General features: G+C 45.1%; 1 protein-coding gene, 2 long non-coding RNA genes and 1 pseudogene across 4 annotated transcripts; 2 read left to right on the forward strand and 2 right to left on the reverse strand.

Annotated features, from left to right (window-relative positions):
- Window positions 1-8,902: 8,902 nt before the first annotated feature.
- Window positions 8,903-9,878, reverse strand: LOC147347945 (tyrosine--tRNA ligase, mitochondrial pseudogene; annotated as a pseudogene).
- A 178-nt stretch (window positions 9,879-10,056) lies between these two features.
- LOC147347946 (uncharacterized) lies at window positions 10,057-18,702 on the forward strand. 2 transcript variants are annotated; one of them, XR_015150841.1, is made up of 4 exons: window positions 10,071-10,535; window positions 11,675-11,785; window positions 15,404-15,485; window positions 18,306-18,702. It is a non-coding gene; the product is annotated as an uncharacterized LOC147347946 (long non-coding RNA). The 2 variants fall into 2 exon arrangements; XR_015150840.1 differs by lacking the exon at window positions 15,404-15,485 and having other exon boundaries at window positions 10,057-10,535.
- Window positions 18,703-28,544: 9,842 nt separating this feature from the next.
- On the forward strand, window positions 28,545-121,402 carry TGFBR2 (transforming growth factor beta receptor 2). The gene is made up of 7 exons (XM_086365629.1): window positions 28,545-29,313; window positions 66,677-66,845; window positions 71,139-71,329; window positions 95,452-96,251; window positions 98,096-98,237; window positions 115,963-116,090; window positions 118,874-121,402. The coding sequence occupies exons 1-7, from the start codon at window positions 29,220-29,222 to the stop codon at window positions 119,051-119,053; spliced, it is 1,704 nt and encodes a 567-aa protein (XP_086221755.1). The 5' UTR covers window positions 28,545-29,219; the 3' UTR covers window positions 119,054-121,402.
- LOC147347948 (uncharacterized) lies at window positions 77,960-81,785 on the reverse strand. Its single transcript, XR_015150842.1, has 2 exons — window positions 81,669-81,785; window positions 77,960-81,055 (listed from the first exon to the last, which is right to left on the reverse strand). It is a non-coding gene; the product is annotated as an uncharacterized LOC147347948 (long non-coding RNA).
- Window positions 121,403-121,896: the final 494 nt, after the last annotated feature.

Here is a 121,896-nt window from a genome sequence, read left to right on the forward strand (position 1 = left end):
AGTCAGCAAAAACAAGACCAGGAGCTGACTGTGTCTCAGATCATGAACTCCTTATTGCCAAATTCAGACTTAAATTGAAGAAAGTAGGGAAAACCACTAGACCATTCAGGTATAACTTAAATCAAATCCCTTATGATTATACAGTGGAAGTGAGAAATAGATTTAAGGGCCTAGATCTGATAGACAGAGTGCCTGATGAACTATGGACAGAGGTTTGTGACACTGTACAGGAGACAGGGATCAAGACAATTCCCAAGAAGGAGAAACGCAAAAAAGCAAAATGGCTGTCTGAGGAGGCCTTACAAATAGCTGTGAAAAGAAGAGAAGCGAAAAGCAAAGGAAAAAAGGAAAGATATACCCATTTGAAAGCAGAGTTCCAAAGAATAGCAAGGAGAGATAAGAAAGCCTTCTTCAGTGATCAGTGCAAAGAAACAGAGGAAAACAATAGAATGGAAAAGACTAGAGATCTCTTCAAGAAAATCAGAGATACCAAGGGAACATTTCATGCAAAGATGGGCTCAATAAAGGACAGAAATGTTATGGACCTGACAGAAACAGAAGATATTAAGAAGAGATGGCAAGAATACACAGAAGAACTGTACAAAAAAGATCTTCACAACCCAGATAATCATGATGGTGTGATCACTCACCTAGAGCCAGACATCCTGAAATGTGAAGTCAAGTGGGTCTTAGGAAGCATCACTACAAAAAAAGCTAGTGGAGGTGATGGAATTCCAGTTGAGCTATTTCAAATCCTGAAAGATGATGCTGTGAAAGTGCTGCACTCAATATGCCAGCAAATTTGGAAAACTCAGCAGTGGCCACAGGACTGGAAAAGGTCAGTTTTCATTCCCACCCCAAAGAAAGGCAATGCCAAAGAATGCTCAAACTACCGCACAATTGCACTCATCTCACACAGTAGTCAAGTAATGCTCAAAATTCTCCAAGCCAGGTTTCAACAGTATGTGAACTGTTAACTTTCAGATGTTCAAGCTGGTTTTAGAAAAGGCAGATGAACAAGAGATCAATTTGCCAACAACCGCTGGATCATCGAAAAAGCACGAGAGTTCCAGAAAAACATCTATTTCTGCTTTATTGACTATGCCAAAGCCTTTGACTGTGCGGATCACAATAAACTGTGGAAAATTCTTCAAGAGATGGGAATACCAGACCATCTGACCTGCCTCTTGAGAAACCTGTATGCAGGTCAGGAAGCAACAGTTAGAACTGGACATGAAACAACAGACTAGTTCCAAATAGGAAAAAGAGTACGTCAAGGCTGTATATTATCACCCTGCTTATTTAACTTACATGCAGAGTACATCATGAGAAACGCTGGGCTGGAAGAAGCACAAGCTGGAATCAAGATTGCTGGGAGAAATATCAATAACCTCAGATATGCAGATGACACCACCCTTATGGCAGAAAGTGAAGAAGAACTAAAGAGCCTCTTGATGAAAGTGAAAGAGGAGGGTGAAAAAGTTGGCTTAAAGCTCAACATTCAGAAAAAGAAGATCATGGCATCTGGTCCCATCACTTCATGGCAAATAGATGGGGAAACAGTGGAAACAGTGTCTGACTTTATTTTTGGGGGCTCCAAAATCACTGCAGATGGTGACTGTAGCCATGAAATTAAAAGATGCTTACTTCTTGGAAGGAAAATTATGACCAACCTAGACAGCATATTCAAAAGCAGAGACATTACTTTGTCAACAAAAGTTCGTCTAGTCAAGGCTATGGCTTTTCCAGTGGTTGTGTATGGATGTGAGAGTTGGACTATAAAGAAAGCTGAGTGCTGAAGAATTGATGCTTTTGAACTGTGGTGTTGGAGAAGACTCTTGAGAGTCCCTTGGACTGCAAGGAGATCCAACCAGTCCATCCTAAAGGAGATCAGTTCTGAATATTCACTGGAAGGACTGATGCTGAAGCTGAAACTCCAATACTTTGGCCACCTGATGCGAACAACTGATTCATTTGAAAAAAACCCTGATGCTGGGAGAGATTGAGGGAAGGAGGAGAAGGGGACAACAGAGGATGAGATGGTTGGATGGCATCACTGACTCAATGGACATGAGTTTGGGCAGGCTCTGGGAGTTGGTGATGGACAGGGAGGCCTGGCATGCTGCAGTTCATGGGGTCACAAAGAGTCGGACATGACTGACCAACTGAACTGAACTGATCTAAGCCAGGGAAAATATCTTTTCAAGATTTGGAAATAGCATTCAGAGAAGTTAAATCGGTTGCCCAGGACCACTGGTGTATCACTGGTAGTTACACTGTTAGCAGCAGCATCCTCGAACACTAAAAAGCACGTTGTGTGTGTAAACACAGCAGTGAGGTTATTTATCTCTCTTTATCATTAGAATCAGACCTGCATACTCATTGGCTATTTTTCATTTCATATACACTTAAGAACCTGAAAGTTAAATGCTTGAAAACGCACTGAATGCAACAGACTGAAAAAAATGTCACATTCATATATGCCTGCAAAGAAATGTTTAATACGTGTGTTATTTTGATATTAAGTTATATAGACACACATGCATATGGGCTTCCCAGGTGGCTCCTGCAGTGCAGGAGACACGGGTTTGACCCCTGGGTGGGGAAGATCCCCTGGAGAAGAAAATGGTAACCCACTCCAGTATTCTTGCCTGGGAAATTCCATGAAGAGAAGAGCCTGGAGGGCTACAGTCCATAGGGTTGTAAAAGTTGGACACGACTTAGTGACTGAGGCACCACCACCGCCACACAGACACATCACATCAGATCAGATCAGATCAGTCACTCAGTCGTGTCCGACTCTTTGCGACCCCATGAATCGCAGCACGCCAGGCTTCCCTGTCCATCACCAACACCCGGAGTTCACTCAGACTAACATCCATCGAGTCGGTGATGCCATCGAACCATCTCATCCTCTGTCGTCCCCTTCTCCTCCTGCCCCCAATCCCTCCCAGCATCAGAGTCTCTTCCAATGAGTCAGCTCTTCGCGTGAGGTGGCCAAAGTACTGGAGTTTCAGCTTTAGCATCATTCCTTCCAAAGAAATCCCAGGGCTGATCTCCTTCAGAATGGACTGGTTGGATCTCCTTGCAGTCCAAGGGACTCTCAAGAGTCTTCTCCAACACCACAGTTCAAAAGCATCAATTCTTCGGCACTCAGCCTTCTTCACAGTCCAACTCTCACATCCATACATGATCACAGGAAAAACCATAGCCTTGACACAGACACATACATACATATATATGTTATGAAGAGCTTTCATAGACAAAATCACATTTGATTCTCATGGTACAGATAGACACGGTTTTTTAATTAAACTTTTAAGGTAATTATAGATCCACATGCAGATATAAGAAATAAGGCAGACAGATTCCATGTATTCCAAACCCAGTTTTCCACTGGTGGTAACTAGCAGTTCAAATCTATACAGTATTTCAACTATGACACTGACTCTCATGCAGAAGCTGCAGAACATTTCTATCATCACCAGTCCCCAAATGTTGCCTCTTACTGGCCACATCCGTTTCATATAATGAAACCAGCCACATCCATTCCCCACTACCTTCCACCCTCCTTAACACCTGGCAACCACTAATCTGTTCTCCAGTTTTATACTTTTCCATTTCAGGAATGTTATCCACAGATTTCCCCTGTTCTCTGAAAGCAAGGCATTCCTATGAAATGCTTATAGGCTGAAGTGTTGTGACGAAAAGAGGCAATTACCTTAGGACACATGTTGCTAAGCATGCACAAGATAAATCGAGATAAAGCCCAGGGGTTCCTGGGCAAAGGGAACAGTAGCCTTTTCAATAAATGGTGCCAGAGTGTTTGGACTTCGTATGCAAAAAACAAAACAAAACTTTGACCTAACTCTCTTATAGGGCTTTACTGGTAGCTCAGATGGTAAAAGAATCTGCCTGCAATGCAGGAGACCCCAGTATGATTCCTGGATCAGGAAGATCCAATGAGAAGGGATAGACTACCCACTCTAGTATTCTTGGGCTTCCCCTGGTGGCTCAGCCGGAACTCTCTTATAAGAAAATTAACTCAAAATGAATCACAGACTTAAATGTAGAACATAAAACTACAAGAACTTTAGAAAAGTAAACAGAGGAGGAAAAATCGTTGAGAGCTAGCTGTAGATTAAAGTTCTTAGTTTTGAGAAAATAAAGAAAAGAAAAACAGATACATTAGATTTCATCAAAATAAAAATCTTTGTTCTGTGAAAGATGCTTTAAGAAGATGAAAAGACAAGCTATGGGTAAGTAAAAATTTTATATTTCACACATGTAATATAGAACTAGTGTCTAGAATACAAAAAGAATCTGCAAAATTCAACAATACAAAGCCAAGAACATGAGAAGATGTTTTAGGAAGGAAAATGTTTAAGTGGCAAATAAGTCCATAAAAGATGTCCAACATCAATATTTATTGGAGAATTAAATTAAAGCCACAAGGAGCTATCACTGTATACCTATGAGTGTGGTTAAATAAAAAATAAGGGCAACACTAAATCCAGGTAAGGCTGTGGAGAAACTGGGTCACTTATACGTTACTGGTAAGACAGAAAATGATGTGGTCACTTTGGAAATCTTGGCAGTTTCTTAAATAATTAAACATACTGCTGCTGCTAAGTCGCTTCAGTTGTGTCCGACTCTGTGCGACCCCATAGACGGCAGCCCACCAGGCTCCCCTGTCCCTGGGATTCTCCAGGCAAGAACACTGGAGTGTGTTGCCATTTCCTTTTCCAGTGCATGAAAGTGAAAAGTGAAAGGGAAGTCGCTCAGTCCTGTCTGACTCCTAGCGACCCCATGGACTGCAGCCCACCAGGCTCCTCCGTCCATGGGATTTTCCAGGCAAGAGTACTGGAGTGGGGTGCCATTGCCTTCTCCGATTAAACATACAGAGATCATATAACTGAGCAATTCAACTCCTAGACATTTTATCCCAGAAAAATGAAGATACTTGTTCACACCAAAAAATGATAAAGAACTTTTACAGTAGATTTGCTCATAATAAGCCCCCAGCTGGAAATAACACAGGTGACTTTCAACAAATGAAAACCACCTTTTGTTGGCCCTTAAACTGAATGAAGTTATGAAATGTAGAGATGATCTCTGACATTTATAATGGATGCCTGTATGTTTTTATGGTGTAAATAAAATTGCTAGTATGAAGTGACATTAGAGTCTGTCAATAAAGGAATTGTTTGTAACTTTACTCCCAGAAGATATTTTAAAAACTACAGCTTTTATATGCATCTACTTTGGAACATAGCAAAACAGCTTATACTATATGCAAGTTTTATGACTATTTTCCTTGTAGATTTTCATAATTGAGATATTCTTACATCTCCATTTTTGCATATGGAGATAATGACTTGCTCCAAGTAATCAAGGTAAAAAAAAAAAAAAAAAAAGGCTAGAATTTGAACTTAGAAGCCATGCTTTGCTGCCTCCTGTAAGATTTTCTAGAACAAATCTGGTTCTAAGTCATTTTGGGTATATTTTTGTGTTTCACTTGATCCTCAGAGGAAAATAGGATAGGGGTGCTATTAACTTGATTTTTCAGATGCTGGAAAACGTTCTGTAGAAACTTGCCTAATGATTGCAGGGTTTAACTGAACCCTGAACCAAATCTTGATTCCAAAGCCTTTAAATTTGACTTGAAAACTTCCCTGATTGGAATATGAGAATACCAAAAGATATAGTTGGATATCTAGCAATAATATTTGCCTCTTTTATTTTGTTGGCTACTTAACTTTGGTTGATCTCAAGTTGCGATCTGACTGGGGACAGAAGTTGAAACAGATTCAGATTTCAGATAGATTTATCAACTTTAAGTTAGCTTTAAGACACTGCTACCTTTTTTACCGAGTAAAAAAACAAAGCTATGAGTAAGTTTAATTATACGGAAACACAAGCAAGGGACTGGAAAACTGATTAGGAATTTTCTGAAAAGTCAAGTACTGATTTTTCTTTTCCCTGAAAAGAAACTATTTCTACTGTAAATTCTAATGCCAACTATGGTTTCTAACTTTTCTCCTTTTTTTACAGAAAACTGCATTTGCTTCCCAAACAACAAAAAAATGCAATGAGATATACACCTGATAAAAAGTATCCACAACTCCAACCTATGTCAACATAGTAAAGGCCATATATGAAAAGCCTACAGCAAACACGATTCTCAATGGTGAAAAACTGAAAGCATTCCCCCTAAGATCAGGAACAAGACAAGGGTGTCCATTTTCACCACTATTATTCAACATAGTTCTGGAAGTCCTAGCTAAAGAAATAAAGAATCCAGATTGGAAAAGAAGAAGTAAAGCTCTCACTGTTTGCAGATGACATGATACTGTACACAGAAAACCCTAAAAATAGTATCAGAAAATTACTAGCACTAATCAGTGAATTTAGCAAAGTTGCAGGATACAAAATCAAAACAAAGAAATCACTTGCATTTCTATATACTAACAATGAAAAATCAGAAAGAGAAATTAAGGAATCAATCCCATTCACCATTGCAACAAAATAATTAAATATCTAGGAATTCACTTACCTGAGGAGACAAAAGAACTATACACAGAAAATTATAAGACACTGATGAAAGAAATCAAAGATGACATAAACAGATGGAGAGATATTCCATGTTCCTGGGTAGGAAGTATCAATATTGTGAAAATGACTATACTACCAAATGCAATCTACAGATTCAATGCAATCCCTATCAAATTACCAATGGCATTTTTCACAGAACTAGAACAAAAAAATTCACAATTCGTATGGAAACAAAAAAGACCCCGAATAGCCAAAGCAGTCTTGAGAAAGAAGAATGGATCTGGAAGAATCAACCTTCCTAACTTCAGATTATACTACAAAGCTACAGTCATCAAGACAGTATCCTACTGGCACAAAAACAGAAATGTAGACCAATGGAGCAAGATAGAAAGTCCAGAAATAAACCCATGCACCTATGGGTACCTTATTTTTGACAAAGGAGGCAAGAATATACAATGGGGCAAAGACAGCCTCTTCAATAAATGGTGCTGGGAAAACTGGAGAGCTATATGCAAAAGAATGAAATTAGAACACTTCCTAACACCATACAGAAAGATAAACTCAAAACGGACTAAAGACCTAAATGTAAGACCAGAAACTATAAAACTCTTAGAGGAAAACATAGGCAGAACATTCGATGACATAAATTAAAGCAGCATCCCCTATGACCCACCTCTTAGAGTAACAGAAATCAATACAAAAGTAAACAAGTGGGACATGGTTAACCTTAAAAGCTTTTGCACAGCAGAGGAAACTATAAGCAAGGTGAGAAGACAACCCTCAGAATGGGAGAAAGTAATAGCAAGGGAAACAACTGACAAAGGATTAATTTCCAAAATATACAAGCAGCTCATACAACTCAATACTAGAAAAACAAACAACCCAATCAAAAAGTAGGGAAAAGACCTAAACAGACATTTCTCCAAAGAAGACATACAATACATATGGCTAACAAACACATGAAAAGATGCTCAACATCACTCATAATTAGAGAAATGAAAATCAAAACTACAGTGGGAGACCACCTCACACTAGTCAGAATGAACATCATCAAAAAGTCTACAAACAATAAATGCTGGAGAGGGTGTGGAGAAAAGGGAACACTCTTGCACTGTTGGTGGGAATGTAAATAGATACAGGCACTATGGAAGACCGTATGCTGCTGCTGCTAAGTCGCTTCACTCGTGTCCGACTCTTCGTGACCCCATGGACTGCAGCCTACCAGGCTCCTCCATCCATGGGATTTTCCAGGCAAGAGTGCTGGAGTGGGGTGCCATCACCTTCTCCGATGGAAGACAGTATGGAGATTCCTTAAAACGCTAGGAATAAAACCACCATGTGACCCAGCAATCCCACTCCTAGGCATATACCCTGAGGAAACCAAAATTTAAAAAGACGTATGTATCCCATTGTTCATTTCAGCACTATTTACAATAGCTGGAACATGGAAGCAACCTCAGTGTCCATCAACAGATGAATGGATAAAGAAGTTGGGGTACATATACACAATGGAATATTATCAGTCATAAAAGGGAGCACATGTGAGTCATTTCTACTGAGGTGGATGAACCTAGAACTGATTATACAGAATGAAGTAAGTCAGGAATAAAAGATAAATATCATATTCTAACACATGTATATGGAATCTAGGAAAATGGTACTGAAGAATTTATTTACAGGGAAACAATGGAGAAACAGACATAGAAATCTGACTTATAGACATGGGGATAGGGGAGGAGAGGGTGAGATGTATGAAAAGAGTAACATGGAAACTTATACTACCATATGCAAAATAGATAGCCAACAGGAATTTGCTGTATGGCTCAGGAAACTCAAACAGGGGCTCTGTATCAACCTAGAGGGGTGAGATGGGGAGGGAGTTTCAAAAGGGAGGGGATATATGTATACCTATGGCTGATTCATGTTGAGGTTTGACAAAAAACGGCAAAATTCTGTAAAGCAATTATCCTTCGATAAAAAATAATTTTTTTAAAAAAAGTATCCACAATTCCATATTATCCTTCTTTTTCACTGTTCCTCATCTCCAAAAGAGGGAACAGAATGGGAAAGGCAGCATTTAGTTTTTCACGAAAAAACTATTATTGAAAGAGATTAACCCTGGAAATCATGCTTTTCTATTGTAGTCCTCAATGTTCAAGGATTAGGAAATAAAAAACAGCACACTATTACACAAATGTAACCAACCTATATAGATAATGAAGTAACTCTCACTGTCAGGCCTTGAGTATACTCCATACTGTTTTTGATTTCCATAAGCCAAGGTATAAGTTCCTATGTCTTGAGAATGAATGATGGATAAAACTGAACCACCAGAAGGATTTTTTCATCATAGCTGAAGCCATTGTATCATGTGGAATTTTTTTTTCCATTTTAAGTAAGGAAAGACCATTCTCAAGGACACATGGTCCAACAACCAAAACCAACTCTCAGCATTTGTTACTGTGCTATACACCCACTCCACCTCCTGTGACCATCTCATACCCTCACGAATCATCAGAAACGGCATTTGCTTTGCAGCAAATCTATGACGCTCGTTCCACAATGAAGAATTCAGAAAATGAATGTTCTTCCAAACTCTTGTAACTCTAGGTCAGACATAGCTTCCAGTTCATCTATACTGCTAAGGGCTTGTGTGCACCTTTGAGCAGAGTCCAGAGTACGTGTCCAAGAACAAGTTTTCTGACTTCTGCAGCAAGTTGTCTCTGAGGACCTTGCTTTTTTGGCCCTTTGACATATAGCTGCATTATGTGGCCAACCTTTGCAAGGGGCAAAAAAGTGAAGAGCTTCAGGGACCTGCTGCTGCTGCTAAGTCACATCAGTCATGTCTGTGCGACCCCATAGACGGTGGCCCACCAGGCTCCCGTCCCTGGGATTTTCCAGGCAAGAATACTGGAGTGGGTTGCCATTTCCTTCTCCAGTGCATGAAAGTGAAAAGTGAAAGTGAAGTTGCTCAGTCGTGTTCGACTCTTCGCGATCCCATGGACTGCAGCCTACCAGGCTCCTCCGTCCATGGGATTTCCCAGGCAAGAGTACTGGAGTGGATTGCCATTGCCTTCTCCTTCGGGGACCTACTTTCCAATTATTCTGCTGCTTGACAAAAAATTAATACCATTTAAATGGAGATGTCTTATCTCTGTTCAGCCAAACAGCATTGCCTGCGGACTTGACCAGTTTTGCTTCAGTTGTAATTAGAGGAACAGAGATTCTAAATACATCTTCGCCACTCAACTTGCAGATGAACTTGGACCCAGATACGGTCGTTCACATCTGATCATATCTACCCAGCTAGACCCGACATCCATAACGCAGGAACAGGGAGAAGAAATCAGAGGCCTGGAGCACCTGGTTTAAAAACTGCCAAACTCCTGCCTTTGGGGCTCTTGAGGCGAGTCAGCATGCTCCACCTGTGGGGGTGCGTGCTCATGAGGAAGTGGCCGCTCACTGCCGCTAGTAAATCCACCAGGCGCTGCTTCTGGTATCAGGCGGAGTTTTCCAGAACAGCTGCTGGCCCAAGCCTGGAGCCGCTCTGCGTCAAGCGTCGCTTACGTGCTATGTGGCGTCCTGCTGGGGTCTCGCGTGAACTCTGTGGGTCCTCCCACCACTGTGATCACGTAGTGGCGAGGTCGCTGGGCTTGTCACACTCCCCAAAGCGCCGGCAGGTGCCCGACACTTAGCCAGTTGGCCGTGGGGGTTGAAGCCGCAGTGGGTGGTACTGGGAGAGCTTCCTGGGTCGAGGTCTAAAAGCTGGGGAGTTCTGACTTCCTGCGTCTCTCAGGGGTGAATCCCTTGAGCAGACCCAGAGCCTTCAACACCATCAGCAACCCCTGAGGGCCAGAGTGGGCGTCATGCAGCCCCCGGGGGGGGGGAAGACACCTAACCCGGCGAGGCTCACAGATTCCCCCTCCAGCGCAGCACGTGTGCGCCATCTTGGCCACTTCACCAAAGGAATGGTGCCTCATGTGGGTTTATTTGTTAATTTTCTGTCTGTTTTAATTTTTATGTTATATTGGAGTATAGTTGATTTACAGTGTTGTATTAGTTCCAGGTGTACAGCAAAGAGAGTCAGTTATACGTACATATATATTCCTATTCTTTTTCAATTTTTTTTTCCTATTTAGGTTTCAGAATATCGAGTAGAGTTCCCTGCATTATACAGTAGGTCCTTGTTGATTACCTGTATGTGTGTGTGTGTGTGTGTGTGTATTCCAAACTCCTAATTTATCCCTCTCCCCAGCATAATGTCGTTTTGATGAGAAACAGATAATACCATGTGTGTGTGTGTGTGTGTGTGTGTGGAGACTCTGCAAATTGGCAAATGCTACACCAATATTAAGGTCTAACTGAAGATTGTATTGTACACTTCATCCAGAAGTAGAATTTTATGTACAGAGTTGTTACTTTTCTGTTAAACATGTATGTAGAAGACCTGATTTGAAAACTTATAGAAGTCAGTGGTAAAACCTCTTGAGTTTCTCTAGTTAAAGAAAAATGTCTTAGGGAACATGGGTGTTCCCCTTAAGAGAAGCAAGTATGTTTTCTTGGAGCAGATGGGTGAGATGAAAGAGTCGAGCATAATAAAAGGTGTCTATAAAACAGTCAAGCAAAACATTAAGTGCTGCGAAAAGAGCTCAAGGTTTTAATTGTCTTTCAGAAGTTTGTTGTGTGTGTGGAGGGAAAATGATAACGGTAAATTTCAAAGGCAGTCTCTCTGAATGACTTCCTGTGAAATCTGTAGAACTGGTAGCATTCTGATAGCCTCTAGGTGAGGAATGAGGACGTGGAGCAGATGTTTTAATGTTATTACGACTTGGCGATAAGCATTTGCCTTGGTAACTCTAAACAAGGACCAGTGAGTCTATGGTCAACTTCAGGAAGGAGGCAGCCCTTTGAAGTGCCTGCAGCGCGAGTGACTCATGCTTTCCCAGTGATTCAGCAGGTTAATAATTAATAACATGTGAGTCTTGTGCAACTGATTACACAAGAGCACTGCAGCCCACTGTGAATTCTTCACCCCTGATATGCTCAGGCTAAGTGTTTTGTTACCAAATATTCCCTGCAGTCATTCTTAGCCATTAATCTAAAGTTTCTTTGTTTATAGAATTGCTGTGAATGCACCAATTTATCATTGACAAATGTTTGGTTCCTTTGGTTGATGAGACAAGTTGGAAATGGATCAGAACTCCAGGTCTCCCCACCTCCTGGCTACCAGGTAATGCTTCACAATGAAAGTGGATCTCAGACTGAATTCTGCTATGTGTACAAATATTTGTCAGCAAACTAGCATTGGCTTCTTCTGTAGGAAGGGAAAGACTCTGCTCTCAGTCCTTTTGTATATCCTGAAAGTATTTTGCAGGAAATAGCCAGGTCAGGAAAATGTGACTGTTTCCTGGCAGTAGAATTCAGTTAATCTGAGGTTAAGGGTCAGACTCTCCCAAAAGCGGCAAACACAAGATACTGGGTGAGGCTTAAGGGACCACTCCTTTAAACCAGTCTCCATGTCCCAGCACCAGTTACTTCACCAATGAAAATTCATTTCTCATCTTTTGTCAATTGACAAAACTTATGGAGTTAGTGATAAAGATGGCTTGGGAATTCCCTGGTGGTCTAGTGGTTAAGATTCTACACTTCTGCTGGAGCTTGGGTTTGATCCTAGTTGGTGAACAAAGATACCACAAGCTGTGCAGCAAAAAAAAAAAAAAAAAAGGCTTAAGTACTAGGAGAAGTGCATGTGTGCTAAGTCACTTAAGTCATATCTCACTCTGCAATGCTATGGACTGTAGCCCTGCAGACTCCTCTGTCCATGAGATTTTCCAGGCAAGAATACTGGCGTGGGTTGCCATTTCCTTCTCCAGGGGATGTTCCTGACCCAGGGATCAAATCCACATCTCATGTCTTCTGCATTGGCAGGCAGGTTCTTTACCAGTAGCACCACCTGGGAAGCTGCCTATGGGTGTAGTCATTTGATAAGGGCTTCCCTGATGGCTCAGCTGGTAAAGAATCCACCTGCAATGTGGGAGACCTGGGTTCGATCCCTGGGTTGGGACGATCCCCTGGAGAAGGGAAAGGCTACCCATTCCATTATTCTGGCCTGGAGAATTCCATGGACTGTATAATCCATGGGGTCGCAAAGAGCGGGACAAGACTGAGTGACTTTCACTTTCACTTTATTTTCTAAAAGCTACCATTACCCTCTGAATACTTTACCATACAGAATTTTTACCAGAAAATATCAAATATGCATTACATCTAATTAGCATACAGGCATATTTTATGTTCTAAGCTGTGACATAGCATGCATTTGGAGTACAAATTAAATGATGTAGCTCTTAAAATGGTTACGTATTTCTCTGACCGCAACTAAATAAATCCTCCTTAAGATACTTAATTTTTTTTGTCATTCAACATGTACTGTTAAGTGATTTTGTACTTTTGTGAAATGAACAATTAGAACAGTTCGTTATAAAGTCATAACTTATGTTTAAGGTTTTAACCTTCAAGTCCTGTAATGTAACTATTCAACTGAATGATTTTCAAGCTTGGAAAATGATGTCAAAATGAAAGGGAAGTTATCTAGCATTTCTTAGAAAGTAAATATAATCAGCTCTCTGTATCCATCTATGCATTTCAACTAAGCACAGATGAAAAAGGCTTGATATACGAAATTCCTTTAAGTTTAAAAAGCGAAACTTGAATTTTCCTAATCTACCAGCAACTATTTACATAGCATTTACATTGTATTTACAACCATTTACATAGTATTTACATTGTATTAGGTATTGTAAGTAATTGAAATAAGATTTAAATTATATCTTAAGGGAGGATGTGCATAGTTTATAAGCAAATATTTAGCAGTATTATGTAAGGGTTTTGAGCATCTGAGGATTTTGTATCTGAGAGGCTCCGGGAACCAATTCCCTGTGGCTACCAAAGACTGCTGTATTGTTAGACAAAAAGATTGTTAGACAGAATTGGTTAACATAATTGTCAAACACATAAATCTTCTCCCCTGGGTGAAATCTATCTTTTGTACTGTTTTCACTTTGGGAAGCATTTCTCAGCCTTTTAAAAGGAAGCTTATGCTGGTGTTTAGATCTCTTGACAAGCATTTCTAGTCTCATTTTATCTTCAGGCATCAAGGGCACCATAGGTTCTAGTTCCCCAGTGTCACAATGTGCGGAGTCTCAGTTCTTGAGTGTTACATGGTACGGAATTTATCCATTCAATCAGCCTCTCCTTCACAGTATTTATTGAGCAACAAATATGGATCAGGCAAAAGAAGCTAAAGATTTGAAAAACACAGTCCCTGCCTTAAGAATGCCTCAGTCTGGCGGGGAGACCGGGAAGGGCTGGTGTGGTGGCAGTAGGTGACAAAGCTGCCGAGAGCCTGGGCTCGGCAGCCCTCATGCTGGGCTGGAATTCTGGCTCTGTCGTTACTTAGTCTCCCTGGGGTTCAGTATCGCCACCGGTGAAATGAGTACACATCACATAGTAACGTGTGTGGACAACGTGTGTTGGTTATAGTTATTATTAAGTGTGGAGTGCTTGGGAGCTGCTTCCACAAAAAATCCCTGTGTATCTGAATCAATTCAGACACCAATTCCTTCCAAACTGAGCTCTTGGTTATGTTTCCTATCTAGGATTTCCTTCCACTCCTGATCATGACTCTAGTAAGAGTTGTTATTTCACACTGCTTTCCCTGACAACAGTCTTATGCTCTCAGATGCATTTTTCAGTCGTCCCAGTCGCTAATTTGAAAATCTTAAATAATTGTCTTTGATCATCTCCCTCCCCTGTTCAAAATCTCCTTCAGTGTCTATCATCGTCTTGAGTATAAAATACACTCTTAGTGTGACATGGAAAATGGGGTCTCCTGGAGATCAAGTAGTCCTGGGTCCCTCTTGGGGGACCCCTTTTTTCCCTTAATGTGGTGACCCAAGGATGAAAGAGCAGATTGAACCGAGGACGGTCTTGGAATGTGGGACTGGAAAAACCAGACCCTTACTGTCCCTCCCTCCCCCACGTTGTAACTATTAATGGAACAGTGTAACCTGTCTCCCCTCCTACCCCATAGGGAAAAGGATTTGCCCTACTCTTCCCCTACCCAGTATACGTGTCTCATCCAATCAGCAAATGACCCGCAAGACCCCCTATCCCATTCTTTATATCCTGGGTATAAAAGTGGACTAAGGACCCCCATTCATCGTTGGTTCTCCCTTGAGCTGGCCCACTGTTCTAACAGCGTCTCCCACTCTAATAAACTATTTCCCTCTCATTCTGTCTCATGTCTAGAGATTGTTTTCCAACCCATGCCCAGACATTTTTGGTGGCCCGTAGGGGAACCCTGGGGTCTCTTCCCCACCTCCTCACTTCTCCTTTCTCATGGGGACCCTCTGTGAACAGGCAAGTGCTGTGGAAGCAACTGAGGAACTCTGGCCAGGGCCACCCTCTGGTGTGCTCCAAAGGCCCACTGCTCACTGCGCCCAGTAGCTGCCAGGTGAGGGTGCTGGAATGAGGGTCTCTCCTTTGTCTTCTTCCAACTGAGGACTAGGCTAAGCAAGTCCTCATTGTGTGGGCACGGGTCAGGCACTTAAAAGCCATTAGGGCACCTGCCACATGAAGACTCCCATGTGAGGATAAGGGGGACATGGAACGGATCAGGCCCCAAGGGCATCCGCCCCCAGCAAGACAACTTCCGTGCACCGTGTCAGGCGCATAGTGGTTGAAGCAAAACAGAGGCCTTCATCCCCTGGCCGCCGCCTCCCCACAGGGTTGTCAGGCGGGTTCCTCAGCCTCCTTCCCTGTCACTCTCACTTCTTTCCATTTTCAGTCCGGATTGATTTACAGGAGCCCAGGTGTTGCCTCTGAGCCATCCCAAGAGTGCCCTCCATATTTCAGGGAGTCTCCAAATGGTGAGTCACCCCGTTGCTCCCCGGAATCTGTCTTTCTGTGCCCGGGTCACATGCTGCCCTGGCCGCACGGCTCTCAGGGGTCACCTCTCACTGTCGGACATGACTGTTGGGAGGGTCGGCCATTTTTGTGCCATTGGTCGCATGGAGAGATGACTGGGACAAAAGGGATGCCTTTCTGTCAGCTGGTGACTCTCGGTGCCCCCATTCTCTGGCGGTAGGCTAAGAGTGGGTTCTGGTGGGTCCTGGGAGCCTCTCTCAGACTCACCCCTTGGCTACATTCTCAGAAACCGGAAATTTTTGACCCTGCAAAAGGCCTGGCCCCAGTACAAACTGGAGGACCCGCAAAAAATGTCCTCTGAATGGCATGCTGCTGCTGCTGCTAAGTCACTTCAGTCGTGTCCGACTCTGTGCAACCCCAGAGACGGCAGCCCACCAGGCTTCCCCGTCCCTGGGATTCTCCAGGCAAGAACACTGGAGTGGGTTGCCATTTCCTTCTCCAGTGCATGAAAGTGAAAAGTGAAAGTGAAGTCGCTCAGTCGTTCCCGACTCTTAGCGACCCCATGGACTGCAGCCCACCAGGCTCCTCCATCCATGGGATTTTCCAGGCGAGAGTACTGGAGTGGGGTGCCATTGCCTTCTCCAGAATGGCACGCTAGCTTTTGCCAAAAGCAGGGAAAGGACTCAGAATTTCCTTACGTTCAGTCCTTCATGGCCCTCACTCAGAACCGGATTTGAGGGACTCATGCCTCACATCTATCAGTTGCCTCCCTATCTCCTGTCCCCCTCTGTCTCTCTCCATCAGATTTCCTTTCATATCCACATGCTCTCTAGGAAAGGATTCTGAAGTTCCCTTTGGTCCAGGTCTTAGTCCTATATTCAAAAGCCTGAAGGATCAAAAACTCTCCTAACATCCTAAAGAATTCCCTTCTAACTACTCCTGTTTCTCAGGGAGGGGAAGGACCCAGTTTCCCCAACTCCTGCAAATCCCCTTAACCTTCAGATTCTTCTGATGGGACAAGGACCTCCCTTCTCACCAAAGGGACAATCCAAGATTTTTATCAGTTGATCTGCCCCGATATCAGAGTTCATTTGAGCACTATTTGGTCTATAATTTAGGTATAAAACTATGACTACAGAAAGGAAAGATGATTTTTTGACATAGGATGGCCATTATATTCTTTAGACTCTGGAGTAAACTGGTTAAAATGAAATTCTTTTCTTGGAAACTGCAAAACCTGTTCTTTTTGCATATGCAATTAAAAACAGCTAGCTTGTTAAAAAGCCTGTCTAGGGAAAAGCTTGAAGTTAACCCTTTCCACATCCCTGAAATACACAGCCCACTTTGCCTGAGACCTCAGCCTTGAGCAAATTAAAACTTAAAAAAAAAAAAAAAAAGGCGGGGGTGGGGTGGTGGTGTCAAAAAAGACTTTTTAAATATCAAGTGGGAAACTGTGAGATCTCCGTCTGTCTGTCTGGATTTATGTATGTCTCAGTGTGTGCCTTTTTTTTTTTTTTTATAATATTGCTGAAGTTGTAAATGAGTTCTAATTTAATTGGCCTAAAGAAAAATAAACACTTACAAATCAGACAATTCTAAATACAAGAGAAATTAACCTAAAGAATGTCAGATTCATGTGAACTGGAAAATATTCAATATTAAATATCTAGTATTAATGTTTGTTTTGCTAATCTAATATAGCTATGTCTAAGAGTTATTAACATTAAGCATAATATTTTCATGGTGCCTAGGTTTAGTATAAGTTTCCTTCCACTCCTGATCGTGACTCTAGTAAGAGTTGTTATTTCACACTGCTTTCCCTGATAAGAGTCTTATGCCCTCAGATGCATCTTTCAGTCGTCCCAGTCACTAATTTGAAAATCTCATAATATTGTCTTTGATCATCCCCTCCCCTGTTCAAAATCTTCGCTTGGCGGTGGCACTCACTTCCTCTTACAGAGAAACTAGAGACTTTGGACTATTAATGAATACTGTTTGATGCCATCCTGAGATGTTCTCTAGAATTTTTTTTAAAGAAATTATCATTGGTATTTATGTTCACCAATCTATAGAATGCTAACATAAAGGTCAGTTCTTGGTTGCTTAAGGAAAGTAGGATGTGTATTTTCAGTAAAGAAGGTGTGAGGAATGGAATCACATTTTATGAAGAGAAAAGGAAGTAGGTCTGACTTACAGGTGACTGTTTCAGGATGGGAGAACAAAGTAATGGGTGCAGAAAGTGATAAGATTTTATGGAAAGTAGACCCCAAGGCAAGAGTTTTGCACATAAATACAAGTTTTCTTGAGATGTTGAACTGCCTTTGATAATGGATTTTAAGTTTCTTTACTTCTGGAGTGATCTGTTCTATGTTTACCTTTGAAATCTTCTTTGTTACTTTGGCTAAGTGGATATATAGTTTCACAGTGATCTATATGATTCTATCTGACTGAGTGTTACAAACCCTTTTGCTATTTATTGACAAAACTTCCTAAATAACTTGACTTCTAGCTGACTTTGGGATGCTTCACAGGGCCCCTGAGACATCCCAAAGAGCTATTAGACTACCTGGGTTCATTGGACATGTTAAATTAAATGGGAAGTACTGTTGAAGGGATGATAAATCTTCTCAGGTTATACTGTATGGTTGATGTTACTAATACAGATATTCTGAAATTATGTGGAATTCATATAGATCTTATATGCCCTGATAAAATATGGTCAATTATAATTCTAGTTATCATATTAAAGTGTTACATATTACAGCAATGACTAGGCTACTCAGGCAATTGCAATTTAATCAGATTTTAAACTTGTCTTATAGGATTTCACTCTGATGCCTTTGCAAGAATACTGCTACTTCAAGATTTATGGAAAAGACTTTTCTGAGATTAACCAATAAACAAATTTTGCTTGTTTGTTATCTGATAAACTGGTAACAGACTGTAATTTAGTCTACTCTCTCTGGCGACCTCATGGACTATACAGTCAATGGAATTCTCCAGGCCAGAATACTGGAATGGGTAGCTTTTCCCTTCTCCAGGGGATCTTCCTGACACAGCGGAGGAAGATCTTCCTTCCTACCACCTGAGCTATGAGGGAAGCCCTATATGGTTTCTCTCTGATGCCTTTGCAAGGATACTGCTACTTTCAAGATTTATGGAAAAGACTTTTCTGAGATTAACCAATAAACAAATTTTGCTTATTAGTTTTCTGGTAAACTGGTAACAGACTGTAATTTAGTCTACGCTCTATGTTAAGAGAACAAAGTTTTATTAGAATGCAGCTTTCAATAACAGATTATTAATTTCTTTGCCTTTAAGTGATTTATATTTGTTTTTTAAATCTTTTGTTATTTTGGTAAAGTAAAGAAGCATTTTTTAAGGTTATGGTACATGTAGACAAAGCTCATTCTGCTTCCACAAAAAATAAGCCCTCACGGTTAAACTTTTGCTATCCTGATGTCCTTAAAACATGGCAACAGTCTACTCCTAAATGGGGGAATTAAAAATGGGTGAACAGTAGCTGTAAATCAAAGAGTCAGGGCTATGGGAAATCCAAGACAGCTGCTTGGCTTTTCCCGGCTCCCTGACAAACCTCATTTTTATTTGATGGGTTAAAGCCTTCCCTGGCTACAGGGTTAATGCCCTCATAATGAAAAAAATCATGTTTCACTGAATACTAAGTTTTGTACATTGTTAAACTAAGTTTCTAGTTTTGTTAATTAAGGTCTAGTGTTTACTAAGACTCATTTCTAAGACAGTTACCAATCTTCAGATAAAGATCAGATGCTCTGTGATGTACACCCAGGAGATTAACACCAGGCTATAGGCATTTAACAAGTGAAGTCAGATGACCTGGGGTATACTGGGCTCTACCTAATGAAGGTTCTTGACTTAAAATCTTGCTTGTGACCTTACTAATAACTGCTTACTATACTATTTTCTATGTCACTTGTTTCAGAAGATTGTTTCTTACATTACCAAATGTGTGCCTGAGCCTGTGATAAAATGCTGATATGCAGTTCCATATGAGATCAATGATTATAATAATATAACTCTAGATATGGAAAGAAGCAACAGCAGTATTTTCCTGGACCAAGAGGCTAGTAAAACAGGAATGGTCCAGAGACTTGCTACTCACAATGCCTGGTCCAATAACAGCACACAGAGTGGCCTGTCAATGGAATCTTCGTTAAACCTGGGAATGAGCCTTCCTAGACCCGAGGGACACAGTAGCCAGGAAATGCCCCCAAAGCATGGTCAAATATGGGGCTGGAAAGGGACTGGAAGTGGGCATTCACCAGCTGCCTCTGCAAAGATTACATCATGACCACTGTAAGCTCCTGACCTTCAACACCCCCTGAAAGGAGCTCAGGATGGAGATCAGAAACAAGGCACCCTGTGCTCTGGAAAAAACCCAGAAGAACCGGCCTTCGAATACTCAGATGTTTTCAAGTAAAGATTTTATGAGCCCAGATCTTTGCATCTTCTTGTACCTAGAGAAACACTAATGTCACGAACCAGGTCTGGGCGTGGTTCTCCTGGCTAGCCCTGAGCAGCTTTTCTATTAATCTTTGGGCCAAATATCTTTAACTTTCTTTTTAAGTTTGTTTCTTCTAGAATACAACAAATATCCAAGTGATAGTTTGACAAGAATATTCCCTGGCCAACACCCAGACAGTGCTAAAACAAGTCTCCTTATCATTCCATGGACTCTCATCTCCCTCTGTAAATGCATCCTGACAGAGAGCAGGCAAAGGGAACCCAGAGCCCCACGATGCCCAGTACAGCCGAAAGAAGCCAGAGTGGTCATCGCCTCTTTTCCTTTGAGACTGGGTTCCCAAATGCCTGAGAAGGGAAATAAGTAGATAGTTAGAGATGAGCAGGGTATCAAAAGGGGCATGTGGTGACCCAAGGACAAAAGAGCAGATTAAACCAAGAAGGGTTTTTGGAACAAGGAACACCTCTTGTTCCTGCATTTTGGAATGCAGGAATGGAAAAACCAGACCCTTCTCGTCCTTCCCTCCTCCACGTTGTAACTATTAATGGAACAGTGTAACCTGTCTCCCCTCCTACCCCATAGGGAGGAGGTATTTGCCTTACTCTTCTGCCCACCCTGTATACCTGCCTCATCCAATAAGCAAATGACCCTCAAGACCCCTATCCCACTCCTTGTACCCCGGGTATAAAAGTGGACGAAGGACCCCCATTCAATGTCGGTTCTCCCTTGAGCTGGCCTGCTCTTCTAACAGTGTCTCCCACTCTAATAAACTTTATTTCCCTCTCATTCAGTCTCAGGTCTGGAAATTCTTTTCCAAGTCGCGCCTGGACCACGACACTTAATACTTATTTTTATTGTCTGCTCCGGGTCTCAGCTATGGCATGTGAAATCTTTTATTTGGGGCACGTGGGATCCAGCTCTCCAACCAGAGATAAAACCTGGGTCCCCTGCACTGGGAGCACGGAGTCCTAGCCACTGGATCATCAGGGAAGTCCCCCCTTTGGGGTTGTGAAATGCCTTATTAATGTGTGAAAATGGAGAACTGCTAAAACAAAACTCTCAAAATTTTGCTACATTTACATGTCTGCAACATATAATGAACATACAAATGCATATTCATATGTATTTATGAGAACAAATACATAAATGTGTAATTCACAAGATAATTGGAGAAATTCTACAGTTCTTAATTCATAGTTGATATGATTCGTATTTGGTACACAGATTAATAGCCATATGGTGACTAGACCATCTTCCTCTTTCCTTATCATCAGTGAACTTCTCTGGTATTAGTTAGGAATGATTTTGTCTGGAACTAATGACTTATATAATATCAGTTTATTATGTCTCATGGTTCTGCCATCTGGATTGAACTCACTGAGCCTATTCCCTCTGCATTTTCTGGGGCTGGAACATTCACGATAGCTTCATTACTCAGATGTCTGGTGCTTCTGCCAGGCTGCTGCGATAGCTGGTGCCTGGCTGGGGGTCTCTTTCTCCATGTGGTCTCACGTGGCTAGCTTGGGCTTCCTCAGAGCATGACAGTCTCCGGGTATGTAGACTTCTTAACCTGGTGACTCATTTCTGAGAGAGGAAGTCCCCTTTGAGACTAGTCCTTGAACTGGTGTTGTGTCATTTCCATCATATTCTGTTGGTGAAAGTAAGATACAAAACCAACCCTTTAAAGGAGAGGGAAAATAGAATACAGACCCCATCTTACCTCTGGATGCAGGAAGCAACGTGTGGGTCCAGTGCGGGGAGGAAGGAGTCACAGCCAATTCTGAGGGCTTGGCTACCTCAGTCAGGTAACATCCATATGGAGGTAGCTGCCCTATTGACTCACTGGTTCTACCGTGATACCTTTGGCATCCCTCTCATTGTTGAAAGGTCACAGCATCACCTCTGTGTCAGTCTCTGCTCATCAGGTCCAAAGGTAGGAGACGGAAGTGGTGAGGGGCATGTTGCTTTCTTTGGGCACTCCTCTGTAGTCACATAAAGAAAAAATCTTTCTCATAAGCCCCGATCGGATTTCTTCTTACATGTCTTTGTGCAAAATTGGATCATATATCTACCGTTAAAAAGGATGAGTCCTTTCCCTAAGTTGTAGTTAAAGTCACATCCTAATCAAAATTGGATTTCTGAGCGCAGTATGGAAAGGGGAGAATAGATTTTGTACAAAGCAAGTAACAGTGTTGGCCACGTTCTGTAACTGCTTATATACAGCTTATATACTACAACCAACATTGTAGAACAGTTACATAATTGCATATAACTTCAGATAACACTGTAATATTCACATTATATATTTACCATCCACATAACAAGCCTCAGACCACTGTTTGACTTTAAGAACTCTTTGCCTCTAGTGAGAAGAGCCATACAGATCTAATTGCAGGAGGTATGCAGAATTGGGGCCAAAACATTCCATCTAAAATCCCCTCATATTTATAATCTAGCATTCTGAAATCTTTGCCTGTCCTTATGCACTCCAAGGTTACACATCTTGTCTTCATGCTGCCATTCCGTGTACCTGTAACATCTTTCCTTATGCCTTCACCTGACCATCCTTCAAGATTCAGCTCAAAAGGCATTTCTTCCCCTGGGCCTTCTCTTACTCTTAAGCTAGATCAATGGCCTCTGTTGCCTGTCTGCTCCCCATGGTACTTGGAGCTCATCACCACTGTGCTAATCATATTATCAGATTTATTAATATTGTGTGTTTACTTATATATGTTTCACATTAGATCATAAAGACAGCCTAATGCCCTTCAACTAAAGCTAGGATTACATTTTCTGAGTCCTCATATCTTCAGTGCTTAAAGAGTATTTGGGTCCCAGAAAATCCCATGGATGGAGGAGCTGGTAGGCTGCAGTCCATGGGGTTGAGAAGAGTCGGACATGACTGAGCGACTTCACTTTCACTTTTCACTTTCATGCATTGGAGAAGGAAATGGCAACCCACTCCAGTGTTCTTGCCTGGAGAATCCCAGGGACAGGGGAGCCTGGTGGGCTGTTGTCTATGGGGTTGGACAGAGTTGGACACGACTAAAGCGACTTAGCAGCAGTAGCAGCAGCAGAGAATCAATTGCTGGTCGAGTAAATGGATGGACAGTAGGCTGAAATTCTATCCTGAAGGCAAGAGGAAGCCACTGGATAATTTTAAATGTGATTGTTATTGTTGTAATTTCGGTGGGGGAACATTTTGGTAGCAGTGAAGAATGTAGTAGAATGGGTGAGATTGAAGAGGTGAAAAGATTAGGAAACTGACATAAGACTCTATGAAGTAATGAGAGATAGAACTAAAATAACGCCGGTGTTGAGGATGGGAGTGGAACAGACTCAGTATTTAGAAAATAAAAAGATCCTAATTCCCAGTTGGTTCTGGGGGGCAAAATAGAGGCAAACTCTTGGCTGATTTTTATCTTTCTGGCTTGGGTTACCCATGAAAGATAGAGCCTTTTCTTCATATTGGAAATGTACCACAGGACAGATATTCTGGAGTCCAATTTTAGAATAATGAGCGTGTGGTACCAGTGGAACACCCATGAAGAGAGTCGAGTAGGCAGTTGGAATAATTGTAGCTTCAGTGAGAAACCAGAGCTTGATAATTAGATTTGGGAACATAGATTAGGAAAGTCATAGAAATAGCTGTGTTCCACAGAAGGAACGAGAGAAGGGGCAGAGAACAAGCATCGTAAGAACCAGCACCGACCAGTGATGACTGGACGGAAACAAACCTGTGAAGATACTGAGAAGGAGCAGCTGGAGAAGCAGGCAGAAAGTGGGGTGGACTAGTTTGTTAGGGCTGCCATAGCAAAATACTGCAGACTCCATGGCTTACCCAACAGAAATCTATATCTCACAGTTCAACAGGCTAGAAGTCCAAAGTCAGGGTGGTGGCAGGTTTGGTTTCTGCTGAGGCCTGTCGTCTTGGCTCCCAGGCAGCCGCCTCCTCGCTGTAAGTGCTCATGGCTTTTTCTCTGTGTATTCACAGCAACATCCTCTCCTTCTGAGGACATTGGTCACAGGGGGTCGGGATCCTACCTTCAAAGACAGTCATGTTGTAGGGTAGGGCTTCAACCTGTGAATGTTGGGGATACAATTCAGTCAGTACCATGGGGATACAGAAGCAACACGGCAGTCAAAGGAAGGAGAAGATGTGCAAGTGTCTACAGCGTTAGACAAGATTCTGACTGAATTGTGCCTACGGGGTGCATTGGTTGCAGACCAAGATGTGAGTCAAACAAAAGGAGTTTCCACCGGACGGGGGGCGGGGGCTGCAGAGGCTGATTAATGAGTAAGAGATGAGGAAGCAACAGCAAAGGGTGGCGCTGATCCTTCCAGAGTCTTCTCAGAATACAGAGTGCAGGTAGATCAACCACCTGATCAGCTTACCCTAGAGTGGAGACTCCAGAGCTGGACAAGCCTCTTTCACAGCTGGGCTCTGGTCCTTACTACTCTGCTGCTGCTGCTGCTAAGTCGCTTCAGTCGTGTCCAACTCTGTGAGACCCCATAGACAGCAGCCCACCAGGCTCCCCCGTCCCTGAGATTCTCCAGGCAAGAACACTGGAGTGGGTTGCCATTTCCCTCTCCAATGCATGAAAGTGAAAAGTGAAAGTGAAGTTGCTCAGTCGTGTCCAACTCTTCTCGACCCCATGGACTGCAGCCCACCAGGCTCCTCCTTCCATGGGAGTTTCCAGGCAAGAGTATTGGAGTGGGGTGCCATTGCCTTCTCCATACTACTCTGCAACCTTGGCCAAATACAGTCTTTCTGAGCCTCAGTTGCTTATGTGTGCTTACCTGCAAGGTGAAAAGTAGAGTAATACTGTGAGGACATGCTCCAGAAGTTAAGGGATTATCTTTGGGTGACAGGGTTAAGGATCCTTTTCATTTTCTGCCTTTGACTTATCTGTATTTCAGAATTTTTCTACCTAAAATTAACATATATTACTTCTGTGATTTTAAAGGGTTTTGTTGTCTCCAAAAGAAGCTGTTCATGGTTTCTGTAAACGTGGCAGAATTGCAGTTTCTGTGAATATCTGGAGAACTGCAAACAAGGAAATGAAAATGGAGTCGAGAAATACGACGGACATGCACTGAATACTGTAGGGCACAGAGTTGGGTTCACAGCTGAGAAAAATCTGTGCTTGCAAAGATTTTGTAATTGGTGGGTTAGAATTCCTCCAAATAAATGAATATGCTCCATGTCAAAATGGGACAAAACATTTTAAAAATAGGTCATCGTTGTTGTTTAGTCGCTCAGTCGTGTCGGACTCTTTTGAGACCCCATGGACTGTAGCCTGCCAGGCTCCTCTGTCCATGGCATTTCCCAGGGTAGAATACCGGAGTGGGTTGCCATTTCCTCCTCCAGGGGATCTTCCCAACCCAGGGATCGAACCGAGTCTCCTGCACTGGGAGACAAAGTTTTTACCACTGAGCCAGCAGGAAAGCCTGATAGGTTAAATAAACTAAATGCTCCTAGGGTTCTCCCTGGGGGAGGAGGGATGGCATTAGGCTCGGAGGAATCACAATGTTTCCTGGAGGAGGTAGCATCCTGGACGGACTGAGGCTGGGTGTCCCTCACGCATTCACTGCTGTCTCAGTGCTATTGGTCAACTTCACAATGGAAGGAAAGTTGGTCCAGAGGTAAGAGCTGAGGATGCAGAATGGCCAAGGTACGTGGAGAGGAATTTCCCTGACCACTGCTTTAGTTCCAGTAACCTCAACAGCTGCATGTCAGAAAGTTCAGAGGAGTGGAAAGTTCTTGCCTCATCACAGCTGGGAGATGCAAGACTTGCAGTAACCACATTTTGATCCAGTCCAGTTGTTTTCTGTGTTTATGTTCAGAGTTTGTAAAGCTGGAAAACGAAGATATGCAGGCTGTGTAACTTTTGTTCAAGTTGGTTTTCACTGTTTTTCAATTTGATCAGAACATAAAATTTTCCCCCTTGTTTTCCTTCTCTAACATAGTTCCTCCAGTCTTCTATTTATTTGTTTGTTTACTTGGCTGTGCTGGTCTTAGTTGCTGCATGTGCGATCTAGCTTCCTGACCAGGGGTTGAACCTGGGCCCTCTGTATTGAGAGCTCGGAGTCTTAGCCACTAGACAACCAGAGAAAACTCCCCCTCCTTGTTTTTCAAGCCAGGAGTCATACTTTTAGTTTTTGTTTCCATCTGTAAAAGGCCTAGTTTTTGCAACTGGATCTTAACTGCTTGTGTGAATGCACAGTAGATGACATTAAGTTAAATATGCAACTGTGTGAGAGGACCATGGCTTAAGGGTATCAGACTGTTCTTACAGTGAGAATCCCCAAAGAAAGGTCATATTGACAGATATGTAAGATTGTCAAATTGCAGTATACGTGAGTTTACATGACTCTGATTTCACCTCAGTGGTTTCTGAAAGATGAGTCTGCACTTGGCAATGCTGAATTCAGACTCTCAATTTCACAGGGGATTGAGGATGACATCAGAAATGTTAAAGGCAAACAAAATTAAAACCAGCATTAATCATATACAATGACAGAGATCACCAGTTAAATATTCCATCCTGGATTCAAATACCTTAAACCTGGCCTCAATGTAGAATATCTGTTCATTGCATGCAATAAATATAGAAAAGAAGGCCTTTGGAATTGATTGGGCATTTATTTGCCTCACTGTGTTTCTGGGAGTAAGGAAGTGAGTGTATGTATACTGGCCAGAGGAACTTGGGTGAGTTTAGAAAAAAAGAAAAAACAAAACCACATACTTCTCCATTTGTAAGAAAAGGAAGTAGTATGACATCATCCTCAGCTAAAATCTAGCTTGTTTATATCTCAGTTTGTTAGGTAATAGAATGCCTTGTCCCGAGAGATTAAATAGGATGATTAAGTACAGTTTTCTTCTGAATCTTGATTACCTCATTCATTTATTCACATAACAAATGTCTCTTAAACACCTATTCTGTGCTAGGTCCTAAGTATACAATAGTGAGTGGAGGAAAAGATATATAATTCCTGTCCTCGAGAAATTTGGACATGAATTGGGAGAATAAAAAGGAAAAAAATGACACAAATTATTATAAAACTGCAGGTGTAGTAAGTGCTAAAAAGGAGAGGCCTATGGTGCCGAGTGAATCTATAATAAAATGGAGGGTGGGGAAAGCTTGCTCATCAAGGAAGTCAGGATTCACCCAGGGAGACCAGGAGCAGGCTGGGTGGAAGGGAGAACAGAGGAAGCAGAAGAAGGGGAGTGCACATCCCTCTGGTGGAGTGGGGAGGAACACACTCCGAGCAAGTTCTAGGAATTTAGAGATGCTCTCAGTGGAAGAGGAGAAACCCGGGAAGGTCACAAGAGAGGAATTGGCTCCAGGGCACCTTAAAGGAGCTTGGCTCCTATCCTCTAGCTCAAGAGCTGTGGGAGGTCTTCAAATGACTTTAATAGAAGGGTTGGGACAATCAGGTTTGCCTTTTGGAAAATTGACTTCCACTCTAATTTGAGAAATAGAGTGAAAAGGCCCAGAATGGCCCTGACTGGGGATGCATGGATGGGGAAACTCCAACTCAAGGGATGGTGGTGGCCTGGGTGGCGACTGTGGAGGAAACAGGAGAAACAGATTTTGAACTCAACTTTTCTCCATCACTCAAGTGGCTTTGGCCAGGCCGTTGGTGGGAAGGAAGATGCCCAGCCCTACTGATTTCATCCCACTTCCTGCATCCTAAAGTCTAGAGCTAGGAAGTGGACTTTTCCTAAAAGATGCATGCAGAGGCAGCTTCCATGCTGGGTGGAGCAGTGGTGACAAGACTTAAGTTTATTCCAGGATCACGCAAAAGAACTCTTGAGGTTGACAGGGAAGATGGCAGGGTTGGGTTTCCAGGGAGAGCTAGTTGCCTTTATTCCCAGTAAGGCTGGCCACCTGCCTCTGCAAACAAGCTTTCTCTCAGATAAAAGAGTTGTATTGTGTAACCTCCTGGAAGATCTCCTGACCAGAGGGCTGTACTGAATCTAAATCTTTCAGGGCTAGAAGTAGGGTGAGCATATCTAACCAGGACACATGGGGAAGAGAAGGGGGGCCTTCTAATAATTCAACTTTGAAGCAAATATACACCAGGATTGTTTGGGGGCAAACGACCACCAAACCGAGATGGGGAAGTTGGAAGTTCATCCCGTTCTGCTCTCTCACTCATGTCCCCTTTTGCAGGGAGGCGGTCAGGGTCCTGTCCTATCACAGTGCTGGAAGGCAAACCCTGGCACTTAGCTGACCCCAGGCCACTTTTACTCTCACACTTTCTGCCCTACCTGATACATTCTGAAGGTAACATTTCCCATTACAATGATCACTCTGTGATGGCTTGTATTAATTGCTCACTGAGTCACTCCCAGAAAGAAAGAGGCGATTCCAACTGGGAGGCATCACCCAAGAGCTCATCAGAAATAATGCCTCTTAAGACATGCTGAAGCAGAAGCCGCCTTTTAACACGATTTTCAGGGGCACACTGAAGTTTTCCACCTGCAGTAAGATAAACATTTTACAATGTGACGATGTAGGCAAACACAATTAATTGAAACAAAAGTCTAATGAGGAAATACTACTTTATTGGGGGGAAAAAAAACTGTGCTAACAACTCCGATTTCAGCATCTACTCTTGCCACTTGAAGTTTGAAAACCCCGCTCTGAGGCACTTAGAAGCAGCCCGAAGAGGGTTGTAGGGAAGTGGGAGGATGCTGGTTGGGGGTGCTCTGGAGAGTGCATATACACCCTGCGTTCAGTGACTTTCTGGAACTTGTGCGCTTATTGCTCAGCAGTCCTCGGAGCGGGGAACGTGGAGGGCAGCGAGGGGCCGCTGAAAGTTTGCCAAAGCCCCGGAGGGGCCGGTCCCGGGGCCGTGATTGGCAGCTGCGAGAGAGGGCGAGGGCCGGGAGCCGAGCTGGGGAGCAGGCTCCGGGCGGCGAGAGGTCCTGCCCAGCTGTTGGCGAGGAGTTTCCTGTTTCCCCCGCGGCGCCCGGGCGAAGTCGTGAGTCACTCGCACGCCGGGCCCGACGACACTCCGCGCGCGCACCCGCCGGCCGGGCCGGCCTCCAGCTCCGCTCCCCTCGGCCACCGGGGCCCCCCGCGCCTCGCCCGCCGCCACCCTCCCCGCGGCCCGCGGCGCCACATCTGGCCGCACCGCTGCTGGGCGCCCGGCGCGGGTCCGGAGGGCGCGGAGGCGCGGCGTACGCGCTCGGGCCGGTCTATGAGGAGCGGCGGGGGCTGCCATGGGCCGGGGGCTGCTCGGGGGCCTGTGGCCGCTGCACGTCGTCCTGTGGACGCGCATCGCCAGCACGATCCCGCCGCACGTTCCCAAGTCGGGTGAGTGGCTCCCCGCCTGGACTTGGCGCCGGGGTCCCCGGGTCCCCTCCGGGCTGCGCTTGACAGTCGGCCTGGGAGGCGGGCCGAAGCCGGGACGTGGCCTGGGTCCCCGTACCCCGGTGCCTTGTGCTGGGACGGGTGGGCTTTTCTTTCCAAAGGCCAGGAAAGTGGCTTCGGTGGGGGGCGCGCAGGGCGCCGGGTCCCCTTTGTGCGGGCAGGAAGGGCGCTGCGTCCCGGGCCGCCCCCACCCCCGGAAAGGGAAGTTTGAGAAGTTGGTGATCGGTGGAGGCAGGACGCGGCGGGCCTCGGAGTGAGCGGCGGGCACACCTGGTCCGGGCCCGGGGTGGCCCAGCTCCCCAAAAGGGCAGGGTCCCCTATTCTCTGCTCCTTCCCAGGGTCACATGCCCCCGGACCGGCCTCTTGGCCCGGAGTAACTAGCAAAGTTTCGAGGAAGAGAGCGATTGCCAAAGGAAAGTTGTCTGGTTCCACTTGGGGTAGGCATGGATGAGGCCAGAGCGGGGGCTTGTCAGGTGAAAGGCGGAGTGTTTACTGAGTGCCCGCTAGGTGCTGGGTGCCTGAGATGTTGCCCAGAGCAGGACAGCCCCTCCTTCCGGGCTTGAAGGCTCTCTGCAGTGGTTTGGTGGAAACAGAGGGGTTAAAATCTTAAATCCCCCTGCCCACCTGATCTTGATGTCTAGAGGGTTTTGCGAGGAGAAAAATGCAGAAATTGCGCTCTTAAGGATTTGTTATGGAAAGTATCCAATCCCTGAGACCTCGACAGTTAGAAATTTTGCAACTCTTAGCTACAGAACTGAGTATATGCATCTGGGATCTGGTAACAGACCCAGAGTCTTTGGACCTTCGTGGGCCTCAGTCTCCTCATCTGTGAAAGGACGTGGTTAGGTCTGGATCATTTTAGTTCCCTTCATCTTTATCATCTTATGTCTCTCTCCTTCCTTTTGATAACTTGGAGATGCCCTGCGTGGATTAGGGATGAAATGTAGAGGATCGGACAGCCCTCTTCACTCTTGAGGACACGTTCTGTTTACCAAGGGCCAGAGGCAGACCACTTTTGGTTTTGTCTGGAAGAAATATGGAGGAGTTTCTACATAGGACATTCCATAGTACTTGAAGTGGATTGACAACTTTTAAGATTTATGTTTTATGTTGAAGGTGGCATGGAGATGGGAGTTTTTAATAGAATGAGGAAGAAGCAATATTGTAAACAAAAAGATCCTAACACAAATTTGAGTTCTACAGTTTACTAACAGTCCACTGTTTTATTCTTATATTGCAGTACCAGAATGTTTGACTCTCTGATTATACCCCAGACTCTTAAAAAACCAAGTTATATTTTGCTAATATTTTAAATGGCACCCTTAGTTCTCAGTTTACATTAGAAATCATTAAAACTTTTGTTTCAGTTTATGAAAGAAGGAAATTAGTGGGCCCTGATTCTGTTCGGGTTTGTTTACAAGGATCAGATTTATGATTTGCAAATTCCAGACTCAGTAGTTCATGAGTCAGTCTCAGTTCATCTATATACACACTTTTAAACAATTAGCTTAAAAGCCAACTGGCTTTTTATTTGGGCTTTTAAACAGCATTACAAAACCCACAGATTTCATATTTTTATGGAATTAAAGCCACAAAATGGTTTAACCCTTGTAATAGGTATTCATTTGAAGTTACATTTTTGAAGATAGTTAAAGGTCAAAGGTAGCTATAATCAAGATAGGAAACCTAATTCTACTTGTATTTAATTTTCCATGGAAGTCAGTAGTTTTAGGATTTTCCTAACATAATTAGTAACCTGTCGTGACATTTTTCAAAGTATCTTAATGCATAGTAAGGGAAGAAATAAGATTTTTTATAGCCTTCTCTTGGGTTACTTAAAAAAAAATTCCATCTTATGTTTAGGATATTGACAGGTGAGCCGAGGATTTCAGTACGCGGACAGACTTCACTAAGCTATATACTGAAAGGTATCTGAGTTTTTGTTTTTGACTTAGTAGACTCACTTATCCTAAATGCCTCAAATTAAGTAATTGCTCTTCGGAGGAGAACTTTAAATGTCTGAAAACTCTTCAGATCTGAAAAATATAACTTTTACTTTTCAAATACCTAACAGGATACCCTTGTAGAGGACTCAGTGTTGATGAAAATGTCAGTACAGATACATTTCTTTTCCCAAATCACTGCTGATTTTGTCAGGGTTCTGGAAACCACTAGGCCTAGAATTTGATCTATTTGCTTTTGTCCCCAGAAAGCACGTTTCTTACCTCTAGGTCACTTGCATTAATGGCATCTTATTTTTAAGCAATTATGGTTTTTATAAGATGCGCATCATGTTTTGGATTCCTGGTCTTTTTTTCAGGGTAGCACCCCACCTTGAAACACTGCTGTCTGTAGAACCAGCATCCCTGCTACATGGTCTCCATTTCCATTATCAACACAACTTTAAAAAAAAATTTTAAACCCTGTTTTTCCAATTAAGAATGACACTTCATTGGTGCTGTTGCAGAAAATGTCCATCACCCTTTCTTCCTTCTTAACAGTATTTATAATGTCATTTGGTGCCAGGCAGGTGGCTCAGACCTGGAAACAGCATCTTGAGTAAATAAGACAGGCCTGGTCTTTGCCTCTGTTGAGTCTAAGATACAGGAGTGTGTTGAGACCCAGAGAAGGATACATATTCTAACCCTGGGTCCTAGGAAGCATTATGGACCCTAGACCCCTTTGTCAGAAGCCCACTTTGGTGAGTGTTGAGTGTTTCCTTCCATTCCCTCCACTGTCCCTCTGAACATAGGTTTTTCTTTGATCCATGCTTTTGTATGCCTGCCTTGTTCCAGGCCCTCAGTTGGGTCACCCCACTTTTGTTCAAGCTGCTGTCTGGAACTCCTGCTGCCTTGGATAATTTACGGTCATCTTTTAAGACTTACCTCAAGGGTCATCTTAAGCAAACCTGCTTTCAGTGCCCTGGGTGGAGCGAAAGTTTCCTTCCAGGGGGCAGGCCTCTCTGGTAACAGCAGTAAGGCAGAATTCTCTATGGGACTCTCTCGAAGGCAGTGGGTTTGTCTTACTTGTTTTTCTGACTTCCAGGGTCTCCAGCAACACCTGGTGCATCACTTAGCACCCAGGAGACGCTGCACTGAGCCTCCACGTCATCCTCCGGGAGGCAGGGCAGGCCGGGCGGGCATGTTCACACCCAGGCAGTCACTGTTTATTGGGTGCTTGGTCTGAATGGTCAAATCTTTACTTTTAGTGAGAATAGTTTGGCTCTGATCTTAGTAGGCAATTTTGCTGTTTTATACTGTGTCGTTGGTCCTTTTATTCTGATGATCTATTGGAAAAGCTGCTTTTAACTTCTGACAAACATGGAGGAAAGCTAAACCAGCCTCTTTAGCTGTTCAATTGAATTTGTGTAGAGCATTCAAAGCCATTGCAAAACTTTTTCCAACTTTCTCCCAAAGATAGTTTCCACTGAATACTAGAAATACAAATCCATTCCCCCCCTCCTTTTTTTTTTTCTAGAAAATTGTCGAAAGGAGACTTTCATTAAAAATGAAGTGCAGAAATCTAAATTTAGCTTTGAAGTTTCTTTTTTCATCAGGGTCTTCTGTTTGGGTTTTTAAGCAGTGAAGCAGAGTCTGTCTAAGGGAAGTGTGGCCCTGGGGCAGCTGCTGTCTGCAGAAGAGCAGTGTCGCTCTTATTTAGGTCTGATGCAAACCACCAAAACACTTTAAAATAGGGTGTGGAGGAAATGTCCTTCCTGGCTGCAGCATGGCATTATTTAGCCAATTTCCACAGAAAAACATAACTCTGTCACCTTGTTGGCTCCTGCCCTTTGGGGCCTTTGGTGTAGCATTCCAGAATAACTCATGATTTTCAGTAGAAGTGATTTAACAGATAGGCATTAGCAGCAGGAACGCTCACCATGTTTCACACTCCTTCTTTCCCTTGTAATATTTTGCTCTGTATGCACTTGTGGCTTCTGACCAAGGTGGGATAACGATGATGGTCCTTCTTGCCTGGCATGTTATGGGGTTTGGGAAGCCAAGCAGGCACACTAGCTCATCTCAAGGACAAGTAAGGAGAAGGGAGAAGTAACATGTGAGAAGCTTCTCTGAGCCAGTGGCCTGACATTAGTATCTAATTTAATCCTCAGAAAAAATGGAGAAGCTAAGTTTCATTATCTTTATTTTATAAATGGGGAAGGTGGAGTCTGTACAAGGCCACTTGAAGTTAGCCTCTGTGTGTGTGTGTGTGTGTGTGTGTGTGTGCATTTTCTAATCTCGCCTTCCTTGTGTTCTGCTCAGTGTATCTGTGTGAACATGTGTGGAGATGGAAGTTACGGAGTGAGTCAAGGGATATCATAGGAAAGGGGAATTTACCATCTAATATCCATTCAGTAGATGGGGAAACAGTGGAAACAGTGTCAGACTTTATTTTTGGGGGCTCCAAAATCACTGCAGATGGTAATTGCAGCCATGAAATTAAAAGACGCTTACTCCTTGGAAGGAAAGTTATGACCAACCTAGATAGCATATTCAAAAGCAGAGACATTACTTTGCCAACAAAGGTCCGTCTAGTCAAGGCTATGGTTTTTCCTGTGGTCATGTATGGATGTGAGAGTTGGACTGTGAAGAAGGCTGAGCGCCAAAGAATTGATGCTTTTGAACTGTGGTGCTGGAGAAGACTCTTGAGAGTCCCTTGGGCTGCAAGGAGATCCAACCAGTCCATCCTAAAGGAGATCAGTCCTGGGTGTTCATTGAAAGGACTGATGTTGAAGCTGAAACTCCAGTACTTTGGCCACCTCATGCGAAGAGTTGACTCATTGGAAAAGACTCTGATGCTGGGAGGGATTGGGGGCAGGAGGAGAAGGGGACGACAGAGGATGAGATGGCTGGATGGCATCACTGACTTGATGGACGTGAGTCTGAGTGAACTCCGGGTGTTGGTGATGGACAGGGAGGCCTGGCGTGCTGCGGTTCTTGGGGTCCCAAAGAGTCGAACACAACTGAGCGACTGAACTGAACTGAACTGTTTCATTCAGTGCCTCAGAGACCATGATTTACTTTGCTCCTGTGATCTGCCTCCTTCCTAATTGTCATCTGATTGTCATCATACTACAGAAAATCAGGATAGGGAGAGTCTCTTTGCCCAGGGAAATTCGGCCGTCCCTAATAATAGTGTCCGAGTGGTGGGACACCCTGCGGTGACCCGTCCCTTGACCACTGACAGTAGTTGGACTTGGGCCGACTGTCTCTCAAGATGTGCTCTGCCAACCCTAGATTCCAGGCGTGTAGGACCAGCATCTGTGTACAGACCTCCAACAGCTGCTGGAATGGGTGGAAAGAGTAGGATTTATCCAGGATCACAAAGGGGGATGACTTGATTTTTGGTGTCTCACTCATTGGGAAACTTATAGGCGGCTAATATTCTTTGCCTCCCAAAAGGATCTCTCTTTTACTTGCTGTAATCAGCATTTTCAGTCTTGGCGCTCAACTGCCTCCTTGCCTGTGGTCAACTTAGGATTTCCTGCTTAGCCTCTTCAGGGTTCCTAGGTCTGTTCTCAGGGCTGAAGCTATAGATCATTAGAATGGACTTATCTTGGGGCAAGTGTGTGGGCTGGTGAGATTGTGTCTGGGGAAGGTTGCCTGCCCTTTATTTTATACAGCTCTTTTTAAAATTTATTTGTGCTCTTTTTTGATAAGATATTTGCCCCTCACCAAGTTTTTCTGCTTAGTTAAAATATAGGCCTAGTATACAGGCAACAGGAGCCTCTGCCCTGGGATTTAAAGGGCACTGCTTTTATTCTTCTCTGGTCAGGCCCCTGTCCATGGGATGAGGAAACCCCTGGCCCTGTGAGTCCAAAGTCTCCCATTTTATTTTTTAAAAATATTCATGTATTTAGTTGGCTGCCTTGAGTCTTAGTTGATGCACGCAGGATCTTTGTTGCATCACGTGGGAGTTTCCATTGCAGCGCGCAGCCTCCCTAACTGTGGCCCATGGGCTCAGTAGCTGTGGCGTGTGGGCTTTGTTGCTGCATGTCATGTGGAATCCTAGTTCCCTGATCAGGAATCGAACCCGCGTCCCCTGCATTGCAAGTTGGATTCTTAACCACTGGACTACCAGGGAACTCCTCAAAGTCTCCCCTTTGTAGATCAGTTTCAGGTGCCTGGCAACCCAGAATATGCTGCTCGGACGGCTGTGGACCAGCTTGTACAGCTCGTGTGGATCTTTGGCCCATCTTCCTGTGGACCTTTGTAGCCACTGGTCTGTGGGCCTGAGCGGTGGCGAAGGCACAGCTGTGTATATATGGGATGTAGGGGGTGTGAACTTAAAACTGGGGAGTTTACATGTCACAAGGTCTCTCTTGGTGCCTGATGGAGCAGCCAGTGGAAAGAGGAAGGTAGATCGTTGGCCAGGTCTGGGACGGTGTTTCCCCATTTCCTGGGCTGGATTCTGAGCAGGTCAAAAGTTTGAGAGTTGAACTTGGCCTTTTCTAAGACATTATCAAGGTGCATTTGTCAGCTGAGGCAGAAGGATCAAACCTGTTTTGCTGAACAGTTGGTTAGTGTGATCTGTAACTTTCAGTATTCTGACCTGTGATCTGTGGGCCACCATTAGTACGCTGCTGCCCTGGGTGTTCCGATGCCGGGGGTGGATCTGTACAAACCACATGCCTTTGCTGAGGTGTTAGGTATAAAATTAGTTGTTGTGGATTGTATCATATTTTCCCTGGAGTAAAGAGATTGCTCCTTAATGAAAAGGCTAAGAGTTTGGCTGTAATCATAGTATTGTATCTCCTTGAGGAAATTCAGTTTTTCATGGCTTGTCTTTTCGTGCAGGAAACTTAAGCTTTATTCATTTTACTTGTTCTAGCCAGGATTTCACTTACACAGCTTCTTTAAGATTTCCCAGTGTCTTGCTGGCGTTTCCTCTTGGACTTGGGAACATGAGGCACGGAGCAGCTTATCTGGATGTTTTCTTCTCCTATTGTAAATATTTTATTTGAGAGAGCTGTGGTCTTCTCAAGCCTTTTTAAAGAAACAGGAATATCAGTACAGTATAAAGAAATAAAAAGCCCTTAGGATACCATACAAGGTATGGTATCACAAAACTGTGCATTTTTGGGAACTGGTAGCTTCGCAGAATCAACATGAGTGTCTTTGAAGGAAAATAGGGAGTCAGGTGTGTGTTATCAACATTTTCCACTTGTTCTGTTAAAGGTGTAAATTGTGGTGGAGGATGCATTAGCTGTGGCAGGAAGTTCACTCCGCTGCTTTGTGGATGACTGCTGGTGGTCCTGAACTCTGCAGAACTTTGCTAAGGTAGCTTACAGTGGCTCAAGCCCCCGCAGTGGTGTTTCGTCTTGAGGAAGCTTCATGTGAGAGACTTTATGGGCAGGTTTCCTGATAACATTATGATTTTAGTTACACTCATTGGACCACATTGAGCACTTACTGTGTATTATTTAACCTCCAGGCAGGTAAACTTTATAAAGCTCGTAGTAAGTCTTCTAGAGATCAGGGAAATTAACTAAGGCCACTCAGTTAGCAAATGGTTAGACTGGGGTTGAACCCAAGATGGTCTGATTTGGGTACTTAGACCCTAAGTGTTATGCTGTACTGAACAGGCCACCTCAATTGATACACACCACTCCTCCTTTATAGCCTGGGTGCTGGAGTTCAGAGAAATAATGGTGATAGCCAACATTTTTCTAATGCTTTTGCCTTCTTTATATGTTATCCCATTTAATTTCTTTAAATAAAAGAATGTTTAATCCATACACCAGGTAGTCAGACATTAGGCCTATCTTGTGACCTTAATGAGAAAATGAAATATACACATCAGATGAAATAGCCCTGGCTGAATCATGGCCATCAAGGAGTTTAGGTATTCTGAACAAAACAGACACTTTATTTGGAAGGACTGGGGAAATTCAAGGATGAATTCAAGGATGTATAAGTAGGTGCGGGATATATATGGTGTGCCAAGGTGGTTTTACCATGATGTGGATAGAACTTAACCTCAAGGCTTCTCCCTGGTACAGGCCTGCCTTCTTGCTCTAGGAGGGACCCTGGCAATACAGTTAACAAGTGTCATCTAGGTAAAGAATATTTAAGACATCTTGCAATGCCCTGAAAATTACATCTCATCTGTAGAAGAAACTTGATATAGAGGCTTTCCCAAATTTAGAGGCATCTCAAAACATTCATATGATACTAATTACATGAGTTAATTATGAAGCCAAAATATACTTACAAGTTATTCAAGAATAAATTAAAAAATTCTAGGGGCTTCCCCGGTAGTTCAGTGGTTAAGACTCCATACTTCTGCTGCAGGGGATGCAAGTTCAATCCTGTTGGGGAACTAAGATCCCGCATGCCACACAGTGCATCCAGAAAGAAGGGGAAAAGAAGAATAAATTACAAATTGTGGTTATCAATTCTAGAGGAAGTATCGAGTTATTTTAAATTTTCTCTAACGAGATATTGCAAAATACCATTGGAAGAGATGATTAAAGACAATGCAACCAAAAACTGTAGTAGCATGTATCTGAGAGGTGTTATCAAGCAGTTAATTTGTTTTCTTTTAAATTTTATATCTGTGGTATCTGCAGCTTCTTAAAATTTGGAATTTGTAAGATGCCACTCTAAATTCTAAATACTCACTTTCATACCTAAATTTCTGTTCTTAGTTTTATATTCTTTTTCCTAAGGAGTGCCCTTAAAATTGATAAACTTCAGCTTCCAGAAGACCTGACTCTGTGCCTAACGGTAGGGTTTGCTTGTTGACTTAGAAAATAAATTAAAAATTTTCCCCACCCCCAATCCCATATAAATACTCTGAAGTCTGCACTGTTACATTACCAGACCAAAACTTTTTTTCCCTAACATCTTCATCATTTTGCTAGTTTAGAGGCCCCATGCCAAGTAGAAAAAGAAGTTGTAAGTATGTAATTATCACAGAACCTTGATCTTGAATGATCTAAGCCTGCTTTGACCCATGGTTTTGAGATTAAGTCTCTGCCTAGGAGACCGCTGATAAAGATTCAACCCCATCATACTGGCCGTCAAGGTGTCTCGGGGCCTGGTTACCTTCTTTGGGCTCCCTGGATCTCATTTTTCTTCTATGTATAGTGACAAGAATTGAACTGGATAAGATTTGCAGCTTTTTCTGTCCTGAAAAAGCTGGGTGTTAGTAAAGGAAATCATCCATGTTGACTTAGAAAACATAATCATTAACTAATCAAAATAGAAAACTATTGAAAGTCATCCCAGATTGGAATAGACGAATAGCACAGACATCCAGTCGGAGTTTGTTGGGAGTGGATGCTGTTAAAGAAAGAAGCAAGCCCCGGTTATTTTGGAAATCTCCTAGTGCAAGTGCCTGTGGAGACTTCCTCACCAAAGAGCACGTTTCCTGCAACTCCCGCTGTCTCCTCCTGGCCCAAGAAAGGCGGCCTGGGTTTGGGTGGGAGCGCCATTTCCCTCTGCTTAATTACAGTGTTGGCATCCTCCCCTTCCTCTGAGTTGGTGAGAAGGTCTGTGAATAGTTTTCCTAAGGTAGAGAGTTAGGAAATGCTTCTCTACGTCTAGGAAAAGAGAACCCTGAAGGAACATCTGTCTTTTGGGGGAAACGAATGGAAACTTGTCTGAATATAGCTAGTCTTGTCTTGCCTTTCAAAAATTTCTCCAAACATTCTCAGAAAGGCCAGAATTTGCTTCATCCGGGCAGTTTTCAGATACTCTTTTCGGCAGGGGCGTAGCTCCGAGTCCCATAATTGCATTTCTGTATAGTCAGCAGCGGAGGAATCTTCTGACTGTTGCTTTGGATGACTGTCTTGTTATCACAGCTTACATTTATGTTTTAGTCTCTCAAACCCATAATATTGAGCAAAAAAAGAAAGACCATATGATAGAATTTGCTTTCAAATATGTGAAAAGGCAAAAACAAAACAAAACACCCAATAGCAACATTTTGTATTCACTGTTCTGCAATCCCTTGAAGTTCGTTGTTTTAAAATAGTCTCTAGCCCTCTGAACCCAGCCTGGGCACGCTCCTATCCTAGCTTCTTTCGTGGCCGCTTACTCGCTCTAACGCGCAGCGGGCCATCCAGCCTTCCCGTCTGTTGCCCTCTTCTGTTGTCCGTCCCCTCCCCCTGCAGCCCTGCTAGCTCTCCTTCCTCACTCTCCAGGAGCCTCATTTCTCTTTCCACATCCACCTTTCATGACCTGTAGTATGCCATGAGGCCAAATTCTTGAGGTCAAAAACGATGCCTTTCTATCGTCCCCTGCTAACAGCAATGAAAGATGCTCCAGTACTTCGCTACCCAAAGGGCGGTCGGGCTGCCAGCAGAATCTGCATCACTGAGGGCTTATGGAAAATGTGGAATGTTCGACCCCTACCCAGACCTACTGCCTCAAATCTGATTCTGCATTTTAACGAGATCTCTGGGTGTTTCATGTATGTGCACAGTAAAGTGTGAGAAGCACTGCTGTGATGTTGTGGAAACCTTTCCCCAGGAGTATCAAGTGATCTGCAGAGATTTCAGTATGTCAGATCAGACTTTTTTCTGTCACTGGGGAAAAGAAGGAAGAATTCAAGGAAGGGTAGCTGCCCATTTTATGGGGGTACTTTGACTCGTCCTTAGCTACAGGGCCCGTTTTAACCAAGGGTAAGTAATGCTCTAAGGCTAGCAGAAAAGAAAATTGCTGAAAGCAAGTCAGTTAATTGAGGTCTTAACCCATGTCTTTTGGGCTTCCCTGGTGGCTCAGCTGGTAAGGAATCCGCATGCAACGCAGGAGACCTGGGTTCGATCCCTGGGTTGCGAAGATCCTCTGGAGGAGGTAACGGCTACCCACTCCAGTATTCTGGCCTGGAGAATTGCATGGACTGTGTAGTCCATGGGGTCACAAAGAGTCAGACACGACTGAGCAACTTTCACTTTCACTTTACCCAGAGCATCCTTCATGCCTGTTTCCTCCACTGACTGTCCCAAGACCACCAAGTATAGCTCCTAGGGATCCTTTTCTCTGCTAAACTCAGCATTCATCATGTTTACTCTTTAGGCATTTAATCACAGAACACCTTGACATTTGTAGGCCGTAATTAAGTCAGGAGCTATTATACACTGGCGTGTCTTAAAATATGTTGTACTCCCTTGTATATAAAGTATGTTTCCAATAAATTAATGAATTAATGTCTGGTTTTTCAGGAAGTGGTTCTACTTTTCAATATGGAAAAAAAAATCTATTGTCTTGAGAAATGTTTTTGGTCAATGCTCAGGGAGGATTCCATTTTTCTTGAATCCCTCAACATTGATTTTAGACTGTTCTGAGAGCCCTATGACTGGCTTCTTCATTGATGAGCTTCTGTATTTTACTCAACAGAAGGCAATGTTTGTACCTCAGCTGCTTTTATCTTCCAATAGTTGTGGCTCCCTGTCAGTAGAAACAACTCGTTCTCATAACAACTTTTTGATTTTTCCAAATAATTTTATTTTCTGACCTTTTTTTTTTTCTTTTGACATCTTACTTGGCAAAAACAAACAAAACGTAGAAAAAACTTTCCATTGCAGCCTTGTCTCATGTTGCTTCTTTCCCATCAGATCTCAACTTATTTATCAGAGTGACTTTCAAATAGAGTCTCGTATAGTGTGTGTGTACACACACTCAGTCACATCCAGCTCTTTGTGGCCCCATGGACTGTAGCCCGCGAGGCTCATTTGTCCATCCCAGGCAAGAACACTGCAGTGGGTTGCCACTTCCTACTCTGGAGGATCTTCGCGACCCAGGGATCCTGCACTGGTAGGCAGGTTCTTTACCACTGGTGCCACCTGAGAAGACTCTGACTCTCTTAATTAATTAATCAGACACTATTTACAACAATTACCTAGTTACAAGAAATGCATTTTTGCTCTTAAATTATGCTACCATAGTGCAAGACTGAGCTCCTATTTTCTGTCATCTGTAAGGCTCTCCTCATTGGTTTCCGCCCATGGACACCCCTCGTCTCTCCAGCGCACAGCATGTATCCCATCAGTTAACTCTGCCCCACAACTGTCATGTTGACAGGTGACCTGCTGGGAAGCCTTCCGTGGATCCTCTCCATGGGTCTGGGGTGACTGCAAGGTCCTTGCTTCCTGAGGTCTGGGTGCATCCCTGGTCTAGGGCGCACAGACAGGACCCGGCATCAGCTGGATGACCACAGGCCTGGATGGGACCAGCCTCTCCCTCAGCCCCATTCTGCCCTCTTGCATCCTTAGGCCCTGGTTTCACTCAGCTTCTCTAGCCCGTGACTGTTCTGCTCTGCAGTTTTCCCATTCTCTCCTCATACCCAACGACACCTCTGTTCCTTTGAAACAATGCCTGGCCAAACCCCACTTCTCCTGTCGCATCTGCAGTCAGATTTGTCCTGTTTTTCCCTTCACAGTCTCTCCGTCAGGCCTCACGTCCTCTTGGGCAGCCCTGGAGGGAAGCTCCCTGTGGTTAGATGTGTGTGTGTTTTAAATCTCATCCTAGAAGGAAAACCCTTTGAGGGAGAGCCATCTGTCTGATTTTCCCCTGGTGCTCAGCATGCATTGTCACTGAAAAGATTGTTGGGTTTGAAATTCATTACTTCTAAAGGCCAGGGATGCTGCTTATAAATCCGACATGGCGGGTGGGGGGTTGACAAGATTTTGTTTTTTGCTCCCCCAGGTGCGTCCTCCAGGGCTGGTTATTTATAGCCACCTGTGCGGGTATGTGAGAGAGCCACGGGCTTGTGGGAAATCGCGCGCGTCCTGACTTGTGTAAGTGGCTCTTTACAGTGGAGGTTTCCTGTGTGTTCAGCCTGTAGTCTCTGTGAATCTGGGGGAGCTGCACTCTGTGGGTGGGAGGGCTGTTGTTTTTCCACCCATCACAGCCGCCTTTGATTCATTTATCTTCTTGTGTGCATCTTTTGTCAAGGGCCCGATGTGCTGTGACTACAGAGGCCAGAAAAAGTCAAAGTAAATCATACCATCTGACGACTTAGGACAGTTGTTTTTTTTTTCGCCAGTTCTGCCTTTCATTTTCTGACTCATAGCTTATTTCCTGTGTTGGGATGGTTGGAGAAGGGGCTGTTGAATGCTGGGGTAATGGGGTGGTGGAGAGCTGCTGAAGACATCATCCTACCTGCCCAATGAAAAACATCCCGTCTGCAAGGGACTCCTGTTGGCACATTTGGAAAAGTCCTGTGGAAATAGCTCACGGGTAGGAGACAGGTAGAAAGGCTGCCTTAGGTGGGCACTTAATGGGGGTGGGTCTCCAGAGAAGGCCTGAAAGGTCTCAGCCCTGCCATCACCGTGGTCTCCACAGCCCCTGTGTCAGTGCTCCGTTGCTGGGGTGCCTCCTGGGTCAGCACAACTTCCAGACACTTCTCCCCTCCTTTCCAGCTGAGTCCTCACCCCTCAGCCCTCCTCTGTGGACATTCTGGAGTAGACTTCATAAAATAACATGGACATGGACTAGCAAGCTAGCCCTGCCTGCTCTATTGGTGGGGGGAAAGGAGGTGAAATAAGGAATTTGCGTCTTAATATTTCTGTGGCACTTACTAGACAGAGAATGCTTTTAATCTGATGTGCCGTTGGTGAGCTTTCGAAACTGATGAAAACACGAATATTCCAAAATGTGGGGATGTTTGTGGCAATTTTAGACTCACTTCTGTTTATTCAACACTTTGCAAAGCAGTTTGTCAAAATCAGAATGTGTCCCATTACCAGTTTTGAATTAGAGGCCTCTTGTGTCCTCGGGGCCCAGTACGGAATCTGGTTTCCTAACAGTTCAGTGGTTACTTCTTGAGTGAGTGTTAGAACTCCAATGAACTTGAACCTCGAAGCCCCTCTGCTCTAAGCCTATTGGCTTTGCTTCTCAAGGGATCCCTTCTTTTATGTAAAAACAATGGACTAAATGTTAGTTGTCTGTGTCACTGACGTTCTGCCAGTCAAAGCAGTTTTGTTCTTCTCTGTATGTCTTTATTTATACATCTTGCTTTAAGTTCTGGAAAAGGAAGCCTCAAACAATTCCTGACCTCTGATACAATGGACTATTTTCCTGATGACCCGTACTCTAAAATAATTTATATTCCTGAAAGTTTTTGGAGGAAGCCCCTGAAAAATCTTGGCAAAGTCGAATTAATTGGTCCCGAGTCGCTTTTCTTAAATCATCTTCCAGGTTACACAGGCCGCCCATGGAAACTGCGGCCCTCATGCTCTCTCAGCTGCAGTGTCTTGAAGCTATAAGAGAAGCACGAGGCTACGGGGAACTGAGGATTGTGCTGGTTGACAGCAGTCACAGAAACCTCAGGACACTATGGGCTCCTTTGCCTTTTATCAGCAGCGAGCAGGGCTGCAGGGGAAGGACCTGATTTCAGTGAGCGTTTCTGCCCACCGCCCTCTGTGTGCATATCTCTTGGGAACGTATACAATGTCTTTCATTGTTAAAATAGCTGTTAAATGAAAGTTTAAAGCTCAGCAAATGTTGTACAAATAGTCCTTTGCTTACTTGTCCAGGCAGATGGAAAACCAGTGCCAGGGAGACAGAAAAGAGAAGTGATTTGAATAACTTGAAGGAATGGCAACCCACTCCAGTATTCTTGCCTGGATAATTCTGTGGACAGAGGAGCCTGGCAGGCTACAGCCTGTGGGGCCACAGAGAGTCGGATAGGACTGAGCACGCATGTACACGCACAACCATTGAGACGAACTGGGGAGAGAAGACCAGTGGAAAAAATCTCGTCAGCTAACTTTGAAGAAAACGTATTGATCATGTCTGATTATAACGGTGTTTTAATCATCCCATATGTTCACAGAATACTTCGGTATCTGTAAAACACTTTCCTTTGCCCATCACATGTAACCTTGGAGACAACCCTCCGAGATGGGTCTACTTATCCCATTTCACAGACACGGAAACGGAGGCCTAGAAAGATGAAACCCCCAGAGGCATCGTAAAGTATCATTTGTCTTTCACCATTTTTAGTCATTATATTCCCTCGCTGCTTCATTTATAATTAAATATAAGAGCAGAACCCTGGTCCCGTCATGTTTTTCTGCTTCTATAACTGAATTGTAGAAAAGCGAATGGGAGGGTGGGTGTCAGAGGCCTCGTGTTTCTGCCTTAAACCTGAGAAGCCGGCTTTAGGAGTGGAGCATTCCCTCCTGCCAGACGTTTTTCTGAGGGTTTTGTCCACCAGTCTTACTGGAGTTCAGACTGTGTTGTGAGTCATTTTTCTGTTTCCCCTTTTCTTGTGGGGACAGTTTCTCTTTTTAACACCATGTGGTCTAGAGTTATGTCACCATTGTCTCGAGACAGATGTTGCCATTTAGAAGAGCCCGTGGCCATTGCCCTAGTCCTATAGGTCTGCCTTACCTTGAGCTTCAAGGTACATGACGTGGTCAGGAACGTGAGGGTCTTTATGTGGGAAGGCCCAGAGATCAGGGACTTCTGGGATCCCTTCGAAGATCTTCTTAAAGACAGATGTCTGGAAAAGATGGAGGGAAAAACACAGTTGTTTGGGCTGGCAGAAATGAGTAACATTAGACCTCTAGTGTTTAGTCACATTGCTTTGATAGTAAAGAAATCATACCTTGAGGAGTTGTGAAGACTGCACCTGTGATTATGACATCTTGAAAGGATTTGGTAAGAAATGGCCTCATTGGCAGAAGCCTCATTCAGGCTGCCAGCGCACAAGGATAGTTAAGAGAGTTCATAAAAAGAGAAGTTGGGTTGTGCTGTTGCTTTACTATATTTCGGTTAAGGAAATGCATAGAAGCAGCCCCATCTGTCCCACGGACCACTTTCTCTCCCAGCAGGTCCATCAGGAGGATTTCCCATACCAGGATCCCAGATGAGTCTGATCCTCCTCAGTGGATGTTTCCTAGAACAGATGAGCTTCTTTACATAATGACTGGGTTCATGAATTTGTATCATAATTGGAGAGACTCTCCCAACTATAATAAATTTCAGTGTTATCTTTATACACTTTCTTCTGTAAAGGGACTTGTAGTAAATCCTCTGGAATAATGCCTTTTATATAATCCTTTAAAATGTATCATTTTACATACTGACTCCTGTTAAGGCAAATGTAATAAGGAAAATACATTTTGAACATTTTAGAAATGGTCCTTTTTTGGATCTGTCATATAGATGGTGCTCAATATATGTTTGTTTAAATAGAAACATGTGCTCAATATATGTTTGCTTAAATAGAAAAAAGAAAAATTTCATGAAGACTAGAAACAGAAATTACATTGCTGGGACATACTGACTTAAAACTTACCTTTTTTTTTTTTTGTATTTTATCTACTTAACTATGTGATTTTTCTGAAGGAAGAGTTTATCTACAACTGTTACCTCTGATCTACGGAACTGTGTGTCCTGTTAACTTCTTTGCTAGTTTCTCTAAAGGGAGATATGCTTTCTCACGTTCGTCTCCTTGAACTCACTATTCGTTTTCCCTTATGGGGGTCAAAACACTTGAGAAATTCAGCTTTCTCAGGAAGCCTGCTCCTCAGACTTTTCAAACAGACCTTCCTTTAGGCCTATTGTCCTCTCCATGATTGGCAGAGGATTTCCACCCTTTAAATGATAGGAACTTGTGAAATCTGCACTTAAAAATTAATCTAAAAATGATCTTCCTGGAAGGAATTCATACAATAGCAAATAAGTGCCTTGAGGCCGTTATGTTTATGATCCCTGCTTCATCCTAAAACGATTTCTTGAATCACGTATGAAGATTGCTTAGGTTGAACTTGACCCTGCCTGTGTAAACATTTATAATAAGGTTCAGTTTGAATGCAGTCTGTGGTTTTCCTGACAGCAGGCCAATGGCTGGTGGGCCTGGCCGCCCATGTCCTGGGGCACCATACCCCTGTCCTTACACCTTAAGTTTGTCCCTGCTGAGGTTTTCATTCTGTATAGCATAAATCCTCCCTGAACAGTATTTAAATTCCGGCTGCACGTTAGAATTATCTAAGGAGTTTTAGATGCCTGAACCAAACCCCCCAAAGTTTGACTTCTTTGCCCTGGGGTTAGGCCCTGGCATCAGTATTGTTTTGAAAGATCCCCAGATGATTCTCATGGGGAACCCAGAGTGAGAAACACGCGTTTAGCCTTACCCAGCTGGGCTGCAAATGGAGAATTTGACCAAGGGATTTACTTGGTCTCCCAGCAAAGAAGTACCATTTTTTAGGTTCAAAATCTCACATTTTCTGACTTTAAATCCAGTGTAACCGATAAGAGCAAGGTTTTATTATAGAGCTGAAGGAGGATCCGAGTCCCTTTACTTTTGGAAACTTATCTGCAGAGTGGGGTAAATATAGGCCCACGTCACCATAAAGGTGGTGAAAAGTCAAGGCCAAAGGAGGCAGAACACTGTGGATTGGGGTGGAGATCGATGACTTCCAAAGGAGGAAATGGTTGACCAGGCACCACCATCCCCTTGTCAGCCAGGGTCAGACTTGTGAACTTGCTTCAAGGAAACGGCAAGCTGGGAAGACGCCTGCCTGTGATGTATGCCCGCCAACCACACCGAGGCCGTTTTCCAGCTCCCTGACCGTAGCCAAGGCGGGCCTCAGCCTGCTGTGGGCACCAGGCCTCCTGGGAGAAGCTGTTCTCCTGGTCCCAGTCACCCTCAGCTGCTGGCAGGGGCACTGAGCTTTCTGTGGGGCCAGGCAGGCCTCCTAGGTGGTGATCCCTTGGCACAGCCAGGAGGCCTTGGGGAAGGTAGAAAGGCCTGGGGTAAGAAAAGCAGAATAAATTAACATATCAAAGGGTTTCTGATAAGGGGTTTTTGAGCAGGAAGTTAATCAGATTATGAGGGCCTTCATGCCAGGCCAGCTCCTTTAGGCTTAATTGTTTTTGTTGTTGTTTAATCACTCAGGTTGGACTCTCTTGAGACCTCCTGGACTGTAGCCTGCAAAGCTCCTCTGTCCATGAGATTTGCCAGGCAAGAATACACTGAGTGGGTTGCTGCTACTGCTAAGTCGCTTCAGTTGTGTCCGACTCTGTGCGACCCCATAGCCGGCAGCCCACCAGGCTTCCCCGTCCCTGGGATTCTCCAGGCAAGACCACTGGAGTGGGTTGCCATTGCCTTCTCCAAAATTGGGAGAATGGGTTTCAATGCTCACAGTACTGAAAATCTGTTCCCCAGCCCTAACTCTTCCGAATACATATATATATATATATATATATATATATATATAAAATTAAATTTCTGGTGAAAAAACTAAAGTAGGAGTCAAGAAGCTTTGGATTTCAATCCTGTCTTCATCAATGCTTTGCTATTGTAGCCTTAGGTAATTTACAGGAAACTCTGCAAGCTTGTTACGTCAGCTACATCATACAGGTATGAGAATGAAAGAGACAATGTCTGAGAAGAGCTTACAATTCCTTTTAAACTAGCTGGCTTAATATGAGGATTCACAAGATAGAAGAAGCAAACAAAAAAAACATTATTAAACATCTCCATCATCATCAATTATCATTCCAGCCCCACCTCCCTCCCTAACTGCACTTCCTCGGTCTGAAGTATTAGATTCAAGAACACAACAGAGGTATTTGCTCTTAAAGCGCAGGTCTATGCATTCCTGCCATGCCTAGCACCTACTCCGAGCGTATGCGGAGTGTTCCTTGGTGATGAGGCAAGCCTAGAAAGAACATCCCACTTCTTGCCCCGGGGGATCCTCAAGATTCCACGGAAAACAATCCCTTCCCTTCTAGGTGGGTATATTTCTCATGAAACACTGGATTTGTCCTGTCTTCTCCAGACTGTCAAGCAGCCGAGTATAAGATGCAGGACTTGGGCATGTATTCCTGGATGAGAAAACAACGTGGGAAGGAAAAGAACCACCACTGCTCAATTAATGCCCTAGATCACGAGGCTGCTCCCACTCAAATCAGGTGCCAGCACCTCTGCAGTCATGAGAAAGAAACCTGGAGGGAGTCACCAAGCTTGCCCAGCTCAGCCGGTGAGACGCTGGAGGGGCGAGACGCAGAGACGGGAAAGGCGGAAGCTCCTCCATGGCTAGGGCCTTGGTAGGACTAGCACAGGTTTCTGGACAACCCTGACTTCCCTTCCTGCAGGGGATGACTCGCAGCCCAGACTTCACCCCCATGCCCGCCCCACCGGTTTTAGAAACAGACACCTCGGACGCTGGCTGACATCCCACCACAGCTCAAGGAGGCTTTAGAGGATGCGATTCGGGGACTTATTTCTAATGGTATTGCTAGGAGCCCTAAGGAGGTCTCGGAGTCCCCAGGAAGGCAAAGAGGAGATACCCAGGGTCTGGGGCTCTATGCACCAGCCTCTCTTGAACCAGAGCAGTCCTACCCTTACACTTTATATACTGGATTCCACAGAAGAGCTCAGTGAGGAAAAAAAAAAAAGGGCATATTGCTTAAATAAACTCTCTAGGTCAACTTCCTCATTATACAGAGAAGACAGAGGCCTGCAACAGCTAACCAACTTTACCAGAACCAGCTTCCCCAAACAGGGCTTATTCCTCTCCCCTGGAATTGCCCACTGCCCATCACAAAAGGAGACTCATCAAAGCCAGGTGGGGTCCAGGCCAGTGACCTTAAATGCAGGGTCTATTACCTAACCGGGACCAGGAGGTTCCTTTAGCAGGCCCCCGACTTCCCAAACAGAAGAATACACTGAGTGGGTTACCATGCCCTTTTCCAGGGGATCTTCCCTACCAGGGATCAAACCTATATAGGCAATTGGATTCTTTTACTGCTGAGCCACTGGGGAAACCCTTTGGCCTAATTGGTGACTGGCAGATTATAAGTAGGGGCATGTCGTCCTCAAACCATTGCAAGACCAGGAGGGCGTGGTGTTCAGGTAGTGGGCTCCTCTCTTCCTTTCCTGTCACGCGTGTGCGATGAGCAGAAGGCAGGGAGCCCATCACAACCTCCCTGCATGTCAAGTTAGCTCCTGGACCCTTGTTTCTGATCCCATGGTGAAATATATGTCTTATGGTTTTACATACATATTTTTTAATTGAATTGAAGTATAGTTGTTCTACATTTTGTGTTAATTTCTGCTGCACAACAGAATGATTCAGTTATACACACACACACACACACACACACACACACACACACACACACACACATTCTTTTTCATTATGGGTTAATCACAGGATAGTGGCCCTGAGCTAGGTGGCGCTAGTGGTAAAGAACCCGCCTGCCAAAGCAGGAAACATAAGAGATGCAGGTTTGATTCCTGGGTCGGAAAGATCCCCTGGAGGAGTGCATGGCAATCCACTCCAGTATTCTTGCCTGGAGAATCCCATGGACAGAGGAGCCTCCCGAGCCACAGTCCATAGGGTCAGAAAGAGTGGGACAGGACTGAAGCGACTTAGCACGCACGCACATGCTGTAGGGCCTTGCTGTTTATCCATCCTCTATATACTAGTTTGCCTCTGCTCATCACAGACTCCCAATCCTTACCCCCCCAAACACTTCATAATTTTTTAAAACAGTATTTTCTTCATGACACCTCCAAAGATATATAGGGAAGCTCTTAAGAGGCCCAGAGCCTTTAGTATCCCCACTTACCCTTGGTGGCTCAGGCTGTAAAGAATCCGCCTGCAATGCGGGAGACTTGGTTTCATTCTCTGGGTCTGGAAGGTACCCTGGAGAAGGGAATGGCAACCATCCAGTATTCTTGCCTGGGAAATCCCATGGACAGAGGAGCCTGGCGGGCTACAGTCCATGGGGTCACAGAGAGTTAGACACAACTGAGTGACTAACACTTACCTTGAGGTTCCACATAGACCTCACATCCCTCACAGCCTGCTGACTCCTCTGAAATACAGTGTGAAAAAAACAAGGGCACAGATTCATTCATTCCAAGGGAGCACTTTCTTTTACCAGGCCTCACTCATATTTTCCTGGCATGTCTGCACCACAGGTACCTTAAACGTATGCTTCATACCTTTAGAAATCTAAAGAATGTAGCGTTTCAATTGAGGAGTGCCTCAGCGGAATCCTTTTCTACCTAATGCCATTTGAAATGCCTGTGCCCAGGGGCGTTGGGTTGATTGGACAACATATATAAACCTCTGCAAGGAATTCACTAGGTGGAGAAGGATGCCAATAGCCCAGAAACGTGGTATCCCGGGAGCTTTTTATTTCATAATCTTCATGGCGTCATGGAGACAGATCATGTAGCCATCTTGGTAAGCAGCCCTGCTCCGTGGGGCTTTCTGCAGTGGCGGCCTTACCTTGTATCTATGCTTGCTGTCTTCTGTGATAACCATTAGCCACATACGGATGGCTTGAAGTGTAGCAGCTACAGCTAAGGAACTGAATTATAAATATTATTTGATTTCAGTTAAATGGACATATCCACATGTACATAGAGCTGCCCACTTGGCTGCCATAATGGACAGGACAGTTAGTGCCTTCAAATTCCCCTTCTCCTCAAGTCATCCAGTGAGGGCAATCAGGTCATTTCTTAGCGGGACAGACTGAATTATTTGCACTTCTCCATTCCTGTCTTTTGGAATTGGTTAGAGGCTGTCTCTTTCCTGGATCCGTGATATCCTAATGTTTATGGAAATACTACTCATCAGCAGTAACACTTGAATTATAATACTTTGCTATAAGAGGATACAGCCAGCCCTCTTATTATCTGTGTGTGGTTTTTTTGTTTGTTTGTTTGTTTGTTTTAATCTTTAAAGGACTGGACAAACACTATTGTCTTGTAGGAGAAGAATATGCATAATATCTCTGCCCAGGGAAAGGTAGAGACTGTAAAACATTCCTTCTGGGAAACGGGGTAAAGAGAAGTTAAAGAGGCAGGTAGAAATCTCAGGGAGAAAACTTTTCCTGAAGGAATGCTTTTCATTGGGTTCCTCTTCCTTCAAAAGACTCCAGGAGAAGAAACTTCCCTGAGGGCACTGGAATTTTCCCTTGTGAATAAATACTCCCCGCCTTGGTCACCTCTCTGCTATGTTCTTCTGGGAGCTCTCCCTTCTTTGGCGTGCTGTGACTTACACCCTCGTAAAGACTTTGAAAAAAAAAAAAAAGGCTAGTATTTTTCCTGAAATGTTCATTTCCTTGCTGTAGGCTTATGTGGGCTTTGAGTGGAAATGTGATCTGTGCGCCTCACTCTGCATTTGGTCTCAGCCATTGAGATGGGGTTTAATAAGAACTGTTTGATACCTTAGAGTCAGATGGGCCTTACTTTGTGAGCAGAGTGTTGTCTTAGAGGGATTTGTATCTTGAGAGTGGCGCCAGCTGACGTGAGTCCTCCCAGGCACCAGCCTGCTGCAAATCTGGTTCGGTCCGTGTTTTCTCACTTCTGGAACCTTCTGCGGCTGCCACTCACAGCTTGTGGGTTTACTCTGGAACTCTAGCCTGTGTCCCCGACTGTCTTCTGTCCTTCCCTCAGCTGTAATAGTGCACACGGGCAGTCATTTAATACAAATTTAATACAAGTCACATTTCTTACGAAGTCAAGATGAAGCTTTAATTTCCGAGGACATCTTAGCCAGTCAGCACATCTCTTTGGGGAACATCTTTTCTGTTCTGTCCTGCTTCCCCTTGCATGTCCCTTGGAGCCTTTGGTTTCAGAGCTCCTTGGAAGATGAGAAACCCAGGTCTTTTGGGATTTCTTTGTATCAGTGTCGTCCTGTAGACCTTTCTTCTGTAATGAAAAATGCTCTAAATCTATCCTGGCCAAATGCGACTACTAAGCCTTTTGAAAATGGCTATTGCTGCTTGAAACTGGAGATTTGATTCTATTTCACTTTAGTTAGTTTAAATGGAAATGTCAACTCTCTTTGACTTCTTTTTTTAAAATTTTATTGAAATATGGTTGATTTATAATGTGTTAATTTCTGCTGTTCAGCGAAGTGACTCAGTTATACTTGTATATACATTCTTTTCCATTCTGGTTTATCACAGGATCTTGAATGTAGTTAGTTCCCTGGGCTATACAGGAGACCTTGTTGTTTATCCTTCTTTGACTTCTGAAGTGACTTCTTTATATTATGACTAATGTTGACCAACCAGATCTCAAGCTTTTCATTTTCTCTCAACTCTGCCCTGACTGTCCATACCTCCATGTCTGGGTCCAGTACATCTTTTTGTCTCTATTGTCCTGTTTTCTCTGTGAGTATATTTTTATTCCTGCTCCAGAAAGTATGTATTAATTTTTTACAAGTAAGGAGAATTTATCAGGAGGGTAGAAGGTTTCTCTTGGAACCTAAGGAAGGCATATGAAGCTTGCCTTTGAGAACTAAGGGAAATGGAAACCTGGAAGGGGCCTACTGCGTGCCAAGCAGTGTTCGTAGTCTGGAGCACAAAGTCCACGTGTACCAGTGAGCAGACGGGACTCTGCTGCTGTGTCAGGGATGGTGAGTTCAGGATGTGGGCAGAGCGATTGGCATGTCCTTGTGAGCAGAAGGTAGGTGTCTGGAACAAGAACATTTTGGTTGGAGGCAACAGCCAGTTCCGATGCCCTAAAACCAGAGGCCGCTTGTCACCTTTCCCCCCGCCCAACCGCCTGCTGGCTTTCGTATTTACTTCTCTTTTTACATTTATAGACACATCTTACGTTGTGCTCCATAGAAATGGAGCCAGACTGCACCAGCACTGGCGTAGGTAAGAAGATCCGACCAAGGTGGTGAGGGGGTTCCCTTGTAGCTCAGTCAGTAAAGAATCTTCCTGCAAGGCAGGAAACCTGGGTTCAATTCCTGGGTCAGGAAGATCCCCTGGAGAAGGAAATGCAACCCACTCCAGTATTCTTGTCTGGAGAATCCCATAGACAGAGGAGCCTGGCAGACTCCAGTCCATGGGGTTGCAAGAATCAGACACGACTTAATGAGTAAAACCACCACCACCAAGGTGGTGAGAGACCGTGAAATGGAGTAGAATGTGCTCTCTCAGTCTCCTAGGAACCATGCCGCTTTTTACACACGTTGGCCTTTGCTCCAGCACGAGGTCGGTTGAATGAATGAGACTGAGTGCAAATCAAAGACACCGAAGTCAGCTGCTTACAAGAGTTTGCATAAAACTCTTCTGAAGAACTATAAACTTCACTGTAGTCAAGAACTGTAGCTTGACTTCCTAGTCAAAGGTAATTGACAACATTTTGAAGTTGAAGTTGCATGCTCCACCCTTAGCCCTTGTGGTGAATGTTACTTCACCATTGCCCATCGTTGGAAGCATCTCCCTGGATCCCAGGCCCGAGTGATAAGATGCACTTCTAGGGCCTTGTGGTTCTCCTTTTTCCTGGTTAAAATGACTGCTGGATGGATAAAGAAGATGTGGTACACACACACACAATGAAATACTGTTCAGCCGTAAAACAATGAAATCATGCCATTATAGCACCATGGACGCTACTGGAGATGATCATTCTAAGTGAAGTCAGAAAGAGAAAGACAAATGCCATGTGCTGTCACTTACGTGTGAAATCTGAAATACGACGCAAACGAGCATAGAGTCTGTGAGGCTCAGACTGTGAGATCAGACTTCGGTTGCCGAGGGGGAGGTGGGGATGGGCGTCTAGACGGAGCAGAGGCAAACGATTATATGTAACGTGGAAAATCAAAAGCGCCTGCTGTGTAGCACAGGGAACTATGGAAAAGAATATTCACAAACTGTATCTCTGGATAACTGAATCACTGCAGCAGAAATTATCACGACGTTGTAAATCAACTATACTTAAAGAAAATAACTTTAAAAAGTAAAATGACTATTGGGATCTAACTTGACCCTCCTGCAACCTGTTGACAAAGATCATCATGTAAATGCTGCTTTCTCTTCTCACCAACTGCGGGGCTCTCGGGACTTGCAGGGGTGGGGTGGGGCTTTTAACTTGTCACTTGTTGGAAGATAGCATGGTGCGGCTCACAGCTACTTACCTGCGCAGAGCCTTTCACACTATTTACTGCAAGTAACAGGAAGGTCATGGCAGCCCGGGAAGGGCAGAGACCTGCCTCACTTTCTCGTCCAGTTGCGCCTTGAGAAAACAAGCCAAGTTGCCCAGTTTAAGGGCAGATTCTCATTTTGTTTCAAATTTCCTACCCTTTGTTGTCCTTTCTTGAACTTAACAATGCTTGAAACTTGTTTCTTTTCAGTTTCACTTCCTCTGCTTGAAGGACGTGAAGAGGGGGGTTTCAAAATGGGTGGCGTTATCTTAGAAGCCAAAGTGAACCTGAGCATGCTTTTTCCTCCTCCGATGCCAACAAACCAAGGTTTGTTTGGCTGCTCTTAATCCAGTAAAGGTGCCCCACTCGCCCTTCCCTCGCCCATGGCCAAGTTCTTCTAGAATTGGGTCCCTGTTCACATAACACTGAGACTCAGAGTGCTCTTTACTTTCATTTCCTTAAAATTGACTGTATTTTCTTTTCCTTAATTTGCATTTTGGAGAGAATCAACCTTAAACAGATGGCATAGTAGTAGGAGCTTGATTTTGAATTTTGGCCTTTAACTCAGCCAAGACTTATGGAGCCCCTGATATATGGCCCACCTGGGCTGAGGCTGTCTGTCCTGGAACAAGACAGGTGACATTCCTGCCCTCATGAAGTTGCCAGCCTCTGCCTACCAGCCTCAGCTAGGTACTTAAACACTTCCCTCATCTGTAAAGTGAGAACATCAGTCTTTCATAACTACATGTCACACATAAAGCAAGGCAGTGAGCAAACAAAAGGGTCAAGTGTAACCATTCCTGTTGTTATCAGTTATCATTCAAGCTGAGCTGGGGAAATGGATCTGAGTAAACTGTTAGCAGTAAAAGTCTCTGTTCTAAATTGGAACTTCCTCCTCATCCCCCGTAGTTGGTGGAAAGGCCTCTCTACGGGCTGAGTGGAAAGTGATCCTCTGTCCCCTGACAGCATTTTCCTTCTTTCCACTCTCGTGATGTGCGGCTGACACTCTGGTTTTGCTCTTAGAAGCCCGGGTCAGCTGCCCTGATCAGGTGTGTGTCTGTGCGCATGAAGGGGGGATGCGGGTCCTTCAGCAATGTGCTGAGAAGTGGCCCATGGTGGGTTTCTCCATCTGCAGAGAATACACAGCAAAGCGAGAGTCCTGAAGCCGTTTCTCTCGTGAATGGAAACATGACATCTCATGGCATTTAAGTAGGGCTGCCAGGTCAATGCTGGGACATGTTTGAATTATTCAGCTTTCATGACTTTGGGGGTGGAACTGTGAATGTTTTCCAAAATGAAAAGGACTTGAGACATCGTTGTGCTCAGCACAGTATTTGACTGGTCCGAGGATGAGATGTGTAGACTGGTTGGGAGCCTGGAGCCCTGCCGTGGTCTTCTAGAGCCTGCTCCACTCCCTGCCTGGCCGGTTCTCCAGTGTGATTCGGGGAGCAGTAGCCCCTCGTGAATTTTTACGTGATGAAATGGACTCAAGGAAAAGAGGTTAAGAAATAGTGTTTTCCATATATCTGAATGGCATGGAGCCCCTCTTAGCTAGACATTTAAAAATCTAGTCAAGTTGTTGTCTGTGTTCTCCACTTTTCTGTCCGCTGTGAACCTAAGTGTCCCGGGTCTTTTGATTGAGAAGGAAAGCCAGCCATAACCGTATTTCAGCATGTTAGAATTCCAGAATCTTAAAGTGCCTCCTTGCCTGCCCATCTCTGAATGTTGAAATTCACTAATTTTATCAGCACGTTGCCAGATAACACACTAGGTGACTCAAAGCCAAAGCAGACCAGCTCTGGCTTGTTGAATGTTTTGCAAAGGTCAGCAGAGGATTGGAAAACTTGACCTTCAGCTTACTACCTATTTGCCAGATCTAAGCTGGTTGTAGACAGTATTTTAAAACCACATTTTTTGTTTCCAGAAGGATTGTTAAAAGACCCTAAGCACTCTTGGAAACCTTTTGGTAACAATGATTGTTTCCATTCTATCTCTGAAAGCTTTGGGAGCATCACAGTAACAAAAGTTATGATATTTCGTTTTGTCTATTCACTCAGATGTCCTGAAAGATTTCTTGGAAGTCATCAGGCTGCTGCATCCAGTTGATAACTGGGAATAGATTTACCAGACTCTTAGTTATCTTTGTCGCTGGCATGCCTTTCCTGTAATTTTCGTAACGGAGAGAGAGCATTGCCTGCTCTGTTCCTCTTCTCCCCAGAGAGTGCTTGTATGGCACTTCTTCTGTCTAGATGGCTTTTACATGTATGTCAAGCCTGTTTTCTTTCCATCTTGACCCTAAAAAGTACCATTTCATAGATCAAGAAATGGAGGTTCTAAGAAGTTAAGTGGCTGACCCCCAAACCTGAACTCACACTCACGTTTTTGTCTTGAAAAGTCTTGGACTTTACCAGCCTGCCCTTATTATAAGCAAAGTAATTGCAGAGAACCAAAGCTGCCTTCTAAGAAGCTTACTGCTCCCCCACCCTCTACCTGCTCCCCTCAGCTCCAGCTGGCCGCATTCAGGGTCTTTGCCTTCGGCTGGAATGAGCGTACACCTCTGCTCTTAGACCTCTGTAGCAGGAATCTCTGTTTTATTGTTCAAAGCAAGAAAGATGAGGGCTTACATATGACCTGTGGCTTTGTCTCTCTTTGACTGTCTCTCATTGACCTTCCGTAAGTTATTCACCTCTTTGACCCTTAATTTCCCCATCTATAAAATGATGATGAGAAAATTCCATGGCATTTGTGATGAATAAATGAACTAATCATCACAGCGCTTAGCACTGGACTATGCATTTGGCTTGCATCCAGTAAATGGTGATAATAGAAATAATAGTATTATTATAGATCAGTTCGCATAGATCTGATTTCTGAAGCAGGAAATGTCCCTTCTCCTTGAACTGAAATGTGAGTATCCAGAGCAGAGAAGCAAATGCATATTGGAAAATATCCATAGTAGGGAGTTCATCACAAATTTTTACGTTCCTGTGAAACCTCTAGTACTGGAAGAGAGAATTGAATGGACACGATAAACACTCACTAATGGAAAACATTCAGACGGCTGCAGGGTGGGGCAGGGAGGCCGGAGCCGCGGAGCAGCAGCTGGGAGGAGGCGCAGGCACAGTTGCTCTGCACCACCTCGAGGGTGCCGACCCTCCCCTCCAGATAGCGGTTATCGGGAGGGGAGGTGGCCCATTGTTGCCCCTTCTTTTTATTTTCTTAAATTCAGTTAGAAATCCAGCTTTTCATGTAACATCTCCTCATTTTCAGACTTGGTTCACATCTGAAACAGAACTTAAGCCATATCTGGTTGCCATCCCCACCTCCCGCCCGACGTGGTGATCTCAGCTGCGGCATCTCCTAGCCTGGGCCAGCCCAAGGCTCCCTCGTTGCCAGAAACCCAGCCTCTCGAACCAGACTCACCATCTAAAGGAGTATCTCTCCTGAGTGTAGTAGCATTTCCGGCCCTTTTCCAGATCACAAATGTGGGAATTATCTGCTTTGACTGATATTTTCACATACGTCATAAAACTGTAATTGAAAGACCTTTCCAGCACTGGGCGCGCACCAGGACACTGAAGCACATTTTGAAAGAGAGTTAGGGAAAAATGGCCACAGAAATTTAGGAATGAAAAGCCGGATCTCACAGGAAATTGATACTCAGACCAAATTCCTTGCTTAGTTGAAGCAAACAGCTTAACCCAAATACCTATTTTTCTGATGGTCAGATAGTTGCTACCTTTTAAAAAATCCTTTCCTACCGGGATTTTGTATTAGTTCTGGCATTTTGCTTTCAGTTGCCTCAGCATTTTGAGTTAAAGTATTGTTTAATTCATAAATAAATAACTTAATGGAAAAGCATATCTTTGGGTAGACTATTTCAAAGTTCTTTTGGCAAAAATCATTTTGTGCATGTTTTTAATTTCCTGTCAGATCATAAACATCTTGCAGAAAGAACCGTGCTGTATTCTGTCCAACCTTTCCATAAAAGGTTAATATGAAGGCTCTTCCAGGGCAGATAAATAATGCATGTTTGTTTATGTTGGCTAATTTTTCTGCTAAGTAATAAATGATTTTAGCTGAATTGGAATGTGATAACACTCCATAAATCCCGTGCTCATTATCTTGCCTCCATCAGACTATTTACCATGTTGTTTTGACTGTCACTAAGAGAGTTAATCATCTTTTATTTTCAATAATCTCTGTGTTATTTTCCTTGTTGCTACAGCCCGTCGTCAAGTCATATCACCTGAAGGAGAACTGTTTTCTCCGTTACTATTACTTTCTGTAACGGGCCGACTCTAATGGCCTTCCTAGCAGGATGGTTACGACGTTGCTGGTCTGTGAAGTGGCGCCACAGCCTGCTCTTCCCTCGGTGAACGACCCCATGTGCACTGATGTGGGCTCCTGCTCGTCAGCTCGTTCCCTCTTTTCCTCAGCCCCAGTGCCGGCATGCTCTTGGGTTTTGGCTCGTTTCAAAAATTCTACAGTTAGGATTTATGCGCTACAGATAAACGCGCTGTTAAAAATCAGCTTTCTCAGTGATGAACTAAAGTTGGCAAGTTTGGACGGTGGTTTTTGTTGCAGACTGCTCACCTCTGCCCAGCCTTCTCAGAAGAGTGTTTTATCCATGAGATCTCTGTTAAAGTTGGGAGACCTAAAAGTGGTGCAGCTCTCTGAACAGGCAGAAGTGCCTGTATTTTGAAATACTGCCTCTGGCTACAAGACAGGTATTTCCATCTGCAAGAGTCATTTTAAATGTTTGCGTTTTGTCACCTGATATGTGACCTGATTCTGGGACATATATCAGAAAAAAAAGCGAATTCAGCAGCTTGTTTGAGAACTCAAACTGTACTCCATTCCTCAGTGATCCAAGAAATTCAGGGATAAGCTGAAAACAGAGCCTGCCTGCTTGGGAGTTATTTGGAGTTCTTGGGGCTGGGGAGTATAAAACAGGGAAGAAGCAGGTGAAATCCCTACTCAGTTGTTTTACGTTTGCCACTCTATTCAGCTCTAGCTTGTCTTAAACATATATTATTAGTTTTATATGTATATAACTCCTTTAATAGTTCCTTGCAAATCAAAATTTAAAAATCCTAGTTCAAAGGCACAATCAAGTTTTCAACTTAAAGTACTCTATGGAATTAATCCCTTTGAAAGATCCCGTAATTCCTTAATTTGCTTGTTTGGGGAATACAAATTTATGTTTATATGGCTTAAAGCCATCCATAGATCCATAGTGAAGTGTTAAACTCATGAGCCAAAAAGGCTAAAAAAAGAGAAAAGAAATCCTTAAAGCTAAGTTCCCTCGGTTGAACAAGTCAGAGGGTGGAGAATTATTACAGACATAAACACACACACACACACACACACACACACATACACATACCCTACCACCTTCCAGGGCTTCAGAGAAACACACACACACACACACACACACCCCCTACCACCTTCTAGGGCTTCAGAGTTAGCTCCGTAACAGTGGCATTAGACTGGAGTTGTATTAGGAGGGCAGAGGGCCTGCAACTGTCCAGATTCAGGCGTTTATTCACCAGCTCCTGATTTTTAAGTTTTTAAACCAGGCTTGAGTTTCTTCAGTTCACTCAGAGTGCTGCTGTTGTTCAGTCGCTCAGACATGTCCGACTCTTTGCAACCCCATGGACTGCAGTGCGCCAGGCTTCCCTGTCCTTCAGTGTCTCCCAGAGTTTGCTCAGACTCACGTGCATTGAGCCAGGGATGCTGTTTAGCCATCTCACCCTCTGTCGCCCCCCTTCTCCTTATGCTTTCAGTCTTTCCCAGCATCAGAGTGTTTTCCAATGAGTTGGCACTTCACGTCATGTGGCCAGAGTATTAAAGCTTCAGCTTCAGCAACAGTCCTTCTAATGAGAATGGAATAGTCCTTTCCTGTAGTCTCATAATAGATTAGGTAGACAAAATCAGATTCTGTTGTTGCCTGTTGTGCTTCTGCTGGGACATTTTTTATGCCTCCTCACTCTCCTTGTCTTTTGTAAATCTAGTTTTGGTCAAGCCATGCTATGAGCTGTGTAAACCTCGGACATCCCTGTGGCTCTCCTTCTCTCCATCTGTCAAAACAACCATTGTTGTTGAATAATTCTCTGTCTCCAGAGATCCTGCCCATAGATTGTCTGGATTCCGCGCTCTGCTCAGCCCCTCGTGGTCTACGCTCTGCTCCCAGTCAGAGTGCCTTTCTGTCCTCTCACGCCTCTGAAAACCACCCATCCTTTAAGAATAAGCTCCTCCATGAATCTGGCTACCCCTGTATCAGCTTTTTGTCCTTTTCTGACCTCATGCTTGCACGGAAAGCAAGTTGGTTGCATCTGATAGCCTTGCCTTCTATCTAGTACGTAAGCCACAGGAGGGCAGGGACCCACCTAACGTTTAAGTCTCTTTCTGTGTGGAGAGGATTTCAGAGACCTGATGAATCCCTGGTTGTTGACCATATAGGCAGCAGTTTCAATGTGGAAAAATAGGTGTCTTTTCTTACTAGGCTTTTGACTGCTAGGAATGATCTCCTTGCCTCTTCAAATAGATTTTAGAGTATGGATTAGGTCATGCTTGGAGGGTCCTTAAGGAGTATTATCATTGCAAAAAATATTTGCGTGAGAAACATGGATACCTTCAGGCTAGTGTCTCTGAGTCTTTTCTGTGAAGACTCTGGCCTCCCAGTTACCTCTGTGGTGGTTTTTCCAGAACAGCTCCTGGTGCCCAGAGACCTTGGGGGACTGTCGTTGGAGAAAAGCCCCTCCTCTCCCGCTTTCAATATACTTATCATTACTTAAGGGATGAGGGTTAAAATACAATTTTAAAACTAATAAAGAAGGTATTGCCTTGTGTTAGAAGTTCCGAGTATGCAGCAGATGTTCAGAGGAGGAAAATCTTTCTCAACTATCTCTGGCTTAATTATGAGGTGTCTTTTTGGTGTATTTATTTACTTATTATAGCAATTGGCCAAAGGCTTTGACTCACTGGGGAATGTCTCTCTTTTCATTATGAATATGAAGGGTCCTGTGCGGTTGTTTGGTGCTTCGTTCTGGGCTAGAGAACGCGTGTGACAGGCCCCTGGACTGGTCCCACTGGTCTCAGGGGCCCTGGATGTCTGTTGCCTGCATCGCAGACCATGGTGGCTGGCTGCCAGATGGTAGCCTCTGTGTCTGACTCTGAAACGCCAACTGCAATTGAAAACCTTCTTGCCGAGAACAAGTCTTTCCATTCCGGGACCATATGGTGATCAGAGCCTCTGGGCCCACGATCGTTTATGGGGGCAGGCTCAAGAGAAGAGCAGATGGGAAGAACTGTCATAGGAGAGCGTGGCTGGAAAAATGGTGAGGAATTGGTATTCAATTTTGCTAGATCCTGAATGAGTGGAGACAGGGGACTCATGGCCAGCCACAAGCTGGGTTCTCCACAAGACGGCCCGAAGAATGACCGGGCAGCTTCAGCGTCAGCTGAGCATGGGGTCAGTGCCTACCTGAGAGGAGGGGCGGAACCTGTGAGTGCTTGGCGGGGCTCCAGTGCTGGGTCTCTAATCAAACGGGAGCCTGGGGCTTGCTGTGAAGGTAGAGGATTGACGGCTACAATCAGCTGACCTTCCGAGAAGTAGATTACCCTCAGTCACGTGACTGGGCGTCCTCCAGTCAGTTGGGTGGCCTTACATACAAGCAAGAACTGAGGTTTCCTGGAGAAGGAATTCTGCCTGAAAACTGCAACACTGGTTCCTGCCCGAGTTTCCAGCTTGCCGGCCTGCTAGAAATTCCAGACTGGCTATCCCCGCCATTGCATGAACCAGTACACATAGAAAACACACCCGGGTGGGTTTAGCATGTCCCCAGGGGATTTGTGTGCTTATTAGTATCAGAGGAGCACTGCTGTGAGTCATAGTGGTTCTGTTCGCCAGTTGCCTTGGATTATTCTTTGAGATGCTGCACTTGGTTATATCAGTTTTAATAATCCTTGCTATGAAATTTATAGCACAAAGCAAGACATACACAGGTGTTTGTAGAATAAATGAATTTCTAAGTGCCCTCAAAACATGCTGTAAAATGACAGTAGATAGATGCAGGAATTCAAAGCTACCCAAATGCATTTCTGCCCAAATGTTTGGGATTATTTCTGGAATTTTGAGACTTTACCTAATAGTTCAGCTAACGGTAGACACCATTCCAAAAGGTATGCAGTCACAGTTTGTATGCAAAATCCTTAATATTTTTATGGAATAATCTAACCCTTATTAGGCTGCTCATCTTTGACCTTCAAAGACAACAGTGCTGCTGCTCAGTCACTTCAGTCGTGTCCAACTCTGTGTGACCCCAGAGATGGCAGCCCACAAGGCTCCCCCGTCCCTGGGATTCTCCAGGCAAGAACACTGGAGTGGGTTGCCATTTCCTTCTCCAGTACTGTTCTAGAAATAGACACAGCTAAGCATTTACTTTATTCATATTCTTAAGACCTGGCAGCAAGGTCTCTAGGCAGCAAGTTTGGGGAAAACGTGCTCTAAAATGAGGAAGGCGATGTGATCGAGACTGAAGGTCTTGCCATGAATCATGGGTCTATGTGAAAAGAAGTTCATGTGACCGTCATGTGCTGAAGGGAGGCCGCCTTCACTCACTTCCTTTGCTGGGTGGCTTTCTAGGTGAGAGATCTTCTCATTCTGGAGAATGCTGCATGCTGGCTCAGTGTGTCCGGCTCTTTGCGACCCCATGGACTGTAGCCCACCAGGCTCCTCTGCTTGGGGCTCTCCAGGCAAGAGTACTGGAGTGGGTTGCCATTCTTTTCCCACGGACTGGAATGCACAGAGGCAGTCGTATGTGGAGTGAATGACCATGTCCCCCTGCCCCCGCTCCTTCCCCCCGCAGCTCTTGCCTCCCATTCTAATTAGCCTTGAACTGTCCAGCAGGTTCTCAGTCACCTCAGTGACCTCTGGAGTGGGCCTAGGTTTCTTCACCTGGGACTACGGCCCTTCAGGGAATAGTGAAGCAATGAACCAAAGTTTGTATGCATTTCTCTCTACCCCCTCGTTCCAGAGTGAGAGCAGAAATCTTTTATCACGATTAGGTGGCCCCCAACAAAGGTGTGAAGAGCGCTGTGTCCCTGCACTTACCTCTCTGCCCCACCAGGGCTCCTGTTCACAGAGGACAGTGCTGGCTTTGAGCAGAGGTTGGAAGTTCCTTGCTGGCAGAATGCTCCAGGTCAGGAGCCTCCTGGTCAGCTAGTAGGGAGTGGCTGGTAGGGCTGGGGGCATGGCAAAGACTATGCCCTGTGTCAAGGCTTTCAAACTGAAAAAGAGAAAAAGCTGCCAAGCTAGAAAGTCCATTCACCTCAGCAGTGGTAGCTTTTACTGTCACAAAGGGGGAAATGGGGCCTCCTTGCGGGTACTTAGGAGGCTCTGTGATAACTGAACAGCTTGACAAACAGGTGGGGTGCACACAAGCTGCCTCCCTCCACGGGCCGTGCCTCCAAGCGGGGGTCAAATTGGCCTTTCGCCTCTCCCCAGAGTTCACCGGTGCGAATTCTCACGTTTGGCCTCCCCACCGGGCAGCCAGGCTAGGCAGCTCCCCGAGGCCCGGCCCCCTAACCCTGCAGCCTGCTGGCCCTTCTTTCTTCTTCTCCTCTTCTTTCTGTTTTCGGGATGACACTTTTTTGTCTCTTCCCTGTGGACTGTTCTGCGGGCATCAGATCTAAAGCACTTCTGCTTGTCCACACGTCTGTGGCTGCTGCCGCCGCTTTCACCAGCAGTCACGTCTGACTGTCTTGCTCTCCCATCACTTCTCACTGTCGTTTTGTCCCATTTCTTAGCTTTTTGCTAGAAAAGGATTTGCCGGCACAGGAAGGACTCCTTTGCATCAGCAGTGTGTCGGAGTGCGGATCTCGTGGCTTTGGTGCGTGTTTTCCTCCAGCTCTGCTGAGAGGCTCCCCTCCGCTGTCACAGGCGTTACGTGTGTGTGCTGTGGATGGGGAGGGTATGTCTGTGCCGCTTTGTTATGTACCTGTTATGTCATTATGTCGGTGTCTCAGCCTTGGCTGCATGTGAGAATTGTCTGGGCAGCTTCTAAAAGTCCTGGTGCCCAGGGCACCCTCCAGAATAATTAAATCAGCATGTCTGCGGGGTTGCGGAGTACTCCATGAATTTGTTAAGCACCCTAAATGATGGATGGATTTCAGCACGGGCCCCAAAGTTGATAACCACTAATGGAGGCTAAAATCCTAAAATGCTGGAAGGCTGAATTCCAAGTCCTGGAGGCTTGATGTTATATTTAAAAGCAACAAAGCTTTCTAACCAGCAAACAGATGTTTGTCTGAAGCTACTCTATTAAAAAAAAAAAAATCAAATAAACAGAAGACAGCCTGGTTTTTTTTTTTTCCTTGCCCATGTCTTTTAGGGAAGCCCGAAGGGTTAATTTAGCTGTTTCACAAATGGATCCAAATCTAACCATTGTAGGGGAAAAAAAACTACATATATATATATATATATATATATATATATATATATATATATGTATTTTTTTCCCCTGTTGTCTTAGTCTCAAATGGAACGCAAGATTCAGAGAACATTGCAGCCTGTATTTTTAGCTAAGTTTAGTTAGAGCTCTTGGTCCGGGAGACATTGAGAATTTCAAAATAGTTTGTTACCTCAAAATACATTTCCTGAAATGGACTTGAGGCCTGAGAGGGATGAATGGGTTTTTTTTTTTTTTTTTGCTTCTATATTTATTGTACCACAAGAAAGCAAATCTTAAATTTATGTAAGTTTTTATTTTTAGAGACCCAGGAAACAGGTGCTTTGCCCAAGCGACAGAAGGCTGCGTGGCAAAATGTCAATGGCAGACTAGAATTCATGGGCAGGGAGCGGTGGGGGAGGGCCCTGAAGCTGTGCACCTGGCCTCAGGCCAGAGCATCCTTAATGCAGGGGCGGACCATGAGGGCTTGCTCAGGCCTGGGAAGCACCGTCCCACCTCCTGAGGGCGGGTCTGGTCCTGTGCCCCTGCGCCCGGGCGCCCTGTCTTTTCTCGTCTAGCAAGAAGGGGCTTTGAGTTCACGTTTGTTGAGGATACCCCGGGCTCCATCTCCCGGCTCACACTTTCAGTTGCCAGCACTGCCACTGGCAGAGGACCTCACAGAGGAAGAAGGGGGGCGAGGGTGTCATGCCTCGTCAGCGCCCCTCAGCGTGACGTGTGCTGCAGGGACAGTTTGCCTTCAGCGTGTCACTGGTGGACGTGAAGGAGTCTCACGTTTGCTCGCGCACTCTGCCCGGGGTGAGTGGAGAGCGCTGTGTCCCTCCCTGCCTGGTGCAGAGCCAGATGTGCACCTCTGTGTTTGCTCCTTCGTGGATTAGCTGGTCACCATTGAGCAGTACACGTTTTGGGTGGCATCTGAGCGATAGCCCCTCTTCTTGGCCCTGGAGAGGCAGCGTGGAAACAGGCAGAGAAGGCCGCTTGGAGCTTGCGTTTGGTGTGGATTGGAAGCCACTGGGTGGTGGGGAATGTGCAGAAGATCAGACGAAGCCCTATGTTGATTGCCTTAGGACCACGCGGTGACGTTTAACAGAGGCCAGGAAGGTGCAAGAGGGCAGGTGAAGGCCAGAGGAAGGGCAGGACCTGAGGCAGGCGGGAGCCTGGCTTCCCCCTGGAGAGGCCCTTGTGTCCTCGAGGGGAGTGAGTGAAGAGAGCGGGCAGCCGGTGGTGCTGGGAGGGCAGAGGGCGGAGAGAGGGCAGGCAGCAGAGCCTGGAGCTGGAGCTCACTGGCACTCACGTGTGTGTTGTGTGTGTGTATGTGTGTGTGTTTGTCTGGGAGACACACTTTTATCAGCTGAGTTGGCTCAGGGCAATAGGGAGAAGTCAGAGCCAGGCTTTTGCCAAGAAGAGCATCACCCTGATGCTCTGGTGAGTGTAGGTCAGGAAGGCAGCGGCCAAGTCTGCCCTCTTCCCCAGGGTCTGCTCTGAGCCGGCTGACCCTCTTTGCAGATGCGGCAGCTGCGCTCTGCGTGGCCCCGGTCTGCCCGCCGCCCTCTCGTCAGGCTCTCGCGCCCTCTGTGCCTGCCTCGCTTTTGAACTGCCCTGCCCTGGTCTGTTTTCATCTCCACCCACCAGCTAAACTATCACTTCCTTTAAGAGCACGTGCCGCAGCACCCAGTACCACGTGGTAGGCCGACCTGCCGTCTGTCTCTAGATTGAGCGCGGAGGTTTTGGTGGAAGGAGTGCCTTACGATGGTCGCTGACAGAGGCAAGAAGTTGCCAGGCCTCCCCCAGCCAACCCCACCCCTTGCTGGCTTCCATCACAGCCTTCTCCTCTGCTGCGGAGGTGTTGGCAGCCTCTCTCCACGTTCATTCTTAGTGGCCCCGGGTTCATCTGGCATCGCGTCGTATCGGGACTCCGTTGGTAGTGGGCTGTGTTGGCTCACCGTGTGGTGCGTCTCTCTTCTCTTTGCAGTTAACAGCGATATGATGGTCACTGACCACAACGGCGCCATCAAGCTGTCGCAGCTGTGTAAGTTCTGCGACGTGCGGTCGTCCACCTGTGACAACCAGAAGTCCTGCTGGAGCAACTGCAGCATCACGGCCATCTGCGAGAAGCCGGAGGAGGTCTGCGTGGCTGTCTGGTGAGGGTGCCTCTCAATGCTGCTCCCTCCGCCCCTTACAAGCAGTGCGCGTTCGTGCACCTTCATGGGATGTTCGTGGGATGTGGAGTCACGTGTCTCGTCTCTTCCGCATCTGTCCCGTTTCCCCCACTTCAGACCCTCTCTCTCAGTTACGCAGTGTAATTTCTCGAGATACTCTGTACACTTTCAAATACACACACACCCCTTCCTTGCGTCAAGGAGAGGGATTTGCTGCTTGCCATCCACTTAAGTGACCCCCCCCGGGGACCCTGCAGTGATGCCCAGAGCTCTGTTCTGAGGCGGACTCCTCCCTCTCTCACAGAGATGGATGCTGGGCTGTTGCAAGAGGGACACACTTGTCAGAGATGGAGCAGCGACTCAGGGCATCAGGACATAACCTGTTCCGTAGTCAGAAGCCTGGCCACCGCAGCATACCACCGCTGGCCAGACTCTGCGTCTTTCTCTGGGAGCAGATTCTCTCTTCCCTCCCTTTCCCTTTCTTTCTCTTTCTTCTTCCCTCCCTCATCCTCTCATTTTTGCTATGTACACGCACAAACACACACACAGTGGGAATCATTTGATTAGCACGTAGTTATTAACACATATTATGAATTAGAGGTATGAGCCAGAGATTAAAAAAACAGTGATAATTAAGAGAGTCCTCATTTTATATTAAAAAAAAGTATACATTTGTTGATGAAATGTAACATTCTGAAGAGTTATATGGATGGTTTCAATGTATCAGCTGTTGTATTTTAAAGTAAGCTCTGTATCTCCTGGCTGTTAGCAAATGAGAATATCCACCCAGTTATCTTTGCCTGCTCCTTTGAGCAGGAGTCTCCAAAGACTTTCTCCAGACCATGTGCCCTCAGCCTGGACAATAGATCTGAGAGCCTGGCACATTTCCCTACCTACCGGGGCATGAATCAGGTTCTTAAGAGCTAAAGGAATGTTCACAGCCAAGACCTGTCATGGTGGCTCGCCATTACCTGCCAGCTGCATTGTGTCCAGCTCTGAGCCCTGCTTTTGCAAAAGGGTTTTGACAGAGGTGGTGTTCGAGGAGAGGGACACGTGTGATGGGAGGTCCAGAAGCATGCCAGCCGAGGGCTGGCAGGGGCAGGGAGCCAGGTTAGTCCAGTAAAGAGGACGTGGGCTCTGCGGAGGGAGCGGAAGGGCTCTAGAGTGGGAAGTGCAGTAAATAAATGGTTGTGCAGAAGCCTACAAGGCTGGAGAGACGCACAGCTTTTCGAAGGGGATGGACAGACACACCTGAGCTCAAGGTCAGCTGAGGTGTTCTCTCAGTCATGGTTTCCTGCCAGTGGGGCAGGCGCCCTTCTCTGGAAGCATCAGACCAAGGTCAAGAGGCGGGGAGTGACCACTGGTCAGGTTCAGGGCAGAAAGCTTCAGATCCCGACCGGGTGACCCCAGGCTCCTCCTCCGTGTCTGTTCTCTGCGCACCTTTGCTTACGTAGCCACTGGGGATGAGAACTTAACTTCTGCACCAAAAGCAGACTTTTTCATTCAGGGGCATTTCCCTACCCCTAGTCCAAGTGCAGGGGATAGAATGTGAACCGCGCGCTCCTGGCAATCAATGCTTTGCTGTCTCCGAAGGTAGGAGCATGGGGGCCGCTCTGCCCCCTCTGTGTTTCAGATGTAGAGTAAGCACAGTGAATGTTGTTTCTGCCTGTCTGCAGAAAGACACATCCAGAGGTGAAGAGAGGGGGTGCCAGTGCGGGCGCTCTCCTGTGCCCCCACCCCGCCCTCCAGGGAGGGCCCCGCCCCTGCACTTACCAAGCTGGAGTCGCTCTGCGTCCAGGGACCAGCCGCCTAGGACTGGCTGGTGCAGGGGCCCCAGTGCTTGACCACATCGCCTCAACTTGGGACGGCTCCGATGGGCCCTCACAACCCCCAGGTGCCCAGAGGGCAGCTGAGGCCTCATCGAGAACCCCTTGCCCACTCTGTGCAGATTTGCCCCCTGAAGGGACATTTCCCCAAAGCACCTGCACAGAGCTCTAACAGCCTCAGAGTCTGTGTGCCCGGGCCCTCACACTCAGACACAAGTCTATGTTAGAAGCAGCCGGCGGGGGAATAGAAGACTGCTCTCTGAGATCCATTTCAGTCTTCTTTTCATTCATTCATTTGTTGAATTAACGCCAGTTGTGCACTCTCACCAAGTGAAATGCTTAAGTCCTTTTCAAGGATAGAAATATTTTGGAACCGATATTAATTTGATTACTGTGGTTCTTTTGTCATGGATATTGACAGTCTCTTCAGTTGCAGGACAAAGAAGTCTGTGTTTATTTCCCTGTATTTTTCCTTTCCGTGCTTCAGTGAATCCAAAATGTTTTGCACAGTGGGCCCTGTCTGTCCGGGGGGCGCTGTTACAACACTGAGTGGAGGAAGCCCTTAAGGACCTTACGGAGCCTCAAGGTTTTTTTTTTTTTTTTTTTTTATGCATGTCTATATGTAGTGAAGGAAGTGAAGTCTCTCAGTAGCTTCTGACCCTTTGTGACCCCATGGACTGTAGCCTGCCAGCCTCCTCTGTCCATGGGGTTTTGCAGGCAAGAAAACTGGAGTGGGCTGCCATTTCCTTCACCAGGGGATCTTCTCGACCCAGAGACTGAAGTTGGGCCTCCCGCACTGCAGGCAGCTTCTTTACCATCTGAGCTAACAGGGAAGCCCATACATGATTGCGTATATCCATATATGTATGCCCACTCTCGTTTAGATTCTTTCTCCGTATAGGTCATTACAGAGCGCTGAGTCGAGGCCCTGTGCTACTCAGCGGGTCCTTGCTGGTGTCAGTCACGTATAGTAGCGTGTGTACGCAGTCCCCGGTAACACACATGTGTTTTCTGCATCCGTGACTGTGCTTCTGTTTTGCCTCGGGTACTGGGGTTGAGCCCCCTCCCTGCGGTCCCAGTTCTGCGATTAGTGGCGGTGGAAGGCGAGGGCTCAGAGAGAACCGGCCCAGGGCTCTGGAGCGGCTTTTCTTCGAGCTCCCAGTTTCTTCCTTGTCCCATCCCAGGGCCTCTGGAAGCTTTGCAGAGGAGCAATACCATGCCCTTCCCTGAGAGCCTGGGGGACTCGGCGTGCCTTCATTTTGTTACCAAAATCAAACACGGACCCCCCCAACACAGACGAGCACACACCTGTGTGCTCACCCACCTGTGTTCCCCCCGAGAGCCCTTGAGCTCTCTCCACAGCCCACAGCCTATGGGGTAAGGAGGGCCTCTTGTTTCATGGCCACTGTTTTCGTCAAGACCTCCCAGTAACTTGGGGGTTAAGGAGAGGATTTTTTTCTACTGTGTTTTTCAAAAGTATTTTTTAATTTTTATGCAGTTTTTAAAGGTTACCCTCCATTTCCAATGATTAGAAAATACTCCTATATTCCCATCCTTGAGTGTACCTTACACCCAGAAGTTTGTGCCTCCCACTCCCCCCACCTCCTCACTGATTTGTTCTCTTTGTGAATCTGCTTGTGTTCTGTTGTTTCTTAGATTCCACATATAAGCGATATCATACAGTGCTTGTCTTTCTGTGTCTTATTTCATTTAGCATCATTTCCACCAAATCCGTCCACATTGCTGCAAATGGCAAACTTTGGTGGGGGAGCCTCCGGGCTCTCTGCTGAGCTGGGCTCCAAGCGTGCGGTGCACAGGGACACTCGGTTTATGGTGTTGGCACGGAAGGATGCCTTGTGGATCTTTCCCACGTTGCTCTTTATTTTCCCTCACGTCCCTTTCTTCGTGCAGGAAACCGCAGTTCTTCATCTAGAAGTTTCTTCTGTCTCCAGCCCCACCAGCTGCTGGCTGGGATGTGCCCTCACTCATGGAGCCCTGGGCCCAGCAAACAAAAAGAGCAGAACCGCAGCCTCTTTGCCAGACACACTCCCTGAGAATAACTTAGCTAGATTCTGTCCAGCAAACTAGGGATGTGTTGGGAGCCTCACAGGGCAGTCAGGAGGGAAGGTTTAGAGTCACCCCCAGGACCTAGCCATGTCCTTTTCCCCACACTCTCCCTCTAATGATCGAATGAGTGAATTAAGGCTTTGAGTGTACTTTCCCAACAAGTTAGGCCCCGAGACAACCCTCATGTTATGATCCTAAGTGGGCTCTGAGATAAGCAAAGGGAAAAGTGGAGTGGGTGGGAAGGCATGGGAGATGCTGGGCGAGCTGTCAGAGATGGAACTGTAAGTGACGGGAGGCAGCGCCACTTAGAGATGACGTCCTGAGGTTGACATGGCCAGACCGCCTCCTTGGGGTCACACTCACCTGCCTTCTCTGCACCCAGGAGGAAGAATGATGAGAACATCACGCTGGAGACAGTCTGCCACGACCCCAAGATTGCCTACCATGGATTTGTCCTGGACGATGCTGCTTCTTCAAAGTGTATCATGAAGGAAAGAAAGGGGTCCGGAGAGACTTTCTTCATGTGCTCCTGCAGCTCCGAAGAGTGCAATGACCACATCATCTTCTCCGAAGGTGAGTGTTCCTCTCCCAACAGTCTGCGGGCGCAGGTACGTCCTTCCACGGCTGGTGCTGGGATCAGGCTCACAGGCCCCCTTACTTGCTGGAAAGAGGGGCTTAAGGGGTGACAGGGTCGGCTCTGGTCTGTATCCAGTCTGGCTCCTGGGAGCCACATTATGATTCTTCACCGAGGTTCTCCAGGTGCAGGGCCTGGAAAGGCAGCAGCGGCATCACCTGAGAACTTGAAGAAGTGTGGGTTCCAGGCCCCAGCCTGGCCGTGGAACCGGAAACTCTGGGTGCACGTCCAGCAGTCTGCGTTTAAACAAGCCTTCCGGCTGATTCTGACGCCGCTCAAGTTTGAGAACGACTGGTCCAGCGGTGAGCGGAAGCTGTGTGATTCGGGAAGAGCCGTGCTTTGAGTCAGCTCAAGTGGTCGTGTGCACACACTCACTCCGTGGATTTGTCTAAAGGGCACTTACCCTTTGTCACTTTTGAGGAGGACTGCGGTGCAGAGGCAGTGAGGATACCCCACACTCGGAGCCCAGCTCAGCCAGTGCCCGCGGGGGAAGTGCAGCAGCTGGCTCAGTGTGGAAGGAGGGCACCCACGTTTCCTTCAGTGTAGAAACATGTTCAGTGATTTTAAGGACAAAGCTAGTATATGTCACTTATCAAATATACAGACCATCCAACAGTATATAACAACTGTAAAATGGAAGACCTTCGCCTGTTCCCTTCCGCCCGGCCCAGCAGATGAGCTGTGTCGATGGCCTGTTGGATGCACCCCCGTCTCTGCCTTTCATCCATATTAGCCTTCCTTCCGTCCGCTCTTTCCCTATTCTCTCCCTCTGTCGTTCCTACTTACCTTCCCTCCCTCCATCTGCCCATCCGACTGTCTGTCCACTGTCCCATCTGTCCATCCGTCTGTCCATCCATGTGTCCATCTGTCTATTCATCCATCCGTCTATTCATCCGTCCATCTGTCTGGCCATCCATCTGTTATTCTGTCCATACATTCACCCACCCATCCATCTGTCTATCCATCTATCTGTCCATCCATTCATTGTACCCACTCATCCATCTTTCAGTGCAAATAGTTAATCATACTATAAATATTACCTGGCGATAATTTTTTTTCACTCAGCCACTTTTATTCCTTTTCTAAACAAGATAATATATATAGATGTATTGTAACCTGTTAATTGCTGTCTAGAATTGTATAGGCATATCTTCTACAAGTGACTTAACCATTCATTCCCTTGTTGATAGATTGTTTTAGATATCTCCAGTTTTCCACTTAGTGGTACACTGACTATCTTAGTAAAAACATCTTACACATTTGTGCTAATGTTTCTGCAAGAGAGACTTCTAGAAATGAAATTTCTGGATCAGAGATATGCACAGTTTAAATTTGGATAATTCTGTTAAATTGTTCTCATGCCCCTCCCTCAAAGATACATAAGCATATGAATTTCCATCTACTTTCTCCAACACTGGAGATTATGTCTTTTAATTTTTCCAGGCAGTAGTGAAATTAATATTCTTTTGGTTTTAGGATTGTAAATCAGAATAAGGAAAAGTTATTTTAGCCCTCCATAGGTCCAATTCAACAAACAATCCTTTGGGAACCCAGGTGCTGGGCTGGCACACTACCCCTTCTGCCGTGTGTGTGCCAGCTACGGGGCACGATGAGCCTCTGCTTTGTGGTGCCCGTGGGCGGGGCAGGCCCCTCTTTCTCTGTGTCCTTTAGCCAGTTTCCCTCCCTTCCTGTTCAGCTTCCTGTCCAAGTGAAGTTCTCAGTGTACAAGGCGCGCATATGCACTTCGTTAGCACAACACTTTTCAAATTCACTCCCCTCTCCTACTTGTTCCTCCTCCAACCATGCCATTTCGTTTTTTCCTTATGTAATTTAAGTTAGGAGACATGCTGCAACTAGATTTAATCACACTAAAACATGGCAACCCTGGTGACCGGGTTCACCCTGTTAACCTTCCCCAAGTACTTCACCTTTAAAAAGAAGGCCCAGGCTAAGCCAAAAGAATCAATCCCTAATAGTGGAATATCCATTCATATTTACTATCATCTGTGAAACTTTTCTCTCCTTTTGCATACTGGCTTATCCACAATGGAAGAATTTATTTCTTTCAAAGGTGACAAAAGTTGACAAATGGCTTGAAAATTGGATATATTTTATATGTGTGTGTGTGTACTCCTGTAAGCTCTTAAGGTGTTTATGACTTCAGTTTTCAGTGTATTTCAACTCATGTGATAATCATGGGCACACGTTCATGTTTTCCCTCTTATTCATTATCAGACTGTTTGTTTCCTTGTGAGGTGAGATAATCAGCATAAAGGCAGTTTCTCATTGTACAATTCAAGAAATCCAGCACAGCTGATGACTCAGATATCTGAGTGATTTCAGAGTCTTCTAAAATGCTCAAGGGAGTATGCTTAAAAATAAGTCTTTCCTCTATGGTGAGATATTTTCCTCACCTACAACATCAGGTATTAGAACACTTTGGGATCGATTTCTCTTATTGCCACTATCTCTTCTTTATACTAAACAATGACAACTTAAAAAATTGAAGTATAATTGACCTACAATGTGTTATTAGTAATTACTGCTATATAGCAAAGTGACTCAGTTAATCACCCCCCCTCCCCCCCCACACATTCTTTTGTATATATTCTTTTGTGATTGATCGTAGGGGATTGAATACAGTTCTCTGTGCTCTACGGTAGGACCTTGTTGTTTATCCGTTCTGTATATAAAAGCATACGTCTGTTAATCCCGACCTCCCAGTCGATACTCTCCCAACCCCTTCTCCCTTGACAACCACCAATCTGTTGCCTGTGTTCATGTTTCTGTTCCATAGATAGCTTCATTTGTGTCATATTTTAGATTCCACATATATGTGATCTCATACAGTATTGTCTTTCTCTTTCTGACTTAGCACGACCATCTCTAGGTCCATCCAGTTCAGTTTAGTTCAGTCACTCAGTCATGTCCGACTCTTTGCAACCCCATGAATCGCAGCAGGCCAGGCCTCCCTGTCCATCACCAAATCCCAGAGTTCACTCAAACTCACGTCCATCGAGTTGGTGATGCCATCCAGCCATCTCATACTCTGTCGTCCCCTTCTCCTCCTGCCCCCAGTCCCTCCCAGCATCAGAATCTTTTCCAATGAGTCAACTCTGCATGAGGTGGCCAAAGTATTGGAGTTTCAGCTTCACCATCAGTCCTTCCAATGAACACCCAGGACTGATCTCTTTTAGGATGGACTGGTTGGATCTCCTTGCTATCCAAGGGACTCTCAAGAGTCTTCTCCAACACCACAGTTCAAAAGCATCAATTCTTCAGTGCTCAGCTTTCTTCACAGTCCAACTCTCACATCCATACATGACCACTGGAAAAACCATAGCCTTGACTAGACGGACCTTTGTTGGCAAAGTAATAATGTCTCTGCTTTTCAATATGCTATCTAGGTAGGTCATAACTTTCCTTTCAAGGAGTAAGTGTCTTTTAATTTCATGGCTGCAGTCACCATCTGCAGTGATTTTGGAGCCCAGAAAAATAAAGTCTGACACTGTTTCCACTGTTTCCCCATCTATTTCCCATGAAGTGATGGGACCAGATGCCATGATCTTAGTTTTCTGAATGTTGAACTTTAAGCCAACTTTTTCACTCTCCTCTTTCACTTTCATCAAGAGGCTTTTTAATTCCTCCTCACTTTCTGCCATAAGGGTGGTGTCATCTGCATATCTGAGGTTATTGATATTTCTCCGGGCAATCTTGATTCCAGCTTGTGCTTCTTCCAGCCCAGCATTTCTTATGATGTACTCTGCATATAAGTTAAATAAACAGGGTGACAATATACAGCCTTGACATACTCCTTTTCCTATTTGGAACCAGTCTGTTGTTCCATGTCCAGTTCTAACTGTTGCTTCCTGACCTGCATATAGGTTTCTCAAGAGGCAAGTCAAGTGATCTGGTATTCCCATCTCTTGAAGAATTTTCCACAGTTTATTGTGATCCACACAGTCAAAGGCTTAGGCATAGTCAATAAAACAGAAATAGATATTTTTCTGGAGCTCTCTTCCTTTTTCCATGATCCAGCGGATGTTGTCAATCTGATCTCTGGTTCCTCTGCCATTTCTAAAACCAGCTTGAAGATCTGGAAGTTCATGGTTCACATATTGCTGAAGCCTGGCTTGGAGAATTTTGAGTATTACTTTACTAGCGTGTGAGATGAGTGCAATTGTGTGGTAGTTTGAGCATTCTTTGGCATTGCCTTTCTTTGGGATTGGAATTAAAACTGACCTTTTCCAGTCCTGTGGCCACTGCTGAGTTTTCCAAATTTGCTGGTGTATTGAGTGCAGCACCTTCACAGCATCATCTTCCAGGATTTGAAATAGCTCAACTGGAATTCCATTTCCTCTACTAGCTTTGTTCATAGTGATGCTTTCTAAGGCTCACTTGACTTCACATTCCAGGATATCTGGCTCCAGGTGAGTGATCAAACCATTGTGATTATCTTGGTCGTGAAGATCTTTTTTGTACAGTTCTTCTGTGTATTCTTGCCACCTCTTCTTAATATCTTCTAATATCTTCTGCTTCTGTTAGGTCCATACCATTTCTGTCCTTTCTCGAGCCCATCTTTGCATGAAATGTTCCCTTGGTATCTCTAATTTTCTTGAAGAGATCTCTAGTCTTTCTCAGTCTGTTGGTTTCCTCTGTTTCTTTGCATTGATCACTGAGGAAGGCTTTCTTATCTCTCCTTGCTATTCTTTGGAACTCTGCATCCAGGGTGCTGCAAATGGTATTATTCATTATTTTTTATGGATGAGTAAAACTCATTTATATATGTGTACCACCTCTTTATCCATTCATGTGTTGATGGACGTTTTGGTAACATTGCCAAACTAATCAGTCAACCCAAGAAGGATACAGTTGATCTTAAACCTGGTCATTTAGAAATGAGCTAAGTAAGGTTTACTGAGTCCTTTCGTGTGACAGAATTCCCCAATGAAATGGAAGTGTTTTTCCATAGTGATAGTGAAGACATTTGTGTGTGTGTTTGTGTGTACTCCACAGACTTTGTGCCAGCATGGAGCTCCACGTAGAGAAGGTGAGGTGCCTTTTCAGGAATATTTCTTTGGTTTTTATGATAATGTTCACGTTACTTTTTCTGTGGAATTGTAACCATACTATTGCCTAAAGCAGGAAGATATGTAGGAATGCCTTCAGGATGCATTTCACAAGATGCTGTTCTGAACTGGATCTCCAAGGGAGCTGTTGGGTAGCCTGAGGAACCCTGGACAAGGAGTTCAGTTCAGTTGCTCAGTCGTGTCCGACTCTTTGCGACCCCATGGACTGCAGCACGCCAGGCCTCCCTGTCCATCACCAACTCCCGGAGTTCACTCAGACTCACGTCCATCGAGTCAGTGATGCCATCCAGCCATCTCATCCTCTGTCATCCCCTTCTCCTCCTGCCTCCAATGCCTCCCAGCATCAGAGTCTTTTCCAATGAGTCAACTCTTCACATGAGGTGGACAAAGTACTAGAGTTTCAGCTTCAGCATTATTCCCTCCACAGAAATCCAGGGCCGATCTCCTTTAGAATGGACAAGGAGCAGAGAGGCATTAAAGGGGTTCGCCTGCATCATTTTGCTCCTCAAGTGTCTATTATGTTCATCTGCGGGGGTAAGAAGGTAACTCATGGCAGGTTGAAGGAGGCGTGCCTCTGCCCTACTTCCAGCCCCTGTGGCTGGATCCCTGGCCATCTCATTCTCCTCCTGACTTAGAGCTGAACTTCTGGAAATGGAAAGGCCCCTTGGCCAGGCGGGAAAGGGCATTAGCAGTAACCTCAAGCCTGGACTCTGAAAAGTTTGGTTTCAAGGCCTGAGGCCCACCCCCTTCTTAACTGGCGTGCAGCATGCCCGGAAGCCAGGCTGTGAAAATTCCTGGAGCAGCAGTAGCAGTGGCCTCTCTCCTCTCTGAGTAGGAGCCTGGTATGGCCCGTCTGCCTGTGCTGACTGCGTTCAGGCACACTGCTTTGTGTCCTACAGGCATAACTTTTTTGACATCATACTGTACCAATTTTTCAAATTTACTCAGGTATATTTACCAAATAAAGTTGTACGTATTTAAAGTGTACATCACGGTGACTTGATACACATATACTTTGTGAAAGGATTTCCACTCCCCACCCCTCCACCTAGGCAATTCACATATCCATCACCTCACATATTTGTCTTGTGTGTGAGATCATTTAAGTTCTACTCTCTTAGTAAATTTCAGTTGTACAATAATGTTATCACCTGCAGTCACCGTGTTTTACACCAGATCCTCAGTACTCACTCATCTTAGAGCTGACAGTTTGTACCCTTTTAACAACCTCTCCCTATTCCCCCACCCTCCAGTCCATGGCAACCACCATTGTTTTTTGTTTGGCTGACTTTTTCACATTTATTTTGCTTATGTTAAATGTGTGTATTCTTGGATTTAATTGGACCTAAATTTATTTCTAATGTGGTTAAAAAGCACTAACTATAACACTGCAATCTGCAACCATTTTTCTCTCTGTTTTTATGAGTTAGCTTTTTTTTTTAAGATTCCACATGTAAATTATACCATGAGGTATTTGTCTTTCTGTCTGGCTTATTTCATTTAGCATAATGTCCTCAAAGTCTATCTGTAATGTTACAAACGGCAGGATTCCCGTCTTTTTTGTGGCTGAATACTACTCCATTGTATATACACACCACATCTTTATCCATGCATCCCTTAATGGACACGTGGGTTGCTTCCATGTCTTGCTGATTATTAATGATGCTGCAGTGAATATGGGAGTACAGGTATCTCATTGAGATCCTGTTTCTATTCCTTTGGATAAATACCCAGGAGTGGAATTGCTAGATCAAATGGAAATTCTGTTTTTCTTGTTTTGAGGAACCTCCGTACTGTTCTCCACAGTGACTGCACCAGTTTACATTCCCATCAACAGTGCAGGGGGTTCCCTTCTCCTCACGTTCTTGCCAGCATTTGTCATCTCAGTCCTTTTTAGGGTCATAACTTTTTTTATGCTGAAATGAAGCCCATGCAGTTAGCTCGTCCAAACTTTTCATTTTACCCACAAAGAAATGGGTTTTTAGAGAGTGATGTAAATTTCCCAGGATTTCACAGGTGGGTCTCCACCTTTTGTCTATGGGAGAGTTGGATAATTTGGTCTGTTTTTGAGGGAATACCATCAACCTCCCATGTTCGGGGGTGGGAGGGTTGCTTGTTAACAACTGCCTCACCCCGTGCAAGGCTGTGGATATACACCTGGTCACTGAACTGCACCCAGACTTCCCATTCAGCCAGTCCGAGGCAGGCAGCTCAACCAGACACTGTATCGTTCATGGGCTTGTGAGAGGACTGATCTTCACAAATGATGACTAGTGGGATGCTCATCTTTTGAGACGATCGTGGTCTCCCCAGTGAGATTTTCTCGGTTCAGATCCCAGCTAAGCCATTTATAAGTGGTTTGTCCTTGGATGAAACAGTTTCAGTTTTCCCCTCTGAAACATGGGGATAGAAAACAGTGCTCACTTTGAATAGGATTTCTGTGAGGATAAACATGTTTATTCATGTGTGGAACGTAGAATAAGGCCTGGCAGAGAGCAAGTATGCCATACGTTCTGGCTGTAAAGAGTCACTGCTGTTTTCTTTGATCCATTTGGATCTTATCTTTGGATTTAGCCAGAGGAGTGAGACGCTTTGTACCAACGTCGTGTTGCGTTCTCCTTCCAGAAAATTCCTTCAATACGTGTATAGGTATTGTCCATCATCAGCAGCAGCCCTGGGAATCAGAGGAAATCTGTCAAGAACGCTGTTGAGGAAACTATTCTCTGCATTGTCACCTTGCTGAGGAAGCCGGCAGAAATTTCTCTCAGCTCTCTGCCTTGGAAAGATTATTCCCTTCTTGAGGGTATATTTGCTTCTGATCTTCAGGACAGCTTGAAGCATAGAGAGCTTCAGATAGAGCAGGGATCAGCAAACTTCTTTGCTAAAGGACCAGTTCCTGATTATTTGGGGCTTCACAGGCCAGAGAGTCTCTGTTGCAGCCACAGGCAGTATGTAAACAAGTTGGACACGGCTGTGTTCCAATAAAACTTTATTTACAAAACACGGCTTCGGGCCAGCCCCTGATGTGGATATCATGTTTTACTGTATTTCTCCCTACAGTGCTGACTACCAGAAAAGCTTGAGGCATGCTCTGGCAAGTATGTTGGCGTGGACTTTGTGGACTGACATCACCCGTTTGCCAGTTTTCCTACATCTACTGTCCATTTGTCTTGGTTCCAGCTCCCATTCTTAATTTCTCTTGGCCTTTCCCCTGACTGCATCTATCTCTAGGTTGCATGAGATTTTATATTTTTATAGGATGGAACTGTCAGTAAATACATCAGTTATATCTAATTAACTTAGGAACCGGGGCTCTAGAAACCACTCTGACTCAGAGTTCACCAGATGTGGTTAAACAGCGATGCAGCCTCCACGCAGCGACGTGAGTGCCGCCGGCCGCCCGCGAGCTGCCTGCAGGCCCCGAGGTACCCCAGAGGCCGAGCGCAAGGGGCAGGGGCTCCTGGTAGCCACAGTCTCCTTCTCTCCTCTCATTGTTGTCGAGTTTCTTTTAAATGAAAACAGACTCTTTGGTTTGCAAGCCTAAAGCTGGCAGGAAGACAGATGACTTTTTTTTTTTACAGTATCAGACACGCGGTTTCCTGTCTCTGTTTAAGTTGCTAGCAGATCATCTCAGCCAGCTGGGTCCCCGTGGACCTGTGTGACCTTAATCCTGTCGCTTCCCGCCACCCAGCAGACCCACTCTGGGTGTGGACCACGCGCCTTGCGCGCTCTGTGGACGCGTCTTGGTTTGTGAGGCAGGGAGCGCTGGGACGTGCTGCCTCCTTCCTCTCCAGTCCCACTTTGCGTTCCTTCTGCTCCAGCATGCAGGGGCTGGTTCCGTGGGGAAGTGCTGAGTTTCTGCCGGTAAAGCAGCAGCAGCAGAATGCTGGTGCCGGGCGGCCCTGGGTGTGCTGCTGCCCGTGAGCGCGCCCTCGCCACTCAAAATAGCCGGCTCGCCAGCTGGGCCTTTTTGTTTCAAGGAAAACAAAGCAGATTTACTTTCTGGTCTCAAAGCAAAAGGAAAAATATAAGTGTGGAAACCCGGTGGAGAAAAGTTGTTAGATGAGAAAGACAATTATGGATTGAAGTTCCACGTCTCGTTCCTGGGAAAAGAAATCAGTTATTTGAGGTGATGACTCAGTGCTGAAGGAGTCTTGGGTCATGAATGACTTAGAAGCAACCCCCCCCCCCCCCCGAATCCCCGAGTACAGCCCTTGTCTGGTGAAGGAGATGATAAAGATCGTACGTGCCGGAGGGTACGGTGACTCAGTCCAGTGAGGCTTAGCGTGTATTTGAAGTGTCTTTAGGCAAAGCAACTGGCTTCTGTAGGTTTTTTTTCCCTTTTCCCTAAGCAGCAAAGTAAACAAAGATGCTTTGAGGCCATGTGTGGTTGCCGGCTGTGAATATTTCTACCCTGGAGCCTCATTCTGACGTGAATCACAGCCGAGTGGAATCCATTAAGGACACAGTCTGTCTCGAATCCCAGCCCCTGGATGTGAGTGACCAGTGAGATGCTTGGGCCAGTGGGGCTGGCCTTGTTACAAGTCTCTCCTCTCACAGCCGCCGCCTCGTGTTCTGTAAACAACACACAGATGGGTGACGGTGAAAAGGGTCCAGGAGACTGTTTGCTCCTTTCCAAGTACCCCAATGTCCCACCAGTGGAAAAACACTGGAGTTAGCTAGCCACTGGGAAACTGACCCTCATTTCCGCCCGTTCTGAACCCCAGAGGCTGTATTTACCTCTAGTTGGACATCTGGCTGACTGGTTTTTTGGAAAACCTTTTCTGATCCTCAAATAACTCTTGCTCGTTGCTAATTATGTAAAATTTCAATGTTCACAGCAATAATTATGCCTTACAAAAGCTAATATTAACTTTTAAAGAAACAATACATATTTGCTTCTCTACTTTAAAAAATATATATACACCTCTGTCGCTGGCTCCAGTGTCAGGAACAATGGATCCTACAAGCAGTGATTAAAATTCTTTTCACAACTTCTTTTTTTCTGGGGTTGTATCCTAGCCTCCTGTCAGGCTGAGGTCGGTCTCGGCCTTGGCTACACATTGGAAACACCTGAGAAGCTTTAAAAAAATGACTCATTAACTGGGTCTTAGCCCTGCAGTTTCGGACTTAATTGGTCTGGGGCCTGGTGTCAGGATTAAAACAAAAAACAAAAAACCCAGCTCACCAAGATATTCTAATATGCAGCCAGTGTTGGAAACCACTGAATTCAAGACAGTTTGTTCTGCCAAAGGGATTTATATTTTTCATCCTGTTCCCCATATAACCTGAAAGAGGATGGGGACAATTAGAGTGGCAGCCACCACAGGAAGTGGCCAGATTCAGCCCTTGAGGCTGGAGGAGCAGAAGAACAGCAGGCCGCACACCTGGGTCACCCCTCCCCTGGGAACAGCAGGACGCCTTTACGGAGGCTATCACCAAGCTCACCACACTCCACAAGCAAGCACTTCAGAACGAGGCCTGGGTGGGCACCTCAGAACCGGTGAGATGACACATTCCGGGCAGGTCCATCTGCAGCCCTGAGGAGAGACGGCAGGGGTGGGGGCCGAAAACCAGCCAGAGCGTGCTTCAGGCGGAGCCAGGGGGAAGGCAGGGGGTGGCGGTGTTTTGGTAACGAGACAGGCGTTGGTAATGTGCACAATTGATGTGCTTTTCTAAAGCCTTCTGGCCTCCCTGTTGGAGAAGATAGTGGGGTCACTCCAGCCCCGTCTCTCTACCTTCAGGTTTCCCGAAAACGCGAAGGGCCCTGAGACAGGGTAGATGATACGGCCCAGACCGTTCTTTTCCAGCCAAGGAACAGAATGAGAGAATCGGGGCAGCAGCGGGGAAGGGGGCCTACACCCAGCCCAGGCTGAGTGAGCGCCCGGAGGACTCTCGCCTGGACAAGGCGGTGAGGAGATCCTGCTCCAGAACGCGCGGTCAGCCCGTGGAGGAAAGACGGTCATGAGAGGTGTCCGTGTCGCGGGCAGAGCCTGGCTCTGTCTCCTGCGGGAGGGACGAGCAGCACAGGGGCAGGAATGCTCCCGGCGGGGACGACCCGGGCTCTGCCTGCCTGAAATGACCACTTGGGAAACTAAGCCAAACACACGTATGAGACGAGGCCTGTCAGTTCACACAGGTGATGGCAGGTAAGCAGCGTATCAGAAAGCGGGCTTCGCATCTGCATCAGAAAGCGGGTTCAGAGGTGAGTTCAGGTCATTCTGAAATTGGGGAGCTGGTGAAGAGAGTGAAAAGGAGGCAAGAGCATACAGGCCAGGAGTTGTCTCCACGCCTTGCTGAGAGCGGCGGGCGTCCTGCGCTACTGCATTCCACGTGGTAGAGCTGGGTCTGGTGAAACGTCAGAGAATCTTGAGGAACAAGAATGATTTCGGAGGACAGATCACTTTATACTCAGAAAAAGGACCCAGTGTATATGGGGTGCCTGCTTCTTGCTGGGCGGGCAGATTTTAGGGTCTGATAAATGTGAGTGTGATAAATAGGTCTTTTCAGGAGTGACTGAAGAAAATAGAGATTTTGAGCCTGAAAAAGATGATTTAGGGAAATGGGCTAAATGCCCAGCAACAGTTTGAGAACTCCTATCCCACAGAAGAGGGAGTCATTGTGTCATCTTTTGCTTCAGAGAATAGCAGGAAAGCTGGTAAGTGGGCTTATGGGAAGCCCATGCCTGATTATAAAGAATGTGTTTTAGAATAACCCAGTGTTAAGACTTTCTCCTAAGATGTCTGTCAGGGTGTAGAGTATGGGGTGATTCACAGAGGAATGAAGTCCTGCTGTGGTTACCTTTATGGCAGGTTTCCTCTGCACCTCTCAGGAGTGTTCTGAAGAGGTGTCATCCTGAAGTAGACTGCCTGAAAGGCCCTTTTCGGGGGAGAGAGGAAGGGAAGAAGTAAATAATGGAGACTGTGGAGTGGGATGTGAGGAGGGAGGCAAAAGCTTACTTTTGAAATATGTACAGTTAGAAGAAAACAATCACATGGGCTGGAGAGAATTCCATCATTTGGGGAAAAAGTATTCTCGAAGTCTGTCTAGCGTCACACAGTGCTGTCCACGTGCTGGAAGTTTAATTAAGCCCTGCATGAGCTCCTGGCCTTCTGTTGTTTAATTTAGGTGGTTTTTTACTATTTGGCTGAATTTGTTTACTTTTTCTTGAGATGATGGATAGGGAATTATCTGTCTCTCTCTCTGCACTCCCCCTGCAGTTTTTCTACTAGAACGTTCTCATGGGCCATTTTCTCAGTGGCTGGCAGAGTATGGTTGTCCTAGGGCTTTGCCAACAAGTCCTGTCTGTGGCAGACTCCCAAGGGATGTTCACTGTAGCTGCTACTGCTGCTAAGTCACTTCAGTCGTGTCCGACTCTGTGCGACCCGGTAGATGGCAGCCCACCAGGCTCCCCCATCCCTGGGATTCTCCAGGCAAGAACACTGGAGTGGGTTGCCATTTTCTTCTCCAGTGCATGAAAGGGAAAAGTGAAAGTGAAGTCGCTCAGTCGTGTCCGACTCTTAGTGACCCCCTGGACTGCAGCCTGCCAGGATCCTCCATCCATGGGATTTTCCAGGCAAGAGTACTGGAGTGGGGTGCCATTGCCTTCTCCGGTTCGCTGAAGCAGTGCTTCTCAAGCTGGACTGTGTAAGTGAGTCTCATAGAGGACTGTCATGCGCAGGTCTGCTGCTGCAGTGGAGCACAGGGCTGAGGTGCTGAGTTTCCGTAAGTCCCCAGGTAGTGCCTGCTGACTGCACTGGTCTGAGGGCATACACTGAATAGCAGCGTTCCAGGAGATTCTTTTTGTACCATGCCGTCAGTATTTTTAAAGATGAGAAAATATACAAAATTTTGGAACTCCCAAGTTAGAAAGTATGTATATATAGTAACTCCCGGATTAGAAAGTATATATGTAGTATGATGGATGAGGGTGTAAGGGAGAGATGGGGCAAGAACAGAGGAAAGCTAACAGAATGTGGATGTCGCAGAATAAGGAGGCAGTTTGCTTTGCTTTTTACAAGGGCCTGTATATTTTCCTCTAGGGATCCGTGTCCTCTAGGGCCCAGGGCTGTGACTCAGTAATGCTTCCCTTGTATGTTGAGTGAGCACACTTGGAACTTAGCCAGTAAATGTTTACGGGATGTGGGCACCTTTTGTTCACTTTCAACATCTTCTTTATTATAACTGGGTCCAGCATCACTAGATATGTGGTAAAACTGAGTTTTGCCTCTGGGAAAACAGAATTCAAACCAGACAGACAAAAAGCACCTGCCTCTCTTCTCTTAGTATATCCAGACTGACTCCCTCCATAGCCTTCTACTTGCTTTTTTTTTTTTTTTAATTGAGGTATGGTTGATTTACAGTACTGTGGGTGTTTGAGGTGTGCAGCAGAGTGGCTCAGTTATATATACATATATACACACACATACATTCTTTTCCATTGTAGATTATTACAAGGTATTGAATATAGTTCCCTGTGCTATATGGTCCTTAATTGTTTACCTGTTTTATATATAGTATCAATTGTTTGTACCTACTAATCCTATATTCCTAATTTATCCCTCTCCCACACTTTCCCCTTTGGTAACTGTAAGTTTATTTTTGAAGTCTTGGAGCCTGTTCCTATTTTGTTAATTTGTTCATTTGTATCAGTTTTTAGATTCTACCTGAAGTGATATCATATAAAATTTGTCTTTCTCTGTCTAACTTGTTTCACTTAGTATGATCACCTCCAGGTCTACCCGTATTGCTGCAAATGGCATTATTTCATTCTTTTTAATGGCTGAGTAATATTCTATTACACACACACACACACACACACACACACACACACACACACACATATATACGGCATGTCTTCTTTTATTGTTCATCTGTTGATGGACATTGTGGTGGCTTCCATGTCTTGCCTATTGTAAACAGTGCTGCAGTGAACATGGGACAACATATTTCTCCAGATACATGCCTAGGAGTGGGATTGCCCGATTGTATGGTAGCTTTGTTTTTAAGAAACCTCCATACTGTCCTCCATAGTAGCTGTTACCAATTTACATTCCCACCAACAACAGTGTAGGATGGTTCCCTTTTCTCCACGTCCTCTCCAGCATTTATTGTTTGTAGATTTTTTTGATAGTGGCCATTCTGATCAATGGGAGGTGGTACGTCATTGTAGTTTTGATTCGCTTTTCTTTAATAATTAAAATACTGATCATCTTTTCATGTGCATTTTGGCTATACATATGTCTTCTTTGGAGATATGTCTATTTAGCTCATTTTTTTTTTTTTTAGAATTAAAAAAAAATCATTTATTTTTGGGAGTCCCAATCCCTGTGCTGGGTCTTCTCTAGTTGGGGTGCATAGGCTTCTCTCATTGCAGAGAACTGGCTCCAGGACACGTGGGCTTCCACAGTTGCGGCTCTGGGGCTCCAGAGCACAGGCTCTGTAGTTGTGGCATGCAGGCTTAGTTCCGCGGGCTGTGGGATCGTCCTGTGTCAGGTTGAACCCGTATTCCCTGCATCGGCAGATGGATTTTTTTACCACTGAGCTACCAGAAACACCCCCGCCTGCTTTTTTGATTTTTTTTTTTAATATTGAGCTGCACGAGCTCTTTGCATATTTTAGAGATTAATCCCTTGTGGGTCTCTTCATTTGCAGACCTTTTCTCCCGTTCTTGGGTTGTCTTTTTGTTTCTTTTGCTGTGCAAAAGCTTCAGAATCCCAAGTTCTTAAAAACCAACATCTACCATGCTGCTTCCTCTAAATATACAGAATAATAACTGTCAGGTTTTGGTTTTGGTTTTTTCTTTCCATGCTGCATGGCTTGTGGGATCTTAATTTCTCAACCAGGGATAGAACCCGGACCCTTGCCAATGAAAGCACAGAGTCCCAAACACTGGACTGCCATTGTAGAACCTACTTTGATTATTCTTAGGGGTTTCTATTGCCTGATAAAATATTACTAGTTTAAGTCTAGAACTTTTTTTTCTAGACTTCTATTGACAATTTTTTCTTCAAATTGTCAATAACAGCAACTTGTAAGTGTGTATTAAGAAAATCATGAAATCGAATCTCAGCTCAATGTAGTGTCTGGTTTAGAGGCAAAGAAGTAACATGAAAAGTACAATACCTTCCTTAGATTGTAGACTTGGAAAGCTCAAGAGAAGTTTCCTTCCAAGGGCCGCAAGGAGTTCAGGATTTGAAATTCAGTCACTGTTGGGTAATGTCCTGCACAAAAAGTGACCTTAAACCCCAGGCAGCAAACACAGCGGGGCAGAGAGATGATTTGGGGATATACAGGAGACTTGGGATAAAAATTCTCAAATAAGCCGTTTTAACAAAATGTACTTTGTATTGGTCTCTTTGGAAATAATAGGGTTTTTGGACTGAATGAAGAGTGCTTTTAATATTGTGAGCTTGTCTTCCTGATGCCAATCATCCCTTACATAAAACTGTATCATCAGAAAGGCAGTTACCTGTCAGTGGCTCTGTCCATACAGTAGATGAGCAAGCCCAGTGACATCTGGAGACTGAACAACGCTGATCAGGTGTAAAGGACCAGGTGAGATGAGCCTATCTGGGTCGACTTTCTTACCCGGCATGGCACATTCCACCATTCTGCCTCCCAGTGCTGGTTGCTTGGGATGTAAGTCATGTTGAGTAGAAATAGCTCTAGTTGGCCTCAGTGCCTGAACCATTTTTCAAAGGATTGCATTTGAAATATCCCCATTAGAATAAGGTTTGCTGAAGATTGTTGGTATGTATTCCTTATGGAGGCCTTTTGCTTTATCATATACTTTCTCTGTATCTACCGAATGGATCATACATTTTTTTTCTCCTTTAAATTATTAGTGTGGTCAGTAATAGGAGTTGTTTTATTTGCATATTTGTTTTTAATTTAAAATAATACTTTTATAGCTTTGGCTGGATTTGGATTGCTAACATTTTTATTATTGGTGCTAGTGGTAAAGAACATGAATGTCAACGCAGGAGACATAAGAGACAAGGGTTTGATCCCTGGGTCAGGAAGATCCCCTGGAGCAGGGCATGGCAACTCACGCCAGTTATTCTTGCCTGGAGAATCCCATGGACGAGGAGCTTGGCAGGCCATAGGGTCGCAAAGAGGCAGACACGACTGAAGCAACTTAGCACCGCTCAACACACCATTTTTATTTAGAATTCGTTTTTCAAATCGTAGTATGTGAGAGAGATTGTTCTGTAATTTTCATATATTCTCTTTGGTTTTGGTTGTCCTGTTTTCAAAGAATGAGACACAGTGCTTTTCCTATTTACTGAATTTGGGTGACATTGAAATGACCTGTCCTTGGAAGCTTGGTGGCTCTCAGCTTCATCTGAGATGGGTGTATATTAGGGGCTTTGAGGGGAGCATTGTTGCTCGCATGTTTTTGGATACTTTCTTCCTGTTTCTACTGGGAAAACGAAGCTTTCAGATAAGCGGAGAGAATGCAGCAATGAGCCCCTGTGTACCCTCCCCTTGTATTTACCTCCTTCTCATCCCCGTGTGTATTTGGGGGTGGGGGTGTATTACAGTCACAGTTCAGCTTCCCCAAAGCAGTGAGGGCGTTGCTGACCCAGTCAAGGACCACCATGGCCCTCAGTTGTTTTGACTGTTCCGTGTGTCTCTTGCTTTTTGTGACTTTGACTTTAAACAGGTGGACCATTGATTTCATAGAGGCACATTCCGGATATATCTGATGGTTCCCCACTTGTTTAGACAATGGTCAAACATTTCTACAAGAAGTCCGCTGGCATTTTTATTGTAGGAAGTTTAGGGGGTTGGCAATTCTGCAAAAAACAAACTCTGACATGTGCATCCAGTCATTGGTACTAAGAAATTTGACAGTGAATCATGGGCTTTAAAAAAGATTCAAAATTACAGTTATAATCTAGGAAGATTTTTAACTACTCAATTACTTTAATGTTTGTAAGACTATTCAAGTTTTTATTGGCTCAGTTTTAGTAAATTACACGTATTAATTTTTAGGACATTGACCAGTATTGTTTAAGTTTTCAAACTTATTGGCAAAAAGCTTTTCCACTGCCTGAGATTCTGTGTCCTCCAGGCCTCTGTCTGCCCTTCGCTGTGCGTCAGTGTCACCGAGGTTCACCTGCTGTGTTGGTCACTGCAGCAGAGTCTATCCAGAGTGTTGCTGATCCCTTCTGTGTCTTTGTTTTCCATTCCTCTGATTTCAGTGTTTCTCTTTACTCTCTTTCCTTCTCTTTGACTGTATAGTCAGTCGGGTCCTTTCTCTAAAAGTTCATGTTGAACCCTCTGTTGGCCAAAAATCCTGGGAGCTATCATCAGCATCCCTCTTGAGGGACACTCCGCCTGCAGCTGGCCACTGCCTGCCACTCCAGCCTCCACTGTACACACAGGATCCCCGTGCGCCTGTCTAGGAAGTGACCTGCCACGCCAGCCTCTGCTGTACACACAGGATCCCCACGCGTGTGTCTAGGAAGTGACCTGCCACGCCAGCCTCCTCTGTACACACAGGATCCCCTTGTGTCTAGGAAGTGACCTGCCACGCCAGCTTCTGCTGTACGCACAGGATCCCCATGTGTCTAGGAAGTGACCTGCCATGCCAGCCTCCGCTGTACACACAGGATCCCCATGCATATGTCTAGGAAGTGACCTGCCACGCCAGCTTCTGCTGTACACACAGGATCCCCATGCGTGTGTCTAGGAAGTGACCTGCCACGCCAGCCTCTGCTGTACACACAGGATCCCCGTGTACATGTCTGGGAAATGAGACCTGATTCAGACCTAGCAGCGTGGCTACAGGACTTCAAAATAGTCCACATGAAACCAGTGCTTGGCATTTAGTAGGTTCTCAGTAAATGAAAGCTGTAGTTTTAAATATCGCCATTAACCCAGTGGCTTTAGACAGGAAATTCTCCCTTCCCCCCAGCCTCTCTCTCTCGAGCACAGCTTCCTTGTTTGGCTCTCAGCCAGTTGCGTATATATCCTGTTGCTTTAGATGAACATGTTGGCATGTGAAAGTCTCTGTGGTTAGGTGTCACTGCCGGCTTCAAGAAGCTCTGTGGTTGTCTTGCCGTGTTCACCAGTGCACCGAGGCGTATAGACAGCGAGCATCTGATAGCCCTTTCTGTTGCTTGGGTCACTTCGTGCCTTGGTAAATTTCTGCCCAGACTGCTTCACTGAGTCAGAGGAATTGCAGAGCCAATTCAACTAGTGAAGTAAGCACACATCTCTCACAGTTAGCTCTGTTGATTTGGTTTTTATCAAGATGCATTAAACAATCCTTGACCTTAATTTAATGTCTTTTTCTCTATGTGATTTTTTTGAAGAAAAAATAAATTATAGAGATTCAGTGTTAAGTTCCTTTTGGCAAGCAGCGATGGATTTGGGCCTCACAGAGGACTTGAAGGAGCTTGGGAGTGACCTCTTTTCATTGTGGTGTGTGTGTGCGGGATTAGGCCAGTTGTTTACTTTTAAATTACTCGGGAAGAACCTATACCAAGGAATTTCCCCTTGAGGTTTTCTGCCAGTTTGTATGTTTTTAGGGCATACTAACATTTATCTTTGACGTTTGTCCTTAAAAAATATTTATTTATCAAGATTCTGACATTTGCAAATGGCTGTTTATTTGCAGCTCACTTGGGCTCCTGTATGTGGGACACATTTGGTTGGAAATTTTGGGAATTACTAAACAGCCTGCTGGGGCCATTGCTGGGGAGACAGCTTGGTGGTGTGGCGAGAACACGCGCTCTGGAGCCATCAGACCTGAAGGAAATGGGACCCCTCAGTTCCTCCCCTCCCCACCCCCACGCTCTCTCTGCCTTCCCTCCTTTCCACCTGCCCCTCCCTTCCCTCTCGTAGCCCCTCTGTAAACTAGGCAGTGAACAGAAGGCTGCTGGGGGAGTAAAGTGAGATGCTGCTGATACAGTGAGGGACCCGGGACTCAGCTCAGTAAAGCCCATGAGGGGTTGGTTACCTCCAGCGTTCCTCACAGAGTTCAGAGCAGGGTTTCCCATCCTTTCCCACTGCAGAGCTCCCCTCACAAGGGCAGAATCTACCCTTGTCCCTGGGGCGTACAACACACCACCCCAGGAGGACCACTCCGGCACCACTTCTCCCTTACTCAGTTCCTGCAGAAACAGAGGCGTCTGGAAGTTTCCACTCCAGGAAACCCGGGCAGGGAGACCAGCACTCGATGCCTTCTCTCTGGTGCTGTGCGCGCCATGCACGCTGGGACGCCTAGCAAAGCCTGCGGATCTCTTCACAGTGATGTCTTTAAATGCCTAAAACAGCACACACGGGAATTCAAAGAAAATCCAACCTAGAGTCATACAATTAAACCATACAAATGATTTAAGAAATCTGTGCTATAGTAATCTTTGCTTCTTCTATAGTAATGGTTTAAGTAACAAGATCTAGCATCAGATGGAACAAACTGAAATGGCTAAGTGCTGAATATAAAGGATTCGTTGAGGCCTCTGCAAGAAATGTTAACACAGCATGAAATTATCTGTGGTTTCTCTTGGTGACAAAGTCATGGCATGGCTCATGCTGGGAAATGTGAAATTTTAGTTAAAGATTAGAGAAAATAAAAAGGTGTCATTTTGCCCATGTAAGCTTCCAGGCCCACTGAATTCTGTCTCTGGAGCCCAGGCTGAGTCACCTCTGTGTGCGCCTGGGAGGCGTCCCCTCCTTTGTAGGAACCCCAGAACTCGGTGTGGCCACCGTTGTCCCTTGTTGCAACAGGGGAGTGTAAAGTGAACCTCAGGTTCTGAGCACTGGTTACTTGTGTGTCCAAGAGATGGGTGATGGAGAGTACTGATCCTTGATCTCGGGTGTCCTCGGCCTGCAACAGCTTGGAGCGGGGCTTGGGTTCCCATTCAGAGACTGGGGCTGGGTTGCAGCGGTGGAAGTACCGGATCATAGCCACTAGGTCAGTGGTCACTGACAAGGGCCCTGGCCCTTCTGCTCTGCAGAAAAGAACTTCCACGGAGATGGAACGTAGTGAAGCAAGTAAAGTGTTTTATTAGCAGGAAAGAGTATGGTATGCGTGGATAGACACACAGGCAGACTCAGAGGGAGAGTCCCTGAGTCGCATCCTCATGGCAGTTTAAATCACTTATATGGGGCGTTTTTTTCCGGTTTTCCTTTGGCCAGTCATTTTGATTTGCCTGGTTCACAGTCTGTGTTTGGTATATCTCAGGATCCTCCCAAGTGTGCGCACACATCTCTTAGCCAAGATGGATCCTACCGAAGAGGCCTCTGGGTAGAGCATCCCAAGACATTGTTCCCTCTCCAGCCTGCAGGGAGCTTTTCTGTGCATGTGTGGTCGGGGAGGTTTCCTGACTTCCGGAATGAGAAGTATGTGGTTTGAGCGGGGGCCCAGCCTTCTCCCTTAATTGTCCTGCTATTCTTGTCTCGGAGTTTTAGTCAATAGAGAATGAATTTCCAGTTGCTTTATCCTGCAGGGGGGCCCATCTGCCTCCTCCCTCAGTAGTTCAGCAATTATGTCTTGAGTTCTGTACAAGCTGTGTCCTGTGATGATGGGTTCTGAGAGAAGAAAGCAAAAAGGTTTAAGGTTCTTCCTTGTGTAAGACTTCTGATTCCCAGACAGGAGAGAGATGCACAGTGGCAGGAACATTGGTTCTTCGTTAAGAACCGAGGGGAGCAGTCTACACACCCAAATGTGCCCCTTTGGACGCCCCGGGATCACTTAGTGGACGGCCTGCAGTCACTTAGGCCAGCCCCAAGTGAAGACAGCCACTTCATCCAATTGAGCGCTTGTATAAAGGCATTCTTAATTGGCTCCCAGTGATGTGAAGTTTAGAGACAGCATGGCATGGGGTTACGAGCGGGCGTCTCTAATCAGAGTTTGAGAATCTACAGAATGGGGTTTATAATAATAGCAGTATCTATCTCATGGGGTTTTCTGTCCACTAAATATAAATATTATATAAAACTCTTGGCACACAGAGAAGTATATACTTTGTATTCAGTTTACTCTTCTATGTGTAATTGGGGGTTGGCAGGAAGAAATACTCCCTGCTGGTCCCTGAGTAAAGGAGAAGTTGATTGTACCCGCTATACCCACAGCTGCTGGTTTCTCTAGGAGCAACTCAGGGGTTAACTCTGAGAGGGTGTGGGTGGCTTCTGTTTAGATAAAGCCACATCCCAGAGCTTCCTTTCAGCCTGATTTGCTATTGTTAGGGTTTTTCACCACCTCTTTGAAGTTTCAAGACTGACAGATGTTAATAGATAATTCCCTCCCCACCAAATTTTTATGTGTAGGTTTTCAAAACGAAATCACAGGAAATTTGAGGGGAAGGTAACATTTGGTTTCTGATATTGAAAGGGGGGTTTCTAGAGTCTTCTTTAATCGGTAAATTTCAGATTTCTGTTTCTGTGTTTCCTTTAACCTGAAAAAGACTAGAAATCAGCAAGGAATATTCTTTTTCATAAATGGACAGGAATTGGAAAATAAAATTATCAGTGATACATGAACAGTTCATCTGGATGTTTGACCGCCTTTAATGAATTGGACACACAGCTAAATAATTATGCAATTAATATTTAGAAATTTTTCATTGAGTTGTTTTCTCATCCATAAAAGAATATTCACATTGGAGCAACATGATGGCTCTTTAGATTTCCCCGGTGCATTGCAGGTTGTTAAAATAGCACCAGTAGAAGGGGGGCAAGCAGACTTTTTCTGTAAAGGGCCAGGTAGTAGATGTTTTAGGGCCAGAAGTGATCTCTGTTGTATGAACTACTTAGTGTCTTTTTTTTTAATTTAAACAGTCCTTTAAAAATGGAAAATCCATCCCTCTTGAGGCTGAACAAGAGCATCCCCTGTACCCTGGGGCCATAGTTTGCTGACCCCTGCTGAACAGCGTGGAGAATGAGAGGGAGTTTTTTAAATTGAAGTCTAGTTGATTTACAGTGTTAATTTCTGCTGTACAGCAAATTAACTCAGTTATGCTGGGAGGGATTGGGGGCAGGAGGAGAAGGGGACGACAGAGGATGAGATGGCTGGATGGCATCACCAGCTCGATGGGCGTGAGTTTGAGTGAACTCCGGGAGTTGGTGAGGGAGGCCTGGCGTGCTACAATTCATAGGGTCGCAAAGAGTCGGACATGACTGAGCGACTGAACTGAACTGAACACATATATACGTACATTCCAATATGTATATATAAAGGAATATATATATACATATATACATTCCCTTTTTCATATTCTTTTCCATTATGGTTTATCATAGGGTATTAAAATAGTTTCCTGTGCTAAATAGTAGGACTTTGTTATTTATCCATCGTATACATACTAGTTTACACCTGCTAACCCCAAACTCCCAATCCATCCCTCCCCCAACCCTCTCCCTCGGGCAAGCACAAGTCTGTCTGTTACGTCTGTGATTCTGTTTGTTTCATAGATAAGTTCATTTGTGCAATATTTCAGATTCCATATGTAAGTGATAACATATTGTATTTGTCTGTCTGAGTTTACTTAGTGTGATCATCTCTAGCTCCATCCATGTTGCTGCAAAAATGGCATTTTGTTCTTTTTTATGGTTGAGTCGTATTCTGTTGTCTATATGTACCACATCTTCTTTATCCAAGAAGGGAGGGACTTTGTCTCATTAATCATTCATCCAGCTTCTACCCTGCACCAGCTGCTTAGTAGAGTGTGGTGATCAGGACCTCTAGATTTACCCCTGTAGAACTTACTTTCTCATGGGAGGAACAAGCAGAGAATTAAACACATTTATTTATAAGACATCTTATGTTGTTACAGACAGGTGTCCACTTGAAGAAAACATTCCCATTGGATAGTCCAGATAGTAGAGGTGGAGTTACAGGGGAGGAATGTTATTTTCTGCAGCATCTGCTGCGGTGTCTGATGCTGATACTGCATCAGTATCATTTTATCTGTCCCCTCAGTCTTGATCTCGAGGCTCATTCTTTGCTGGGTAACAGGGACCATCCATATCTCCACAAGAGTTTCTATTTCTCCTGTAGTTCAGTCTTTTCCTGCAACCATTTTGTCCCATCACACTTCAGCCTCTGGTCCCACCTACCCTGGGGTCCCATGCAGCCTGCCAGTGTGAGTAAGAACTTAGGTTTTCAAGATTCAATCACCAAATTTTTCCTTCTTCCTGTTTTTAAAAATTTTATTGAAGTATAGTCAATTTACAATGTTAATTCCGCACAGCAAAGTGACTCAGTTATATATACATATATGTGTGTGTGTTCTTTTTCCTACTGTTCTCCGTTATGGTTTGACACAGGATGTTGACCATAGTTGCCTGGTCTATAGCAGGAGTTTGCTTATCCCGTGTATAACAGTTTGCATCTGCGTAACCCAGACTCGCACCCCAGCCCTCTCCATCCCTTCGTGGTAACCCTGTCTGTTTCCGTGTCTGTGAGTGTGTTTCTGTTTTGTAGGTAGGCTCATTTGTGCCATACTGTAGATTCCACATGTAACTGATGTCATATGTTTGTCTTCGCTTAGTGTGATAACCTCTAGGTCCATCCGTGTATCTGGCAGTGGCATTATTTCATTCTTTCTTATGGCCGAGTAATACTCCATGGTATATATGTACATCTTTATCCATTCATCTGTTGATGGACATTTAGGTTATTTGTATGTCCTGACTATTGTGAATAGAGCCAGCAAAGCATTTTTAAAGGCCAGTGAGGAGGGCCTTGTTCTCAGCTTGTAATCAGCTTGTTCTCAATTCTGATTGGTTGATGGTGAATTTTGATTTCCCAGCTAAGTTTTGAGGGAAGAGTAAAAGACGTTGACTAGATGGCCAGATGGACAAGCACACCCAAGCATCCATGCCTGGAATAAAAACTTACCATACCGTGTCCATTAAAACTGTGCTGATGGTAAATCCCACAGTGCCTGGGGTGTGGACCACTTCTTCCCAGGGCACACCTGCTGACCCGCTCCTTCTCTGTGTTTCCACTTCAGAGTACACCAGCAGTAACCCCGACTTGCTGCTGGTTATCTTCCAAGTGACAGGCGTCAGCCTCCTGCCACCGCTGGGCATCGCCATCGCAGTCATCATCACTTTCTACTGCTACCGCATCCACCGGCAGCAGAAGCTGAGCCCAGCCTGGGACTCGGGCAAGCCGCGCAAGCTGATGGAGTTCAGTGAGCACCTGGCCATCATCCTGGAGGACGACCGCTCCGACATCAGCTCCACCTGCGCCAACAACATCAACCACAACACGGAGCTGCTGCCCATCGAGCTGGACACCCTGGTGGGCAAGGGGCGCTTCGCCGAGGTCTACAAGGCCAAGCTGAAGCAGAACACGTCTGAGCAGTTCGAGACCGTGGCCGTCAAGATCTTCCCCTACGAGGAGTATGCCTCCTGGAAGACGGAGAAGGACATCTTCTCGGACATCAACCTCAAGCACGAGAACATCCTGCAGTTCCTGACGGCCGAGGAGCGCAAGACGGAGCTGGGCAAGCAGTACTGGCTCATCACTGCCTTCCACGCCAAGGGCAACCTGCAGGAGTACCTGACGCGCCACGTCATCAGCTGGGAGGACCTGCGCCGGCTGGGCGGCTCGCTGGCCCGCGGCATCGCGCACCTGCACAGCGACCACACCCTGTGCGGCCGGCCCAAGATGCCCATCGTGCACAGGGACCTCAAGAGCTCCAACATCCTGGTCAAGGGCGACCTCACCTGCTGCCTCTGCGACTTCGGGCTCTCACTGCGGCTGGACCCCACCCTGTCAGTGGATGACCTGGCCAACAGTGGGCAGGTAGGGTGGCCCTGCCCCTCACTGCTGCACCCCTCGCTGCTGCGCCCCTCCGGCTCGCGCTCCTTCCGCCCTGCACTCTGACCTCCCCCAGGGGATCCACTCAGCCCTGGAAGCGCCCTGCTCTCCTGCCAGGGTGCCTCCCACAGCCAGCAGCACTTCTCTCTCTGGCTCTCAGACCCTTCCCAATCTAGCACAGCCATTTTCTCCTTGAGTCAGTCTTCATTTCTCGTCCATTTAGACTTTTTTTCTTTGCTTCAAGCACTGCTAGTATCTCTTTTTCCTTGTACTCAGCCTCTTTCTGCTCTGTACTTTTGGTCCTTATGTTGCCTTTTTTTTTTTTTTTTACCATTTTAGAAGGCAATCTCCTTGAAGTCCAAATCCACATACATTTGGTCACATCCAACACAAGGCCTTGAACAGGCAAAGAGACCAATAAGTATCTACAGAGTGAGTGACTGACTGGGTGAAGGGAGAGTTCTTTTGAAACATCTCACAGATTAAACTGGAAACCTTTTTTGGCTAAGGAGCTATTTGAGACTGACTAACGTTACCACTGGGTGCCCCAGGTGGCACTATGGTAAAGAACCCACCTGCCAATGCAGGAGACAGATAAGACTTGGGTTCAGTCCCTAGGCCAGGAAGGTCCCCTGGAGAAGGAAAAGGCAACCCACGCCAGCATTCTTGCCTAGAGAATCCCATGGACAGAGGAGCCTGGCGGGCTATAGTCCATGGGGTTGCGAGTCAGAGACGACTGAAGCGACTTAGCATGCACACACAGCGTTGTTGTCATCCTTTATAAAAGATGGGCCCCGTGTTTCACACACCAGAAGCTTGGCTGTGACTGAGAGCAAAGTCTTGGGAGCATCGTTGCCTCCTCTGACCAGGCTGAGGGTTGTGCTTTTGGAGCATCTCGTCACTGCTCAGGCAGCCCTCCAGGGGTGCACATCCAGTGAGGAGATGAGCATGTTGAAACTCAGATGAATCAATGTGCCAGGGTGACCAGTCGTGGAGTGACTTATTAAAAAGAAACTTGTCTTCTAATGCATGACAATAAAAAGCATTATTTTGGAGTAACATTATCAACTCACTTGACATTCCCCTGGATCCTTGGGAAGGTAGGACGTCGCTGTTATTTAGTCAGTCTATACAAGCTGCATTATCACACACTCAAATGATTTTTTCCTTAGAAATATTTTTTTCTTTTTTCCTATGTATCACAGTGTTTTCATACTGTCAGATAAAATCACACAGCATGCCTATCAAATTTATAAAATGACCAGATTTGAGCTTGTAGTGTAAATACTTCCGTATAGTTCGACTCAGCAGAGCTTTTATGTAATTATATGACATCCTCGGCACACTAGAACGTACCGGGGGGTGAACAAAGGAGACTAACGCAACCCTCAGGGGACAAAAAGAATCCTGGCAGTTATTATTTTCACCTCGTATCTTGGAGTTTCAAGAATGAAAAGATATTTAATTTGGAAAAACACTGAAAGTGTCCGTCACCAGTGTGGTCTCAGGGTCTCTGCAAGGACGTTACTGCACACGTGGTATGATGATCTTGTGTCCTGAGCCTAGACACAGCAGGTCTGGGCTTTGCCATTTCCTTCTTTTGGCATTTGTTCTTTATATTCTTTCAAGGTTTTTCAGGGAGAGACAACCTATTTTTTAAAAAAATTACATAAGCTCTACCTTTCTACGCAGGTCTCATTATCTTAAAAAGCATCGTGGTTTTTAAAGACCAACAACTACTCACGTAGGGGGCCAAGCGTCAGCTGTATTTTGAAAGCAGACCTGCAGTGGGAGTTGGATGACGGGCCTCCGTGTGTGTTCTTCTTTAGGTGGGAACGGCGAGATACATGGCTCCAGAGGTCCTCGAGTCCAGGATGAATCTGGAGAACGTGGAGTCCTTCAAGCAGACGGATGTCTACTCCATGGCCCTGGTGCTCTGGGAGATGACGTCTCGCTGCAACGCAGTGGGAGGTAGGCGTGGACCACCATCCTGGTGGACCTCCAAATGATGCTGTGCTCATTGCTTCAGCATGAGTTCAGGGATACGGAAGAGCTGTGTGAGATCTGGTAGGACACAGATATTCCAGCATGATGTGGAATCATGCCTTGGTTCTGTAGCTGCAAGCCAGGTTCGGGGCATAAAGCACTTTATCTCCTTTCCTGAAGTATATAATTACTTTTCCCTGGACCCATTTCTCCATTGGTATCTACAGATCTAGCAAGAGAGGAACACTAATATTTATAAGAATTCATTTCTTCTTTGATTCAGAAAATTACCTGATTTTTTAAAAGGTTTTTCAGAATTAAAAGGTCCAGAAAATAGATTTTACTTAAAATTTACTTTTATGGACTTAACTTTCCTTTGCTGGAGAAAACAAGCAGAATGGTTTGACAGATTTGTTTAGGTTTTGAAAAATCTAGAGAAGAGAGGTTATTAAGGAATGTAGCATTCTTCAGGGGTACCGGGGATGTCATGTTTTAGAGGGCATTGTCCCCTCATCTTCCTGGAGATGGGCATGGCTGATGTCCACACCAGTTCATCCTTTTCTGGGCCTCCTCAGAGGTATACAGTGGTTACCGTCAGGATCTGAGGTCTCACCTTAGAAGTGTGTATATCCTAACCTGGTCCTGGTGGGATGCTAAGTCAAGCCAAGCTAACTCCAATTTTATGTTTAACCCTTTGTTTCATAATAATTTTAGACTCACAGAATCATTGCGTGAGTAGTACAGGGAGTTCCCATATGCTCTTCACCCAGCTTCCCCTCCTGCTAACATCTTACCTAAACCAAGTCCCCAGAATTGGGGAACAGGATTCACTCGGGATTCCACATTACCTTGGTGTCCAGGCCACCTCAGTCTCCTTCAACGTGTGATGGTCACTCAGCCTGTTTCTTTCGTGACCTTGGCAAGAATTCAGACCAGTTATTTTATAAACAGTCTCCCACTGTGGGTTACTCTGATGCCTTCCTATGGTCAGACTGGGATCGTGCCTTTCCAGGCAGGAACGCCTCAGAAATAGTGCCATGCCCTCAGCACCGCACACGGCTGGTGTGCCAGCGTGCTTGCTGGCCCGTCTCCTCACACGCTGAAGGCGGCGCCAGCTCTCTCCCGGGGGAGACACTACCTTTTCCATGTGTAATTAATACATATCTTGTGGGAAGGTGCTTTGACCTGTTTCTACTAAACACCTGTTTAATAAGGAGACTAGACCTGTTTTTTAATAATAATTTTACCTGCTGATTTTTAGGGTCAATTAATAGTTCTTGCAGATGATTATTACTGTAACGTTTGCTTAATGGTGATTTTCTATTTTTCTTATCCCTTCTACATATTTTTCATAGATGCTTGGGAAATATCTGTCCTTTCTCTCACCAGTCCTTGTTATTTATTCATTTTACTCTGTGTTTACATGAGTATGGGATTGTGGGTATTTTATTCCGTGGATATTTAATGTTATCAGTATTTGTCACTTAGGTCAGTTTTGGGCACTGGCCAGACTCTCCAGCATTTTGCTCCAGGTGGGTTAGGTTGTCAGCATTGCTGGCTCTGATCATTCCTCCTGCTGAGAACTTCCTTAGCTGACTCTCCAGGATGGGCTAGGCTGGGAGCCTCGCTGTCCCATCACCCACATCCCTGGGTCCCTGCACAGGACATAGCACTTCCTGTCTGGCTAACCCAGTTATTTTCTGGTTTTCTGCATGAGATGTCTTCCCCCACAGTATTTCCAAAAGTAACTGAATTTTTCCTTGCACAGTGAAATTTGTTTAACCAAGTTTCAGTCACTGAGAATCATCTTCTGCTTGAAGCTTTGACAGTTCCAAAATGAATCCTTAGACCAGACCCGTGTGAACCGTGAAAGAGGAGACAATGCCGCTGTCACTGTCAGAGTAAATTCACCTAGATTTCGGTATCTCTCTTGTCCTTTCAAAACGGCTCATCGTTCTATAAACATGCTGGAGCCTGTCTCTGCCGTCCCCTCTGGTAGTGCCACCAGCTTCTTAAGGCCTGATCTGCGCTCCCTGCTTCCACAGTCATCAGGGACTGAAGCCCTTTCCTGTTGATATCTGCTGAGTGTGGAAGAATTCCGGCTAGTGGGGAAGAACCGAGTTCACCAGCTTTTACAAGATCTAAAAACGGATACAGTATAAACAAGTTTTCCCAAGGAAGGAACAGGGTCCTATTTGTTCAGTAATCCTCATAACCTTTAGGATAAGAACAGACGGCTTTGGGGAACCGGAAAAGAGGCCATCCCAGTTCTCATTTTGTTTGATCTTAAGCCCACAGTACGGTTTCTCCCATCAGGCTGCAAAATCAAAGTGATTTGTCTATCCTCACTGTGGCCCAGCAGACAGCCCTTCTCTTGACTAAGTGTGTGAACTCACGTGTTAATAATCCCTTTCTTTTGCCTACTTTTAAAAGTGTTATTATATTTGTGTTTTTTTTTTTTTTTTGCATGTATGTGTGCGTCAAAAACTGTAAAGGCAGATTTTCAGCCTAATCTTAATTTCAGAGACTTTTATATTTAAAGATCTTCTTAGAAGATACATTAAAGTCAGGACCTTTTAAGGGGAGTTAGGATGTGTTGCCTCTTCCCTGTTGTACAAACACAGATTTCCATAAAGAAGCTTGCTGTCCACTGATGAAACAGGCTTTTTTCCCCCCTTTCCTTTTTAAATATTTGCACTTTCAGACACATTTCTTTCTTTACACATAAAATAGGTAATACCACTCTAGTGGATATTAGGCTTTAATTTATACAGAGGGCAGGATATAAAAGGCCTTCCTGAAGCTTAAACTTCTTTGTATAACTTGAAATACAACATAAGAAATTACTATCTTTTTCATGGACAGTCTCATTTCAGAAAAGGAAATGTGGAAAATGCTTACCTCAGTGTGGTGAGTTACAGACTGGTATTTTATTTCACAAAATAGATCCACTGATATTCCCTCCAAGTTATTCTGAGGAGCTGGACATCTGACTGAATGAAGCAGGAGTCTAGGCATCAAGGAACTCTCTTGCAGGGGGAGAATGTGAAACCCCAGCTTTCTTGCCTGGAGAACAGGACCCCATTCTGTTCTCAGGGCTGAGCCCAAATTTTTGGCCTGGAGGCCCAGGCGCTGCCTGCTTTTTTCTGCATTTATCACAGGACTCAGTACTAGACTTTGTCTTGCGCTGTTTACGAGGCCTGGAACACTGAAGGAGACTTTTTTGCAGGCAAGGCAGGGAGCACCAGACTGAGTGCCCAGGTTGGCTAAAGATAGTGTGACAGCAGGGTCAGGCAAAGAGGGTTAGATCAGCTCTTGAGGGAACAGTGAGCCTCAGAAGTGTCTTCTCTGTGCAAGCAGCAGAGAGGGAACATGATCAAGAGAAAGCATGACACTGGAGAAGCCACATTCTTCTCACGTGAGAACATGCAGACATAGTAAGAGCACCCTTTGGAAGCAAGCTGGTCCAGCTCCCTTACCACAAGACATAGATTGTCATAAGTGAAGAAGGTGGTCAAAAATGAAAGGCTTTCTGGTGGAAGTAGGTTTGGTCCAGATGAAGAAGGCCACAAGAAATGATAGCTACCATTACATAAGCAATAGCATTATGGAACAATTCATCCCACTTACCAAGGGTTCTTTGAAGGGTGTGCTGTTACCAGCCCCATTTTACAGGTGGGTAAACTGAGGCTTCAGGAAGTACGATAGTGGAGACAGAAATCAAAGCCCTGTGGTCTGATTCTGGCCCACAGGCCCTAAATGTCCTACTACAGGACTGATAGCTTATTTAGTCTGTGGCAGCTAGGATTACCATTATTATTGTGGAAGGGGTAGTCAGTCCTACTCTGTATAACGGCCTTTGACTTGAAGCCTTTCTGAAAGCACCTGGCGGGAACATGCAGCGGTGGCCTCGCTGCAGCATGTTCCCGGTGGTGGACTTTGTGAGTCTGTTAATGGAATCCCAAAGCTGTTAAATGCTGTAGCGTGTGTACTTCACATGCCTCGGTGCCTCAAAGTCTGAGATAACTTCTTTACCTTTTGTCTCTGAAGATGTATCAATTCATTATTTCTTTCACCCAACCTGTATTTTTTGAGTACCTTCTGTGTGGCAGGCATTATTCAAAATGGTAAGGGTGCAGAGACTCTCAGGAGATGGAAAACTAGAAGGTAGTGAGCTTCCCCCCTTCTCACAAAAACACCAAAATCACAACTAACTGCTGAAAGCCATCAATAACAAAGAAATGGTGGAACCTACCAAAAAAGATATCGTAGGTTCAAAGACAAAGAAGAGCCCATAACAAGACAGTAAGAGGGGTGCAGTTGCGATAAAATCAAATCCAATACCTGCTGGGTGGGAAACCCACAGATTGGAAAGCAATTATATTGTGGAGGTTCTGCCACAGGAATGAACGTTCTGTGCCTTACATCAGGCTCCCCAGCCTGGCGGTCTGTCAACGGGAGGAGGAGCCCCCAGAACATCTGACTTTGAAGGTCAGCAGGGTTTGTTTGCAGAACTGGGGAAAACAGAAGCCCCACTCTTAGAGGGCACACACAGAGTCTTGTGCACAGCAAGACCCAGGGGGAAAAGCAGTGACCTCCTAAGAGCCTGCTGGTATTAGACGGTCTCTTGCAAGGCTGGGGTACAGCTGTGACTTACTGTAGGGACAAAGACACTGGTGGCAATACTTCTGGGGAGTTCTCATTGCTGTGAGCCCTCCTAAAGGCCATCATTTTTTCACCATGACCTGGCCCCGCACAGCAGCCTATAGGCTCCAATTCTGGGATGCCACAGGCTAACCAACCAGAAGAGTTGACTCATTGGAAAAGATTCTGATGCTGGGAGGGATTGGGGGCAGGAGGAGAAGGGGACGACAGAGGATGAGATGGCAGGATGGTGTCACTGACTCAATGGACGTGGAGTTGGTGGACTCCGGGAGTTGGTGATGGACAGGGAGGCCTGGCGTGCTGTGATTCATGGAGTCGCAAAGAGTCAGACACGAATGAGCGACTGGACTGAACTGAACCAACCAGAATGGTGGGAACACAGCCTCACCCATTAGCAGACAAGCTGCTTAAAAACTTCCTGAGCATGTGACTGCCCAATAAACACACCCGTTGACACAGCTCTGCCCACCTGAGGGACAAGAACCAGTTTCATGCACTGGTGGGACGAAACCAATCCCACCCAGCAGGATGCCAGCACAAGCATCTTATACCAGGCTTGTCCACCAGGGGGCAGACAACAGAAGCAAGAAGACCTACAACCCTGCAGCCTGTGAACACAAACTGCAATCATAGAAAGGTAGATAAAAATGAAATGGCAGAATATGTCTGAGATGAAGAAACAAGATAAAACCCCAGGTGACCAGCTAAATGAAGTGGAGATAGGCAATCTACCCAAAAAAGAATTCAGAGTAATAACAGCAAAGATTATCCAAGATCTCAAAAAAATAATGCAGGCACAGATAGAAAAGATGCAAGAAATGCTTAAAACAGAGCTAGAAGATCTAAGGAATGAACAAGCATAGATGAACAATAAAATACTGAAATGAAAAATACACTCGAATAGAATAAATGAGGCGGAAGAATGGATAAGTGAGTTGGAATACAGAATTGTGGAAATCACTACTATGGAACAGAATATAAAGAGAATGAAAAGAAATGAGTCTGAGAGGCCTCAGGAGCAACATTAAATGCACCAACATTTTCATCATAGGGTCCCACAAGAAGAGAGAGAAAGGACCTGAGAAAATATTTGAAGAGATATCAGCTGAAAAATTCCGTGACGTGGGAATGGAAACAGTCACCCACGTCCAGAAAGCTCAGAGAGTCCCAGGTAGGTTAAACACAAGGAGGAACACTCAAGATTCACAATAATCCAATTGACAAAAATTAAAGACAAAGAAAATTTTAACAGCAACAAGGAAAAACCAACAAATAGCATACAAAGGAACTCCCATAAGGTTATAAAGCTGATTTTCAGCAGAAACTCTTAGGAAGTGGTATAATATATTTAAAGTTATGAAAGGGAAGAGTCTACAACCAAGAATCTACAAGCAGGAGTCTACAAGCAAGGTTCTCTTTCAGATGCAATTAAGAAATCAAAAGTTTTACAGACAAGCAAAAGCTGGAGAACTCTGCACCACCAAACCAGCTTTGCAACAAATGCTAAAGGAACTTCTCTAGGCAAAAAGAAAAAAAGAGCCACAACTAGAAACAAGCAAATTACAAATGACAAAGCTCACCATTAAAGGCAAACATACAGTAATGGTAGGAAATCATTCATACTCAAATATGATGTCAAAACCAGTGATTGTGAGACTAGGAGAGCACAAATGCAGGATATTGGAAGTGTATTTGAAATGAAAAGGCAAGCAACTGAAAACAATCTTGTTTATGTATAGACTGCTGTATCCAAACCTCATGGTAATCACAAACGGAAAATCTACAGTAGGTGCACACGGAAAAAAGCAGCCGAAACACAACACTAAAGTTGTCAAATCACAAGAGGAGAGAAGAAAAGAGAAAGCAAAGAAAAAACCTACAAGAAACAATTCCAGAACAATTAATAAAATAGCAAAAAAAGAACATATACATTGATAATTATCTGAAATGTAACTGGATTAAATGCTCCAACCAAGAAACATAGACTGGCTAAATGCTTACAAAAACAAGACCTATATATGGGCTGTCTACAAGAGACACACTTCAGACCTAGGGACACATACAGACTGAAAGTGAGGGGATGGAAAAAGGTATTCCATGCAAGTGCAAATCAAAAGAAAGCTGGAGTAGCAATACATATATCAGACAAAATATTCTTTAAAGACTGTTACAAGATACAAAGACGGATACTACATAGTCATCAAGGGATCAATCCAAGAAGAAGATATAACAGTTGTAATATATTTATATATATGTAAATATATATGCACCCAACATAGGAGCACTTCAATATATAAGGCAAATACTAATAGCCATTAAAGGAGAAATCGACAGTGATACTCTTTGATCAACGGATGGATCATTCAGAAAGAAAATAAGGAAACACAGGCCTTAAATGACACATTAGACCAGAGGGACTTAATTGATATCTATAGAGCATTCCATTAAAACTGCAAAGAACAGAAACACGTGGAGGCTAAACAGTATGCTACTAAACAATCAAGGGATCACTGAAAAAGTCAGAGAGGAAGTCAGAAAATACCTAGAGACAAGCGAAAACCAAAGCATGACGATGCAAAACAGATGCAGCAAAACCAGTGCTAAATGGCAAGTCTTATCTCAGGAAACAGGATAAATCCCAAATAAACAACCTAAAGTTATACCTAAAGCCACTAGAAAAAGAGCAACAAATAAAACCCACAGTGCAAGCAAAGAGATCGTAAAGATCATAGCAGTTAAAAACAGAAACAGAGACAAAGAAAATAATAGATAAGATCAGTGAAACTAGACAGCTAGTTCTTTGAAAAGATAAACAAAATTGACAAACCTTTAGCCAGACTCATCAAGAAAAACCAGAGGGCTCAAATCAATAAAATTAGAAATGATAAAGGAATAGCTACAGTGGACATCACAGAGTACAAAGGATCATAAGAGACTACTACAGCAACTACATGCCAATAAAATGGACAACTTAGAATAAATGGACAAATTCTTAAAAAGGTACCATCTCTCAAGACTGACCCAGGAAGAAATAGAAAATATGAGCAGACCAGTCACAAGTATGGAACTGAAACCATGATTTTAAAATTCCCAACAAACAAAAAACACTCCCATACTCACTCTGTGAGGCCATCACTCTGGTACCAAAACCAGACAAAGATATCAGAAAAGAAGAAAATCACAGACCAATATCACTAGTGAACATAGACCCAAAAATCTTCAACAAAAATACTAGCAAATCAAATCCAACAATACAGTAAAAGGCTCATAGACCATGATCAAGTGGGATTTACTGCTGAGATGCAAGGTTTTTTTTTTTCTAATATCTGCAAATGAATCAGCATAATACACCATGTTAACAAACTGAAGAATAAATTTGTTTCTTATAGTAAACACTCATACCATATGATATAAATAAATCATCATACCATGTGATCCTCTCAACAGATACAGGAAAAGCTTCTGACAAAATTCACACTCATGTATAATGAAAATCTCCAGAAGGTGGACATAGAAGAAACATAATTCAACATAACAAAAGCCATATATGACAAACCTACAGTCAACATCCTACTGAATGGTGATAAGCTGAAAGCATTTGCTCTAAGATCAGAACAAGGTACGGATATCCACTCTCACCAGTTTATTCAACAGTTTTGGAAATCCTAAATTCACTGTAATCAGAGAAGAAAAGAACTAAAAGGAATCCAAATTGGAAAAGAAGTAAAACTATCACTGTTTGCAGATAAGATGATACTACAGATAGAAAATCCTGAAGATGTTACCAGAAAACTGTTTGAGCTCATCAATGAATTTGGTAACATTGCAGGATACAAAATAAATACACAGAATCTGTTGCATTCCTACACACTAACACCAACAGACCAGAATATGAAATTAAAGGAACAATCCTATATATCATTGCATCAAAAAGAATAAAATACCTAGGGATAAATCTACCTAAGGAGGCAAAAGACGTGCACTCCAAAAATTTTATATGTGCCGATGAAAGAAACCAAAGGTAACACAAACAGATGGAAAGAGACACCATGTTTCTGGATCAGAAGACATATTGTCAAAATGACTATACTATCCAAGGCAATCTACAGATTTCAGTGCAGTCTCTATCAAAGTACCAGTGGCATGTTTCATAAAACTGGAACAAAAATTGTTTACATTTGCATGGAGACACAAAAGACCCAGGATAGCCAAAGCAATCCTGAGGAAGAAAAACAGAGCTGGAAAAATCAGGCTCCCTAACCTCAGACTATACAACAAAGCTACAGTAATCAAAAAAGTATGGTATTGGCACAAAAACAGAAATACAGATCAACAGAACAGGAGAGAAAGGGCAGAAATAAACCCATGCACCTATGGTCAATTAATCTGTGAAAGGAGGCAAACACATACAATGGAGAAAACACAATATCTTCAATAAATGGTGCTGAGAAAACTAAACAGCTACATGTAAAATAATGAAATTAGAACATTCTCTAACACCATACACAAAAATAAACTCAAAATGGATTAAAGACCTAAAGGCAGGACAGGATAATACATAACTTTAGCAGATAACATAGGCAGGACACTCTTTGACATAAATCACAGCTGTGTCTTTTTAGATCCATCTTCTAGAGTAATGGAAACAAAAATAAATGGGACCTAATTAAACTTACGACTGAGCAACTGAATTGACTGAACTGACTGGATTAAACTCAAAAGCTATTGCACAGTAAAGGAAACCATGAACAAAGTGAAAAGGTAACTCACAGAATGGGAGAAAATATTTGCAAACCACGAGACTGACAAGGGATTAATCTCCAAAATTCACAAACAGTTCATGCAGCTGAATATCACACAAACAGCCCAATCAAAAAATGGGCAGAAGACCTAAATAGACATTTCTCTAAAGAAGCCATCAGATCAGATCAGATCAGATCAGTTGCTCAGTCGTGTCCGATTCTCTGCGACCCCATGAATCGCAGCAGGCCAGGCCTCCTTGTCTGTCACCAACTCCCAGAGTTCACTCAGACTCACGTCCATCAAGTCAGTGATGCCAGCCAGCCATCTCATCCTCTGTCGTCACCTTCTCCTCTTGCCCCCAATCCCTCCCAGCATCAGAGTCTTTTCCAATGAGTCAACTCTTCGCATGAGGTGGCCAAAGTACTGGAGTTTCAGCTTTAGCATCATTCCTTCCAAAGAAATCCCAGGGCTGATCTCCTTCCGAATGGACTGGTTGGATCTCCTTGCAGTCCAAGGGACTCTCAAGAGTCTTCTCCAACACCACAGTTCAAAAGCATCAATTCTTCAGTGCTCAGCCTTCTTCACAGTCCAACTCTCACATCCATACATGACCACAGGAAAAACCATAGCCTTGACTAGATGAACCTTTGTTGGCAAAGTAATGTCTCTGCTTTTGAAGATGCTATCTAGGTTGGTCATAACTTTCCTTCCAAGGAGTAAGCGTCTTCTAATTTCATGGCTGCAGTCACCATCTGCAGTGATTTTGGAGCCCCCAAAAATAAAGTCTGACACTGTTTCCACTGTTTCCCCATCTATTTCCCATGAAGTGATGGGACTGGATGCCATGATCTTAGTTTTCTGAATGTTGAGCTTTAAGCCAACTTTTTCACTCTCCACTTTCACTTTTATCAAGAGGCTTTTTAGTTCCTCTTCACTTTCTGCCATAAGGGTGGTGTCATCTGCATATCTGAGGTTATTGACATTTCTCCTGGCAATCTTGATTCCAACTTGTGTTTCTTCCAGTCCAGCATTTCTCATGATGTACTCTGCATATAAGTTAAGAAGCCATAGAGATGGCCAAAAAGAACATGAAAAGATGGTCAATACTGCTAATCACTCAGTTCAGTTCAGTCGCTCAGTCGTGTCTGACTCTTTGTGACCCCATGGACTGCAGCACGCCAGGCCTCCTTGTCCATCACCAACTCCCGGAGTTCACCCAAACTCATGTCCATCGAGTCAGTGATGCCATCCAGCCATCTCATCTTCTGTCGTCCCCTTCTCCTCCTGCCCCCAATCTTTCCCAGCATCAGGGTCTTTTCCAATGAGTCAGCTCTTCACATCAGGTGGCCAAAGCATTGGAGTAATCACTAGAGAAACACAAATCAAAACTACAAAGAGATAGCACCTCACACCAGTCAGAGCAAACAATAAATGTTAGAGAGGCTGTGGAGAAAAGTGAACCCTCCTAAACTGTTACTGGGAGAACAGTATGGTGCTTCCTTATAAAACCAAAAATAAAGCTACCATATGATCCAGTGATCCCAGTCCTGGGCATACATCTGGAGAAAACCATGGTTCAAAAAAGTGTGTAACATCCCAGTGTCCATTGCAGCACTATTTAAAATAGTCAAGACATGGAGGCAACCTAAATATCCATTGCTAGGTGAATGGATAAAGAATATGTAGTTCATATATATGATGGAATAATACTCAGCCGTGAAAAAGAGACACAATGCCATTTGCAGCCACATGGATGGACCTGGAGGTGATTATACTAAGTAAAATAAGTTCAGACAGAAAAAGACAAATGATATGTTGCTTATATGTGGAACCTTAAAAGATACAAATGAATTACAAAACAGACGCACAGACTTAGAAAAACTTACAGTTATTAAAGGGAAAGGTGATAGAGAAGGATAAATGGGGAGTTTGGGATTGAAATATACACACTGCTATATATCAGATAGATAACCAAGAAGGACCTACTGTATATTACAGGGAACTCTATTCAATATTCTGTGATAACCTAAATGGGAAAAGAAATTGAAAAAGAATAGACACATATATATGTATCAATGAATCATTTTGCTGTACACCTGATGCTGGTACAACATTTTTAATCAACTACAGACCAATATAAAATTTTTTAAAATGCTGAGAGTGCAGCAGTGAGAAAAATCTTTGTCCTCAAGGGACAGAGTGTCTAATGAAGAGCTAATACAGCGTGCTGCAGTCCATAAGGTTGCCAAAGACTCAGACATGACTTAGTAACTGAACAATAACAAAATATGCTAGAAAGACAAGTAATGTGTCAGTATCAGGGCTGGGGATGATGGTTGCAGAAAGAAAACCCAAGTTGGGCATAGCTAATAACAGAGACTGTTATTTCAGAGACTTAGGTCATCTGGAAGTATGCAACAAAAAAACCAAGAAAACAGGTTTTTCAGAGTTGTTTGAGGAGGGAACGAGATGGAAGGAGCTGGCTGGTGTGTTATTGTTTTATAAAGGAGTAAGTCATGAACTCACCATCTCTCCAGGACAAACCTGGAGACTGGCTCTCTTACAAAGAAATCTCTGTCCTGGCTTTCGTTCGTCTGGTGTCCGTGCAGGAGTCTGTGTGTAATGTGTGGGAGGCAGAGGAAAGCGGGTCCTTTCAGGGCCCTGCTCTGGGAGCACGGCAGGCAGTGTTCATGTCACCCAGCCACACTGGCCCCCAGGCCGCCTGACTTTCAGATCCCTAGCCATGTCAGCCTTTGAATAGCAGCTGACACACAGCAGCCAGCTGAGCAAGTATTTTCACAAGACGATGAGAAACAAACTCAGCCTGCTGCAGCCTGTGAGGCAGAAAAAATGAAAGGAAAGGAGTGGGGTGGGGGCAGGGAAGAGGGTGGGAGAGGAGTGAAGAGAGCCTGGGATAGCAACCTTCCTCTTCCTGCGTTTTGAGGCAGGATAATTTGGAAGGAAGACAGATATAAAAGGGTTCCGCTCTGGGGAAAACTGCCAACAATTTTGCAGCCCTGTGAAGTTGGAACCACGATCAAAACAGCAGCTGTGGACCAGATGCTGACTTTAAGAGGAGCATCCCTATTGCCCAGGCCCCTCTGAGCACCAGAGCTCGAGGTGCGGACTTTTCTTCTGCCAGCCTCCAACCAGATAAAGAGATGCCAAGGGGTGGGGGTGAGGCCCTGGCCCTCAGGGGAGCCTGGGATGGGGGTGGAAAGAAGAGCAGCGAGGTCTAGAAGCTTCCTAGAGTGGCAGCTATTTGAAGCCTTCAAGGAGATCCCAGGGTCCCTGGTGCACCTAGCCCTGGGTGGTGGCGGTGGGGGAGGGGGGGGGCTGATCTCAGCAGGTGGTCCTGCTGGGGGAGCAGGGTGTCAGCCTGGGGACGGACCGAACCCTTGGGTCGGCCGGACTCTTGAAGAGGAATCCAAGTTCAGCAGTCTGTAGGGAAAAGAAGGCAGGAAAGGCCTAGGAGAGAAGGAACAGGAAGTGAGACAGGCCGTGGAGGGAGCTGGTGAGCCCCAGGCGGTCACCTGGGGAACAGCTGAAGCATGATCCTGCTGGGGACTGGGGACGCTGGCGCAGAGCGCACACACACCTCAGCATCACACCCCTGACTCCGGGTTTATCTTCCGTCTGCTGTCAGTTGACAGTTAGTGTACCTTCCGCTGGCATTTGTGGTTCTGCATTCCTGGCTCTAACCGCTCACGGATCTTGTGTTGAGTTTATGACCCACAGCTGCTTGACTCACGGATGCAAAGCTCACGTATCCAGGGGATCGGGTGGGAGACTGGGCGTCCGTGGGTGTTGGCGTCTGCCTCTGGTCCTGGGACCGGCCCCTGCAGGTACTGAGGGAGCTCTGTGCTGAGTGATGGTGGCGGCACTCACGCTCTCTCTTGTGCTGTGGATATGGAAACTGAGGCACAAGGTGGTGCCCTCTCTCTTCCAAGTCCTCACCTCTAGTTTGTGATGGAATCCAGGCAGGCACAACTAACCATGTCCCTGCTTATGATGCATATTGATAGCACTTTAAGTGCTAAACTTAAGCTTACTCTTTAAGCTCCTTGATTCTTTTTTCATAGAGGTATTTCTTTCTTTCTTTTTTTTTTTTTTTTTGCCACAGTGCACAGCACACAGAATCTTAGTTCCCTGACCAGGGATCAGACCTGTGGTCCCTGCAGTGGAAGCAGAGTCCTAACCACTGGACTGCGGGGGAAGTCCCCGAATTCTTAAAAGATGAGACTCTCTGACCTACCCTTTGACTTGCTTTCTCTGCTGTTCTTCACATTATTTAATCGAGGGCACAAAGAGGAAAATGCCACAGTCTTACTTTTCCCCACCTGCACTGCCACCAGCCTGATCCCAGGACTGATCCTGATCCAGACATGAACTGCACCACAGTCATGTCCTCCAGAGGAAGACACTTAAGACTGTTCACACTCCCATGTTGTCATTGGCTTCAGACTGCCCCTAGGGCTGAGGCTGTCATGTTCTAGAAATCTCCAGGCCAGGAAGCTCCTATTAGCCAAGGGCAGTTCTCCATAGAAGGGAGAGAGCGTGTGCCCTTACGACCCAATGCCTGCAGCAGCTGGGGGCTAGTGCCTATGGCTCAGTAAGGGGGGTTTAGGCAGGCTGCCAGCCACACCTGCTGTGGCAGCCAAAATGGCTGGAAAGGGAGAGTCAGCGGACTAATACATTGTCTAAGGAGCAATTTATATCATACGCAGACCCCGTCACATCGCATTATATTATACACACCTGAGGGTGTGGCACCAAGAGAGCACCATCATTTGATCAGATTGGGTTACAGGACAGCTCTGGAGTGGGGACGTGGAGGTCATCCAGTTCAGAAGCCCATTCAGTTTAGAGAAGAGAAGGCTTAGGTCAGAGTAAACCCTAATGAGAACAAACTCTGATTCTCAGTTCTCAGCTCTTGATTGAATCCAAGCCAGCTCATATCTATTGAAAGCCACCTATGTATAAGACATAATTTCAGGAGGGAATTAAGACACAAAATTCAGTCTGTGTCTTGGTCCTGAGGAATTTACAGTCTGGTAAAAATGTAAGGGAATGGAAGAGAGAAATAAGACATCTAAGTACTATCCAAATCAACATTCAGATCTCACCTCCAGAGTAGGACAGATCCAGGGGCTGCAGGCTCTTGAAGGCAGACGCAGACACACAGTAGGTTGTTTATGCTCGTCTCAAAGTGACGAGGGGGTATGAGGAGGGTGGGAGAAGCCTCCATCCCACTAAGGGAAGAAACAGTACCCTGCCAGCCTTCTAGCTGGGTGAGGCTGAAGAAGATGAATATGCAAGAGGGCCCTGGGAACGGGGGAAAGTCAAACAAACAAGAGCAAGCCATCTCTTTTCAAAATGTCATTTTGCCTTAAATGCTTCTTCGATTCTAAGCCTGTAGGGGCCATTTATTGAAAGTTTCACTCATTAAACAGGGTTATTTTGAAGTAAAGGCCAAAGGTTGTATTTATTCTGGAGGAAACTGTTGAGTCATGCCCACTCTTGCCTTTGGGCCCAGACATGTTTCAGTGCTGTAGTGCTTTTAGTTTCTAAATTGTCCTGCGACCCACTGATGTGGGTATTGTCCCACCCACTTAAATTAACAGCCTTTCTAATCTTCACCTTGAGTTTATGCATGGGCCACTTTGGATAGGACCTAAGATTCATTCATTTGTGATAAAAACTCTCAACAAATATGATACAGAGGGAACACAATTCAACATAATAAAGACCATTTACGATAAATCTACAGCTAACATTATACTCAGCTGTGAAAAGCTGAAAGGTTTTTATCTAAAATTAAGAACATGACAAGTATGCCTACGGTTGCCACTTCTACTTAACATATTATTGGAAGTTTTAGGTACAGCAGTTAAACAAGAAAAAAAGAGGCATCCAAATAAGTAGAGAAGAAATGGTCACCATTTGCAGATGACATGATATTATATGTAGAAAACCCTAAAGACACCACCCAAAACCCAATGGGACTAATGAGTGAATTCAGTTACGTTGCAGGATGCAGGATTAATACATAGAAATTTGTCGCATTTCTAAACACTAATGATGAACTATTGGAAAGAGAAATTAAGAAAACAATTTGATTTACAATCAAATAAGAATAAAATACCTAGGGATAAATTTAACCAAGGGTAGAAGACTACCTGTACTCTAAACACTATAAGACATTGAATAAGGGTAAATGGAAAGATATCCCATGTTCATGGAATAAAAGATTAATATTGTTAAAATGTTCATAATATTCAAAGCAGTCTGCAGATTTAATGGAATCCCTATCAAAATACCCGTGACATTTTTTACAGGACTAGAACAAAATAATCCTAAAATGTGTATGGAACTACCAAAGACCCCAAATAGCCAAAGTAATCTTGAGAGAAAAAGAACAAAACCAGAAGAATCATGCTCCCTGACTTGAGACTGTACTACAAAGCAGCAGTAATCAAAATGGTGTGGCACAGGCACAGAAGTAGACGTGCAGACCAATGGAGCAGAATAGAGGGCCCAGAAATAAACCCACACACTTGTGGTCAACTAACCTACAACACGGGAGGCAAGAATAGACAACGGAGAGAAGACATTCTCTTCAATAAGTGGTGCTGGGAAAGCTGGACAGTTACGCGTGAAAGAGTGAAATGACGTTTTTTCATACTACATGCAAAAAAGTATGTGTGTACACACACACACACACATTATGGAATATTAGCCATAAAAGACAATGAAATTTTTCCATTTGCAATGACAGGGATGGAGCTAGAGGATATTATGCTTAGTGAAATAAGGCAGACAGAGAAAGACAAATACTGCTTGATTTCACTTAAATATGGAATCTATAGAATGAAACAGAGGCAGATAAACTGCTGCTCATTGCCAGCAGGGTGAGGGGTGAAGGGAGGGGAAATGGGCGAGGGTGATTAAGAGATACAGGCTACCAGGAATGAGATAGATAAGTTATAAGGATACAATGGACAGCATAGAAAACATAGCTCGCATTTACAACTGTGTACAGAGCACAGCCTACAAGAACACTGAGTTACTATGTTGTATACCTGAAACTGATACAATATGGTCCCCCTGCCAGTGCAGGAGATCTAAAAGATACAGGTTCGATCCCTGGGTCGGGAAGATCCCCTGGAGGAGGAAATGGCAAACCACTCCAGTATTCTTGCCTGGAAAATCCCATGGACAGAGAAGCCTTGTGGGCTCCAGTCCACAAGAGATGGACGTGACTGAGCAACTATACTTCAATAGGAAAAAATTAGAAGAAAATAAGTGACATGAATTTCCCTTAAAAAAAGAAAATAAATGGACCTTAGTTGAAACCTGAAACTCTGATGAAGGGTTTACATCATCCTTCATTATTTTCTTTTTAGCGAGTATCACTGAAGGAAAATTACATTTTTAAATTGTTTGTTATCAATCTCTCTCCTCTGTCAGCTAACTAAAACAGCATTTCTGAACCTCTTTTTCATTATTACTATTGAAAGGAGACTTTGTAGACTTTTTTTTTCCCTTAATCACTACTCCCCATGACTTTTTATTCCTGTGGGAAAATATACATGATATAAAATTCACCAGTTTAGCCATTTTTAAGTGTTTACGATTTTTAAAAAAGTGGTGCAGTTGGGTAGCATTAAGTACATTCACAATGGTGTGTAATCATAATCATCATCATTATCCATTTCCAGAACTTTTCCATCTCCCCCAGCTGAAATGCTGTACTAGTGAACAGAGTCTCTCCATCCCCCAACAATGTATATTCTCCTCTCTGCCTCTGTGAAGTAGCCTAATCTAGGTACCTTACATAAGGGGAATCATAGAATATTTGTCGTTTAATGTCTGGCTTATTTCATTTGGCATAATCTGTGTTGCAGCATCTATCAATTTCATTCCTTTTTTATATGGCTGAATCTCTGCAAGAAATTTAATACCACATATTAAATCTATTTATGTGCTGTGGACCTTTGTAGGGCCACAAACCTTTGTAATATGGAAGATTTTTCTACCTCCTAGGAACCACGATCCTTAAAGCCTGTATCCCCTGACCCTGTTGATCTTGTTCTTGGATCTGTCTCCAGCCGTTAGCACTTCATGGTCACTGAACAGTCACGTGTTGACTACTTCAAGGTCCTTCTATGACCCTCCTTATAATTTTATTAATCCAATAGAATTAAAAACCACCCCCAGCATAATCACAGGCGAATCCTGACAGTATCCCAACCGTGCATGCCCTTCTCAAGGCCCTGTGTCCGCCCGCTCTCTCCAACAGAAGTGAAGGACTATGAGCCTCCGTTCGGGTCTAAGGTGCGGGAGCATCCCTGTGTGGAAAGCATGAAGGACAACGTGCTGAGAGATCGAGGCCGACCAGAGATTCCCAGCTCCTGGCTCAACCACCAGGTGAGGAGGGACTGTCGTATTCACCCAGAGGGAGAGGGACAGCTCAGGCAGCAGAGAAGTCCAGGCTGATGGGCATCAATCGGATGTGTTCCGTGATTCTGCTTGGTTTACTTCATAAAGGAGTTTCAGTAAAATGGGATGACCTTGTTACTGTATGTCCCACCACAAGTAAGAAACGGCTCACACAGAACATGTGACGGGCACCTGTCATATGGTCTAAGACCCCTTGGTTCTGAACTAAAATATTTTGTTTACAGCCTCTGCCACTCATCCTTTCCATAGGGAGTTTGTGTTTTGTTCTCTTCTGGGTTCCAAATGTTTTCTTCTGGGAACCTTCAACATTGGCAGGAACTACTTGTGAGAAAGAAGGGATTGTCTGCCAGCTGGCCTGCGAGGGGCTGCTGTGTGCTCAGGCCACAGCAGGCCTGTCGGGGAGGAGGCCGGGATGAAGAAAGGCAAAGAAGAGCAGAGGGCAGGGGAACAAACAGGAAATCTGTCTTTCCAGAACCTCCTGACAGGCGGTGGATGCGGCCGTCCATCCGCAGCAGATTCTTTGCTCTGGGGGCATTTTGATGGGGCAGGGGAGGGGCGAGGAGGACCGTGGGCTTCGGGAGCAGGGATGGTCTGACACAGCAGAGAGGAGCTCTGGACCACACCCCCGTGCTCCCAGCCCACGACACCCTGTCTTTCCATTGACGTAAACCTTTTATGGCTGCCTTTGGATGAATTCCCTCACCCAGGGAGGGCTGGGCTAAGTCCTAGGTTTCCTAAGGGTAAGGCAAATGCAGATGGGAAGCCGAAACCACAGTCAGGCGTGGCAGGGAGACAGATGGAGCAGGAAGCCTGGTATGTGCCTGCCTGGCTGAGAGCCGCTTCAGCGGGCAGGCCCGCTAACATCGGGGAGAGCCTGCAACAGGCTGTGGACCCAACCGTGGGGGCCTGGGGTTTCTCCCCGGGTTTCAGTGGTTTCAGCAGAGCCTCTTTGACTTTGAAAATGCAAAGCTGTTTTGTGTTCACTCTAAACTCAGAAGGTGCAATATTGTTTCCTTCAGCTCTGTCGCCTCCTCTGCTATACAGTTCTTATAATGAATAGCCATTATTCATGATGATAAAATTCTGGAAAGAATTTGCATAATACATTTTTTTCTCTTAATGAGATTTGTTGCCCTATTGATTTCAAGTTAATGCTTAATATTTAATTTAATTTACTGCCTGTAATTACAGTGCCAGAATAAAATAAATGTTACGTGTGTACCAACAATAACACTCCACTCTTAACAGGGCCATCAATCAATACCATCAATTAGGGGAATTATACAATTAATCCAACATCATGGGCTCACTCAGGGGGCAGGAAGGGAGGGCAGGTCCTGGGTGTGGGGTGCTGTTGCTCAGACTGCAGACAGGAAAGTGCTGCTCTCAGGGAAGGGCTGGAATGGGTCCATCCCCTGGGGCCACCCATGTGCGGGCCCCCCAGTGACAGGGTCGGGCTCTGAGAGGCACAGTCTGTTTCCACTCTTTGGGCTACGTATTTAGTCTGTGTCTGCCTTATTTCCAAAAAACAACTTGAACTAACAAAAACATTTGCAATGCAAAATGAGAGTTAAAGCTGTGAGAGAAGACCCTTGTTGTCTGTTGTGGACAGCATTTTCTGGATGGGCCTTTTTTGAGTGGGGCCTTTAGGGGGTTAGGTCAAGCCCCCTGATACAGCCTGCAGGACATACGAAGACAGCTGTTTGCCAGGGTCCAGGCTGAAGCTGGAGAGGAAGGGCCTAGCAGAGAGTGTCCTTGAAACTACTGGAAGATGGGCTTGGATCCTTACAAAGCATGTGGACTTGACTAATGCAACCAGACTAATGCCCACATGTCACTCCAACCGGGATAGTCAGTCCTATTGAAATAGGAATGCTGGTGGCTCAGATAATAAGGAATCCGCCTACAGTGCAGGAGCCCCGGGTTCGATGCCTGGGTCGGGAAGATCCCCTGGAGAGGGGCATGGCAACCCACTCCAGTATTCTTGCCTGGAGAATCCCCAAGGACGGAGGAGCCTGTTGGGCTACAGTCCATGGCGTCGCAGAGTTGGACAGGACTGAGTGACTGTAACACACACATATGATTCCAGCTCTGACTCTCTGGAAAAAGCAATACCATTGAGACAGTTAAGAGATCAGTGGTTGTTGGGGGCTCAGGAAAGGAAGGAGGGCCTACGAGGCACACACACAGGAAGTTCAGGGCAGTGACCTTGTGGGGGCTGTAATGATGGACGCTTGGTCAGAACCCTGATCCTGTACCTCACCATGAACCTCGCTCTGGCTGACTGTGGTCAACGGTGAAGTTTTGTGTTGCTTTACTGGTTTTAACAAATGCCTCACACAGATGCAGGGTGTTGATGCGGGGCGGGGGGAGGCGGTCTGCATGGGGGGAGGGGGTATATGGTATGGAAATTCTGTAATTTCCATTCGATTTTGCGGTGAACCTGAAGCTTCCCTCAATAGTAAAGCCTGTTACTGCGCCCCCGCTCCCTGGAATAGAGAGGTAGGAAATGGCAGTAGGAGCCCACTTCTTGGGAATTTTCACGAACGGGGATGCTGCTGTCCCCGGAAGCCTGCTGGGGACCTTGTGCTGTGTCTCCGCTTCCCGGCTTCCTGTGAGCAGGAGCCCCCGAGTGCTGCGGTCAGATGGCGCCGGGGGGCTGGCCTGCAGGGGGCACAGGGCAGGGGCTCCCCCACCCCCAGGAGCTTTCCACCCCTTCTCAGGGGCCTGTGGACCCTCTCCCCCTGCAGGGCATCCAGACGGTGTGCGAGACGCTGGCCGAATGCTGGGACCATGACCCCGAGGCCCGGCTCACGGCGCAGTGCGTGGCCGAGCGCTTCAGCGAGCTGGAGCACCTGGACAGGCTCTCCGGGAGGAGCAGCTCGGAGGAGAAGATCCCCGAAGACGGCTCCCTCAACACTACCAAATAGCTCTTCCCGCGGCCGGCCCAGCGCGGCCGCCCTGTGGCCAAAGAGCAGGGTCAGCAGAAAGCTGCCCCTGACGATGCTTCCTGGAACCCGGGGTGCTCCCTCCCCCGAGCTGGGAGGGGGTGGCAGGAAGCAGCTTCTGCCTTTGACGTTGTCATAGGATAAGCTGTGTTAGCACTTCCTCAGGAAATGAGATTGATCTTACAATAGCCAATAACATTTGCACTTTATTAATGCCTGTATATAAATATGAAATAGCTATGTTTATATATATCTATATATGTCTATATATACACAGCCATACTTGTGGAAAGAGATGAGGACAGAGACCACACGTGCCCAGACGTGGGCTGGATGGGCAGCCTCAGCACTTGGCGGCACGCGTGTGCTGGGCTCGGGGCACATGGGGAGGGGGTCTCTGCCTTTAGAGAGAGGCTCGGGTCTAGGAGCCTGCTGTGCCGCATTGCACTTGCTTTTGCAACGTAGTAACTCCCTGCACTGGGTCCTGTCCTGGCTGTGGAGCCAAGTGGAGCCGCACTGTCTGGGGACCAGACCCCAAGGTCCCCACGTCCCATCATCTCTCCTGGACTCGGCACTGAGCGTCACACCCATGTTTGGTTTGTGAACCTCTGTCCTCAGCTAGCTCAGAAAGTCTCATCGCGTCAACGTTTTAAGTCCCATCTTTTACCTCCACAAGCTACAGAAAAATCAGGACATGTTTTCCCTACCCGTGAAATTGCCACACCTTGTACTAATGAGAAAGTGTTCTTTTTAAAAAAATCCCCCCCTCCACCTATGTTACTGTTCCCCATTTCCTAAAAGGGCACAGATCTCCCTTCCAGGCTCTTTATGTTCAGTTTTTCATCACGCTCGGTTTCTGTCTTCCGCTTGCCATGCATCACTGGTAGGTCTCAGGCTCCAGGGGGACTTGAGCACGTTTTGGCCACGTGGACAGTATTGAAGCAGCATTGCGCTGCCACAGTCAGGACTGTCCAGGCACTCGGAACGTGTGTCTTGCTTGGCCAGCACACTGTTTAACAAAATTGAGCCACTTTTTAAATATCTGGAGATTCTGCAAACAAATTTTGGATCCCCGAGTGAGACTAGATAGCTGATGGCTTACAGTTCTCGCTGTCCCACATCATTCACAGATGATGGTGTAGACACACTTAGAAAGCTGCTCTCTTCCCCTGTGAACATTCGTGTTTCCCCCTGTTCTCACCCTAGTTTGGGAATTAAACCTTCTTTCCCCAGCCAAGGTTCCCTGCAAGAAATGTGCATTCACGCAATCATTCTCTGGCTATAGAGTGTCGTCGTGATTCCCTTCCTGGGGTTAAAATTTGAAGTTGGCCTTTTTTTTTTTTTTTGGAGTGACAGGGACTGCCTCTGGATGGTCCCTATTAACCCAAATCTCTTTTGCTTGTATATTAAAGAGTGTTCCCTTTTGCATTCAAAGGGGGAGACCTTTACTCCAAGAAGTTGTTGTCATGGTTACCAGTCTCTTAGTCATACCCACCTTCCCAATGTTTGCAGAATTTGATGAATGTGGGACGCGGGAGTCCCATCTACAGTTAGGAAATATGTGTCCATGTGGGTAAGAAAAAAGAATGAGCTTTAATCCTCCATAAGAAACTTGGTAATCCATAAACAGGTGTTAATGCTGCAAATAACAAGCTCTTTTGTAAACATGATTTGAAGCTTACTTTCAGCCAAATAGGTAGGAATATTGGAGAGGGACTGGCAATGATCAGATCAGCTCTGCTTGGGTTTTGGAAGCCGCATCTCATTGGGGTTTTAGCAGACACGCTGAAGTTGGGATTAGGTGGAATTTTTAGGAACCCTTCTTGGTTCAAATGGACTGAGAGAGATTAGGCAGTTTGGCCACAATGCCATGGAAGTGCCCAGAAGTCCCGTGCACTTTAGGGCTGGTGATGCTGTCCCAATAGCTGTTGCTCATTGACCTCTAGTGGTGAATTTCTAGAATACTGGTCCATTATGGGAACTGCCAAGATTCAAAAGAGCTTTATCACTTCTGGGTCATCATCAGCATAAACTGGAATGTAGATGATACTGTGGCTTGTTTTATGTTTGTTTTTTCCTTATTCAAGAAAAAGACCAAGGAATAACATTCTGTAGTTCCTAAAAATACTGACTTTTTTCACTACGTAAAGGGAAAGTTGTATTCTTTTATGGAACATTTCAGCAATACTCATGTATTAAAATAGGAATGTGAATGCTGTGTACTCTTTTTATATCAAATGTGTCAAGCACTTATTTTCATTCTATGCATTGTTTGTCTTTTATATAAATAAAATGTTTATTCGATTGAATAAAGCAAAAGTACTCAGGTCAGCTTCCTGCCTCCTGTTCTTGTTCATAGGAGCCCTCAAGCCTCATTTGGTTATTTTGTAGTCTGCAGAAAAATCCACAAGACAGATCCTCTCCAGCTTTTCCACGTTCCCTGTCATCTTCACCTGACTGTGGCAGGTCCCTATTTCTAAAAATCAGTCACTTAGTACGGACATGTGGCAGGTGCTGGTGGTGGCTTGCTCCTCATCCCAGGGTCAGCACGGCGTCGCTCTGCATTTCCAAACAGTACCCTGTCTATCGTTTCCCCCTGGCTTCTCCTGGGGCGTGGCTTCTCCTGGGGCGTGGCTTCTCCTGGGGCGTGGCTTCTCCTGGGGCGTGGCTTCCCCTGGGGCGAGGCTTCACCTGGGGCGTGGCTTCTCCTGGGGCGTGGCTTCTCACAGAGCTTGGCTTCTAACCGGGTGGCACAGCCTTGACCCTGCACATGCTTGCTTCTGCCCTCCCTTCCTCCTCACAGTAACGGGCTGCCACCATCTTTT

The sequence above is a fragment of the Bos grunniens genome, chromosome 22, assembly GCF_055505025.1.
Source record: "Bos grunniens cultivar Pamir isolate PY7600 chromosome 22, Bosgru_T2T1.0, whole genome shotgun sequence".
NCBI classification, from domain to species: Eukaryota; Metazoa; Chordata; class Mammalia; order Artiodactyla; family Bovidae; genus Bos; species Bos grunniens.

Bases quoted from the DNA above. Each gene is read 5' to 3' on its own strand.
- TGFBR2 (XM_086365629.1), top strand. From the start codon at position 29,220: ATGGGCCGGGGGCTGCTCGGGGGCCTGTGGCCGCTGCACGTCGTCCTG. The intron at 29,314-66,676 runs GTGAGTGGCTCC...TTCTCTTTGCAG, and splicing joins GCCGCACGTTCCCAAGTCGG to TTAACAGCGATATGATGGTC. The intron at 71,330-95,451 runs GTGAGTGTTCCT...TTTCCACTTCAG, and splicing joins CCACATCATCTTCTCCGAAG to AGTACACCAGCAGTAACCCC.